Here is a 121,832-nt window from a genome sequence, read left to right on the forward strand (position 1 = left end):
GCAGAGGCTCGAATGGTGAAGTTACTGCAGTAATGGAAGAGATGGAGATTAAAATGTGTCTGTCTTGTGGTCTTGTACTGTCCTTAAGGGTAGATAAACCTTCGCACTAACACGATCAGAGGCTCAGCTTCAGTGACTTCTGAGTCCGATTGCTGCTTTTTGTATTGCTAGACAACCAGGATAATCATATCCACCAAAGTAATCGATGGTATTTATTGTCTATTTGTTTTGATTGTTGTTTGCCGACAAGCAAATTGCCATGGAAGTAAAAGTTTTTTTATCTGGTGGGTTTGAAGGACCGTCCCATGGCCAAAACCCCACAAATGTAACCTCAGTGATGTGATTAGTGATTGTGATGATAATGGTGATGCACATTTCTCTGCCTTGAGGACTTTCCCCATTACTTATTTAACTCTCTCAACTGAAATATCCAAGAGTATTATAATTCAACCACCCTCCCAGCTTAGGCCTGTTATCTGGTCTTCATGCATGCTCAATAATCCAGGTAATAAAATCACAGAAAGTTGAATTGGTTCATCTGGACACGGCGTTTGTTGAGAGAAATGTTTCATCAATCATCTAAGTGACCTCTTCGGTCTCATTTGACTGCAGGTATCCCCACCCTTATAAACAATACTGCGGCATAACGACCCAAACCAATGATCGGTGTCATATGCAAATTGCCGTGACCATTAACTAGAGTTGAATGGCCATGTGTACTATTCAGAGGATTGGGGAATAGTTGTAATCAAAGCATTGTAAGATGACGACAGACGTACTCTTAGCCCCCCCCCCCCCCGGTTCAGGGATGGTCATTCCCTCTTCACATGGATGGCCTCTTTGACTCCCTGTTCACCCCAAGGGTCAGATCCCCCAGCACAAACAGAGCAATATAGTGTATGCTGTTAAGTGCCAGGAGGATTGCCGTGACTTGTACACTGGGGAAACCAAACAGACGCTGGCCAAGAGGATGGCACAACACAGGAGAGCTAACGTGTCAGGCCGGGACTCCGCAGTCTACACCCATCTACAGGCCAGTGGCCACTCTTTCAAGGATGAGGATGTGCACATCCTTGACAGAGATGAACGCTGGTTTGAACGGGGAGTCAAAGAGGCCATCTATGTGAAGAGGGAATGACCATCGCTGAACCGATGGGGGGGGAGGGGTCTCTCTATAAATGTTGTATCCAGATGGATTGATTCAGCTTTCCATGGGCTGTTATCTGGGTTCCCAGAAATATGTTGAGGACTGAATTTACAGAGGGTTTGATGTGTCCCTGATGTAATGAGCCCATTATTAGTGTCTCCCTAGTCTACAGGCCGACAGTTATTAGAGTTGTTTTCAACCCGGGAGTGATTTGAAGTGAAGCACTCTGCCGTGCCTGAAGGGGCAGTTGCAGCGTAGACACAAAGGCAACCCACTCAAGCCTTCAAAATAACTGCATCTCTTTTTACCCCTTGTGGACTATTCATATCTTTCTCTTTCTCCCTGTCTCCCTAGAGTCTTCCTCCTTCTCTTTGTCAGTAGAGAGGACAGTCAAGCGTATTTAGCCCTCAATCACAGTTGTGTACAGTCTCTGAGGGCTTTGCATTACCACAGCGAAGAACAGGTGGATGTGGTGGATACAGTACAAAGGACAGTAAACACCACTCACTATACTTAAATAAGTGCCTCGATTTGGATACACAACAACTCAGCAGAAAAATAAAATTAGGAAAAAAAGGGAGAAATCTCAGCAAGAGCATTGACAGGAGGGAGACCTCATCCAGGGCTGATAGGTGTGCAGTAGGTGCTGAGAGGGCAAGGTAGAAAATGAGGTGACCGGGCATCCGGGTGGCATAGCGCTCTATTCCATTGCCTACCAACACGGGGATCGCCGGTTCAAATCCCTGTGTTACATCCGGCTTGGTTGGGCGTCCCTACAGACACAATTGGCCGTGTCTGCGGGTGGGAAGCCAGATGTGGGTATGTGTCCTGGTTGCTGCACTAGCACCTCCTCTCGTCGATCAGGGCGCCTGTTCGGGGAGAGGGGGAACTGGGGGGGAATAGAGTGATCCTCCCACGCAAGCACTACGTCCCCCTGGTGAAACTCCTCACTGTCAGGTGAAGAGAAGTGGCTGGCGACTCCACATGTATCGGCGGAGGCATGTGGTAGTCTGCAGCCCTCCCCGGATTGGCAGAGGGGGCGGAGCAGCGACCGGGATGGCTCAGAAGAGTGGGGGTAATTGGCCGGATACAGTTGGGGAGAAAAAGAGGGGAAAAAATCCAAAAGTAAAAAAAAAAAGAAAAAAAGGGGACCGATTTCAGAAACAAAACACAACGTGAAAGCACTTAGTAGCTACTCACTTTGGTGATAATGAAACCTTGCAAATAAGAAAAGTGGATGCTGGGAAGTTGTAGGCATGAACTTGGAGCTCACACAGACTTTGTTTCAGTTCCTTTTAACAGATGAGTGTATTTCTTAACAGGGTGATGCAGAACAGGAGGGGAGGCTACACTGCTAACGGCATCTAAGAGAGAAGAATAAAAACCCAATTTAACCTCACAGAGGACTACAGAGAGGCTGCGATTTGAGCATTGAGACCCACATCTCCCACCACTCTCTCGTCCTTCCTGCTGTCGCAGTTTCAACTGGACAATTTGTTCTGTTCCCGAGCAACCACGAGGTGTGCGAGAGGATTAATTCTCATGCTCCTTCAGGGGGGATCACAGCCTTCAACTGTTCAGCGACAGAAAGACTGAGCTTCACCGTTCCTTTACGCACTCCACCGAGGACTACCCTGGATCCTTTTATGTAATAAGAATTTCAAAGCGTTCGGGTCCCACCAAATAATATCTGCTCAGTGCAACTGAAGTTTTGTCTGCAGAAAAACAAAAAAAAAATTTCAACATCTTTAAATGGTTTTCCAGTGAAGAGCCCAAGTGTCAAGTCTCTGCCTTCAAGTGAGATCTTCACTCCCCACTGGAGGATCTCCAACCAGCCCTTAAGGACACACTGACCCAGAGAAGACCAGCAGGCTGAAAGAGGAGATGGGTAACAAGAACACCACCTCCCAGAACTGTCCCGATGCCAGCAGCATTCAGAAAGACGATACTGCCACAGGTATAATCTTCCTTCCTCTGTGTTAGAGAAATTCTGCCTTAAAAGTTTGACTGAGATTAAAAAAAACAACAACATTATATACGGCTTTAAAAACATTCTGCAACTATTTTTTGTTTGTGAATGACTAATACTGTGTTTTTTTAATACCGATATCCATAACTGTTCTCAGTTCTCTCAAGAACTGTGCAGGAGTGGTCTAGTCCTCATTAATATTCATGAGCTGGCGGTTGAGTGACAAGTATAAGGAAGAGGTTGGTGGTGAGGGTGGGCGGAGTTTCATAATTTGATGATTTGTTCTGAGTGTGGCTGAGTATAAATGAGTGTCTGATGACATCATGAGTATCAGAAAAAAGATCAGCCGATAGACGCTGAACAAGGGGGAACTCTTTTAAAAAGGAAAATAGAAAAACTCAGTTTTTCCTTCTATGCTTATATTTTTTCTAGTTTCAAAGGTTTATTTGTCACATACTTCACGTACAAGTACAATGAGCGGCGAAATGCGTTTATGCTCCAATTAGAAGAAGTAGAACAACATGTATATAGGAATCAAATTTTAAAAAGTTAAAATCTGGGGAGTATACAGAAGGTGTACTCTGATAAATATCTATATACAAATATATAAATCTGTAAATGTAAAAATATGCAAATATTTGTATGAAGGAAGGTGTCAGAGGCAAAGTGTCGGTGGTAACAGTTCTTAGTATACACAGTGTAAGTTGTTAATGTCATTGTTCGTTGGTGGTAAGTTCCTGCTTAAAGAAGAAACTGCCTCTGAGTCTCTGTGTTGGCCTCGTGGATGTGGAGGCGTCTGCTTGACCGCAGCAACTGAAACAGTCCGTTATTGGGATGATGGGGAGCTATAATAATCCTTCTAGCCCTGGTTCTGCACCGCCTGGTGTGTAAGTCCTGTAGGGGGGTGACCGGGATCACAGTCAGGAGCAAGAGACAGTACAAAATGCATGATAATTAAAGTTAGTTTGGAAACTATTAGTATTTTAAAGTTTGTCCAGCTTAAAAAAAAAAAAAATCCAAAAAAAAAAAAATCCAAAAAGAAAACAACCCCCCCCCCCCCAAAACACTGAAACTCCAGAATGACAAGCTGTCACTGTTGGTGAGGATGGAAATCATTTTATGGATGCATAATAGTCACCAGAGCTCAGTCATTGAAGTACGTCTAGCACTAGTAAATCTCCTTTAAAGTACCCTCGACTTACATTATTGCTGCAGAAGCTCAGAGGGCGTTTCGATTGAGAGCAGCAGATCGAAAGCTTTGTCGACAAAGTCTAATCTTATTTGCTATTTGTCACTTTGTGATCCCCATGAACGGTCACGGTCTTGTGTAAACAGGGCTTCAGATAATCAGAATGATAGAAAGCTTCTGGGAGGCCTCAGCGGTTACTGTGGGACGCAGCTGGACTCGATAAGCTGTGTTATATAACACACGTGCAATAGCTAGCGGGGACTAATTGTCACAGTAATGTCTGTGTCTGTGGGCAGGGGGGCCGATAAGATGTCAGTGCAGGTCGCCATTGGTAACCCGCTGGGGTAACAGCATGATTATCAAACTGCCTCAGCATCAACCACTGGTTTTGTGGCCGCCCTGTCAGATGCAATCACATTGGTGAAAATGACAGGCAGATTGTGGTTGTCTAGCTGTACTCTACAGAAAATGGGCTAGTTTGTCAATAGTTGTTGCTTGGTTTTTTCCTTGGCAAACTGGATAGGGCAGGCAACATCACTGCAGACCCATCACACCCTGGTCACCGCCTGTTCCTACTCCTCCCCACTGGTAGGCGCTACAGAGCACTGTACCCCAAAACAACCAGATACAAAAACAGTGTCTTTCCACGGGCTGTCATTCAAATGAACGCTTCACACTGTCAAATAAATCCAACCATTTTGTATATACTGTACTGTACATTGTACGTATACTGGTACACTGTCATGTCCATTTACCTCAGGCATGTATGTAAGTAACCTTGCTAACATCTATTTCAGCATCTCCGATATATTCTCTGCACCATTGCACTTTATCACCTCTTATTTCACCTGTATAAGTCAATCCTTGTGTATATGTCTGAAGATTGTTGTGTTGTAGTGTTGTTATTCTATGTTAGGTACACAGAGCCACGAAACCGGAGTCAAATTCCATGTGTGTGCAAACCAACATGGCCGATAAACTTGATTCTAATTCTGATTCTGATAAGGAGACGAGGTGGAGTGAAGTGTAGCTGGATGGTATAGCTACATGTAGAAACTATATATAATAAGGCATTAGCATTCTTCATTCATTTTCCAATAGAATAAGCTAGACTTGACTAGCCGAGTATATGCTGTCCTCGGCTGACTGAGTGCACTCCTCTAGTATACAAGAGGAGTGCACTCAGTAGAGTGCAGAGCTCCACCAGGCATACGCAGCTCCCCTTCTCAGGTTTTCGGACATGTGACAAATCACCCCTTTTTTGTCTACCAGGAGAAGGGAAATACATGCACACAGGTACAGAAATTACAGTATTTGTCCTGCCATTATAAGACTTTTGCACAGCGTCCAAGTCGACTGAACGGGAAATATGGAAAAAGTTGTTAATATGCAGCGCTCAAGCTGAAAAAATCGACCTAATAAAAACGTTTTGCCTGTCAGTCTGTGGATGTGCAGCCTCCTTGGTGGACCCTCGCACTAAAGTGACCAAGTCTGACATGAAATGACAGAGATCAGGCTACCATAATTTCAAAGTCGTTATTAAAAGACTTCAAATGTGTTTAACCATCACGGTTTTCGTGATATAAAATGAATCAAGGTGAATGGCTGCTCTGCTGATTGACTTGCATTCATAAAACAACGGTAAGAAAACAAAGCTCAGCCATGGAAAACGTTTTATCGTAGCTACTGAGATGATTTCCAGCTGTGACTGGGATTAATTCTACTCTTGAAATTGTATATTTATGGCGGAGTTTTAACATTGGAGACTATTGGCATTTCCGCATAGTGGTGAGGTGAATTCTTTTTTGTTCATCCAGTGTTTCTCCAGTTCTCCTGTGCTGAGATGAGCAGTGAATAATTGGCTGGCTTGCAAAATATGACGACTTCTCATTTACTTTCAAGGTTCATACCCAAATACATAATGTTTCTGTTCTGACACTGACGCTGCCAGATCTGACTCAGCTGTACATGAGTCAGGCTTGTGCACAGTTGACTCAGAGTGGGCAGCGACAGAAAGCAGTGTTGTTCGAGCGAGCTGGAGAGTGAATGGATAGAGAGAGTGGCGGTAGCGAGAAGAAACATTTTTCAAAGGTTTTTAATCACCGCAAGCAACCACAAGAGCTTCTTCATCATACAGCCATAACTGCACAAAAATGTTTAGGCTGATAGGTTCAGTAGCTGTCGTCACACACACACACACACACACACACACACGCATAATCCCCTCCAGGCTACCACCTGTCAGAGATAATAATCGGTAGATTAGAAATCAACAACCGAGATTTCAATCACTTCTGGTTGGAGACAGTCCGGTAAAACATTGTTGTTTTTGAGAAATATAATATCATGATATTTCTGCTTACTTCTAGGAAGTACTGCAATGGAAAGGCCCCCAGGCCCTAGCCCAGAGCTTCTGGCCTCCCTGCAGTTCCTAGGAGAAGACAATGACTACACACTGCTGCCTAAGTCCTTACACCAGGTATGTGTGTGTGTGTGTGTGTGTGTGTGTGTGTGTGTGTGTGTGTGTGTGTGTGTGTGTTTATTTAGCCAAACATAAGAGATTTATGTTTGTGTGCTTGCAGTTATTTGTACGTGTTTGCATTTGCGCTCGTGTGTGGGCGGGTGTATGAATGCTTCTGTGTCTCGGTGCACATCTTGATGCTTTGCAATGCATCATTCTCCTGAGCTGGGCTTCATCATCTAGTTTTAAAAAGAAATTCATCTGTGTCATTTGATTGTTTAAGAAGGGGAATTGCACGCTATGTGGAAGCTCAGTGACTTGTCAACCCATTAAATAACAGTGGTTGATAAAGAGGAAAGGACCCCTGAAAATCCTGAACTTCTGGGTATTGCTCAAAGTGACATCATTTGAAGAGGCTGAGGTAAAAGGGAATATTATGTCATTCTTCCGCTGCCCAGATTTTCATGCAGTTGCTGGGACTTGAACTTGCAACCAACAAGTCACTGGTTCATTGGCTACACCTCCCAGCCTCCTGAGAGTGTTGTTCAGGTGCATACTATATGGACATGTTATATAGGGGATCGACATGGTGTAAAATAAGGCTTAACTGATTTGGTTTCAGAGATTATCGAAACCACACGACAGACTGTCTTCACAATGCTCATGTTTCATTACTGTACACCACAAATTCCTAATCATGTTTCGATAATATGAGTTATTTGGCTCGGCTATGCCACTGAACCGAGAAACCTTTATTGATGGACTGTTCTTCATTGCCAACCCAAGTAATAATGAAATTAAATACCTGATTATTCATCATTAGATACTTGCGAGAGAATGAACCTGTGTTGAAGGCTGATTCTAAGATGGGGCTTGTCATGTAAGTGTTGTACTACTACACAGTGGTAGAGTAGGGGCACACTTCTCCTACATGTTTGCAGCTGACTTAATATGCGTCATTTTCCAGCATGTACCGAACATCCGTTTGGCCGCAGATGACATTCCACAGTGACAGATATTCAGTAGAAAAATTGCTGTCGACGCAGCACTTAAACATCCTCATTGATCATTGGATGTTTTTGAAAAAACATCAAACTCTCCCCAAGGGCCTCATTTGCTCAAATCTCGGTGGAGTAAACTGTTATTTCGGAAAACACCTGGAGTGCATAGATAGCCATTTAGGGCCAAAACGTCCTCAAAATATGAGCCATTCTTGTACACAATTCCTCCCCACCCCCCTTTTCTCCCCAGTTGTACTTGGCCAATTACCCCACTCTTCCGAGCCATCCCGGTCTCTGCTCCACCCCCTCTGCCGATCCGGGGAGGGCTGCAGACTACCACATGCCTCCTCTGATACATGAGGAGTCGCCAACCGCTTCTTCTCACCTGACAGTGAGGAGTTTCACCAGGGGGACGTAGTGCGTGGGAGGATCACGCTATTACCCCCAGTTCCCCCGCTCCCCTGAACAGGTGCCCCAACCGACCAGAGGAGGCGCTAGTGCAGCGACCAGGACACATACCCACCACCGGCTTCCCACCCGCAGACACGGCCAATTGTGTCTGCAGGGATGCCTGACTAAGCCGGAGGTAACACGGGGATTCGAATACATGATGTCCGTGTTGGTAGGCAACAGAATAGACTGCCATGCCACCCTGACGCCCTCTCAGGCACACTTTATGAGGTAGCCATTGTAGTGGGACACCTGCAGAGCACATGCAGAGCACCTGGCACAGTAAAGCATCTTAAAGCTTTACTGTTGAGACAATCTTGTGTTTCATACTGTTTACCAAACCTTTGGTATTTTTGTCACCATAGACACTATATTGTAGTACACTGTAGACAGTCTACCCAATGCCAGTGCCTCTCAGATTATCAGAACAATCTATTTCTCCACCTGCATGTTTTTGTGAGGCGGAGGTTGCTACAGCCTGTTCTCTGGTGTGTGTCTGTTTTTCGGTATCTTTGCCACATCTTGAAAGCAAAATACTTAACTAGAAACCCTGCAAAAGAGTCCCTTGAGAAGAGTGTTATATGTCATATCTAATACTGAAATGCTTTAGGCAGCACAGTGGCCCAGTGGTTAGCACTGTTGCCTCACAGCAAGAAGGTTCGAACCCCAGTCCGTCCCGCGTCCTTTCTGTGTGGAGTTTGCATGTTCTGCCCGTGTCTGTGTGGGTTTCCTCCGGGTGCTCCGGTTTCCTTCCACCATCAAAAAGACATGCATGTTAGGGTTAATGCTCCTGTCTGTGCCCCTGAGCAAGGCAATGGAAAGAAGAACTTGAGTTGGGCCCTGCCCCGGGTGCTGCAGCTGCCCACTCCTCCTATACAATAGGATGGGTTAAATGCAGAGAACATATTCTTTGTAAGAATACAATGACAAAATGAAGTGGGCTTTCTTTTTCTACTTAAATGCTTTAAGACCCATATGGTATCGAGGGGTGAATAGAGTGCTACAGAGAGCTGTAGATTCAGGGATTATTAGCATTTTAGAAAAAAAAAACTAAGGTGGAGGCTTCCATAGAATATTCTAAACCACCCAGTGGATGTGGATTTAGGGTTACGAGTGCCTGGGTAGGAGACGGAGGAGAGAGACATGCTAACCCTCCGCACCATAAGCAGTTGCATGTGACTTTATGTTAACGTGGGTCGTTTTAGTGGCTCCATGTCTTGGTATGCAGCTGTCATGTGATCGCCGTCTTTAAGCGGGGGTTGAGGTAATTTCAAACGAAGACTCTCCCTGCCCGATCGCACAGATGAATTGGTGTTTGACAGCAATGTTATGGTGAAGGACAACCCGGTCCTCGGTATTGTTTTCGCAGCTTTATTGCCCTTTTCGATGTACAGCCCTATATTTTGCGGTCATTAAATACCCCCGTAGCTTCACGGGCTGACTACAGTCCTTGGGACTGAAATGCCGTCACACACAGAAAATGCAGATTTAACACATGACTTGACTCCCACTGTTATTTTCGAGTCGGTCACTGTGCACAAGTGTGCGTCAGTGTATGTGCTTTCTCTTAAATGTGTCTTTCATCTCTCTTTTTCAGATTGCAGAGGCTTACTCGCTGAAAGAAGACTGTATCCTTTTAGGAAATCGGTGAAATGGCTTTTCTGTTCTAATGCGTTGTGATGTTTGCTCTTCTGAGCTGCTCCACAATGACACAAGGAATGAGCTTGATAAACAGTGAAGGAGCGCTTTCCATTGGAGGGGATAAGTGCCTCCTCCATCTGTGTTTGATTACACACGGCGCTTCCTCCATGTCAACGTCCCCGGGAAAAGTACAATACTTTTATTTATTCTTTTTTTTAAATTTTTATTTCTACCATCAATGTGTTTGACCTGGTCTGGGGAAGTGGGGGAAGGCTGCAAATTAACATTAAAGGATTTTGATTTTTTTTTCCAATGGTACATTAAAGTTGGGATTTTTTTTTTTTAGCAGTGGAGCGTGTTGTACCTGTTCCTTCACAGGGAGGAGTTTTATCCCTCCCCTTCTTCTGTACCTGTCTGTCTGTCTGTCTGTCTGTCTGTGCCTGTCTATGTGTGTGTGTGTCTGTGCCTGTCTGTCTATCTGTCTGTCTGTCTTTCTGCCTGCCTGTGCCTGTCTGTGTGTCTGTCTGTGTGTATATCTGTCTTCCTGTCTGTCTGTCTATCTGCCTGCCTGTCTGTCTGTGCCTGTCTGTCAGTGTCTGTCCGTCTGTCTGTGTCCCTGTTTTTCTGTCTGCACGTCTTCTCTCACTGGCCCTCGTTGTAAGTCTTTCTGTCTTTCCTGTCTCTTACTGTCTGTCTGCAGCCCAGTTTGCTTTGTCTGTCATACCATATGCATGTCTGTCTTGTAGTGGGTCTCCTCCAGTATTTGTCCACTTTGTTGTCTGTCTGTCTGGTTGGCTGTCTGTGTTGTTGTTTTGTCTGTCTGTCTAGTAGTCTGCTTGTCCTGTCTTCCTGCCCCTTGTGTTTGTCTTTCTTTCGGTTTTCCTTCCCGGCCCCCCCCCCTTTTTCATTTGCATGTTTTCTCATCTAACCGTTTTTCCTTTTTTCTCAGTGTCCATGTTGTTTCTCTGTGTGCATCTGCCTGCCTGTCAGGCCATCTTGGAGTCGGCGGGTGTTCCCCATTTGGCGGCAAGTCCCATATTTGCAGCAATTTCCTCTGGCTGACAGGGCGTTAATGTTGCTACGCCTGTTTGTACTCCTTTACCTTGGCAACTGTCCTGTAATGGAGAGGACTGTGTGTGTGTGTGTGTGGTGGACATAAGAAGCAGACAGAGAGAGAGAGAGAGAGAGAGACAAAGGGAGAGAGAGAGAGAGAGACAAAGGGAGAGAGAGAGTTTGATACCATCAAACAGAGGAGGAGGTTGTGCAAGAGGTGGCTAGAGGAGAGATGCACGTAGAAGTAGAAAAAAAGAAAACTGTCAGAGGGGGCGTCTGATAATCTAGGGCTAGACTGTGGATGACATCTGGCTCGGGGGAAGTGGGATGTGCTGTTGGTGGTGGGGGGGGTGTTGAATAGGAAAACCGTAATCCGGGCCGAAACAAAAACATCCCATTGAGTGATGAGGAAGCCGTTTCGTGACTTCTGAACTTTCAGAGAAATATCCGTATCGCGTGGCGGCCGGTTGTTTCACCGCTCCACCAGTCATCGGTAATATTCTGGATAATGTGCACAGAGCATGTTTGAGGCCGGTCGTCTCTACATCCCCTATGCTCGCCTGAAGGTATTTGCAGGTAAAAGCATTTAAGTCTTAATTCTTAAAAGTTTGAGGGATTTTTAAGATTCCTTCTAGATTATTATTATTATTATTACTATTATTGTTATTATTATTATTATTATTATTATTATTATCATTATTATTATTATTATTATTATTATTATTGAGGTCTGGCTCCACAAAGATTTGCAGTTTCATTTAAAATGTCCTTTGAAAGAATAAAATAACCCTTAGTTTCTTCTTAAGCACAGGTTTAATCTATCATCAGGCCATTGTGGTTTACTTCCTGTTTTGTTGTGGTGATTTCTCTGTGTGTTTATGCTGCAAAAGCAGTTGCCGTTGATCAGTCCAGATTGCAGCGCACCAGCTAAATACCTTAAATTTATCATTTGAACTGGGGCTGCTGAGGTCCTAGACCATCACAAACAGCTTGTCTGATTTTTTTTGCTTTCACCAAATGTCCTGGATATAATTTGCTGCCTCAGAATCAAAGCTCTCATGTGGTGCCGTCTCTTCCCATTCGTTGTCACAGTGTTGTCTAGTCGAACTCACAGCCATTTTGGCCTTGTGTAATTTCCTCTGTTGCGTTGTCGCTGATGCAATCAGATTAGTGGGCCACTCAGTTCCTTTCGCTTGTGCGTTTTACATTTTTGAAGGTATTTAGAGGTATTTAGCTGACGCTGACATCTAGAGCAGTTAAATAAACGAGCAGATTGGTTTATTGTCTTGCCCTCACATACTTCCACTTGTTGTGTGGGCTGTTTATGGACACCAGGGCCCACGCCTGAGATCAAACCGGTCATGTTTTGGTCAAAGGACAGTCTTTTTATATTCTCTGCACCATTGCACTTTATTGCCTCTTATTTCGCCTGTATATAATCAATCCTTGTGTATATATCTGAAGATTGTTGTGTTGTAGTGTTGTTATTCTATGTTCAGCACACTGAGAGAGCCACGAAACCGGAGTCAGATTCCACGTTTGGGCAAACCTACATGGCCAGTAAACATGATTCTGATTCTTTCTAGACAATGGATTACTTGAAGAATAATGTCAATCAATCAATCAAGTTGCATTTTATATAGTGCTTTTCTAGCTGCAGCAGCCACTCAAAGCGCTTTACATTTCTGATCAAATCTGAATTTCAGACGCCTGTTATAACAGAACAGCAGCTGTTTTCTGTGCTATCGCTACCTATTTCGTATGCGTAAGGCCGCCGAAATGTGATTTACAATGATTAACTTATTCACACGTGTATTACAAAAAGATTTGACACGGGCCGTTTGAGACTACTGACATTAAGCAGACCAGTGACAGACCTTACTTAGTCGGTATGCAGATAATGGACCGTCGACAGCAGTGGACTGGTCACCAGAAACTACACAGTTATTTTGCTGCACCTAACGTTACCATATCCATTATCACCACGTGGGAATGAATCAGAGCCTCTGAACAGCACACAGGCTTTGCACATCAACATGGCCGAACGGGTCTCTATGTTAACTGTTCCAATAGATTTAATCATTTCAGCGCATGCCAGGCTAACCACGTGCATAAGAACCAGTTGTCACTCAACACGTCAAACAGACCGATGAATGGGTGACATTGCTGACTAGTGAGCCGCTATTGCAGCAGTGTTGTCAACCAGCACTTGCTGCCATCAGCGTTACCGTGGGCCTAACGTGATATTTAACATCCTGTGACTTTACAACTACCATATCATCCATAACTGCTTGGTTTTCTAGTAACAAACGACGTGGGCTGAGTATTAATCTTAACAATATGACTGGTTATTTCTCCCAAATTTACTGATTACACTGCGGCCGTATCCACGTGTCACTTTTTCTTGCATTTAAAAACACAAGGCGAAACAAATAACAGCTCAACACCACATTAGCCAGTATTTTATAGAAGTTGTTAATTACTCTCTCTTTTGCGCGACATGTGTTTGTTGACACACTGTTTGCCAGTGTTTCTTGAGATATGAATGAAAAGACCATGTGTGCAATCAGAGAACTGGAATTCTTGAAGTCCATGAGTTGCGGATAATGAAGGCTCAGCGTTTTCAGTTTTTATTTTTCAAAGCCATCCAGCATGCCGAATTTCGCCGCAAGAGGACACTGTTACATAACCTCACACGAACAGGAACAACTTTTGGATCCGTGGAAACATAAAATCCGGGTGAAAATCAGTTTAAACCGATCTGCTCCTTTTAAAAAAATCTGGGTATTTTTTGGTGAAAATCGGTAAAAGCTGAAAACGCTGAGCTTTGCAGATAATGACAGTAGGGTGGAGGGTGTGAAATGAGGGACGGCGTTGCACGTATCTGAATGCACTTTATGTTTGCACTTGTCTGTGCTGTGCACTTTATGTCCGTTACTGCACTATATTTTATGTATTTTTATGTGGCAGCCAAGACAAATTTCCCTCGGGACAGATAAAGGAATCTTGAATCTTTTCTTTTCAATGGGGCAGCGTCCGAGTGATGTCACAGCATCGCTGTCGCTATGGACGCGTCACAGGAAGTCAGACATGCGGAGCACGTTAGACAGTACAGCATGGCTGTGTTTCCAACACCAACTCACGTGTACGCCGCCATAAATCCGATAATATTAACCCCGAATGATGTACCCGGTGCAAAGTTTACATCGGAGACTGAGGTGCACAGTAACCTGCAACTAAAAAGATGGTTGCAGTGTCGTGGACTACCGAGGACAGGAAAAAGAGCAGGAGCTGGTTGACCAGTTAGTTGAGGGGGCGTGTCAGTTGTCACACAGCATAAGGTTTCCCATTTTCACTTCACTTGGCTATGTAGGCTACTACATACATTCAGATTTGAAATCAACCCATTTCATATGAGGTTAAAGTACAGCTTTTCAGCGTTTAGCTTCTATTATTGACCCTGTCAGTAGCGGACCGGCCTGGGAGCACCGGGGCAAAGTACCGACCCCCCCCCCCCCACTCATGGTTTTATGAACACTTGATTACAGTTAAATTAGTGGACTCGTTTTATTAGCTTTTATTAACTTTTTAATATTTTATTTTATTTTATAATGTTAACTTGTCCCAATAATTTAAGTGGTCTGAAATACTGGGACTATATATAAAAAAAGTGTTAGTTTCTAAATGGTGAATCCGATATTTATTTATTTTTGAAAATTCTGTTTATTCATTTTCCATGTTTACAGTATAACAAGAGAGACAAACATAACAGCTCACACCCAGTGCCACAATAAGATATGCATCTTACGTTTATCATTCACTGTACACACACACACCACTACACTCTCCCACATAGAGATAGGATTTTTATCATGACTCCCACACCCCGAAATATGGACACGGAGAATGATGATAAGATAAAAATGAAAATATGTAAAATAATTAGTAAATCAAAACAGATAAAAATGAAAATATGTAAAATAATTAGTAAATCAAAACATTAAATAGATTCCATGTAATTCATCCATGAATGTGAATCCGATATTTATACAAGCACCCTCTAATAAAAGCTGAAAATCTGTACTTGAACCACATATGAAATTGTTTGATTTAAAATCTGAACTTTTGTAGCAAATAGCCAAATGAAGAGAAAATTCTCCTTTGCACCAGACATTAAGGAAGACACTGTATATTGGTTTAGATTATGTGTGACTTCCATAATACCATAGCAGCAATGTTTTATGTACACCATGGCACACTAGAAAAAATAGATGAAAACGGCAAAAAAATTACACAAAAAAATGAAGAAAATTACAACAAACTGCTTACTTCTAATGTAGTTGTAGTCTAGTGCATCCGATGTCTGACTTGCGTTTGCTGCGAAGCTTCCACTTCCGCTTGGGAAGGGCTAAAAATAGCTCGTGGACGCTGCCCCATATCCCCCCTTTTCCTCCTCCCAATTGTGTCCGGCCAATTACCCCATTCTTCTGAGCCGTCCCGGTCACTGCTCCACCCCCTCTGCCAATCCGGAGAGGACTGCAGACTACCACATGCTTCCTCCGATACATGTGGAGTCGCTAGCCGATTCTTTTCACCTGACAGTGAGGAGTTTCGCCAGGGGGACGTAGCGCATGGGAGGAGCACGCTATTCCCCCCAGTCCCCCCCCCCCCAAACAGGCGCCCCGACTGACCAGAGAAGACGCTAGTGCAGCGACCAGGGCACATACCCACATCCGGCTTCCCACCTGCAGACATGGCCAATTGTGTCTATAGGGATGCCCGACCAAGCCGGAGGTAACACTTGTTTGAACTGACGATCCGTGTGTTGGTAGGCAACGGAATAGACTGTTACATTACCTTGGATGCCTGTAATCTTGAATCTTGATCACTGTCACCACCACAAAAACATTTTTTATTCATGCTTGAGTCAGTTTTTGAGTCATACTGAGAAAATCTGAGGGCCTTTTGTTATTTAGTTCTCTTCAGTGTGTGTTGCTGTGGCTGCTGATACGAGTGTGAGTACAGTCTACTTGTGACATCAGTGTTGTTTTTATAAACTATTGCTGGGTGTGTTTTATTGTGTGTTACTGACCTTAACCCTGGATGCTACCAGACCAGTGCGCTCTCCATTTCCTTCATCTGGAGAAGCTTTACCACGAACGCCTGTTGTCCAACCTTGTCACCCAACAGGAGGATTGGGGTACGGCGTGCAAGCTGTTCATCTGCAACCATTTGTCCAAATCAGCTGTTTTCAATGACAGAAAGAGCAGGACTTGGATTAAAATCCATTGTATGAGCATGAGATCATGAGCGTATCTGGGAGGGAGGGAGAGAAAGAAATACAATGTGTGTTATTGTTTTGCGCGTCTGTGTGTGCTTCATATAGCTGTTCATACATTTTGTGGGCTCAAACAGCTGTGTTTATGTGCGATATCCTGTGTGCTATGTGTGTTTGCAGAGAGACAGTGGAGGGAGAAGAAGAACACAAAGGGCGGTCAGCCCGATGATATCGGCCGGGAGCACATAGAGGCCCTAAGCCAGATCTGCAGGACACACCAAAAGTAAGATGGCACAGAAGTTACAGGGCTGTAGTCGGCCTACTAAATGTAGTAAGCCCCCCCCCCCCCAAACCGGACCTTTTCATTCCGAGAACAGGACTCCTAATGCAAGCCGGACTTTGACCTACTATGGCTACAAATACACTGCTTTATAGCATAGTAAAACTCGTAGTTTAGTGGAAGACTCACCAAATAATGGATATTTCAGACTTGTTACCCCATTTTCCGAGCCGTCCCGATCTCTGCTCCACTGCCTCTGCCAATCCGGGGAGGGCTGCAGACTATCACATGCTTCCTCCGATACATGTGGAGTCGCCAGCCGCTTCTTTTCACCTGACAGTGAGGAGTTTCGCCAGGAGGATGTAGCGCGTAAGAGGATCACGCTATTCCCCCTAATTCCCACTCCCCCCCGAACGGGCACCCCGACTGACCAGAGGAGGCGCTAGTGCAGCGACCAGGACACATACCCGTATCTGGCTTCCCACCCGCAGACATGGCCAATTGTGTCTGTAGGGATGCCCGACGATCGGCGATCCCTGTGTTGGTAGGCAACAGAATTGATCGCTACGCTACCCGGACACAGAATCATGCATTCATAAATACCGTGCGTCATCCTTTGAACGTCCTATACTGCCTCCAGAGGATGGGATCCAAGACATCAACTGACTTTAAATGCTTTTTAGCATCACTTTGTAATTTGTCTTCACTGACGCTCATCTGTTTGATGCTGTAGGGGAAGTGATCTTATACCTGTATGCCTTACAAAATAGCCCAACGTTCCCATGGCCCAGCTCATATCCAGACAGGGCATGCCGCCTTAGTAAATCAGTTTCATCCTCTACTAATGCCGGTCGCATTTCCTGATTCCCATCATTAGTCTCCAGCTGAAAACTTTAGGGCCAGTTTTTCCCATTTTCCCCATAACTGATTGCTGATTTTTTTCTCCATGTAGGGAAAAAAAGTAACATGGCCAAGACAAACTGTTGATAAAGCACTAAACACTGATGGCAGAAAAGGAAAAATCAAAATCCTTGAAAAAAAAACATTTGGAGATAAGACAACCACTCCAGGATACTTTTTTCCTCTGGTCATAGAGCCAGAGAGGTTTTTGTGTTAGTCTGCCCTGTGACTCACCCATGCCACGTCCCTCCTACTATGCAGCTCTGTCATTGGATGTATGCTGCATGGGAACCAGATGCCAGCGCACACTCTCAGGCATGGGCCTGCAGCCATTTAACCATTTAAAACCGCTGAGTCAAATACATTAAAACCCTTTCACCCTTAATCCAGTCCCACCTGTCTCTCTGTCTCATTTCTCTCTTCCTCCATCACTTCATTTTCTTTCTTTATTCCTCCCTTCCTTTTCTGCATATTCTCCTCTCTTAATAATGCCCTGCCTTTCTTTCTTTCTCCAAACAGGCCATCACTCATTGTGGAAAAGGTGAGACATTCGAACACCTTTCCTATTCTATCACTGTCTCTGGGATATATATTTCAACCTTTTGCCTTGTTGCATATGAGGAGTGACTGGCAAAGTTATTGATCGTTTCCACAGGACATGCCGGATACAGCACAGGAAATCCTCCAATATAAAGCGGAGCAGCGTGACGAGGATGAGACCGCAAGCGCTGATCATGAGGAAGGTGAAACACTTCACTATGTTGCTTTGTTGTTACCAAGAGCTTAAGGATACTACAGAATATTTGAGGTCTATCACTTTTTTCTACTCGCCTCTCATGTAGTACATAGGGAGGTTTCATTTCAAGTCATCCATCCATTCCTTCATACTGGACAAACAGCTCCAGTTCGATGCAATTAATGGGGGACAATTACACAATCTTCCAGTCAATGCAAAACAAAAAAAAAGCACTTTGTGGTTCAGCCAAAGCTAACAGGATGCTACAGCAGGCTGGCAGCACGGTGGCCCAGTAGTTAGCACTGTTGCCTCATAGCAAGAATGTCCTGGGTTTGAACCCCGAGCCTTCCCAGGTCTTTTCTGTGTGGAGTTTGCATGTTCTCCCCGTGTCTGCGTGGGTTTCCTCCGGGTGCTCTGGTTTCCTCCCACCATCAAAAAGACATGCATGTTAGGGTTAATACTTGTCTGTGCCCCTGACCAAGGCAATGGAAAGAAGAACTGGAGTTGGTCCCCGGGCGCTGCACACAGCTGCCCACTGCTCCTAGCTACACGGCTGCCCACTGCTTCCAGTGTGTGTGTTGGGATGGGTTAAATGCAAAGGAGGAATTTCCACATGGGGATTAATAAAGTACATCTCATCGTAGCGGGCGGTATGGTGGCGCAGTGGTTAGCGCAGTCGCCTCACAGCAAGAAGGTACTGGGTTCAAACCCTGGGGTAGTCCAACCTTGGGAGTCATCCCAGGTCCGCCTCTGTGTGGAGTTTGCATGTTCTCCCTGTGTCTGCGTGGGTTTCCTCCAGGGGCTCCGGTTTCCTCCCACAGTCCAAAGACATGTAGGTCAGGTGAATCGGCCATACTAAATTGTCCCTAGGTGTGAATGTGTGTATGTGTCTGTGTGGGCCCTGTGATGGACTGGCGGCCTGTCCAGGGTGTCTCCCTCCCTGCCACCCAGTGACTGCTGGGATAGGCTCCAGCATCCCATGATCCTATGTTGGATAAGTGGTTTGGATAATGGATAGACGGATGGATCTCATCATAGCGAATTTGAGTGGACACTGTCCAGTACGAAGAACAGGATCACTGTGAAAATGAAATGTACCTATGAAGTACATGTACCATGAGTATTAGATAGGGATACATTTGAAAATTTCTGAACTATTCATTTTATAAAATGCAAAACACCGAGACCCCTTTAAGTCAAAAACATGGATTCATACCCCCCCCCCCCACACACACACAGACCACTTGATGCCTTTGGGGTAAAACATGTGCGCCCAAGGCAGTGATTTAGTTACGCGACTACCTCAGTTATTCTGTTATGCACAAGAGCTGTGCTCTGACAATTGAGCTAAAATGGACCACCAGCCAAAACATGTCCATATATGTCGAAAAGCCTTATTGTAAACCAGTCAACAATCAGCGTCTTTGTCTCTCCAATGTCTAATGTCTCCTTAGTCAACAAACCTGAATCGGCACCACAGGCTGAAGGAGAAGAACCAAGCATGATCCCAGAGTCAGACTCAGCTTCACAAGACAGGGGCCACCGAGAGGAAGGCAAGGAGGAGGATGGAGGAGAGGAGGATTTATATGAGGAAGGGCAGGAGGTAGAAGAAGAAGAAGAAGAAGAAGAGGAGGAGGAGGAGGAGTTGTGTGAGGAGACACCAGATGGGACCCCAGAGGAGGAGGAGTTGAAACTGGAGTGGCCAGCAGGAGTCACCCAGGCCTCGGCCAAGGACCTGGTCAAGCTGTCCCACACTGAGGGGGTAGAAATACTCCATCTGTCTGTCTCTCTCATTTTTCAATTTGTCTGTCTTTGAGTCCGTAGAAATTAAGTCCTCATTTCACCGGTGCTCATATCATTGACTGTCTTTATCTTTCTTGCCCTTCTTTTAATCCTTCCTTTCCTCACTACTTCCTTTCTTCCCATCTTTCTTTAATTCCTTCCCTCTTTCTTTGCATCCATGCCTTCCTCCTTCAACTCGTTGTTCCTTGCTCCCCACTTCCTGTCCCACACTCTGTCCATATCGCCACCCTGATCTTTTCCTGGTAAACTGGCCTTACTATGTCTTACAGACATACTGTGGACAACAAAACTGTATTTCTCTATCCATCTGTGTTTGGCCATTCCCTGCGGTGATCCAGGGAGATCAGGGCCAGTGGCTGCATGCCCCAAATCAGTACTGGGTCCGCCCATGTTAACAGGTGTGGCCCCGAGACATGGGAAACAAACTCAGCACAAACGCACTCTTTGTTGGGTTTGATTTGGAGCCAGGGCCTCTCCTCTGACCGAAACGCTGAGCTGAAGGTGCTCTCCCAGGAGTTAGGCCTGAAATCAGAGTCATTCTGAACATTGAACCCAGACCTCAAATCTCGGCATTAATGGGCGGGAGGGTCTCAGTTGTTATGTAATCCAGTGGGGATTTGATTGGGATTGGCGTGGGTGTGACCCTTTTCTTTCGTAGTGACAAAAATAAAGAAGAATCAAAGAAAGTATTATTTCTACATACCATTATAATTGCTTGAGCATTTCTTAGTAATATTTCCAATAGCTAAGATGGGCTCACCAGCAAGATAAGCGGTGTAATCTACAGTTTTGAAACAAAGTCATTCTAATATTTAGCTGCTCGTGTCAGAAACAATCGTTGGAAGGAACTGCAAAACAATTTGATGGCAAACTGCTGTTGACCCCAAACGTTTCTCTGGCCTCCCTCCAAAGGGAAGTCAAGCATAGTGTTAGCTTTTATAATTAGATGTTGGGTATTATAATTTCCCTCCCGGCATGCATTTAGCGCAGCGTGATGTTGACCCTTTAACCTCACAAAATAATTGAATTTTAATGCTACAATAGAGCGTATCAATGTGGCAGCTTGATAAACGGTCCTGATAAACAAAGGACCTAATTTAAGAGCATGTGGCTGTGTTAAATTGTCCTTTCCATGGTTAGTGGCGTTTGCAGCTCTGCTCGCGGTATTTCTCGCTATCAGTGACCTCTGTTGGCTGTAGTGTGTAACTGCAGGATTTGAGTCTGGCTCGCTACAGCTAACAAAACAATGACACTGATTATATAGTGCTGTGACAGGGCAACAAGTACAATTAAGAAGGTGACCCATTGATTGACCCACACGAGTCAAGGCTTAATAGATGTGCATGACAACTGGGCAGTGCAAAGGAAACAAAGTCTAAAGTTTATTAACAAAATACAGGTCATTGATACGTTTACTATAATATCAATAAATCCACCTAAAAACTACTCAAGCAACCAAACAACAAATCAGCCTCCTAAAAGTTAATTTATTCGTTGCCTACACCTGCTTTTACAGTTCAGGGTCGCGGGGCACACACACACACAGGACAAGCTTCTGAATACACATTCTGATCTGTATATATTTACGTTGATGCGTTTCTTAGCAGTGCAATATTGTTGTGAGAAGACTTATCTGCAATTATTTTCCCTATTTGTGAATGTGTTAGGATGTCTTTTTGTTTTTTAATTTTATACTCCTTGCACAACCATACTTGTATATTCCACTTTTACAGTGGTGTCTTCTTTTTTTATGTAAGCGATTAGAATTTCTTGCATGTGCAACTAAGCGGTGAATAAAACAGGACCTACCACTGATTCTAAACTTAATCCTCCTTACTTATCTCCCTACCCTAGACATTATATGACATATCATTAATACATCAATCATTAATCCATTTATCCAGTCATTGATTAGTCATCAATACACCAAATTGAGGGTTGCATGCCTTTTCGGTTGCGTTTTTTATTTGTGCATGCCATCCCTTCTAAACATGACCAAATTGTACCCAGTTGTATTAATATTAGCTATTAGTTATTAGCTATTAGTGATGTTGGTATTAGTATTAATTATACTCGGCATGTATTCCCGTAAAATCAAAGAGAACCTTTAAAAAATCCAATCTGAAGAATCTTTTCAATGACTTTTGATAACTTTAAATTGATGCAGGCAGCACAGTGGAGCAGTGGTTAGTGTGGTCGCCTCACAGCAAGAGGTCCTGGGTTTGAGCCCCAGGGTAGTCCAACCTTGGGTGTCGTCCCGAGTCGTCCTCTGTGTGGAGTTGGCATGTTCTCCCTGTGTCTGTGTGGGTTTCCTCTGGTGGCTCCGGTTTCCTCCCACAGTCCAAAGACTTGTAGGTCTGGTGAATTGGCGGTACTAAATTGTCCCTAGGTATGAATCGGTGTGCGTGTGTCGGCCCTGTGATGGCCTGGCAGCCTGTCTGGGGTGTCTCCCCACCTGCCGCCCAATGACTGCTTGAATAGGCTCCAGCATCCCCGCGACCCTGAGAGAAGGATAAGCGGTTCAGATAATGGATGGATGGATAAATTGATGCAAATACTAGATAATTTGTGCAGTGCAGTTTATGCATCATATTTTCCGGTTCCTTGCCCTTATTGGTTTTTGTTTTTGCTCCAGAGTTCCTCCCCGGATGGTCTGGTGTCCATCCTGAAGAGAAGAAGAGCATCGCTGGACGGACTTCCACCCTCACTGCCTGCAGCTACTAAACACAACTCCAAACGCAAGGTCCGCTTCAGCGAGCCAGAGGATGGCCTAGAGCAAGGTACACACACCCACATTTCTATACGTACGTACACAAAACACACACAGGGATACAGTCCCCTTCATTACGTTGAAGGATTGTATCAAAAGAGGCATACATGCCCACTCATCCAATGATTTGTATTTTTGTAGGTGAGCTCATTGGCGCACACAAACACACATGCACACATAAAAAACAAAGCCCCCTTCAACAAGCAAGTACAGTCATGCACACACAAATGGACACACACTACAGCACCCTCGCTCATGCATATCAAATGTTGTCAAAAAGCCATTAGTTTATTATGCAGCAGAAATTTTAATTTAAATGCCTGTCTGTTTATTTATTTATTTTGTGTGAACTTCTAGTTTTAGTGTCTTCAAGTACCACCAACTGAAAAAGCCAAGATTTCTTTTCTGCTTTGCTTTTTAAAATGCCTCAATTTATGATCAGAGCACATTAATTTCTCTCAAGTTGAGCGCTGAGACTAGGTCCGGCAATACTAACAGCTAAACAGTCTCTGAAAAACAAAATTTGATGTTCACAAGTTTAAAAACTTCATTTCTGTAAACATTGTTTTTTTATTATTATTATACACCCACATTTCTTCCTTGCATTACAGACGAGGTGGGTGGAGATTCCTGCCTGATCCTGCTGCTGCTGTGTATGGTTACTGTGATAATCAGCATCGGCGGGACCGCTCTGTACTGCACACTGGTGGACACGTACTCCAACGTATGCACCGACTTCTCTCACAACGGCGACTTTTACGTCACCAACGTACGGCGGTTCTTGGACGAGCTCAGACTCTGGCTGCCCCTCTGAGATGCAAACACCTGTATTTCAAACGTTTATTTTTCGAGATTATTTTTATGGAATTAATGGACATTATTGGACGGTAAACAGAGGAGCAATGGTTGGATGACAAAAGATGGAGGGTCTATACCACATGACTTAAGTTTTTGGAACCAGAGTCAGATTCCACCACAGGCACAGGACCTGTCACACGTTCATCTGGGCCCATCATTATTCAGAATACTAAACACGTTTACATACTATTGACTCAACCGAAGTTAGTGTGAAGGGACTCACTGGACCTGCCATTATGGGTCGACACAGCATTTAACAGAGTCACTGAGACTCGTGATTGATAACTACTGTACTGGCTGACTGGTGTATAAGTTACCGTGCAATTAATTATTTTGTCAAAAAAAAAAACGACAAACAGCTGTTGTATGCATGGTTTTAGGTGTGCAGTCAAAGCCCACATGCAGACATTTCGAGTACTAACTCCTTCCTGTTTTCTCTCGTTTCTGTTTAAATATTAAATCCGTGGCCGAACTTGATACATATCACATGAGAAGGTTCATAACTCTTGAAAAGATAGCTTGTGTGCGTGTGTGTGTGTGCGCGCACACACACACACGCACACATGTCCCCCCCTTTTTTCTCCCCAATTGTGCTTGGCCAATTACCCCACTCTTCCGAGCCATCCCGGTCGCTGCTCCACCCCTTCTGCCGAGCCAGGGAGGGCTGCAGACTACCACATGCCTCCTCCGATACATGTGGAGTCACCAGCCACTTCTTTTCACCTGACAGTGAGGAGTTTCACCAGGGGGACGTAGTGCATGGGAGGATCACACTATTCCCCCCAGTTCCCCCTCAAACAGGCGCCCCGACCGACCAGAAGGAGGCGCTAGTGCAGCGACCAGGACACATACCCGCATCCGGCTTCCCACCTGCAGACACAGCCAGTTGTGTCTGTAGGGACGCCCGACCAAGCCGGAGGTAACACGGGGATTGGAACCGCCGATCCCCGTGTTGGGAACCAATGGAATAGACTGCTGCACCACCCGGACGCCCCCGTTACCGGTATATTTTCACAGCATTGGTGGTTACTGGGTAAATTTTTTGCTCTACGAACCATTCGTATAGTTCCAGTTTTGAGGACTATGGTTCTGAAACGTTTTCACACTGACACAACAGAGGTTGTTGTGTTTCTGCCGTGCCTCACTGCTGCTAAATGAATGTAGGGGAAACACTTTATCCAACTAATTTATAGATTCCTTTATAAACAAAGACCAGATTATATGCTTTGAAAAATGAGGAAAAACAACAGCAGTATGTAGAAGACAATATTATTTTGACATTTCTTTTTAACAGACAAGTTTCCTTGAGCTTCAGAGAAAAATGCTTACTTCCACAAATAACTATAACTTGTGGTAAGACTGACTTCTATATTCCTTTGTACAAAAGAGAAGTGTGACATGATAAACTGGTGACCACGGCGGCGGCCACATGCGTCGGGCAATTCCATATTCAAAGTGAAGTTACCATGTGCTTGTTAAATTGGAGCAACAACTTTACAACAGGAAAAGTGGAACTACCTAATAATGCATGTAGTCACTGCCACCAGAGATTAGATGGTGTATATCATCCTGCAGGGATGCATTTAGGTGTGGTTCGCATGGTTGTCAGTATGTGTTACAGAATTTATAAGGACTACTCTACAACCTCAGGCACTTCCCTTCAAGTCTTCTTATGGTGCTTTATGTCTCCATGTTCTTCCTAATGTACAGCCCTTCGATTCCTCTGCAAGGTGTAATTTTCTGTATCCAAATCGGCTTCCAGTACATGCCGTCTCCCTCTTGGGTGTGTAAATAATTTAGGACATGGCATTAAAATCCCACTGCAGATAAAAGATGTATCCATCCAAAGGCAGGCGATGATAGACTTTAGGTACACTTGTTTTTTTGTATCCAATCCAAAGCTCATTGGCTTATTTAGGGACAGTTTTGATGCATCTTTCACCCGCATTATGGTTTGAATGCCAGCTGTACATGGGCTTTATTGTATTTTGTATTGGTTTGCCCAGAAGCAGAGCTTTACGGATGAACAGCGGTGTATTTTCTGGCTGGTCCAGATGACAACATTGTTTAAACTTTTGTGACGTCAGAGAAAATACACTGTAAACACTACATTTTATCATTGGAATGGAAATCATGTAGTTTTGGCAGCATGCCCCTTTCTTCCATTTCTTTGTATTGTTGTTTTTATTGATAACAATAGACTAACACTCCTTTTACACTCAAGATATCTGTAAAGTGATGAATGTGACCTTATTGTTACAAGCGGATATTGTTTACCTTCACGTATGGCATCATGCAGTTCCCTTTATGTTTATGTTTACTTGTACCTGTAAGGGAAGTCAAATAATATTACATATTGGAGAACCGTCTTCTGATTTTTACAGCCTATTTGACTGTGCATACAATATGCATGCAACATTCAGAGCATTGTGTTCAGTGAATGGAGATTGGGCCTTACTTATTTTTCCACTTATGAAATGCATGCCACCCAACAGCAACAGATGTAAGTAAAATGTGTTGTTTCAGTTTTCCCAGCCTCCAGTCAGTAGGTTTCAGAACCAGAACAAAACACGAACGGTCCGGACCTAGCAGCCTTGGTCTGACGAAAAGAGGCGGTCCCGGTCCAGCTCAAACTGAACCATAGTTCAGTTCGTTTCTAGTGTATTTTTGCTGGTAGTAATCAGAACCAGAATACTGATTACTACCAACAAAAACACATAATAATAATAATAATAATAATAATAATATTACAATAGCGACAAAATGAATCCATTCATTCATTTTCTCTATTAATTCAAACAGCGACAGGCTTTTTTAAAAATAAACTTTATTGCAAAATATTGAAATGTACAAATATAGTAGACATGTACTTCACAAAATGGTACAGTAAGAAAAGACTTTGAATAAATAATAATTACAAAACAAATCTACTAGGGATTATGAAAATGAGAAAACTCATACAAACAAAGAAAGAAAGAAAATAAAGAAAAGAGAAAAAACAAACAAACAAAAGAAACAAGTGACATCATTCCTCTTTGAAAATATCCTTGTACAGCTTAATGGTTTTGTTACTTTTTTTAGTGTCAATGAAAGTCAGAGTTTTAATATATTCTTTAAATTCGCATAAAAAAACCAATAAAATTGGGGGAAACCTTTGTAAATTGGCATTTGTGTCCCTAGGGGTGTGTGTGTGTGTGTGTGTGTGTGTGTGTGTGTGTGTGTGCGTGTGTGTGTGTGGGCCCTGTGATGGTCTGGCAGCCTGTCCAGGGTGTCTCCCCGCTTGCCGCCCAATGACTGCTGGGATAGGCTCCAGCATCTCCGCGACCCTGAGAGCAGGTTAAGCGGTTTGGATAATGGATGGAAAATTAACAAATTCACAATAAATTCAATGCCATATTTTCCATGTTTAAAATACATAATGATATTTTTACATTCAATTTTGATATAATCATTAATTTTACACACTATATAATTTTCCATTTGGGCCCCCTAATTGATGGAGAATGTAAAGCTATAAATTTGCGATTCTTACCTATCAGCTAATGAAATTAAAAATGCGTTATTTTCAATGAAAAAAGGAAAATTTCCAGGATCCGTCGAATTTTATACTCACTTTTGGGAACTTATTCAAAACCCACTGTTTATGTACCAAGAATGCATCAGTCAGGGAGAGATGGTGGCTACAGTGAAGCAAGGCACGATATCTCTTATCCCCAAACCCGATAAAGACCCCTTATCAATCGAAAATTGGTTTCCCATCACTCTTTTAACAATTGATTATAAGATTTTGGCATTAGTATATGCGAACAAATTAAATAGAGGGTTAGACTCTATTATAGCCGAAACTCAAACAGGATTCATGAAAAACTGGCATATTAGCTGTAACATAAGACTCATACTAGATCTGTTGGATTATGCAGATGCAGTAAATTCTAAAGCACTTAATTTTGCTCTTAGACTTCTATAAGGCCTTTGACACAATTGAACACAAATTTCTTTTACAGTCCCTCAAGGCACTTGGTTTTGCAAATAACTTTGTTGACATTGTCAATATGTTTTACAAAGATATTAATAGTTCTGTTATAATTAACTTTAATACCTCTAAAAGATTCCAGATTAACAGAGGGGTCCGTTAAGGCTGTCCCATTTCTCCCTTCTTATTTATTTTAGTTACCAAATTATTATCAATTAATATCATGACTGATAGAAGTTTGGAAGGAATTTCGATTTTTGGTGGAGTTAAAAATCTCACAACTGGCAGATGACACTACTTTGTTTTTGAAGGACAAGAACCACTTGAGTAACTTTATTAACGTAGTTAACCAATTTTCCAATGCCTCAGGTCTACGACTAAACGTGTCCAAAATTCCATCAGCAAGCCCTTCTAGCCTGGAAGCTGTCTTATGTCCACAATTTCTCGCCCCACAAAACTTTTCTCTGGAATAACTGTGACATACTTATCAGAAGCAAATCCTTATTCTTTCCTAAATGTTTCCAAAGAGATATTTATCATATTTTCAATAATTTTGATGAATTTGGCAATATCGTGTCGTATGAACACTTTATGTCTGTACAGAGTTTTCCTGTTCCCTTCAGAGAATTTAATTTCTTAACTCATGCTATTCCAAAATATTTAATTCAACTTGTGAAAAACCACTTGAGCTATAGTGAAAATAAGATAACACAACCTTTGCTGACGTTGGATGGAATTGAACTAACAGAAAATGTAACAATAAGCACATTCGCCAAAATTTTCAAAGAAAGAACAAAACTGTACCTAGAGGCAAATTTTTTTGGAGGTCTAAAATTGAGGACAAAGTAGAGAAGGGCTTGGCTTTTACCTTACAAGTACTGTATTTCTAACAAGGCCAAGGAAATACATTTCAAGATCTTACATAAAATATACCCCGCTAACTGTTTTGCTGCCAGGTTTACAGACATTGATATCTCTTGTACCTTTCGTAAACATAATACAGAAACCATCTCGCACTTATTCTTTGATTGTGAAATATCCCATAAAATTTGGACTGATCTGTAACGATCACGGATGAATAGGCTTGGTAGCCCTTGGCTAACGGGTTGGACCCTTTAATCGACTGGTTAACGTTGTCGCCCACGGTGCGGAATACACGAGTTCGCGCCCCAGCTGTGACGGTCCGGCCAGGGACGCCCTTCCCGAAGGAACGGGGCAATGTAACAATCACGGATGAATAGGCTCGGTAGCTCTTGGCTAATGGGTCGGACCCTTTAGTCGACTGGTTAACGTTGTCGCTTGCAGTGTGAGAGACATGGGTTCGCGTCCCGGCTGTGGCGGTGCCTGCAGCTGCCCCCCGAATTCGCTTCATTGGTGTGTATGGATGATCTCTCCAAAAAAGTTAAAAGAGTGTAAGACTGGCTGTATGGTGGGGGATAGTCTAATTAACCATTGGATGTATGCTGGTGACTTAGTCATACTGTCCCCTTATAGTGCTGGCTTACAGCAACTGCTCAGAGTCTGCTCAAGTTATGGTGTGCAGCATGACATTACATTGAACTCTAAAAAGAGTGTTGTCATGATTGCTAGAACCAAGGAGGATAAAAAGCAAAATTTTCCCTCATTCTTCTTGGCAGACCAAGCACTAAATGTGGTGAACAACATTAGATATCTGGGTCACATCATCAGGAATTATCTATGTGACAACTATGATGTGATGCGCCAGTGTTGCAAACTGTATGCACAAGCCAATATGCTGGCATGCAAATTTCATCTGTACAGAGGAGGTTAAAACTGCTCTTTTTAGGGCCTACTGTACTCCACTCTATACAGCCCACTTGTGGCGCACTTATAGTAAAGCAAAAATGAAAAAGCTGCAGGTAGCATATAATGATGCATTTAGAATCTTGCTCAAGCTTCTAAGATGGACAAGTGCAAGTCATATGTTTGTGACTAGCAATGTTCCTAGTTTTCATGCTGTGTTGAGGAATTTTATGTACAAATTTATGTGTCGATTAATTGATTCTAAGAATGTAATTATAATGCTGTTAACGGAGCCTACACAAAGTGACACCAGGTACTCCTCTTGTTCCTGGAAACATTGGAACAAATGTCTGTATAGCTTTTAATCATTGTGGCCTTTTGAGCTAGTGTTTTTAGCTATATTTTTGTGTTCTTGTCTTGTGTTGTATGTCTTTGTTGTTGTCTTTAACATGGACCTACGTTTGTGTCTGAATAAAGTAAGATTTGTTTGTTTTGTTTGTTTGGTCTAGAGTCTAATTTTTTGAAGCCGCAAACTCCTTTAACATTAGAGATGTTATCTGTCACTATGGTAATCCAAAAGATGGTGCTCTTGAATATCTGATTAATTTTGTTATTTTACATGCAAAATTTTTTATTCACAAAGCAGAAATTCTCTCAATCACTACCCAAAATTGCTCCTTTTCTCCAAGAACTGAACTCTTTACTTAAATCTCCCAGCCTTGTAAACAACAAAAAAGTAATAAGCTGTTGAATTATTATGAAACTTTTCCCCCTGAAACCTCTGATTATCTTAGATTTTTACATATGTACTCGTTTTGTTGTATGTCTGTTCTTTGTTTTTATTATATTATTATCATTTATTTATCGCTGTAACTGTCTGATACTCTTATTGTATTCTTTTGACGTAGTTGTATTGTATTGAACCTGATATGTGCTAATACTATATACCTGTTTTTTCTGTAAAATTTTCAGTTGTTCAATAATTATTTTTTTTAAAAGTGTTAATATCGCGCTGCGGAACTACCGGGTGTGTCTGTTTGCATAAGAACTTCCGGTACAACCGGATGCTTAAATCTTAATGAATCATTAGTTAGCTGCTAATTTATCCGTCCGAAATCTTAATTTCGCCCGAAAAAATCAATGAATCAAACAGGGCAAAAAGGGGCGTTCAAGTATCAACGCCGTTAATCAGGCTGCACTGAGCACTGTTGTGTGCAGTGTGTGCGAATTCGGCGCGTTATAATTCTCTTTTAAGTTTCCATTCATTCCTTAGCAACTGCGGGGAAAGAGCCAAGTGGCAAGTGAAGATTCGGAGGGATGCATTTACGTCACCAAGAGCGCAAAAGTGTAGTCGGCATTTTGAAGCGGGTGATTTCGCTGTGCCAGCTACAGGTGTGTTACGGAGGCTCAAGAAAAGAGCTGTTCCCAACTCTTTCCGTGGAGTGAGTACTCCAAACCCGCACCCAGGCTAGGTGCCTGGGAGCGCTGGGAGCATCTTGCTGTCGCCCCTCTTCCAGCTCTGGACTCCTCTGATAATGAGATGGATGTCAGCAGCTGCCTGCAAGAGCATGACTATTGCGTGGCTCGTAATCCTGCCGCTTTGAATGATGCCCTGGCCCAAAATGAGTCATTGAGGAAACAAATAGAAGTGCTCCAGAAACAACTAGAGACCGTCCAGCTACAGGCAAATTCAGCCTGAGGCGATTTACAGGTTCTGATGAGGACATTGGGTTTTACACTAGGTATGTCTGATTTGTATCATTTCATTTAATCGCCCCTGCCAAATTAACTCACCTGTTCAGTCTCTCCACCCCCCACCATGCCTCTCACACACACACAGTAGATTGCAATAAGTACTGGGCTATATTTAACAACTGTACAGAAGATACCATGTCAGGTACTCATCCTCGTAGTTGTCGATGTAGCTCGAAATACACATCTTACACCCCTTTCCTTTTTTGCTCGTCTGAACTACCGAGGAAGCACTCCCGATGCAATGTACATCGCTGACCGTGATTTTAGGGAGGTCCTGCAAACAGCGAGTGTAAAACAAAGCCATCTCTTCTCTCAACAAACCAGACGGGAAGTTCTTGTGCAAGTACTCGTACGTCGGAAGTCGAACGACAGCGTCTTACCAAAACCACTACCACTACTACTACTACTACTTTCGGCTGCTCCCGTTAGGGGGCGCCACAGCGGATCATCCGTTTCCATTTCTTCCTGTCTTCTGCATCTTCCTCTGTCACACCAGACACCAGCATGTCCTCCCTCACCGCATCTATAAACCTCCTCTTTGGCCTTCTTCTTTTCCTCTTCCCTGGCAGCTCCATATTCAGCATCCTTCTCCCAATATACCCAGCATCTCTCCTCCACACATGTCCAAACCATCTCAATCTTGCCTCTCTTGCTTAGTCTCCAAACCGTCCAACTTGAGCAGTCCCTCTAATATAATCATTTCTAATACAGTTCTTCTTCGTCAATCCCAATGAAAATCTTAGCATCATTGTGAAACCAAAACTAACTCAAATGAATCAGAATCAGAATCATGTTTATTGGCCATGTAGATTTGCACATACATAGAATTTGACTCTGGTTTCGTAGCTCTCTGTGTACTTAACATAGAATAACAACACTACAACACAACAATCTTCATACACACACACACACACACACACACACACATATATATGTGTGTGTGTGTATGTATGTGTGTGTGTATACATATGCATAGCCTTTGTGCACTGTCTGTTGACACCTATGTTCTATCGGAACTTGAACCTAGTTTTTTTTGGCATTTATTTGTGTTGTTGCCCCCTGACTAGATCCTTGTTTGTGTTGCATTAACTCTCAGATGTACATTGCTTTGGATAAAAGCGTCTGCTAAATTAAATTGTAACAGAGTATATATTAATGTATAAAATGTAACAAAAACATGAACCTTGGTTCGGACTTTCAGGTGTGAAAAGGCCCTAAACAGGACCTGATTGAGAACCACTGCACTACAGTAATGTACTGTGAAAAGCAGTGGGGCAGTCAATGAAGTAAAATTTCGGGGACCTAATCACAACAAATAAAATTGTTGCTAAGTTGAGCTTGAATAAACAAAAATACCAGAAATAATAGCAGACATTATGGGCTCTTGCCTCCTACTCATCGTTGCATTTTAAATAATACTAATACTACTACTAATACTACTATTAATAATAATAGACAAGGAGAGGAAAATAATCAGGAAAATCAAATTAGACTGTAGGAGGGGTCCGAGTGACAGGCTAAAATAGAGCTCATAGAGTGTCCAAAAGCCTAAGAAATACAAATCTCATAATTATGCAACAGAAATAACCAATTCCTTCCGAAAGTCCTTAGCGTTTTTCTCCGCAGCTCACGTTTCGCCTCTGGTACCGTGCAATGTCTAAGCACTGACGCCAGATGGCAGTGCTGTCTAAACATCGCATTTGAGAGCGCGATTTCCTCTAAGGGAGGCTTTTTCGTTATTGTGACACAATAAATACACCGAAACGGCTTTCGGCGCCTCGACCGCGGTTTTAAAACAACCGTCACGAGAATGGCCTAATTTAAGGACGTTCCGACGCCGCGACTCGCTTCCTGAAGTGAGACGGCTAAACCAATGAGACCGGCTTCCTCCGCGGACAGATAACGGTACAGGAACAGACACGGCGGCGGCGGCGGCGGCGGCGCAAAAAAAAAGAAAAAAGAAAAGAAAACCGGTCGCAAGGAGTGGCGAGCGAGCTGCTCTGAGCCTTTAACCTGACGTTTTAGAAAGCCCCGGTGGATGTCTCTATGATCCAGCTAACACCACAGCCAACCACAAGCTGTTCAGTTTGCTCAAGGTGAGATTTTTTTTTTATCTCTTAAAACGAAAAGCGCCTTTGTGACGCCGACGACAGACTCGGTGGCTAGCGTTAGGTTTGCTAGTTAGCTAGCCAGCTGTACCAACCACTAACTGACGGGGTTTTTTGCTGCTGCTGCTGCCGCTGCTATTTACAGTCCTTCAAGTGAGACTACGCTAACGTCCCACTTAAACCGACGGATTAGTTTTGCCGTAGCTGCTATCATTCAGTCGGTACGCGTTTTGTAGTTAATGTCAAGTTGTCCAGGTTTGCTGTGGGTGTTGAGCCGGCTAGCTGTGCTCGTTCAGGATGAAGGCTAACGTCCCTTGGCAGCGTCTTGAATGACTGAAGCCGTTGTACAGTGACATGGTTTGCTGGCTGCTGGTACCCTTCACTGCGCGGTTCCGTATCGTACCACGAAATGACGACGAGACTGGTCATATCATTCGCTATGACCAGTCTCATACAAATCATTCACCAGTACTGAAATTTAAGATTTACAAAATGAAACGAAAGGAGAATGGAAAGTCATTCTCCGTGTGCAGTGAGATTAACGACGGATTACGGGCTCCACAAGGACACACGGCGTTGTGGTGACGAGAGACGACCAAACACTGATTCTTCCTTTTATTACTACTTAAGTACTGCACCGGGATCAGTGGTGGGGGCTTGATCAGGGTATCGGAAAATAGTCTGCTGCGCTGCTTGTGTTTTCCCAATGATTGTAGAGAAAAAAACAACTCGCATGAAGATTTAAACTCGCCGCACCACCCATCTTTACAGTCTGAAACTTGCATATTTCAAGCCATATACTGTATCAGTAATTTCCACGCGCGTGCGCGTGCGTGCGTGCGTGTGTGTGCGTGTGTTTGTTTGTTAGCGAGAGAGAGGCGGGGGCATTCAGTTTGGTCAGTTGACCAGGCTAAGCTCCTTAGTTTGTGTTTTGCTCTGCACATAGACTGAACGAGGCTATGGTACCCAAACCCAATTCATGATGCAGATAAACTGGCTTAACTAACCAAGACACCAATCTTACTGGCTCCATTCCACTGTGTCTTTTGCTTTTGTGATATGAATACATTTGGTTGGCTGAGGCTTGAGGACAAAAGTTCAACGTACCACAGTTTCTATTTTAAACACAGCAGTCCAATACAAGTTCAAGTAGATACCCTAGTTAATAAGACACTTTGATTGATTTTTGCCTCTTGGCTGACTGAACCGAAATCTGTGACAGGTCTATCTCTAGCTAGTCAAAGCATGGGCCTTTGCTTAAGCAATCCCAAAATGTTGTGATGCAGCTTCTCTTTTTTTTTTGAACTGGAAGGTTTCAGAGAAAGTATGATGCAGCTTTTACAAACATATTGCATGTTCTCCCCATGTCTGCGTGGGTTTCCTGCAGGTGCTCTGGTTCCTCCCACCATCACAAGACATGCGTGTTAGGGTTAATACTCCTGCCTCTGACCAAGGCAATAGGAAAAAGAACTTGTGTTCGGCCCTGGGCGCTGCAGCTACCCACTGCTGCTATACAGCAGGATGGGTTAAATGCAGAAGACAAATTTCATTCTTACCAAACAAATGTGCAATGACAAAAATAAAGTGGCTTAAAAAACATCATGACACCTGAAATGACACTAGCTTACAGAAAGGCTTCTGAATGTGATGCAGTATAATGCACATGGTGCATTGGTTGATTGCAAGCTATATGTTGCTGAGGTGTTAATATTTCCTCTGTACTGTGATTCTGTAGCCTCATGGAATCTTGACATTCCACTTTATCACATCAAATTACTGTTAGCACTTCATGGTGACCAGTGAAATTGGGCATATGGCCTTTCCTCTTCCCCCTATAATGTTCTGATACAGATACAGGCACCACTAGTCTCTTTCACTCGGTCTGTTTGCCAACAATCTCTGAATCAAGAAAAACAGGTATACATAGAAAATTATGCATACTATGATAAATGTTAAAGTTGAAATCACTGCCTGCCTTTCAGAAGAATGGAACTGGTTTTGTCCGCGGTGGCGTAGCGGTCTAAGCATCGGCTTGGTGTCGATGCAGTTGCCCACTGGGGACTGGGGTTCACGCCCCGGTCTCGTCAGATCCGACTATGGCCGGACTCGATGAAGCAGCAATCATTGGCAACGCCGTCTTCGGGAGGGGGGCGGAGTCGGCTTGTGTTCGTCATGTGAATGCGTCTCTGTGTGTGTCGGAAAAACAGTGGTTCGGCTTGGATTCACCTTGTCACGAAAGTGGGGAGGTGTCTCCTTCGAGACTGCCGGCCGGAGAGATGCAGTTGGCGAACGCAATACGAGGGTGGGTGTTTGAATTAAAATAGGGATCAATTGGCCACTAAATTGGGAGAAAAAAAGGGAAATATCAGAAATAAATTTAAAGAAAAAGAAGAATGGAACTGGATAAAGACTAGCCACCCAAAATAGCAGCAAGCAGGAACAGACGATGGTAGACAAATACAAAAGACTCCTCTGTTTCTCTAGCTCTGTTTCTAGTCAAATTTGAACAGTGGTGCTATGGTATGCTTCATCTTACTGATATAAAAAATAAGTCAGACCTGCATACAGGACAGCTGGGTCTGTTTAGTTTGCACTGCAGTGACTTTAGTTGTCTAATTTGCACAATGGACCATGCTTAATGGTGCAACGTTGCAATTAATCATGCTATATTTGCTCTTTTCCAAGTGGGAGCGAGTGTTGTCTGCCCAGATGAGATTTCCAGGGCTAACCTGGTGATCTTCGACATGTGGTCGATACTCGGGGTTCATCTCGTTATCCTCTCCCTTAACCTTTGAAATCCCTGTCAGTTCAAATTGGAATGTTGGTTGAGAAAGGACATGGCTGTGTTTGGATGTAGGTGAGCATTTCTTTACTCCCCCTGCTAATCTTTTAAGTATCTATGGCTTCAGCCACTTGCATCGCATGATTTATTTTTTTTGATTTGGTAATACAAGTTTCAGTGTTTGTCTTCATGCGTTGTCAGTGTGCATAGGGCTTTCCCATCTACAGTAGTTTAGGTGATGGGTTCACATTATGTAGAGGATTGGAGATTCTGTTAAGATAACAAATTTAACTAGAACTCATTCAGAAGCCCAGAGCATGAGGATGCCTTTGCAGTCCAGTGTTTCCCCTACATTTTTTTTCAGGCCCAGTGGTATGAGCCAAAATCCACCTCAATAGGCACTGCACACTGGATGGCATATTGCTGCTGTCTGTTTCCATCAGATATAGGGCAGCAAAACTTTTTTTTTTCTGTTTTGATTATCCAAACCACTTTATCCTGCTCTCAGGGTCATGGGGATGCTGGAGCCTATCCCAGCAGTCACTGGGCGGCAGGCGGGGAGACATCCTGGATAGGCTGCCAGGCCATTTTGATTGTGTTTCACAAAAATAGACATATCTCATCCAACCCCACAAAATTTGTCAGAAATATTAATTGGCCCAGTGGTAGGTTATATTAGACCGGTGGTGCACCGGGCCTATACGGTAACACTTCTGTCATTTCAATTAAACAAGAGAAGGATACATAATATGTGAATATGTGATGCTGTATTTCCAATAGTCAAGAAAAGTAATCAGCAGGCAGATAAATCTTTTAAATCTTGTAGAAAAGTCAGGTAAGTTGTTGTTTGATGCATCGCCTTGCAAAAGACTTGACTTGCATTTGGGGTCTGCAGCAAATAATGTATCAATGGCTGTGAATGATACCTAGATTATATAAGAAAACCTGCTGTGTATCCGTCGCCCATCCATGCGAATTTGTTTGCCTTGCTTGCTTTGATTTGTTACCACTGTTTACTACTGCTTCGCTAAACAGTCGAGGTCAGGATTCAAATAGAGTTCCACATAGCAGCTTTAACTCACCAGCTGCTCCAGTGGAGCACAGCAGGACAGATCTTGGGTCTACCAGGTAATTCAAAGGTATAAATGCGTGTGAGCAGCGAGGCAGTGCTAAGAGCATTATTGTTCAACCAGGTTCCCATGGATAAATAAAGATTAAACAAAACTCCTTGCTGCTGACCACTTCAGATACAGACTCATTTACAAAGCTGTCTGTTGGAACAAGTTGAAGAGGTTCGAAATAGCCGGTCAGTAAGAGGCGGCTCACTGTGCCTTTGCATAAAAAAAGAGCATTTTGGCCTCACCTACTGCCCTACATTCTCAGTTTATACATCATTGATTCACAACTGATTATAAAGGAGTTGAGGCTAAAAAGAGCAGTAACTAAAACACTTGTCTGAAATTTTTCTTCAGGTTTTCTTGTCTTTCCACTCTGCTGAGTTTGATTTTGCGTCTCACACTGTTACTCTAATTCATTAACTTGCTCACGTACTCACCCCCCTCTTTCTCTGTCTTTGTCACTTCTCTCTCTTGCTCTCTTTCTCTCTCTCTCTCTCTCACTCACACACACACACATACACACACACACACACGATATGGTATCTTACAACTTGACTATTGTTGTGCACTTTAAAGCATTCATTCTCTCAGGAGCATCTAAATGTTTTTTTTTTCCCTTCAGCTCTCCTAATTACCCCAAGTCTCTCACTGACATGACTGTACTGCCATGGGAAAGGCTCCCAGAGGGAAAACACACACACACAAGCTTTTTTTGCAATTGAGTTATTACTGAATTGCGAGGAGGCACAAAGATGCTGTGTGAAGACTGCTTAAGTAATTGACCTCCATGATTGAGGACACAAGGGATAGGGAGACTACTGTGGTTATAGGATTAAATCACAAACGGAACTCACCATCTTAATTTTGTTGTCTTAAATGTATTTCAGATAGATAATTGCTTGTTATTCCCTTGTGTGACATGGACCAACCTCAGACCATGTCTCTTGAGAATTAAGATGTGCTGTACTACGCTACAACACTCCAAAGAGTGTTAATTCTATCTAGCAGATAAATTGTTGGCTGATCTACAAAGAGAATAATTTTGGACCTCGTTTTGGACAAAAATTTAAAAGTGTAGGACACACCTCCATGCTCATAAAGTCTTATTATATGTGCACATAATTGTTGCACATGTAATACTTTAAGCATTTATGATGTTTTTTCTGAAATCTGCTCATTATTGCTAAAGAATTTAAAGCCACCGTACGTCCCTAGTCCTTGATTAATTGGGTCCATTTGGAAAAAACACTTGTGAAATAATAAAATATAGTCATAGCCTAGGCCTCTTTTAGAATGACTTGCATAGCATATTGTCAGTCTATTTGATAAATTGTCAACGTTTCAATAACATAAAATTAAGTTTCTCTCACTCTGCACAAATTTTTACACAATTTATTATTAGTGGTTCGCCTTAATCCAGAGATCAAAATTAAATTAATCTTCAAAAGTGGCTATATCGCCTATTCAAAACTGGAGAGATGATATTTTTGCAAAACATTGATGATTTCCATCCAAGGCCCAGTATCTGAGTAAATTTAATTCAAAGAGGGAAATTTACCAATTGATAGATTTAGGTTTATTTACTCGCCCGGCCTTTTCCATATCTTTAGAATCCAGGCATGCAGGTTGAATTGTTATTTGCCAATTATCTAAAAACACCCAGTCTTCCTCTCTAAGTGCATAGAGTTAGTGGTTACTGTAATAATCAGATAATGTAGAGATATCTAGTCTTTCCCATGACTTGCGTATGAGATGAGAGATGGAGAGGCAAACAGGCTCTGCCCTGACAGCCAAATTGGTGTCCTCCATTGCAGTTTATTGCTATAGATACAGCATGATATATCCTCCTTCCTGTTTTACCAAATACCAGCAGCTTCCTGTAGTCCTTTCGCATGTGTGTTTATCTTGCTTAGAACGGAAATGTTAGTTGTTTGTTAGACAAGCATGTCTTAAAATTAAACCTATTTTGAGCTGTCTATAGCTGTTTTCACCCATGTAAGCCCCTTTCAATATAAATGTTACAAAACAAGGCTATTCTGTTTTCGGAGGTATTGTGTGAATTAGAGCCAGAGTCAATTGGTTTTAGCAGTTAGACAAGTGAAAACCTTGTGGGAGTTCTGCCTCAATATGATTGAGAATAGAGATGTACCAATTCCGATAAGTGAACTTGGCGTATCGACTAATGCATACCAGTGCATTAAAAAAAAAAGTACATATATATATATATATATATTACGATATATATTTGTTGAGCAGTTTTATCAACACCGTTGATGGTTTCCAAAAGAAAACACTATATATATATATATATATATATATATATGTGTGTATATATACGTGTGTGTGTGTGTGTGTGTGTGTGTGTGTGTGTGTGTGTGTGTGTGTACAGTGCATCCGGAAAGTATTCACACCCCTTCACTTTCCCCACATTTTGTTATGTTACAGCCTTATTCCAAAATGGATTAAATTCCTTTTTTTCCTCATCAATCTACACACAATACCCCATAATGACAAAGTGAACAAGGTTTTGTAGAAATTTTTGCAAATTTATTAAAAATAAAAAACTGAAATATTGCATGTACATAAGTATTCACACCCTTTGCTATGTCACTCAAAATTGAGCTCAGGTTCATTCTGTTTCCACTGATCATCCTTGAGATGTTTCTACATCTTGATTGGAGTCCACCTGTAGTAAATTCAATTGATCGGACAGGATTTGGAAAGGCACACACCTGTCTATATAAGGTCCCACTGTTGACAGTGCATGTCAGAGCAGAAACCAAGCCATGAGGTCAAAGGAATTGTCTGTGGACCTCCGAGACAGGATTGTATCGAGGTACAGATCTGGGGAAGGGTACAAAAAAATTCTACAGCTTTGAAGGTCCCGAAGAGCACAGTGGTCTCGCATCATTCGTAAATGGAAGAAGTTTGGATCCACCAGGACTCTCGCTAGAGCTGGCCGCCCAGCCAAACTGAGCAATCGGGGGAGAAGGGCTTTGGTCAGGGAGGTGACCAAGAACCCAATGGTCACTCTGACAGAGCTCCAGCATTCCTCTGTGGAGATGGGAGAACCTTTCAGAAGGACAACCATCTCTGCAGCACTCCACCAATCAGGCCTTTTTGGTAGAGTGGCGAGACGGAAGCCTCTGCTCAGTAAAAGGCACATGACAGCCCGCTTGGAGTTTGCCAGAAAGCACCTAAAGGACTCTCAGACCATGAGAAACAAGATTCTCTGGTCTGATGAAACCAAGATTGAACTCTTTGGCCTGAATGTCAAACGTCACGTCTGGAGGAAACCAGGCACCTCTCATCATCTTGCTAATACCATCCCTACACTGAAGCATGGTGGTGGCAGCATCATGCTGTGGGGATGTTTTTCAGTGGCAGGAACTGGGAGACTAGTCTGGATCGAGGGAAAGATGACTGGAGCAAAGTACAGAGAGATCCTTGATGTAAACCTGCTCCAGAGTGCTCAGGACCTCAGACTGGGGCGAAGGTTTACCTTTCAACACGACAACGACCATAAGCACACAGCCAAGACAACGAAGGAGTGGCTTCGGGACAAGTCTGTGAATGTCTTTGAGTGGCCCAGCCAGAGCCCAGACTTGAACCCCATTGAACACCTCTGGAAAGACCTGAAAATAGCTGTGCAGCGACGAAGAATGGGAGAAATACCCCAAATATAGGTGTGCCAAGCTTGTAGCTTCGTACCCAAGAAGACTTGAGGCTGTAATTGCTGCCTCAACCAAGTACTGAGTAAAGGGTGTGAATACTTATGTACATGCAATATTTCAGTTTTTTATTTTTAATAAATTTGCAACAATTTCTACAAAACCTTTTTTGCTTTGTCATTATGGGGTATTGTATGTACTAGATTGATGAGAAAAAAATGAATTTAATCCATTTTGGAATAAGGCTGTAACATAACAAAATGTGGGGAAAGTGAAGGGGTGTGAATACTTTTCGGATGCACTGTATATATACACTCACTGGCCACTTTATTAGGTACACCTTGCTAGTACCGGGTTGGACCCCCTTTTGCCTTCAGAACTGCCTTAATCCTTCATGGCATAGATTCAACAAGGTACTGGAAACATTCCTCAGAGAGTTTGGTCCATATTGACATGATAGCATCACGCAGTTGCTGCAAATTTGTCAGCTGCACATCCATGATGCGAATCTCCCGGTCCACCACATCCCAAAGGTGCTCTATTGGATTGAGATCTGGTGACTGTGGAGGCCATTTGAGTACAGTGAACTCATTGTCATGTTCAAGAAACCAGTCTGAGATGATTCGAGCTTTATGACATGGCGTGTTATCCTGCTGGAAGTAGCCATCAGAAGATGGGAACACTGTGGTCATAAAGGGATGGACATGGTCAGCAACAATACTCAGGTAGGCTGTGGCGTTGACACGATGCTCAATTGGTACTAAGGGGCCCAAAGTGTGCCAAGAAAATATCCCCCACACCATTACACCACCACCACCAGCCTGAACCGTTGATACAAGGCAGGATGGATCCATGCTTTCATGTTGTTGACGCCAAATTCTGACCCTACCATCCGAATGTCGCAGCAGAAATCGAGACTCATCAGACCAGGCAACGTTTTTCCAATCTTCTATTGTCCAATTTTGGTGAGCCTGTGCGAATTGTAGCCTCAGTTTCCTGTTCTTAGCTGACAGGAGTGGCACCCGGTGTGGTCTTCTGCTGCTGTAGCCCATCTGCCTCAAGGTTCGACGTGTTGTGCGTTCAGAGATGCTCTTCTGCATACCTCGGTTGTAATGAGTGGTGATTTGAGTTACTGTTGCCTTTCTATCAGCTCGAACCAGTCTGGCCATTCTCCTCTGACCTCTGGCATCAACAAGGCATTTTCGCCCACAGAACTGCCGCTCACTGGATATTTTCTCTTTTTCGGACCATTCTCTGTAAACCCTAGAGATGGTTGTGCATGAAAATCCCAGTAGATCAGCAGTTTCTGAAATACTCAGACCAGCCCGTCTGGCACCAACAACCATGCCATGTTCAAAGTCACTTAAATCACCTTTCTTCCCCATTCTGATGCTCGGTTTGAACTGCAGCAGATCGTCTTGACCATGTCTACATGCCTAAATGCATTGAGTTGCTGCCATGTGATTGGCTGATTAGAAATTTGCGTTAACGAGCAGTTGGACAGGTGTGCCTAATAAAGTGGCCGGTGAGTATATATATATATATATATATATATATATATATATATATATAGTTATTATTAATAATAATATAATAGTTAATAATTATTTATTATACATACAGCGAATGAATGCTATGGAACCTTCTTTTATTATCTAGTTTGACAGTCAGTCATAACTGAAAAAGAACACAAATAATTCTAGGAGTAAATAATTCCTAAAAAACAAACTGCAGCTACAATTTCATAAAATAAGACATTTAAATTTTAAATAATACAGTAACAGTATAAAACAGTAGTGCAAAAGGAACTTAAAAACTAAATAAATCTAGGAATGAATAACAATTCCTTACATGTCGCCGTTTTACTGGTGGGATTTTCCAGATATTGCCCAATTGCTAACATTTTGCTAGCACTGGCTAACGTTACACTAAATTACTGGAAATCAGTTCTTCGCTGCTGTCAAACAGTAGTTGCCAGTGGCAAGACAACGCAACTTGCTGTGTAGGCTACTGTTTTAGAGCGGCGAAGAAGAATTGACTTCTGGGCAAACGGCGTTTTATTGGGGTGAAATGAATTAAAAGTTTCTTTTTTTTTTCTTTTTTTTTTTTGGGCACTTTCGACCCAGCGTATTTCCTGTCACCCAACGAATACGCCAAGGACAAATGTAAGTTTGCTGTGATACGCTTCAAATTACACAAATCGCTTGCCATTTATGGATATTGGCTACTTGTGTTGTAACAAAAAATCTGTTTAGTTGCATACAGGTGTATGGGATGCTGCTGGGAAGTAGCAGGGTCCTGTTTCAGGGCTAATAAATTACTTGATATCGGATCAGTGCATAGACTTGTGTTCTGGCCGATACCAGTTCCAGCATTTTAGGCAGTATCAGAGGCATTGTTGATACTGGTATCAGTATTGGAACAACTCTAATTGAGAATAAAGCTATTACATTACATTACATTAGATTATTTGATTAAGCACCCTGGCATTTAACACATTATAGTACATAGAATCTTTCTCAACAAAGAAGGACTGGTGCCAAAATATGTGATCTTGTAAGAGTCCAGGCCAAGGAAATAAACTTGCCTTATTGTCTGGATTGATGAGGAACCCTAGATAATTACCATCTGATATTTCCATCTGATATATAACATAGAGAAGGCTCTATTCGAATGTTTGCTGGAGCAATTACTCACCACTAAAAAGTAAATGTTCACCACAACGTAACAAAAGCTTATAAGCTGCTGATAAGTGGCCTGATTTTAAACTGATGGCCAGTCTGGGGGAGCAGTCAACACACTTTTTAGCAAGTTGCACCCTTGCAGAAAAAGTTAAGCTGGCAATGGGATTTTTATTTCCACAGCCAATGATAGTCTCTGTAGTTTTGTATTTTATGCCTGCGATCTGTAGGTCCATGTTTGTTCTTCAAACTTTTTTTTTCTCAGTTGCTGGGTGTTACCAGCTGTGGCAAAATGTTCTTAAAATGAAATTTTGCCGGTTTTATGTGGATGTCGAATCACAATATATTGTTTCAGTATCGAATGCACAATAGTTACATCACAAGGTGTGCGATGTGAAGTAAGGCAAATTAACTCAAACACCTCATGATACAACTTTTTGCTGTGTGATACAAAAGGAAAACTCACACAATTCTCATTCTATGACTAATCTACAAGAGAAGTCTGTCTGCTTTAAAACACAATTTACTCTGATTTCGCTCTGTTTGGACAAATGACACATTGACGTGTTCGTCTGCTTCTCGGCTAGTTATGTGCGGATCGCATGTGCCGTGGTTAATCCATGGATCGGCCGGCCTGAGTCATGAAAATTAACATTCTGAGTAATAGTGGATGTGTCGTAGGTGGGTGAAATAATACATTATTGAGGAAAATGTTAATCATATTCTCTAAAATGTGAACTTTTTTTTCTTTTTGCATTTTTTTCCTCCCCTTGGCCATTTACCCCACTCTTCCAAGCCGTCCTGGTCGCTGCCCCACCCCCTCTGCCGAGCCGGGGAGGGCTGCAGACCTGCAGACTGCCACATGCCTCCTCCGATACATTTGGAGTCGCCAGCTGCTTCTTTTCACCTGACAGTGAGGAGTTTCGCCAGGGGGACGTAGCGCGCGGGAGGATCGCACTATTCCTCCCGAGTTCCCTCTCCCTCCTGAACAGGCGTCCCGACCGACCAGAGGAGGCGCTAGTGCAGCGACCAGGACACACACCCACATCCGGCTTCCCACCCGCACACACGGCCAATTGTATTTGTAGGGATGCCCGACCAAGTCGGAGGTAACACGGGGATTCGACCACGCGATGTAATAGACCGCTGCGCTACCCGGACACCCCCATTTGAACATATGTTAAGCTTAATTTTTCGTCAGGCATGAATTAGCCGACAAGACTCTCATTGCACCAGTTGTGGTGTCCATTTGTCTTAAGCAGCAATGGAGGCAAAAAAGATCTGAGAGAAAATTAAAAAAGGAGAGTTAAAAACGAAAAAAGGAAGGGTAGAAAAGTTTCCCATGGGAGCGATTTAGTGAAATACTTAACCATGACATGTCAAAAGCTGGGTATGTCATATGCAACAGCTGCAAAGCGCTGTATGTATATGATAGCCACAAAACTGGTACCTCAAACATGGTGTTATATGTTACCATATCATCACGCTTACACATATCCCACTGAGAAATAATGGTAATGTGTGATCAGGTGCAAGTTTCTAAATTGGAGAAAATAAATTGTTCGGGTGGGTGGTGGGTGGATGATTTATTGTGTACATGTGCATTCGGATGACGTCAGAGCCAATCTACGCATGAGTGTTCTCGGCTGTCGCTCTGCGTCGTCTGTCTGACTCCACCTCCTCCTCTTACTGTATGAATAGCAAAAAAGGCACTGCTCACGTTTCACAATTTCCCAACAACTCCTCTATAAAATCACCCCAATCATTCTAGAATGATTAATTCTTTCTTAATAGAGCTATTCAAGTCATCTGGGGAAAATTCCTGTATTTTTTCATATCGCAATATATATCACAGAAAAAAGAATATTGCAATGTGAGTTTTTTCCAGTATCATGCAGCCCTGATGTCCAATCAGTGTTGAGCGCAAATATAGTCAATTGATGCAATAAATTCCTCAGCACATGCTATATTGACCGAGAAATCCAAGCTTTCCGGAGTCTTGCTAATGTTGCGTGCGAACTTCTGACACCCAAACCCCAAATCCTTCCAAAGCCTGCCCAGCTTGTGGAGGCAGGCGTTTCTTGCAGCTCTGTGTACAAAGAACGGTGTCTTAAAATCTTCACTCTTCAATCAGAAAACCGAAAAACGACATAAATTGAATTGGATTAGTTTTAGTCACAACAAACATGCCTTCTCATTGTATCGTACCTGGATGCAACAACTACAGAAAGAGAGAGGAGGAAGTAAGTGTAAGCTACCACCGATTACCAACAGATGTGGAACAGTGAAAAGAATTGCTCCGAGCGATTAAAAACAAACAAAAAACAAAACCAATTATGATGAGAACGCACCAACATCAGTACTGGGAAATCTTCGGGTATGCTCTTTGCATTTTGCAGCAGATGACTACAACAGGGACATACAGTCAGAGCGGATGGGAGGAACAGTCAAGAAATTGCTGAAGACATCTGCTGTGCCCACTCTTTTTGGAAGCGATATTGGCCATGGCAATGGAGAACCCCCCCCCCCTGGAGAATCGAGGTCGAATAGAGGTAAGCTGTTTTTTTAGCTAATGTTCCATTGAATGCATAGCATGCAAAATTCCATATTGTGTCTGCTCTATTTACTACTGAGATGGTTTACAGGCACAACTGTTTATCATAGTTATTTTTACTCTATCACCGTAGATTGAAGAACAAACTGCCTCTACTTCTACCACATGTGGTACTCATCTGCAGAGGAAACGCGTAAATGAGATCTAATCACTGACTTTTCTATTCATTCATTGATTTACTATGAATTAATTTACAGACTGTGTGAGACAAACTGTGTGTGTGTATGCATAACAGCGAAAATGCTATCATACCAATGGGATAGACCACATCTAACCTGTACATTTGTTAGCCATGCTAGCGGTCCAAACAATCCATCCATGCCCAAGCTTTCTATGTAACTGGTGAAGATCTCATGCTGATTTTGAAAACATGCATCAAACTGTTTTTCTTTGAAAACACTTTGTCAGGGGACTACTAAGGCTTTTCCATAGAGTCCAGTTGGACTTTTTAGCATTTCTGCAAACAGTACATTTATCTATAAGCACCTTAAATGTTCCATTTTGTTATACAGGAAATTAAGCACTGGTGGTTATCAATACTACACCGTGTCGTGGATGTTCACAGCTGAACTGATGGAGTAGTAGAGTAGCATTGCCTGCATGAACCACTGAGCGAGGAGGCCATGAAGAAGAAGAATTGACTTGCATGCTCTGGTCCAAGACAAGCATCTTCTGAAAGACTTCAAAAACATGGGCCTCTTCAAACTTATAGGTAAGCATTTCACTTTGCATCAGTCACCTTTTGAAAGCAACATTGTTGTAGAAATCTCATTTCTGAAAACAATGTATTATTTTTTTTACATTACACAGGTCCATTGGAAGTGTTCCACTCTGTAATGTTGAAGTAAAACACTGATGAAGAAGAAGAAGAAGACAACCCTTCTGCTTGGGCACGAGGGAAAGAGGGCAACTTACTGTTTTGGAGCACAATGAAAATATTGTAAAGAGGAAGCTTGTCACTAACAGCTATGGTAGAAAACATATTTTGTTGGTATTTTTCTTTAAAGTTGCAATTACTATGACACTTGATGTCAGTGTAGACATCAGTGTGGACAATTTACATTGTCAACTACGTTCCAAGTTGTTTTTCTTTTTTAATTTTTTTTTAAAATGAACTAAAAACTTCACCCTCACCATTTTAAAGTTGATGAAAATATCACATTGAGCACAAGTTCATCCAAGTCTTCATCTGTTATGTTCCCCTAAATATCTTTTTTTGTCATTTCAGGTGAGGTGCAAAGATGTTTACTGTCGGAGGACAAAGCAATGGGTTGTGAAAGATGGTTTATGAACCTCACACGCAAAGCTTCAGTGTGCCGGGTTCCTACCATGCCTACAAAGTGCGGACGTCATCACTCCTGCTCTCTCAGCCTGCTCTCCCCCAAAAATGCGACGTAATAAGAAATCTAGCAAAATGGCTGAGGAAAAATAAAAATACTGGGCATTTCAACTATTGGCCCTTTGGACTTATTTCACCCCTATCAGCAGCTTCATAACCCCTTAATTTATAATTTACATTTTCAACTGTGCAGTACTGACTTAACAGTAGAATAATTCAACTTTATAACTGCAATATTTCAACTGTGCAATACTCTGGCATATGTTTTTACTGTATTAGAACTGCATACTGTACATTCTGCAATATTTTTACATATTTCTTGTTTTTCTATATATTGTTTATACTGTACAATGCACATATTTTACATAGTTCTTATTTTTCTGTTTTTCTTACAATTTCCCTTATGCTTAGATATATTTTGTTTTCTAGAATGTGAGCAACTGTACAATGACCGAATTCCCCCACTGGATCAGTAATGTATTTATGATTCTTATTATGTTGACAGTTTCTCTTAGCCATGCAAAACATTAAATAGTCGCTGAGTTTGAAATTGGCGTTCTTCAAAATGTCTTTTCAGGCAGTCATGCCAGGCTGCAGACAGATCTAGTTACCTTTGAAATAACACACAACAAGGCCATGGAGAGACCACTGGCATTTACTGAAACTTTGTCTTACAAAAATATAACCATTTTGTACTATTTATTGGTATTTCATCCTTCTTTTTTTTTTTTGGTCTTAATAATTTTTTACTAAATGCCTAAATTTTAAAAATTTACAAACAGGTTCTGTTTAATTGTCCTGTTTCCATAACAGTGTGAAATAGGTTTTTAAAGCTCTTATTCCTTCTCACTTAGAAAACACATCCCAAAGGCAACAGCTGTCCCATTCTGCCACAAATGATTTAATTTTAACCTTAAATCACCCTCTCCCAAAAAAAACAAAAACAAAACTAATTTGCCCTGTGTTGGAAGAAAATACAATGCATCTTGCCTCTAAAGTAAAGTGTCAATGACCTCTGCATAAGCCAGCTGGTATGATTTTGCATGCAACTGACACGTACCTGATGTGTACCTGCAGCCAACTTTGGTAGTCATTATTGTGAAAATAAACAACTCAAGTTTGTGTGTGTGTGTGTGTATGTATGTGTGTATATATATATATATATATATATATATAAATACATTTTGTTAAAAGAAACACTCAATGGTAGGAAAATGCTCAACAAATAAGGACAAAATAATCCAGATTGGATTTATATATATATATATATATATATATATATATATATATATATATATATATATCTGATGATCGCTTAAGGCATGAAACAGGCTGGTACTGTCTCATAAAGAATTTACTTGAATCACTGGATTATATATATACATACACACACACACACACGCGCGCGCGCACACACACACACACATATATACACTCACCGGCCACTTTATTAGGTACACCTTGCTAGTACCGGGTTGGACCCCCTTTTGCCTTCAGAACTGCCTTAATCCTTCGTGGCATAGATTCAACAAGGTACTGGAAACATTCCTCAGAGAGTTTGGTCCATATTGACATGATAGCATCACGCAGTTGCTGCAGATTTGTCGGCTGCACATCCATGATGCGAATCTCCCAGTCCACCACATCCCAAAGGTGCTCTATTGGATTGAGATCTGGTGACTGTGGAGGCCATTTGAGTACAGTGAACTCATTGTCATGTTCAAGAAACCAGTCTGAGATGATTCGAGCTTTATGACATGGCGCGTTATCCTGCTGGAAGTAGCCATCAGAAGATGGGAACACTGTGGTCATAAAGGGATGGACATGGTCAGCAACAATACTCAGGTAGGCTGTGGCGTTGACACGATGCTCAATTGGTACTAAGGGGCCCAAAGTGTGCCAAGAAAATATCCCCCACACCATTACACCACCACCACCAGCCTGAACCGTTGATACAAGGCAGGATGGATCCATGCTTTCATGTTGTTGACGCCAAATTCTGACCCTACCATCCGAATGTTGCAGCAGTAATCGAGACTCATCAGACCAGGCAACGTTTTTCCAATCTTCTATTGTCCAATTTTGGTGAGCCTGTGTGAATTGTAGCCTCAGTTTCCTGTTCTTAGCTGACAGGAGTGGCACCCGGTGTGGTCTTCTGCTGCTGTAGCCCATCTGCCTCAAGGTTCGACGTGTTGTGTGTTCAGAGATGCTCTTCTGCATACCTCGGTTGTAATGAGTGGTTATTTGAGTTACTGTTGCCTTTCTATCAGCTCGAACCAGTCTGGCCATTCTCCTCTGACCTCTGGCATCAACAAGGCATTTTAGCCCACAGAACTGCCGCTCACTGGATATTTTCTCTTTTTCGGACCATTCTCTGTAAACCCTAGAGATGGTTGTGCGTGAAAATCCCAGTAGATCAGCAGTTTCTGAAATACTCAGACCAGCCCGTCTGGCACCAACAACCAAGCCATGTTCAAAGTCACTTAAATCACCTTTCTTCCCCGTTCTGATGCTCGGTTTGAACTGCAGCAGATCGTCTTGACCATGTCTACATGCCTGCATGCATTGAGTTGCTGCCAGGTGATTGGCTGATTAGAAATTTGCGTTAACGAGCAGTTGGACGGGCGTGCCTAATAAAGTGGCCGGTGAGTGTATATATATAGTGTTTTTTTCCGAAACTGTCAATGGTATTGTTATAAGTGCTCAACTAATGAGGAGCAGAATATCAATACAGATGAAGGAAAGAAGTTTTAATACATAGCAGTACAGGCCTGTTTGGTGCGTCGCGCACTCATCAGCTGCTAATGAGTGCGCAAAATTTAACGAGACATGATAAATATGCTATGGAATGTATCTAGGTAATAAGAGGTTGCCATGCAATCAGTACAAATATGTCGAGAAAACTGCTCGTCTAACTTTGCCATATATCACCACACTAGCCCTACAGCTATTTTTTGGCCAAAACATAACGTACTTACTCAATGGTCATCTGCCTTCATGGCCCTGCTGGTCTTGGTTGTCTTTTTCAGTTTATCTTCGGGATTGTGAAGAAAGTATCCAACACACCTCCGTCCATGTTAGGAGTCAGACTTTCATGCATAACAACACCTACACAGGCTGTCTCGGGGTTGGCATGGGTGACAGCATGCAACAAAACTGCTCATGCTCAAATTCATTGCAGCAGAATGATTAAGTTTCTGTTGGCATTAATTTCAGCAAAGGCACCACCGGTCGCCGTTTGCTCTCGGCAGCTCAGAATCTGGATGGTCCCCACTGGCCATATCCTCTTGCTTGCAGCAGCAGCCTTGGCCTCTCTCCGCAGCATTTCTTTAGTCATACACTCTGGCTCAAACAAATACAGTTTAATATCTGAGTCAGCTAAAACACTAAAAAGTATCCTTGTCCATAAGATCTCTGCACTCACATTTCGGGACGCCATTTTCACAGTTGGAAAACATAGCTAGTTTGCAATGCGAAGAGAACAGGGAAATTTGTTTTTGAGTGACATCTAGAGCATGCCCCCAGAGGCGGAGACTAGAAATCTAAGCTGAACTTGCGCTTAGTTCTTCCTTGTCACCAACTACATCACTACTACTACTACCACTACTACTACTACTACTACTACTTAGGGCTTCTCCCGTTAGGGGTCGCCACTGACGGGTCAATTACAACACTGGTGCCAGAAGAACAGATTTTGCACCTACGTCCCAGAGACTCAAGAGAACATTGGCAACAACTGCAAACGTTTTTCACACGATATCCCAAATTCAGATAGAGATAAGGTTGAAAATCACCAAAGTGATCCTTTAACATATAATGGCTATACATGACTGCATTGGGAGGACTCATCAGTCAGTCATAGCAACAGGGCTTACCTCAAATATGGGTAGTTTGGCTGTAAACCTGAAATGTAAATGTATCACTGTCAATAGCAGTAATCCAGTATGAACAGGAAATGGCTCTGAAACAAATAGCCAATGAGTTTGGGAGGGACCATATTCCCTGGACGTTAATTAAACCTAGCGAGATTTCATTGGAACTGAGCTTTGGGCTTTATGCTTTGGCTCTAATCTTTGTTTGGCTGCTTTGTGTAACAGACAGTGGTGAAATGTGATTAGGACTGCCTCTGGCCCATCGTTGCCACAGCTTGATAAGCCATCTAGTATGATGTGCATGTAATTAATCCGTTCGCTGTCTTTGTCCAGCCTATTACCAGTGACCATATTGAGATTTACTTTTGGCAAATGGATGGCTTGTTTCCCATTATCTGTATGTGTGCCCTGGAGCTATGGAAAGTGTTTATGTTTATCCAGAGCTGTCTAGCCATGTAATTTGTCCAGAACATTGGCTCTTTGTGACACGGACTTGGATGGGTAATCTGTGAGATCAGCAAAATGTAAGCTGCTTTAGCCAATGACCAGGACAATGTGTGTGCGCGCATGTCAGTACAGGAGCTGTGCTTTCATAGAAACATGTGGGGATGCTTTAACCATCAGCCACAGTTTGGGGGCTATTGTGTTTCCCTTTTAATCCTCTCTTCCAATCCCCTTTCCTCATATTTGATCAGGCAGGTTTAAAAAACAGCATTCTTTACCGAAACAGCCTAAGAGAGTTGTTCCAGGAAGGGGGAAAGTTTGAAGTCACATTCACTCATGGTTAGCAGCTGCCTGGCACAGCCCTCTACCATTGCTGGAGCAATTTGGAGTTTGATGTCTTGCTCAAAGACGCATCAACAGTATCTGTGGCGTACAAGTGGTTCTTGTGAATTTCCCTCCTTCCAGATATTTACAGCCACCTTGTACATTTGAACCAGCTTCCAATCACAAAACTTGCACTGCAGTCACAAGTGGAAGGGTGATTTAGGTCATTGTTTAATTGGTGGTTGTCTCCTACCCACTTGACTTTGACAAATTGAAAATAACCCATTTAAAATAATTTTTCAAAAATGTTGGTCTGGATATGAGGCAACAAATCTCTGCTTAGTAAGTACAGACCATCTTGTGGTAATAATTGACCTTTGCCTGGCACATTGGGCTTCTGAACAAAATGGGACATGGTTTCAGAGGGAGACTGCATTGAGACCTATTAAAATGCAATTGTAAACAACAAATGATCAACATGGTGGTTGAAATTTAAACCTTGGTATGGGAGATTATATAATTAGTTGGTATACTCAGTTTTATGAAAGAAGAAAAGCTGAGCCTTCAATTCAGCAGTAGTGCTGCAGTGTTTTGGGAATCTCAGAATTGCACCTCTGCTCTTCGCAGACGTTGTGGTTTTGTTGACTTCATCAGAACGCGACCTCTAGCATGCACTGGGGCAGTTTGCAGACGAGTGTGAAATGGCCAGAATGAGAGTCAGCACTTCCAAGTCTGAGGCCACGGTTCTCTACCGGAAAATGGTGGATTGCTCCTGCCGGGCTTGGGATGAGTTGTTGCCTCAAGTGAAGGAGTTCAAGTATCTCGGGACTCGGGGTCTTGTTCACGAGTGAGGGTAGGATGGACCAGGAGATTGACAGGCGGATTGATGCAGCATCAGCAGTAATGCGGATGTTGTACCAGACCATTGTGGTGAAGAGGGTGCTGAGTGAGAAGACAAAGCTCTCAATTGACCAGTCAATCTTCATACCAATCCTCACCTATGGTCATGAACTTTTGGTAATGACCGAAAGGGTGAGATCGCAGATACAGGCAGCTGAATTGAGTTTCCTCCGTAGGGTGTCTGGACTCAGCCTTAGAGGTAGGGTGACGTACTCGGACATTTGGAGGGAGCTCGGAGTAGAGCCGCTGCTCCTTCACGTCGAAAGGAGCCAGTTGAGGTGGTTCGGGCATCTGATTAGGATGCTTCCTGGGCACCTTCCTTTGGAGGTTTTCCAGGCACATCCAACTGCGAGGAGACCCCGGGGTAGACCCAGAACTCGCTGGAGGGACTACATGTCCAATCTGGCCTGGAAACGCCTTGGGATCCCCCAGGAGGAGCTGGGGGGCGTTGTTTGGGAGAGGGACGTCTGGAGTGCCCTACTCTACTTAGCTTGCTGCCATCACGACCCAACCCCGGAGAAACCAGCTGATGATGAGATGAGATGCTGCAGTGTTCCATACTATTGCACATACTCAAAGTCAGTATTTCTCATCTATGATGTATACCACACAGTGAAACTCTGTATATAATCATATAAACAATTGTACTGCAGGGCTCCAGACTGCGACCAAAATGGTTGCATATGTGACCAATTTTTGAGAGTATGTGAGTTAACATTTCATGTGGTCACATTTGTGCAAGTGGCACGAATGCGCTGCACTGCAATAATGCGCTGTGAATACACTGCCAAATCTGCAACCAATCTTTTGCTGTTACCGTGTTCCAAAAATTAAGCAGTCTATAGTTGATTATTTTAAAAAGCAAAATGAAAAATAGGGGGAGGCTCTGGGGGGAGGGAGAGCCAGCGAGAGGGTCCAACTTAGACACCACTAATGATAAAAGTACAGGCAGGGAGAGACTGAGCCAGTGAAGAAGGAAAAAGTACTACTTTCAACCACAAAGGCTAACGCAGTACCCATGGTAGCAGTATGAGGGGAACGCTACACTGATCAGCCAAAACAATAAAACCACCTGCCTAATATTGTATAGGTGCCGCCAAAAAAAAACCAAAACCTTTGTGACACAAAAAAAACTGACCCAGAGGTATGGACTCCACAAGACCTCTTAAGATGTCCTCTGGTATCTGGCACCAAGACTTTAGTAGCTGATCCTCTCTGTCCTGTAAGTTGCGAGGTGGGGCCTCCAGGGGTCAGACTTGTTTTTCCAGCACATCCCACAGATGCTTGATAGGATTGAGATCTGTGGAATTTGGAAGCCAAGGCAACGCCTTGAAATTTTTGCATATTCCTGAAACCATTCCTGAACAATTTTTGCAGTGTGGCAGAATGCATTATCCTGCTGAAAGATGCCACTGTCATCAGGGAATACCATTGCCATGAAGGGGTGTAACATGGTCTGAATCAGACAAAAGATCCACACACTGTGTTAATGGCTCCCAGCAATTTATTTGAGCAATGTTTCGATCAAACAACTTTGTCAGGCATTGTCAAATCACCATCATAAAGCAGAACAAGCAATATAACATTCATCACTCAGGTGATTTTGATCTACATGATTGAGAGTCAATCTACTCTCAAGCTGGACCAATCAGAGCACAGCTGGACAACACTGTCTGATACTCCCACATGAGGGACAGCATGATGAAAAGGGCAAAAAAAACATAGAAACATCAAGATCAATGTTATACAGGAACATATTAAATCCAATACATCAGAAGTTGAGTCAAACGTATATCATGAATCAAATAATAATCATAAAAACTACTACATAGAAAAGGTAGAAAGATAGAAAAACAGTAATTATTCACCCTTTTCCTCTCTCCTTTACAATACAGGCAAGTCCAGCCTAGCAGCTGGCTGGAATTTATATTGAGTCCTACAACAGGAAAGCCAACACAAACAAAAAGGAAGAGAATGAAAAGGGAGTTTGTGTAAACTTTTGGGAGAGACTTTTTTTTTGGGGCGAATTACTGTTTTCTGTTTTTCTATCTTTCTACCTTTTCTATGTAGTCGTTTTTGTGATTATTACTGATGTGCTTTATGATATATATTTGACTCAACTTCTGATATGTTAGATTTAATATGTGCCTGTATAACACTGATCCTGATGTTTCTAGTTGTTTTTGCCCAGCTCATAGAGACATGCTGTGTTCCCCCATGTGGGAGTATGAGACAGTGTTGGCCAGCTCTGCTCTAATTGGTCCAGCTTGAGAGTAGATTAACTCTCAATCATGCAATCATAATCAACTGAGTGATGAATGTGATTGTGTCTATATATTGTTTGTTTTGCTTTGTGATGGTGATTTGACAATGCCTGATGTAGATTTCCGTTAGATCGAAACGTCACTCATTTAAAATTGCTGGGAGCATTAGCACAGTGTGCCTTTTAAGTCTGATTTTTGATCCAGCACCTGAAAGAAGTTTTTGGATGTGCTTACCCTACACTCGGTGTACCTGGTCTGCAATTATGTTTAGGTAGGTGGCACGTGTCAAAGTAATGTCCACATGAATCCGAAGACCCAGGGTTTCCTAGCAGAACATTGCTCGCTGCTGACTTGCCTTCTTCCCATGGTTCATCCTGGTGCTTCACTTCCCCAGGTAAACAACACACATGCACCCGGTCATCCACATGATGTAAAAGAAAACATGAATCATCAGACCAGGCCACCTTCTTCCACTGCTCCATGGTCCAGTTCTGATGCTCACGTGCCCATTGTAGGCACTTTCGGCGGTGGACAGGGGTCAGCATATGCACAAAGACCAGTCTGTGGCTACGCAGCCCCATACACAGCAAGCTGCGATGCACGGTGTGTCCTGACACCTGTCTATCACAGCCAGCATTCATTTTTTTCAGCAATTTGAGCTACAGTAGCTCTTCTGTGGGATTTGACCACATGGGCTAGCCTTCGCTCCCTACATGCATCAGTGAGCCTTGGGCACCCATGACCCTGTCGCGGGTTCACCGGTTGTCCTTCCTTGGACGTCTTTTGGTAGATACCGACCACTGCATACTGGGAAGACCCCATAAGATCTGCCGTTTTGGAGATGTTCTGACCGAGTCATCTAGCCATCACAATTTGGCCTAGTTAAAGTCGCTCAGATCCTTACGCTTGCCTATTTTCCCTGCTTCCAACACATCAGCTTCAACAGCTGACTGTTCACTTGCTGCCTAATATATCCCACCCCTTGACAGGTGCCATTATAACGAGATAATCAATGTTATTCACTTACCTGTCAATGGTTTTAATGTTGTGGCTGATTGGTGTATGCTGTGTATTGTAGGCAATGTGGCAAAAGAAAAGAAAAAAGGTGCGATGAAATCGTTTGCTGGTGCGACCAACTGAGAAAGTTGGCAGCACCAGTGCTACAAGTGGAAAAGTTAGTCTGGAGCCCTGTACTGTAGTCATAAAACTGTTACTGCATCGCTGCTTGTTACAACCATGGTTTTGGCTTAGGCCTCTTCTTTGCCACAGAGGCAGTGAGAGGATTTCCTCCAGGAGCTGATCTGTGCATTTGTTCACTTAATATTGCTGTGCAACAGCTGACTTGCAGTGCTTCACACATTGAAATATTTTGCCTCAAATGCAATATTAATCTGTAGACCCCTTTAGCTCTGTTGGTCTTGCACACTGGCAGGAATTGGCATTGTGCCCATGTTAGCCTATATCCACATTGTGTATCTAAAGTTCCAGCTTTTTTTTTTGATTGGATATCATCTGGTTTTTACTGTCAGTGTGCCAAACATGTCAGTATATGCAGGCACCTTTCCTAATTACAGAGACAACATCCTACAAACTACTGTGAACACTAAATCCTCAAAGTGATGGTCATCTTGCCTTTTCCCGATGAATAATATACTCTGTCCTAAGGCTTTAGTTGCTAACAGTTGCATACTTTGCCCTGTTAGGGATATCGGCGTAACTACCTCACGTTAGATAACTTCTTTGTGCAAAATCATGCATAAGCTAGGCTTCTAGTTTGACTACACAATGGGGAAAGGCAAAACCATTTGAGTTTGTTTGGTGTAGTCCACTCCCTGTCTCTCTTACTGTGTGTTCTTAGGGTGTTGAATTAGGGATAATAACAAAACTAAGAGTTTTAACAGCCCTGCTAGAGTGTGTTTAGTCTTTGTACCGAGATGCCTACTCCCCACTTCATTTGCGCTGTCCCAGCACTTAGTCACTGGGATTCACAGGAAACAAAAAACATTTTCCCCATGCATTGATTATCAACCACAACACGTTTAACGACCGTTCCCTTGAGGCAGCTACAAGGTAGCAGCGCATTGGATATGGTGATATGTATAAATGCCTGTAAGTACAAAATGGGTTCACAAGAATAATGTTGCTTTAATTAAGAGATTCACTGAAAGACATTTTACTTTGTACATGTATGGATTGCCAAACACGATGCAGTTTCACACTCACAAGTTTCACTTTGGCATTTAATTCATTGTACAGAGAAGGCACAGCTCTTTTATGCAGACAGTCTGCATAATAGGTGTGAGTGCAAAGCCCTAGTCAGGCCCACTAGAGGCAGATATAGGTAGTAAAGCTGCTTACACCCTTCATTACCAAAGTGGTGAATAACCTAACCGACATACAGACCGACATTGTTATCCTTCGAGTGCCGCGTTCCCGCTTGTGGAGCTAAAAATAGCTTACAGTACTTGTGTCCCCACCAGGGGAAGGTGTAACCTTTTTGCATTACATGGCTTGCTAGTGCGGAATTATGTATAAGCTAAGTTGCTACTTTGACTAGTTACACAGTTGTGAGAGGGAAAAGCAAACTATTTAAGTCTGCCACAATCTTACCACTCCTCATCTCCCTACTGTGTGTTCTGAGTATATCGAATGTTGCAGTATGGTAAGGGAATATTATATGTGATCTCAAAACCCCGTGTTATCTATTTATGATCACAGACGATTCAATTTTTTTCATTGTATTCTCTTCTCTTTTGTAGCAGAGGTGAACCATGGCGGACCCGAATTCTAATCGTCCCCAGAGGAAGATGTCCACAGCTGGGGAGAGTCTGTACAAGGTGCTAGGGCTAGAGAAAGGAGCCTCAGCTGAGGACATCAAGAAGGCATACAGGTGAACCATTATCAAGTCTAACAGTTCAAATGAGTCTAATACCTCATGCTGACAGGATTAGAATCAAAGGGGAATTGAAGGTTATCAAATCCTCCTCTGGTATTAATTTACCTTTCAAGATGTTTTTAAATTCAGATTACAGACAGTAATCAGAGTTGTACTGTATGGTTAAATGTTTCTAGTTTTTGACCCATACCAAATTGTCCTGGACTTTGTCACCTCCACAACGGTTCCACAAATGTAATCCGGGTTAGCCTCCAGCTAGAACACTTTGTTCTAGAACACTATGACTCACTGTAGCAGGCAGTACTCCAGATGGACTTGTAACTTTTCCCTTTGCCTCATTAGCTGCTTGTAAGATGAGTGTGACGTCAGCCCAGGTTCACTTTTACAGAGAGAAAATATACTAGTAATCAGAAAGTAGGTGCCTAAGTCATTTGTAGAGGTAAATCAGTGTATATTTGCAATTGTGGATTTCCTCACCACCCCTCCCCTCTCTCTTCTTTCTTTGCGTGCATCCCCTCTTCTGGTTTTCTGTGCACCACCCCATCCTCCTCCTCCCCCTCAGAAAATTGGCCCTGAAATACCACCCGGACAAGAACCCTGACAACCCGGAGGCGGCTGAGAAGTTTAAGGAGATCAACAATGCCAACTCCATACTGAACGATGAGACCAAAAGGAAGATCTACGATGAGTATGGCTCCATGGGCCTGTACGTTTCGGAACAGTTCGGAGAGGAGAGCGTCAAATACTATTTCCTCATGTCCAAGTGGTGGTTCAAAGTGAGTCCGTTTTTGGATGGCAGGCTTTTCTGTGTGTGTGTGTGTGTGTGTGTGTGTGTGTGTGTGTGTGTGTGTGTGTGTGTGTGTGTGTGTGTGTGCGCGCGCGCGTGCGTGCGTGCGTGTGTGTGTGTGTGTGTGTGTAGGCAGTCAGTCACTCTGATGTGGACAGCTGTGAGTGAGTTTTATTTAAAATTGATTTGAATGGATTCTGAATATTTTGAGATGTAGATGAAAAATGATAGACATGTCAAATTAGTTTTCCAAAGATTGGCCAATTCAGTGTGCAGAAATGATTTACATTGAGAGATGTTTTTTAGTTCAAATAAGTATGTGTAGTGTGAAAAATGAAGCCCCTGGTTGGCTCAACCCAGTCAAAGATGCATTCTTTTCTCATCCTTTCTTCCTTCATAGTCTTCTATTTATCCCTTCTAAAAGGACGTTGTGGCTTGGGCAGTAATTTTAACAATTTTTCTTCAGTGAAAGTTGTCCCCAAAATCTTTTTCCCCCTTTTTGTTCCTTGATGTAGGTTTTGGAGGTATCCGTAGCCAGTAGAAATGCTTCAGCTGCTATCTAGCTATGACTTTTTTTCCTCCATTTCCCCCTTTTTCGCCCCAATTGTGTCTGGCCAATTACCCCTTTCTTTCTTTCTTTTTTTTTTTGAGTCGTCCTGGTCACTGCTCCACCCCCTCTCTGCTGATCCGGGGGGGGGGGTGCCCTGACCGACCAGAGGAGGTGCTAATGCAGCGACCAGGACAAATACCCACATCCGACTTCTCACCCACAGACACGGTCAATTGTGTCTGTAGGGACGTCCGACCAAGCAATCCCGTGTTGGTAGGCAACGGAATAGACTGCTATGCTACCCGGGTGCCTCTAGCTATGATTTAATGGGTGAACATGAGTAATCTGAAGGAGGTCATTTAGTTAGTGTACAATTGCAGGTCCTAGCCAGAACTGTTCACACGCATAGTAGAGCATAGCTTTGAAAACAAGGGTCGAAATGGTAATGAATTTCTATTCTTGTGCAAAATATGCATTGTTTCCAGCCATTGAAGCCGTCATGTTCAGTAATATTCAGGTGTAAACATACATTGCAGCTTTGCTAGGTTTAAGGAAAAATTAGTGGATAAAGCACGGTAGTGGGAAGATATTTACAATACAGTAAGATGTCATAGTCATGGAGAGAAAGTGTTTCTAGATAAATTATCAAGAAACGCTTACTGAATAACTGTTAATTTAATTCCTCCATTGCCTGGAATCCCTGTGTCCCTGGAGTCCCGTGTTTGAAATGGCTGTCACACAGTGAAACTGTTTGGTTTTGGATTTGGACATGGACATGGCTTTTAAGATGAGTGATTGACGACTTGTTGGTGTTACTGTTGACTTAGACTTAATTCCATCCAAGTGTTATTTTAGACTAGACTAGACTAGACTTGGCCTTGGTCTTGAACTAGGCAATGGTGGCCTAACCCTGGCACGGAGAGTGGACTGACAGGTGGGATGAGGCTGTCATGAGCTTGTTTACTGCCAGCATGTGTCCATGGAGAATGGTGGCAGAGAACTAGATGTGCTTAAGATGGTCTTGCAGCATGAAAATATGTGTTAGAGGTGCTGTTATTGTGTGTATCTGTGTCTGTCAGCAAGTGTGTGCCAGACAGTTTTAGCTTTGTGTTATTTGTTTAATATGATTCCATCTATTCTGTTTTGTTATGTTCGTGCTTTAAAAGGTGTCTCAAAGATGACCGTTTCAGCATATGATGTTTAAAATACTTATCTAAATGTTCAGACTTGGTGCTTGAGGTTGTGTTAAATTCTCGCTCGAAGTGGAACGGGCTAACAGAAAAGGTTTGGTGGTGGCAGCCAAGCTGAGACGATGGTATTGCACGCAAAATCAATTTCCGTGGGTTTGTTAAAAGTAGCTGTTTTTGCGTGTGTGTGTGTGTGTATTCCTCCAGAGCCTGGTGGTGTGCTGCACATTATTCTCATGCTGCTGCTGTTGCTGCTGCTGCTGTTTCTGCTGTGGAAAGTGCAAGCCACCCGAAGACGATGAGAGCTATCAGTATGTTGATCCTGAAGACCTGGAGGCCCAGATCAAAGCCGAACAGGACGGAGGTGGGTGTGTGTGTGTGTGTGTGTGTGTTTGGATGCTTGAAGAGGTCATAAACCTTTTTTTTAATTTCTCAAGCTGATAACTATGACCTAAGGGTGGTAGATCTGATTGCCGTTGTGATAAATTGAATAAAAAAGACAACACTGCTACACTGCTTTGAGGGAGGAAATATTTGCTTTTTCTTTCTTCTGGGGAATAACGCACATTACGATCAACCCCCTCAGAATTGCCTGTCATACGGGGCAGCAAAGACACTAGCTGCATTTACATGCACCTTAATAGTTGGAATAATGGCCCAGTCAGAATAAAAATGCCTCATGTACCCACCTCAGTCGGAAGAGACTGGCCTGATTGGAAGGAATTTTCAATTGGGTTGAAAGGGGTGGTGTAAACCTGTGATAATCCGTTCAATAGGAAAATATTAGCGCCTAATAACCATGTAAACGCTTAATCCCATCATTTCTGTCTGGTTGGAATAAATGTGTTCTTTCTGTGCATGTTTGCACCACATGGGGTTAACATTAGGTGATGTGAGCGAGTTTGTTCCTTACTATAAAAGGGACGGACGACGTGCCACTACTTAACTGACTGACTGGCTCATTCGCAGCCAAATATCGCTTTTTATTGATTTCATTGATAGTTTTTGAATTAAACTTTCCTTCATTTTTCTTTTCTTATCACATGTTGAAATGAAAACATGTCGATGGATACTTGTTTGGCACCATCAGACTATACAGCCTGGTTTTAACAAGTGTAAGAGCCATCCAGTACCGATGTTTAACCAGCTTGCACATTCTGTTGCCGCTGTTTGTGAATATACAAGGAAAAATTGTTTGTTTTCTTGTTTTGATCGCATCCTTGTCTCAATCGTCCTAATTTAATTATTCACCTTAATTTTTTCAAAATACACACCTGTGTTCAGATTATTATGGAGCGATATTGCTGTATGTCTGTGTGTACAAAAGCCTTGTCCTACTTTCTTTATGAACATCAATGCCCTGTGTGAAATTGTGTAACATTATTTAGCTGACATTTCCCCCCATTTGTCACTCATGATTGCTACTTAATTAGAAAGAACAGCAGCGGGCATCCGGGTGGTGTGGTGTTCTATTCCGTTGCCTACCAACATGGGGATCGCCAGTTCGAATCCCCGTGTTACCTCCGGCTTGGTCGGGCATTCCTACAGACACAATTGGCCATGTCTGCGGGTGGGAAGCCGGATGTGGGTATGTGTCCTGGTCGCTGCACTAGCACCTCCTTTGGTCAGTTGGGTGCCTGTTTGGTGGGGGGGGGGACTGGGGGGAATAGCGTGATCCTCCCACGTGCTATGTCCCCCTGGGGAAACTCCTCACTGTCAGGTGAAAAGAAGCGGCTGGTGACTCCACATGTATCGGAGGATGCATGTGGTAGTCTGCAGCCCACCCTGGATCAGCAGAGGGGGTGGAGCAGAGACTGGGACGGCTCAGAAGAGTGGGGTAATTGGACAGATACAATTGGAGCAAAAGGGGGGGGGGAATCCCCCCCAAAAAAAGGAACACAAATGCAAATATTGTTCCCAGGACACGATGTGAGTTCATCTTGAAAATTGCATTAACAGGCGGGGCAACCATTATTATTGCTTCTCTTCTTCGACGCTTCACAGTGGTTCAAACCGCTGGGGCATGTAAACGCACATCTTACTAGATCACTTTATCTAGCGTCCATGTAAACAGTTAAGTGGTAATCGCTAATCAGTATGATTTCAGTTGGGTTGAAGAAATATTGTACAAGTAACCGCAGCTGCTGAGACTCAAGTTGGGGGGAACACATGGGATCCAGTGTGTTAGAACAATAGGATGTGTGGAGAGCAGTGGTGAACTGTGACTTTTAAACCTTGGCCCTCTGACCAACCTTCCCCCGTCAGGAAAAAAAAAACTATCAGCCTAGCTTAGTCGGTCCTCTCCTATAGTACTGCAAAAGTTACCTATGACGTTCTAGCTCTGAAAGAAAAATTAAGACACTAGTCCAGCCTAGGCAATGCAACAACCAAACAGCATGGAAAGAGTGAGAGTTATCGCCAAAACACAAAACGGCTAATTTCTAAAGCAAAATGCAAATCCTTCTTACAAACAATCACGTCATCACACAAGCCGTGTGTGCACTTCAGCAGAATATGGTGACAACGGGCCGGGGGTGCAAAACTATGTGCAAAACGCATGACAGCCACTCCCTCCTACCACACAAAACTAACAAAATTGTATGTGAGCCTACACATCATGGCAGCGCAAACACAGCCAAGCAACCATTAGCGACAGACACTTCAGTACCATGGACAGTGAACAGCGATCATGGCATCGTGAGAACCCACCACCACAAACAAGCAATATTGTTAATAAATAATATTATTAGATTGGTACAGTGGCCTATTAAATATATATGTTACGGTAAATGTACATAATGACCGCTGAGTTGGTTCATTTACAGATTGACCAGTAATTCTGCAGTGATCATTTTTCCAAATAAACCTTAACATATATAAAACAATGGCAGCAGCAGCCAGAATAAAATCAGTTGGCATGGCGGCCTATTAGATTTTTTTGTTTGTTTTTTTTTTTATTCCCTAGCTTGTGATTCGTGTCCCCTCACAGCAGGCAGAAGTATTCATAAAGTTAGCGATAACAAAGCCCACCCATTTAGAGGGAAGATATGATAGGTCAGTTTTACTGTCATTTGAAATTACTCTCTGTGACTTATTATTGCTCTGTAAAATTATAGCTGGACCACCAATCACAGAGCTGAAAGCATAGCGTTTTCTTCCCAGCACCTGCAGAGGTATCAAAATTCTGATAAGGAGATAAAGGGTCTTCTTTCATTTAACGCTTCACATTCCAACACAAACTGAACAGGTAGGTTTGAAGGGTTTGTTTCCTCAGAAAAAATGTCTTTAGATGTTGGTTATCTAATTATGAATACATAAATAAACTTAGAACTGATGGCTTTTTAAATATTATTTTTTAGACTAGAGGGCCCTGATGGTTCCCCATTGGCGGAGAGTAGAAAGGTAACTTGCTGGTGTAAGCCAACTAAACTCTCGTGAGTAGACTTGTGAGAGGCTGGGGTGAGATTTTCTACTACAACACTGCCACAATCAGCCCCCCCACACCACCATCACTGTCCTCTACATCAACACCCCTTTATTTTTTACTTTTTTCAAAATTTGAGTGGGTGAAGACAGGCAAAAAAAAAAGAAAAAAAAGAAAAGAGTGCTTACTTACTCTTCAGAGGAGAGTACAAGAGTATGAAGGCTGACAAGAAAATAAAACAATTTCGGTGTCAGAAGGTTGAGCACTAAGAGACATGTCTCCATTGGATTCCTTCCTTCTCTCTCAGGCCCTGTTTCGACCTGGCATTTACATGTGTCTTGGGGGGGGGATCCGATCACAAGTGGACAGCTCTAAGTACAGGCATGAATGCACCCACTGCATCCTGAATGCATTTTGAGATCTGATCACTCAGGCCACTTTCGGAGGTGGCCTGGGACACATTTGTCCACATCGCTTTTGAAATGAAAATAAACATGTCCCAGGCCGCATTGAAGGACCTCTGCGTAAGCAATAGACATAATATCCAATATGAAAAATATCCTGCATGATTCTGGATTTTAGTTTTTTTCTTTTATCTCGTCTACAATTTCTGACACAGACACGCATCAGACCCACAACTGTGGAAGAGCCACTGCTTGCTTGAACATTCAATTTCAACTTCCGGTTCAAGTTCATATGTCCAGCACAGAGCCCAACCCTCTCAAACCTGCTGGAATAACTAAATAATCTGAGCCTGAATCAACATGATCGGGTCGAGCCTGACAGGGTTCGGGTTGAGAATTACGAACTCTAGTGTTCCCACATTTACATTTTCCCACATAAGTTTTAAGAATGAGTTTCCACTTTTGCTGTATATTTTGAGCACAAAATGGAAAAAGGCAAACACTAAGAGCCTGACGCTCCTAATTCACTCAGTTAATTTGCCTCATCAGATTAACCATCTCTATCTGGAGCGACATGCATTTGCTGTGTCCATGCCATTGTAATAATGTGCAACTATTTACCCACAATAGACTATTTCTTGAATGCAATATATCAGGTCAGAGGTCTGAAGGCTATCAGACAGATCTACATCATCATCATCAGAATAATAATGTTTATTTACACAGCACTTTTGAAAAATCTGTTGTGCTTCACAACAAAGTGAAATAGAAATAAAAGAAAATAAGTGCCGTTGGGATATGGGATGACTGATTTGATTTCTTTCAAGAGCACTTCAAATTTTGTATGACAACATAATTTGGCAGAATAATTGACAGTAATGATTCACAGATGTGAAATGCTCTGTACTAAACGACGGCGCGTTAAAATGAGGCTCGAGTAAGTATGGATGTCATTTTGTTAAATGTCTTGTTGCTTCGACTCCTCTCTCCTCATGTTTCTGTACATGTTTACATGTTTATTTACATGATTGTGACATGTCTATGCCAGAGGGAGCATTCAAGATGAAGGCAGACACAGTTTTAGGCAATTTTAGGCGATTAACACAGGCTTTATTTAATGCCTTTCATTTTTTTCTCTCGCACTGGCTGATGCGCTGCTCTCCTGCGAGCCACGCTCCCTCTCGCCGCTTGCAGCCGAGGCTAAACCACACACACACACACACCCCCCCACCCACAGTGATGTACGTTGTTTATCTGCATATAGAGCGGGGAAGTGGGATCTGGTCACAAGTGGTCACTCCAGGCACACGTGGAGATGCATTCTAATGTCAGGTGTGAACGGACGTACTTAGAGCTGTCCACTTGTGACCGGATCACCCAAGACAGACGATAATACCAAGTCTAAACAGCCTCACAGCCTCCAGATGTAGCTCCTCTTCCTCAGTGACTCCACACGTCACCTTTTATCCCCAAACAAGTGCTGTCACGTCTGGGGATGGGAAGATATAGGATTTTATCGTGGATCACAATAAAAAACGCTCATGAGAAGTTGATCATGGTGAATTTCCACTATCGGGATAATCGTAAATGGGGATAATCGTGAATATCCTCGCGAGTGACTTGAAAAAACTGTCTAGCTCGCTAATGTTGTCTAGCTCGCTAATGTATAGTCCTGTAGTCCTATTGATTTCCTGATTTAGCGAGTGTCCACCAAAGCATTTTTTTTCCCTGAGGCCAGCGTATTTTTTGAATTGTTTGTAATGGGAGCGCCACGTATTTACACTATGCTACAAACACCAGCAGGGTAATGAGGTGCTGAGCATCTGTTCTGTGCTGAACGCTGCACGTATTGCATTTTTTTTCTTTTCCTTTTTTTTTTTTCTGGTTGCTGAGAGTTGAAAAATGTTCAGCTTTGGGTAAAACGCTGCACTCATCACTGTCACTTTTTACCCAGCCATCCCATCATAGAGGAGGAAAGGGCAGGACAAATACCACAAAGACCAACCGCCACATCCTACATGTGCCAAAACGGAGGAGAAATTAAATTAATACTGCTGGTCTCTGAGTGTCCGTGTCTGCACCGGATGACCCCGGACTACCACAATATCATAAATTAACCATTACTTCCTTAGATATTCCGTATCATAGCAATCAAAGCATCTCAGCTAAAAAAAATGCTGCACCTCCAAAGCACGATCAAGTGCTCCCAGCTGGGCGTTTTCAAAAGAGTGGAAATACTATGGATTCCAAACTCTCATTGTGATTACCTGCTTTGTGTTTTTCACTAAAAAGGATGTTCACTACAAAATATGTGTGTCCTATCTGTGATGCAATAAAAGATGTATTTCTTAACAAAATGTAAGGTAACTTGATTCCAGTATGTTTTAGTGCCATTTCAAGAGTTGTAATCATATTTTGATGATTATCAGGATAATATCGTAAATCGCAATTATTTTGGCCAGGATAATCGTGACATGAAAATTTCATATCGTCTCACCCCTAGCTCTCAGAGGAGGAAATAGGAGGCAGAGAAGAGTAGGCAGAGAGATTGAGGGGAAGGGAGAGCACAAAGGAGGCAGGGGGATGTGAGCAGAGGGAGATCAGTGTGAAGAAGCAGGGCACAGATGGGACCAGAACAGCACAAAGTTGAGTGTGCACACTTGCATATATGTACATGCTTGTGTGCATAAACAAGCATGCTGATATGTGCAAGTGTGGCTGAAAAGCCTGCAGACCACATAGGGAGGTCTACCACAGATTGGTCTGCTGAAGTAGCAAATAAGAAAGGGCATGGGGGACATCCGGGTAGCGTAGCAGTCTATTCCGTTGCCTACCAACACAGGGATCGCTGGTTCGAATCCCGGTGTTACCTCCGGCTTGATCGGGCGTCCCTACAGACGCAATTGGCTTTGTGTGCGGGTGGGAAGCCGGATGTGAGTATGTGTCCTGGCCACTGCACTAGCGCCTCCTCTGGTTGGTCGGGGCGCCTGTTCAGAGGAGAGGGGGGAATTGTGGGGAATAGCGTGATCCTCCCATGTGCTACGTCCCCCTGGCGAAACTCCTTACTGTCAGGTGAAAAAAAGCGGCTGGTGACTCCACATGTACTGGAGGAGGCATGTGGCAGTCTGCAGCCCTCCCCGGGTTGGCAAAGGGGGCGGAACAGCGACCAGGACGGCTTGGAAGACTGGGGTAATTGGCTGGATACAATTGGGGGGAAAAGGGGGGGGGTAAAGAAAAAAGAAAGGGCATGGGCCCGGCCTAACTTACTTACACCCCTTGACACAACACGCAGTTCAACAGTGAATTACACATCACAGTTGCACAGCAGATTGATATCAGGTTGATATTGAAGAGTGATATTGAAAACAGGTATCAGTAACTCGGCTCCTTTTTACAGTTCAGGAGAGCAATGCTCAAAATGGCAGACGGCGGATTTGTTTTGGAAGTGCTGGTTGTTTTTTCAAGTCTCTCAGTCTGAATACGCCCAGTATTATATAAAAACTTTCACAAATCATACACACCTACAGCGGAAACCCTTCACTGGATTTCAAAATATTGTCAAAACCAGTTTTAAATGCACTTCGGAATAAAATGTCGCAGGGTGTGTGCGGAAGTTCTTTATCCATTAACAGCATTTCAACTGGAAACAATAAAGATGTTGATTTACTTGTCGACAATAGCTGGGTTGCAAAATCTCTAATCTAATTTTATATTGTTGTTCCTAATGGCTTGATGGAAGGTAGTTATGCAAAAGTGTGCCATGTCATATATTTGATATTTCATAGGAATGCTTGTTACGATAAACTCATGTCACATGGTGAGAAAAATCGTTGGCCCTTTATCATTAGAGAGAAGTTTAGATACTCACAGATGGAGGTAAGACCTCCAGATTGGGCAGAATAGAGGATATACACCAGGGCTTTTTAATCGGATGGTTTCCAGGTCATTTATGATCTTAAGAAAAAAGGGCATGCATTAGTTTAACATTACATAACTCGCTGTTCTTATTTCCGCAGGCACTGTTTGCAGCTCAAATAGACATTCAGTAGATCTGATTAAGGCTCTGTAATTGGTCTGGTCCCTCCCCTGTTATTTAGAATACTTCATCAGAAGAGGAACTTTTGATTCAAGATTCTAACTCATCATTTTGAATAAGTTTAGATTTGTTTTCCTGTCAGAGTTTTTCAATGGGCATCAGGACTGGAAATGGATGTGTGCAGCGACTCGAGTACCTTAATTTGTCTAATCCTAACTCTTTGTCAAAGCACTGTGCAGCCTTTGCTGAGGCTGCAGAGTGAGCTCACAGCCAGAGATGAACAGAGTTAACCAAATAATCTTCTAATACCGCAGCAACACATCTCAATGTTCCTGTGCTGAGCTCTTTTGTTTTTCATGTTTCTCATCCAACAGGTAACACGATAATAATAATCCAGCCTGCATCTAGCATGGGTTCAGAAGGGCCAGGGAGCCAGTCTGAGACACATTCCCAGCCCATCCCCCTGCCTATGCCCATGGCCATGCCTCCACCTGAGCCTCAGGCTCAGGCCAAGGCCCAGTCCCCAACGGGGAGTTCGGCTGGGGAAGAAAACCCCGGAGAGACGCTGCCACAGTCAAAATGACTCGTAAGCGCCGCTTTCTCTCCTTTGTGTGCCAAGTCATCACCTTGCTCATCACTCTCTTCCATTCTATCAGAGACACCATCTTCCTCTTGTGTGTCACTCATCCATCTTTGCTGGCTGGCTGCCTCCACTTTACTCTCTAACACCATGCTTGTTTGTCAAGATCTGTGACAAGCCCCATGCATTCTGTCCGTTACACACATTTTCAACACATTATGCGTCTTGCATGAGTCATTTGCCTCCATGTTCTTCACAGGGTGCCTTTGGAACAGTTGAGTTCATTGTTGGTGTAATGCATATGTGGATACTGCACTTTTTTTGAGGGATGGGGTGGTGCAGTAAGAGGGGCTGGAGTTTGTTTATCAGGGGCAGATAACTGAAGCCCCTGGGATAGATGGCCGATGGGCTGAGGGAAGGATTGAAGGCCAGGTAACTATCTCTCGATGACGTTTTCCAAAGGACTGAAGCAGTGAAAGATCATCCTTTTCCCATCGCTACTGGGAAGCCATCTGTGGGTCAGAAAGTGAGGGGTGTAAGACAGTGAACCAGGCAAGGGTTGGAAAGGGGGGGGGATAATTTAGTTCATCCTGGACAGGCCTTTTTGCTTCATTGTGTGAAATCGCTTTATGTAACGATGTCAATCAATCAATCAATCAAGTTGCATTTACCATTGTGTGTGAGCTGGATGAAAGGTTAAAGATGTTTTCCCACTGCTCTTGTTTCCTACACATCAATCTACGGGGTAGTGAGGGAAAAAAACACCCTCAAAACAAAAATAGTTGTATATATGTGTGTGTGATGTAGAAATTGGAAGAGGTCTGTGTACATTTATGTGTGGTCACTGTTGCTGTGACAGGTGCCCGTTGCATGCCACAGGGAGCTGCAGAGGAGCCCACTGCCTCTTGCAGAGCCCTGCTGCTGTCTTGTCATCACTAACCATCTGTTGGTGCTTTCTGCTCATCTCTGCCTCTCTCATACACTGCTCTGTATCTGTCTGTGGTCAGTTGGTAAACACACTCAGTGACATGAAATACAACTCTCCTCGTCCCACTGTTCTACCTCGGCTCCTGTTGACTGTGACGAGCCCAGGCTGTGACGTCAGCGTTTTTTTTCCCTACTCTCTACTTAGCAAACTTGCAATGAAGAGATTTTGTAAAGGTTCAGCTTTTTACTTTAGGAGGTGTTTCATAAGCTTTGACTCTTTCCAAGATCAACAGATTTTTAACCAGGGTCAGGTATTATTTAAAATGTAATGATGGTACTTGGTTGCAATATCTCAGAAACTGACTCAAAAATTATACTAATTGTAGTGTCTTTATTTTTTGTTGAGTGAAAGTACATTTCACAGTACAACACAGTAAAATCTAAAAAGGATCTTATAGCTTTAAAAAAACTGATACCGTTGTTAGAATCCAGGGTTTGGAAGGTTTTTTTTTATACCTTTTTGGTATTATTTCAAGCACAGTTTCTTCCCCATTATGTCACTCAGCTCTGTAGACTTGAACACGGGTGAAAACCATTTAGATGTTTCTTCTCTTAGCCCTTTGTGTCCCATTGCTCTTGTTTTTCTGCTGTGTCTTGGTGGATGGACCACGTGTGGGTGACATAAATGATATCCTCTCCTTGCACAGGAAAGTGACAATGTGGATGAGCTTCGACTCTGGCTAGCAGGTAGGTCACAGATACTAGTGATTCAGCGGGTTTTCCTTCACCATTTCCCAGTACAGCGTAAAACATCAACATACATATAACACAACTGTGATACATGAAGGTTTTGTCTCAGTCTATGGTAGAAGTGTATTCTTTTGAAATGGGGCATGTAGCTGATCATGAAAGAAGCAACACTTTTTCTAGCCAACCTATCCACTTGCCCTCTCTAAACCTACCTGTAGAATTTTTTTTAGCCTCATGTCCTCTATAGTGCTTGCACTGCTCATAGTCCTAAAGGCGCATCTAATTTTAGATATTTTTGAGTCTCGCCCTTGCTGTTTGTATGCTGTCAGTAGCAGGTTGGCTGAAACCATGCGAGGTTTGATAATAATAATAATGGGCTGCATTTATAAAGCGCTTTATCTAGACACCCAAAACGCTTCACAGTGAAGGGGGGAAATTCACCTCAACAACCAGCAATAATGTACCATGTATAAATCTGCTTGTACCATACATAAGTCTGCTTGCCCACTTAAATCTTGTATAGCTTTAACTGATAGGCTGCTTATTTGTAAAGTTTAATTAACTTTCGGATGCTGTATATGATTAGCTTTTCAAGGTTTAAGTAAAATGTATACATGAGAGTTTTGCCTAGATGCTGAGGGTATATGGTACAGAGAAGGTGACACCTAGTCACCACCTAAAAACTCCTTTCCTTCTAATATAAGATGCACTGACGATATATTGGCAAAGAGGATACATTGCCAATGTCCATCATTGTATGGGCAATTACTATGTCAAGGTTATCAGTCCTTCTCTTCTGCTGGAGAAACGTTAAAAGTGTTGTTTCTGTTCCAATAAAATCAAATTGAATTGGTTATCTGTGTGATTGTCTCCATTTTTCCTACCATCCCACCAGGTGCGCAGGTCCCCATTGTGATCCGGCTGCATTCCACCGCTGACAGTGCCCTAGCGGAAGACCGGCCCATAGCCAGCCAGCCCATCCCCATGCCCCAGCTCTGACCCACCCCATTCTCCCTCGTCTACCCACTGGACAGCACTATTATGATGGGCATTGGATGGCTTTTGAGTCCGCTTTGTGGAGCTCAAGTAATGAAGATCTCTTCACTCTATTCAACCAGTAAGCTTGGCTATGACAGGCAAGGTTTAATGTCCATCATCCAACACTGAATGTCCCTCCCATTTTTCCAGCCAGCTAACTAGCAACAACAGGCCGGGCTAACTTGCTGCCTCCTGTCTAGGCTGGCTAACTGTTATTCTACCACTCAGTTCCATCTCTCCTTATGCTAGCCAGCCAGCCCAGGCCAAGCTCCCTCTTTCCTGGTTTGTGGCCATTTCTGGCTAGGCTAATTTTTTAGTCCTCCATGCCGGGACTCTAGACCAACAACATTGTAGGCATTCCATCTCAACCTATAAGGACATGACACTGGGGGGCCGACAGGAGGACCAGGAGAAACCAGCGTGTGGCATGAAGGGACAAAACCCTCCAACAAGACCAACATCTGATTCGTGAAGATGCCATCAGCCTGGAAGGCTTAGATGACTGTCATTCTCTTTTATGTTGTATCTGTCCACCCACTGGAGAAGGCCTTGAGTCAGTTTTCTTGTCTCTCTTGTTCTTGCCGTCTTTTTGCCCCCTCCTCCCCTTCTCTCCCCCTCTCCCTCCATCTGGGACTGTATTTTGGTGACTAACCAGGCAGTGGTATGGGAATGTTAAGGGGGACTCTTAACGTAAAGTCTGATTGAATGTGTGTGTGTGTGTGTGCGCATGTGTGTGTGTTCGTTCAGTGTTAATAATCTGAGCCAAAACCTGGAGCTAACAATTTCAATGGGTACTATGGCAGAGAAATTAAGGCCTCCCTCCCAAACGTGCATGTGTTATTGTATGAGTGCATGCCCCTACCATACAGCATGGAAATACAGGTTGTCCATCACTCATATACACACACGTGTACACACAGGGGCACTGCCTACTTCTACACAGATGTTACCCTGACTGATACTCCATCACATACTCCACATGTTCACACACCAGCTTCTCATGATTATAACCCTAATGATGATAATGGATCACATTTATACAGTGCTTTATCTCGATACCCAAAGCGTTTCACAGTGAAGGGGGGAAACTCACCTCAACCACCACCACTACACCAGCCACCACCATCCTCTACCATTCTTTGGTACCTCTGCTAAACACACACACACATAATAATCCATCGACTTTAATGGGTGATGACAGAAAACCAGTGAAACCTGTGAATTAAACAAAGCTTAGCGATGAATTCATTTTTTTAACAAGAACCTGATTCATTTTTAATTCTACTTCGTCTTTTTTTAAAATTATTATTATGGTGTTATTTATAGTGTTCTAGTCAGTTATGTTAGACCAAAGCCAAAAGTCCCAAGTAGCCAGCCAAACTCTTAATGAATTGGGTCAGGACAGTTTCTCCTAACTTACGAAGACTTCAAGGTCAAATGCAAATGCCACTTGGCACTGGATATGCCACTGAGGGGATCGTATTTATTTGCTATTTGTGTGTATACAGTATGCACTTGGGTCTATGCACTTTGTAAAACTGAGATGCGGGTCTGTTACTATTTTTTCAAGTCTTGGGCCAAGCAGTAGTTCTACTTTTACTCCGGCCCTTAGTTTTTCTGATTTCTGTTTTAGTGATTTTGTAAACTTGACTTGTAGAAACCATCATCTAGAATGCTACTTTGTAAGATGTATTCTGTTCTGATGTCAACTCTCTGAACATGGTCGCAGGCTCTCAGACACCATTTTGGATAAACCAAACCGATCCATAAACATGGTGTCAAACAACTTTGTTCAACTGCTCACATTTTCATTTACTGCCCGCCTGTTTTACGTTCTGACCTTTGTCATGTCTTTGTTATGGGGAAAGTTGTCAAAAGATTTTAGATTTTAATGCCACATTTAAAAGGTGGTCTAGTATGAAATGGGGGAGGGCGCCTCAGTCTGATGTAATGACACCACATTGAGATAAATACAATATCACTGCCTACAAGAGAGAAGTCTGCCAGTACTCTTGGCCGTTTGGTTAATTGTAGGACTATAGTGTGGTTTTACTGCCAACAGTGATATTTTCCAGACATAAAAGTTGTTAGTCAGTGTCTAATGTCATACCACCATAGCTTCAAGTATCGGGAGACAGGTTACAAGTGCTAGGCCAGGTAGTCTCTTAACCCAGAGATGTGTATCCCTTAGTGTGTAATGTGGCCTACTCTAGTTTCTTAGCTACTGTGCCAGGTATGAAGCCGTAAGGGAGTGTCATTCCCTTTTTTGCCAAGATATCCCATATTCTCTTTGTTGGATAGACTCCAAACATTCTCTTATCCAGAGTATCAAGAGTTACAGTATCACAGTATGTTGTAGGGGTCACATTACCTGCTGAGACAGTGTATAAGACCAAAGAACTATCAAGGTTCGAATGCATCCTGGAAAACCTGGGAAGTACTTTTCCAGTCATGGAAAAGAACTGGGAAATGATAAGATTGATCAAATGTCCTGGAAATATTATTCAAGTCATGAAATTGTAAGTCGGGTTATAGTCATATTTTTTCCAGCTCAGATTGCATATCGCTAGCATAATTTTCAGCTGAATTCATGTTTTCTAGCCACTGAGATGCATCAGTGCTTGAAGTTTGGATGTTGAGTGACTACAGTCCATCTAGAGACTGTTGAGCAACATCTGTCACATCCAAGCAAAAGTCATGCAGAATGTCCTTGTAAAAGTCCAGGAAAAGAATTTCTTAAACAGAGTTGGAGCACTGAACTTATAAATAGCCAAACCGCTTTAGATTAATGGAGATTTAATCAGTCTTGAGTTTTTATTTTATTCTCATGTGAAACGCAACCCACTCCTGTGAGCATTTGTCTCCATGCAGTGCTAGTTTTAGTTCATCAAGGAACTTGTCAAGGCCTCCAATACTTTTTTGGATATTGTTATACACTGATTGAGGTATTTGTGGTGTGGAAAATCACAGTTCATCACAAAATCTTACGGATTGTCAGATAACCATAGTTTTTAAATGTCCTTAGGCAGTATTTTGCGATTAAAAGATCGGTGAAATTTAAAGAGGAAATTTATTATTCTCTCGCATCAGAAGTAACTACTGTTGTATCAGGCTGAGGAACAACCCAAAGGTTTAAAGATGGCTGGTAAACTGTCCAAATGGCATGCTCCTTGTCCCTTAAAACAAAGGAATATGGACATGGAAACTGTAGGAAATTTATACATGTAAAGTCTATTTGTCACATGTGTGAAACAAGTCATTCTGACCAATGAGGGGTCAGGCCAGCAACAAATGATCTAGTAAAGCCAGGTTGTGGACCCTGAAAATGTTTGGTGAATATAGGCCACTGTTTTACTAACTTTATCATAGCTCAGTTGGTTAAAGTTCTTCTATGTAAAGGCTTTCCGTAGAAAAAGAAAAGACGATTTAGACAATGAGACTGGGACATTTTTTTTGGGGGGGGGGGCATTTTTCTGCAGGATTATGTCCTTCAGTTTGACTGTCATCACCTCTCGGCTCCTCACCATCAATAGCCAAAAGCCTTCTAAAAAGGTTCAATACAAAGGTGTGGATGTTAACTTTTGCCCTCTTCCAGATCATAGATGTGTTCATGGGGTATGACCGTGAATTGTTGAATGACATATTTCCTTATTTTAATTGCCATCTGTTGTAAATACTAGTGAATCAATCAAAACAAGAGATGTACCAGGTCATGCAACATAACAGCTTCAGTAATCCTTATTGTAAATGGAAGCATTGTGAGGGTTGATCTGTTTTTAAAAGTGTACAAAGATGTTTTTTTTTATTATTATTATTTTGTCAAGTGAAAAATATTTGAATCTAAATGTCATGACAGGAAGTGGGGGTGACCAGTCCCAGTACTTGCTGTTATGCAGAATTTGAATTCCCCCCTCTCTGAGTGGACAGTGTGCGATTTGCCCCGTTTAGCAATGAAATGCATTACAACATCGTGGACGGTGTACTGCTTGCTGTTAAGTGTGTGGACAAATGCACACTAACGAGTGAAGAGAGGTGTGAAAACCGACTGTAGCAACAGACAGAAGCTCAGCATGGCATCAGTGAGTCAAGTCACTCAGTCAAAGGCTCGCCCAGATATTAATATCACCACCCCTGTAGACACATCGGACAATAAGACATTGTCCACCCTGCAAATTAAATTATGAACCATTGTGCGTGTGTGTGTGTGTGTGTGTGTGTGTGTGTGCGTGCGTGTGTGCGTGTGTGTGTCAGTCATTCATTGTTGACAGTGGCCCTCGTGGAAAAATTGTAAATGTGTATTTATATGATGAAATTCAATCAAATAAAAGGGGGATTTTGTAACTCGTCGTCTGCTGATGTCGCGTGTGCCCTCGCATGTGAAGCTGCAGCAGAAAGAACGCCGTTATCGTTCTTAACGGGCCTGTCACACAGCAGTCACAAGCGTGAGTTTGGTCACCTACAGCCTTGAGCCATGCAGCAACCACAACGTCATGTGCTCTCCTTCCGAGCATAAACAAAAAGCCTTCAGTCACCAACACACACACACACACACACGCACGCTAGTCTTATCCAGTTAGTGTGGCAGGACGCAAGTCGGCAGGGATTCAAGCTCGCCTCCTCACGTTAACTGTCGTGTTCCTGGGTGTTATCTGGTTTCTGAAGAGCAGCCCGCCACATGGTGGACTGCTCCAGTTGTTGCATTCACTAGGGGGGGGGGGGGGGGGAAGACAACCTGATTTTCAAGCCTTTGCGAAACAGATTAGTTAGTGAGGATTTTTTTTTTTTTTAGAAAGCTGCCGGAGATTGATTTTTGGCTCCACAGACGAAACGGCAAAGAAGATCGGCTTCTATCACATTTATTACCAAGAGTGTCACCCGCTTAATCCAGCTGTATCTAAGCCCGAGCAACAGCGCTACGCCGAACCAGAGCAAACTGGTGGGGAAGCGTGAATGATTGTGGCACCGTGCTGTGTGTGTGCGCTTGTGTGTGTGCATCGTTTACTCTGCACAGGATTCCCTTGCCTATAAATGGTCCGGTAATCCCATCAGCAGCTTAGCGTTGGATAACCCTTTTCATTTGATTAGACCACGTCTCGCTGGTAACTCGGAAATGACCTCACTGTTATCTGATTGCTAACCAGGAATGTTGGCATCGTAGGTGAAAGGGCGGGGGAAACTACGCTTAAGTAGTTGTGGGTAATGTAGTCTTGCGCTTTGAAAATTCAAACGGGGGGGGGGGGTTCAGTATTGCGCAATTCGACTCAAACAGTACGTTTGTTAAAGAGGGATTACAGACGGGACAGTGAGCAGATACGCTTTCCCTCGACCCCCCTGACGTTGCTAGACTTGTGGGACTGGTTAGAAGGTAAACCTAATTCAAACACATCGGATAAGATATTGATATGTATTCAAATTCATACAACGATCCACGTTCCTTCCCCTCAAAACCTCCAAAACCTTCTTCGGACCTCCAGCAGATTTAAGCCAAGTACATACACGCACACACACACACACACCAATGTGCATACAAGGGTCTGCACATTTGATCCGTAACACATGCAAACCCCAAAATCTTTGTACACTGATATCCCTAGCCATAACCTCCACCTTAATACGCCTTAATTCTGTCCATAAGGTGAAGTTTTCAAACCCAAAACTGAACCTAAAAGGGGCAAATCCCCTTCCTTACAAATAGTCCTCACCTACTTACTACCCCAAGAACCTGAGTTAGATATGGAAAGTGTTTTGGTACCAGTAGCTAGATAGTCGTTGCCACACCCGGCCCTCTGGTGTTTAGGGTCCAGGGGCATTAGGCTCCCCAGTGGCCAGCCAGTGGAATGCAATTTGGACAGTAACCCAAGCTAGAACAAACTCCAGGGCTAAATATACCAACAGACAGACGGGTCCCCCTGTGTGTGCATGCCTCTGTATGTGTATGGGTGGGTCCTCACATGGAGCCAAGATAGACAGGCATGGTGTGTGTGTGTGTGGGGGGGTCAAGGGATAAGAAGCAAGGGGATGGAAAAAAAGCAAGAATGCCAGAAAACAGACTGATGGACAAAAGAACGATAAACAACCTCATAGAACAAACTGTAGCCTGAGTGTCAAACAGAAGAAGGAAGGGTAAAAGAAGAACAGGATAGGGGGAGATATCGTCGGATAGGGGATTCGTTTACGTCATTTTGCAAGACGGACAGAGACAGACGATAGCAAACGAGGGGAGAGCGAAACCGTTTCCGGAGCACTCCAGCCTCCAGGGTCGCCATTAGCCCTTTTTCCCAATTCTCTCTCACGCTTCAGCAGCCACCGTTTCGAGGTGATGAACTTTGCCCTCGGCTTCAAACCCGTGTCAGGTGAGGACTCGGGGCCCAGCGGCGGCGGCAGCAGTGCCACCATGGACAGTCTGGAGAAGCAGCTCATCTGCCCCATTTGCCTGGAGATGTTCTCCAAACCTGTGGTCATCCTGCCCTGCCAACACAACCTGTGCCGCAAATGTGCCAACAACATCTTCCAGGTGGGTGGCGGAGGGGATGGTGGCGGGTGTGGGAACCGTCTACATATTTCCGTTAGGTGAGGAAGTGTTTTTTTTTTTTCCAAACATGAGTGACGTGAAGAGCTCGGGTGTCTTCTGAGGTTGACGTAAACTCGCTCATTCAGACCAAAATGAACAAATCGATGAAACAGGGCAAAACCACAGAAACAAGATGCATTAATGAGAACATTAAAGGGGAAAATGAAATGAAGTGGTAAAACAAGAACAGAAATACGTAACGGAGGGAAATGAATTGCTGTGATGGACTGATAATACAGGCAAACACGCCGTGGGTTTATTTCCAGCAACATGAAGGTTGTGTTGCTTCCTTTAAAACCTGATAGCTGCGTGATGGGCGGCAGATCAGCCGCTGAGCAGTGGAAAGATGCAGGAAACACTCGTGTTTTGTTTGGTGTTGTTTTGGGCTACACAGCCTGGTGGGACGGGCTCATTTTGGCACCAAGGAGATTTGCTGTGACATTCTGAAATGCGTAGTAAACATCAGCACAAGTTACAACATCAATCTGTATGTGAAAAGTTGGAAATGGACAGGTGGTCCAACACTCAACGCCGGTCATCACACACACACACACACACACACACACACACACACACACACACACACACACACACACACACACACACACACACACACACACACACACACACACACACCAAGATGAAAAGCAGCTGTACAGAAGTCAATGTGATGACTGATATTGGAAGGGCCAGGTAGGTTTTATTTGTTTTTTTGCTTTTGTTTTTTTAGGAGACCCAGGCCAACCATCAGGTCTGTTTGACTCTGTCAGTGCCATATTTAGTGCCACGTAGCAACATGGTGGTCAAATGGCTGTCTTCATGTTCCTGAACAGCTGACTGGTGGATTGATGGCGCAGTCATGGACTAATTCTGGCACCTGGGTTGTCGTCGCACCAGCGACGGCGTTTAAAAGGAGCGGAAAATCTGATACGCGCTTTGGTTTTTGTATTAAAAAGAAATATGTGAGGTAAAGCGAAGGTCAAATAATGGAAGGAAACATGAACCAGGACATGAACCATAGCAACCCAGACCTGATAATGATAAATGACAGAAGACACAGACCGTTAGGCTGATGGGCCATTTTAACACTTATACACCACGGTTAAAGAAATTTTAGATATGAATTCCTCATTTTCAACTACTCATAACACAGATTAACATATACATAATTTACTTTTGACTCCTACGAGATTCAGTTCACTCACGACTAATCATGATAATGATATAATAATAATAACAATAATGATGTAATGTTTTAATTAAAATATAGTGTATTAATCAATATTGACCCTCATTTACATTAACTTCCGTTTACATTATATGTAAATATCTACTATATATATATAATGTAAATGGAAGTTATATATATTTATATATATATATAGTTATATATTATATATATTATACCACATACAGTGTTTAAGATAAATATTTAATCAAATTCACAATATTAATCAGCCTCTGCAATGTCGGCCTGGTGTTACTCGCTCCTCCCACCTAGCATATGTGCTGTAATTTCATATAGCTAGATAAGCTCCTTTAGCTACATTAGCTACTTAACATGTTCTCGTGTTATAAAATTGTGATGTCAGCTGGTACGACTGCAGCATTTGCACACCATGCACAAATGTTTTATACGGGCTCATAACGTGGCTAGTCTTGCTACACTGCTTTTAGGATGTTTTATACTACCTTGCGTATCTTTGTGCATGTTTATGCCTGCCTTTAGTGTACTTAGACACCTATTTATTACTATTGCCTGTTTCTTTTCACATTTCTGCTGCTGTACTCCAGTAATTCAGTTTCCCTGCGGGGATCATTCACGTTGCACCTGATCTGATGCACCAACAGATATCTGCACACAACTAGTCAGAACGTTCTTTACTGTAATGTTGGAAAGTGATGGTGGATGTTCCTCATCACTTAAACCCTTTTCCCACTGGCCAAAAAACCCGCTAATGTCCACCTTTGGTCAGTGTAAAAAGGCAAATGTTAGCAGGGTTTTTTTGGCCAGTGGGAAAAGGGTATTACTTTTGTTTAGCCTCACATCGTAGATGCCTATTTTAGCAATGGATGAGTCAATATGATGATTCCATCTCAACATTATTAGATAAAACAAAACACTAGCACAGGGTGCAGGGTACATGTCGCAGACAATAATGTTGTAGGGTTGACTTTGGCACATGATGCCGCAGCAGTGGTTCTCAGCTAGGTCCTCAGGTACCACCAGTGCATGTTGGTTCTGCCAAGTTCATTACATTCCAGTGTGGCAGTCGAGTCACTAAACCTCTAGTCCGAGTCGAGTCTCGAGTCCCCAGTGTTCGAGTCCGAGTTGAGTCCAAGTCAAGTCCCTGAGTCTGAGTCATCAAGGTTGAGTCTGAGTCGAGTTCCAAGATGGGCTCCAGTGCTCCATGCTGGCACCGTAAAAAAGCTGACATACAAATAATTATTATAATTAAAATATAGCTATCAATATCTTATGCCAAATTATTAGGGCCTATTACAAAAAAACTAACAAAAACAAAAAAACAGTCTTTATCAATTGACAAGTCTGAGTCCTCATCTCCAACTTCCGAGTCCGAATGCAGTCAATGCTCAAGTCCAAGTCTGAGTCATCAGCGTTCAAGTCCAAATCGAGTCACGAGTCCTGGACTCAAGTACTACAACACTGTTACATTCACCTGTTGTTCCAGGTACTCCAGCCTCCAACCACGGAGGTTTTAGACCTGGAAGAATTGATAATATAATGAGACTACCTGGCAGAACAGAAAACCAGCAGTACTGGTGGTACCTGAGAACCTGATTGAGAACAATTGGGTATGACATTGATCCTGTCTCTGCTGTTGTGTTTTGTTTTTTTTTTCTTCAACAAAGCAGAAATGACAACTTTTCCTAAAAGGTAGTAAGAACCACCTCTGATGGGGTGTCGTGTTTCATGGTTTGGGGTTCTGACAGCAGACCAGACAGAGTTTGTCTCTGTTGAACTCTGTTTCCAAGCAACAACATCAACCAACAGTCACCCCCGGGTTTAAATGGCTCATCAGCTTAACCAAACATCAGAGAGTTTTTTTTCTTCCATAAACCGTCAACCTGCTGTGGGTCCCTGTTTATTTAGTGAGATTGTTTTAGGTCTGTGTTTGCCTGACTTTTTTTTAGGGCCCGCGGCAGTGTTTTTACATGTCCCCCCATCTAACCTCAATCCTTCCTGTCTCGTTCCCTCTTCTCACTCGTCCCTCACTTTTCTATTTGACTCCATCCTTCCTCACTCCGCTACTTCTTTCCTTTGCCTGTTTTCTCTCTCGTCTCTTTCACTATATCTTTTCTGTTTATCCCTCTACCTCTCCCTCCTGTTCCCTATGCTCCAAGTTATTTGCTGTACGGAGTCTGTCGGAGCACAAACACAGATCTCTTCCCTGAAGTGCACCTTTTACCATAAAAAGCATAAATGTTTATTTTATCATGTATTGATACTATCTGTGCACAAATCCCAATTAATTGCAGGTTATAGTATGTTGTGTAAAAATACAAAGCTTGTAGCACCCTCCAGTGGCTAAAATCTTCATGGAGAATTTTGATTTGCTGATAAACTTGCTGTACAAATGTGAATAAGAGCTGTGGTCTGAGGTCGTATCAAGATGGTAACCCTTGATTTGCGAAACTACTACTACTTTTGGCTGTTCCCGTTAGGGGTCACCACAGCGGATCATCTGTTTCCATCTCTTCCTGTCCTCTGCATCGTCCTCTGTCAGACCAGCCACCTGCATGTCCTCCCTCACCACATCCATAAACCTCCTCTTTTCCTCTTCCCTGGCAGCTCCATATTCCGCATCCTTCTCCCAATATACCCAGCATCTCTCCTCCACACATGTCCAAGCCATCTCAATCTTGCCTCTCTTGCTTCGTCTCCAAACCGTCCAACCTGAGCTGTCCCTCTAATATACTCATTCCTAATCCTGTCCTTCTTCATCATTCCCAATCAATTAAACTCAACCCAATGAACATTTGAGAAACTCTCACGGGATTTTTAATCTAACTTTAACCAAATCTCAGCCTCAACGTAACCCTAACCTAATGCTTGTGAAGCGCTGTCACTACCCGATCCGTACCGGAAACCCCATTTGTTCTTAACTCAACCTCAACCTAACCCTAACCATGCTTACCTCGTGCCTGCGTGAGCCAACAATGACAACATGGCACATGCGTAGAACAAATCCACACACGAGCGTGGTTTAACAGCCCACTCACCCCTTTTACCACCCCACCATCTAAAGTAAAAATATTATAGACACTTCATGATAAAGTTACTGGACTCAAATCAGCATTACTACCTTTCTTATGAGAAACCTTATAACCTTAAGTTAACAGACCTGGAGCTTGTTTCCGGATATTTCTTTATAACTACAATGAAGACGGAGAGTGCAAAGAGGTTTTTTTATTGTATTATATTCAACCATTTGCATTAATTCACCAAATTATATCTCCTCATCTTCTTGATTGGACACATACACTACCGTTCAAAAGTTTGGGATCACCCAAACAATTTCGTGTTTTCCATGAAAAGTCACACTTATTCACCACCATATGTTGTGAAATGAATAGAAAATAGAGTCAAGACATTGACAAGGTTAGAAATAATGATTTGTATTTGAAATAAGATTTTTTTTACATCAAACTTTGCTTTCGTCAAAGAATCCTCCATTTGCAGCAATTACAGCATTGCAGACCTTTGGCATTCTAGCTGTTAATTTGTTGAGGTAATCTGGAGAAATTGCACCCCACGCTTCCAGAAGCAGCTCCCACAAGTTGGATTGGTTGGATGGGCACTTCTTTGAGCAGATTGAGTTTCTGGAGCATCACATTTGTGGGGTCAATTAAATGCTCAAAATGGCCAGAAAAAGAGAACTTTCATCTGAAACTCGACAGTCTATTCTTGTTCTTAGAAATGAAGGCTATTCCATGCGAGAAATTGCTAAGAAATTGAAGATTTCCTACACCGGTGTGTACTACTCCCTTCAGAGGACAGCACAAACAGGCTCTAACAGGTACTATTTAATGAAGATGCCAGTTGGGGACCTGTGAGGCGTCTGTTTCTCAAACTAGAGACTCTAATGTACTTATCTTCTTGCTCAGTTGTGCAACGCGGCCTCCCACTTCTTTTTCTACTCTGGTTAGAGCCTGTTTGTGCTGTCCTCTGAAGGGAGTAGTACACACCGGTGTAGGAAATCTTCAATTTCTTAGCAATTTCTCGCATGGAATAGCCTTCATTTCTAAGAACAAGAATAGACTGTCGAGTTTCAGATGAAAGTTCTCTTTTTCTGGCCATTTTGAGCGTTTAATTGACCCCACAAATGTGTTGCTCCAGAAACTCAATCTGCTCAAAGAAGTGCCCATCCAACCAATCCAACTTGTGGGAGCTGCTTCTGGAAGCGTGGGGTGCAATTTCTCCAGATTACCTCAACAAATTAACAGCTAGAATGCCAAAGGTCTGCAATGCTGTAATTGCTGCAAATGGAGGATTCTTTGACGAAAGCAAAGTTTGATGTAAAAAAAATCTTATTTCAAATACAAATCATTATTTCTAACCTTGTCAATGTCTTGACTCTATTTTCTATTCATTTCACAACATATGGTGGTGAATAAGTGTGACTTTTCATGGAAAACACAAAATTGTTTGGGTGATCCCAAACTTTTGAACGGTAGTATATATGAGGTGCATCTGTAAAGAGTTTACTTTACATTTTAAGAACAATTTGAATGCCACCTCTCCAAAATCAATGGCCCCTCTTTGGCCATCTCATTTGTTAACGTAGCTCCGTCTATTTCTTGGAAATGCCCACTTAAGCTATTGAGTCCAAGCATGTAGTTAACGTGTGTTTCAATAAAACTCTGTAGTCCATGTTTTTGGTTTCATCAGTTAGCTGAAAACTGTCTTATTTAAGTACAAAATAAAATCAAGCATGCACACAAACATGGTCAAAGGGTAGTGTGCTCTCAAGACTCCACAGCTTCACCTAAACTATCACACAAGCACACGCAGGATGTTATGCATGTTAACCAATCAGAAACCAGGACTGACTGCGGTGATTATTGGCCCTAATTAAGCATACTGCAGTGAAACTATGGAACTGAGCAAATCAAACACAGCAAAATCTAAACTACTTACAACTATGTTTCTACTATAAACATAACTTGCCTCTAATTGGCTAGGCCGCTAGCATATCAATTACCAAATACAAACACGTAGAGCCATTGTCTTCTCTACACCAAACCATACACCTTCCTTTCTGCGTTTTAAAGATACGATTTGTCTTATTCAAAACAGACAAACGTTGTTATCTTATTGAGTCTCTTGATTGTCACAATGTCCTCTCCAAAAGGCATGTCTTAGTAATGGGTCACTCCAGTGTGCTTGTCTTCGTCCAAACACAGTCGCTGCAGACTGTCCCTTTTGGGTCTGGCATTATCTTGACAATTTCTGATTATCCAGGAATTTCATTGCACAGAGGTAGGGCTCCAGCATCCCCATGACCCTGAGAGCAGGATAAGCGGTTTGGATAATGGATGGAGAGGAGTCTACGATGAGGACAACATCTCCAAGGTTGCAATTCCTTCTTGTTGTGCTCAATTTTTGTCTTTCCTGCAAAAGAGCCAGTTACTCCCTGAGTCCACCTAAGCCAGAACAGATCTGCCATATATATTGAATTTTCCTCCAGTGACGATGCACATAGAGCTCGTCTCTTGAAAAGAAACCTGGGAGGATATTTGGCTGCGTTCTCATCAGCAGTAAATGGTTTGGGGTCAACGCCTCCAGATCGTTGGGGTTGTTTGAGGTCATTGTTATGGGTCTATCAGTAACAATGCTTCCCCATTAGACATGAGAGTGTATGTGGTCCTTCATCATCCAATACCTGCTGTTTCAACAGAGAACGCAGAACTTTTCTGACTGACCATATTTGACACTTCCAGGCGCCTCCGTGGTGGGATGTGGCAGAAGTGTTAAATATCCCCCTTTTAACATGGATTCTTGAATCCTGGACTGGTCCAGGTTTTTTAAAGCTTCCCTCAACTCTCTCTCAGCACCAATAAAATTAGTGCCATTGTCTGAACGAAGAACGGACACTTGACCTCTTCTGCTTTGAGAGTGATGTAGTGCATTAATATGTGAGCTGGTGTCGAGTGAGTGTGCTACTTCTAGATGAAGTGCTTTGCTGGTTAAACATGTGAAAAGCATACCATATCTCCTTACTCTCCCCCTCTACTGATCTAAAATGGGCCAAAAAAGTCCACACATGTGTTTGTGAAGGATTGCTGGCAATAACCAATCCTCTGGTAAATTTGCCATTTTTTGTTCACCCATCTCGGCACGTCGTCTTCTGCACATGGTACACTCTGAGATCACTCTTTGTATAGCCGAGCAGGCTTTTGGTATCCTGTATTTGTCTCAGTCTTACGAGAATGTAATTTCTACCTGAATGTCCAATTTTTTCATGGATGTGATGGAGGATGAGTTTGGCTGTTGCCATCTTACAATGCCGTGATTGCAAACATTCCCAAATCTTCTGTGAATAGCACACATGGCCATTGAAATGCCAGTTAATGGTCACACCCATATTTGCATATGAAACTGGTTGATGGGTGGGTGGGGATACCTGCAATCAGTTTAGACTGATGAGGTCAATTAGTTGAGTGATGAAACGTATCTGTCTGTTATATCCAGATGAACCGATTCAACTTTCTTTAATTTTCTTACCTGGATTATTGAGCATGCATAGACACTTCTTCTCTGTGGTTGTTGAGCACCACTGTGTTCTCCAGACGGAGAAACACTTGGAGCAAAACTGCGATTCTTGACGTTATTTCTCTTAATATTTGTCTTTGGCTTCCCCTTTCCTTCTACACTGACATCCGATACATTGCCAAACAGTGGGTCATTGATGACCTTTGCTTGCCAGCTGATGAAATCCACCAGGTCAGAAAACCTGGCTCTTCTTCCTGTTCTTGTTTGGATTTCATATGCTTGATCTCTCCACCATTCTTTCATTTTGAAGGGTAGTTTTGAGATGACAGTCTTCATATTGCTAGGGTTGTCCATCTCATCCATGAACTCTACATTGTTCATCATGTTTCAACATCCTATCAGGAACAAAGCATGTGCACTTAATGCTTTCCTGTCTTCTGTTTTTATCAGGGGCCATTCAAGGGCTTTATTCATGAAGGCTGTGGCGATTCACAGCTCAACCTCGTAGTGTTGTTGGAGGAGCATCCTAGCTTCTCTGTAGCCTTCATCTGGCCTCATGTGTTCACAACTATGAACATTACAAGGTTCTCCACTTGTGAAGTGCTGCAGGTAGAGCAACCTATCTTGTCCAGTCTTGTTCTCAGTAGTCTTCAAATGCCCTTATGAACAAGAGATAGCTGAGCGGGTCTCCTGAGAATGTTGGAATGTCTCCCTGTGGGAGTTGTGAAATGTTTTGCTGCTTGACTAGTATCTCTGTTATCTCGTTTTGACACTGCGCTATTTCATAAATGCCATCATGACTGACTGCCTGCTGTGAATGGTCTGTAGATGCTGCTGAACTGGCTAAGAAAGAAAGACAGACACTTTATTTGTCCTTGTAAGCAAGCGTACAATGAAATTACACCCCTCAGCATTGCTCCCCCTCACAATATCCAACAGCCCGGTGTCAACCCTGGAGACCTTCAAGTTTCTGGGAACTACCATTTCCAAAGACCAGCAGAGTATGTTCTTTCTGTGGCAACTGATGAAACTTGGTCTGCCACACAAGCCGTTGAGCCAGTTCTACCCCACAGTCATTGACACTGTCCTGTGCATAGCCACCACAGTCTGGTTCGGCGCAGCAACAAAACAGGATAGGAACAGACTGCAGCGAACAGTAAGGTCAGCAGAAAAAAAATCATTGGCGCTCCCCTGCCCACCCTGCAGGACTTGTACACTTCTACAGCCCGGAAACGGGCAGGCAGAATCAGCACAGACCCCCCACACCCAGGATACAGTCTGTTTGAACTCCTACCCTCTGGCAAGCACTACAGAGCAATGGGCACCAAAACCACCAGACATAGGGACAGTTTTCTCCCCACAGGCCATCTCTCTAATGAACATTTAACATCACGGTGCAGGAATAGACACTTATTATGTAAATATGACACTTTGCAAATAGCCTATGCCATCAAGATGTCTCACCTACACATCTACGAGGTGGCACTACCTCTTTAAACTGGATGTGCAATACAAATTTGCAATTGTAAATGCACATTCAACTGCTGTATACTTGTTACACATTATTGCTGTTATTGTTGTGGTTGTAACATAGGTATATGATATAGTATGTAGCTGTGAGGTGGATGGTAGGGGAATATATAGTGTATACTGCTGGTACACAGTGTGATATAGTGGGAGCATATAGCATTGTATATGGGTGTGATGGGTTGTGGAGTTGTGGTATGGTATATAGTATAGTGTATGCGGAATATAGCATATAGGAATAGGTTGTTGATTACTCAACCATAACAAGACGCTCTATAATAGCGACATACGTGTTGTGCATACATGGTTGCCTCCAATGTCCTGTTGTTCCTTTTATTTCCTGTTTTTTTTTTTTGTCTGTTGTTTTGTTCATGAGTGAGTGATGTCTGCAAGTGCTAGAAGCTGCTGTGTACCAGAATCGTATTCCTTGTCTGCATAGGCACACTTGGCCAATAAAGTTGACTCTGACTCCGATTCTGAAATTCATTCTCTGCATTTAACCCATCCTTTGGTATAGGAGCAGTGGGCTGCCACAGTGCAGCATCTGGGGACCAGCTCCAGTTCTTCTTTCCACTGCCTTGGTCAGGGGCACAGACAGGAGTATTAACCCTAACATGCATTTCTTTGATGGCGGGAGGAAACTGGAGCACCCGGCGGAAACCCATGAAGACATGGGGAGAACATGCAAACTCCACACAGAAAGGACCTGGGACGGCCTGGGTATCAAACCCAGGACTTTCTTGCTGTGAGGCAACAGCGCTAACCACTGGGCCACCGTGCTGCCCAGTGGCTGCTGCTCTATAAGGCAAAGCTGAGATGAACATTAGCAGTGTGAGCTGGTTGCTGTGTGCCTACAGGTGCAGAAATACTCACTTGTGTCTCATCTTCTTCACCTTTAATGTGACAGGTGTCCTTTAACCCTGCTCTGTAACTCATAATATTAGTTCATGCCATCTTGACCACCTTGATAAGCTGCATAAACCGTTATCTTGGCACCTGATGCAGCAATCTTTGCCTCTAGCTGCAACTGCTTTTCGCGTGCCTTTAAGTGTGCCTCTTCCACTTCAATATCTTGTCTTTTCTTTAAAAAGGCAGCACGTGCCAACAGCTCTTCCCGCTCTGCCTCCAACTTCAAACGAGCAGAACTTGCATTGGACACTTGGTGATGAATGACTGAGCGCTGAGCTAGTTTTCCTCTCCTCGGCTGTGCAACCGATGACCTCACTTGGCTGCATATCGTCATAGTCCTCGCCATCATCATTCTCTTCTTTGGAGCGTCTCATTATCTTTTCAACCCAATCCTCTGTTTCTTGAACAAAGTCCTCAAATTCCACAAGTCTAGGCATATACCAGTTACACTGATCCTCCGTTTTAGCTTCATCTTTGAGGAGAGGTCATATTTCTGCATTAATCCCTTTAAAATGTCCAAGCACCTTTCCAAAAATAAATAATACTTCTTTAATTACTTCAGCATTAGCTTTGTTTTTCTTTAGGACTTCAATCCCCGCCTTCTCAGGGGTAAACTGAGATAGTTTGCCTGTTCTCTCCTTATACTTACTCAGTTTTCCTTCCACAACCTTTGCCGTGGGCTTTGGCTCCATCTACTGGCTGTTGTCTGCAACTTCAATTTCTTACAGTAGCACTCGCTTAATAATTTTTAATACAAACAAATTGTCCTCTTTTCTTCACCATGACAGCTTCTCACTCTCCCACGATATTTCCACAGAAACTCTCCAGAGTTTTAACATGTGCATTCTTAAAGATGACCCCCGCAGATCGATTACGTGACAGTTTCATCAGGCTTAATTGAAAACTAAAATCCTCATTTACTCGCACAGCGATTAAAGTCAACTTGACTCTTTTAGTCCTTGGTAAGTGAAGAATTTATTTCCTTAATACTCTTCTTTTGCTGACGAGGTGTCCATCCATATTAGGGCTGCCAACTCCTTGAAATGGAAATAAGGAACAGGGGACGGGGGTTGGATGGACAAAGCGGCGCGGGCATAACAAATATAACGTGCCTTACACTATGCACACACACACACACACACACACACATATATATATATATATATATATATATATATATATATATATATATATATATATATATATATATATATATATATATATATATATATATATATATACTAAAGAATGATTCCTTATTTTAAGGAACAGTTGGCAACCCTAATCCATATGCTTCGTATCCTTTGCGAGCGTAGGCTTAGACTAATGTTAATGTGGCTCCATCTATTTCTTGAAAATATCCACTTGAGTTATTGAGACCAAGAATGTAGTTGACGCTTGTTTCAATAAAACTTCATAGTCCATCTTCGTCGTTTCAACAGTTTACTGAAAACTGCCTTATAGTATATGTACAAAGTAAAACTGAGCATGTACACAGCTAACACGGTCAAAGACTAGCGTACTCACGGCTTGCCCACACAGCCAGCAGTTACCCAACCTCATAAAGCCCCAAAAGACCATTAAAATGGCTCAGATGCAAGTACAGTAGTTATTCCTTTATTAATTTACTTGCTTCTTTATTTATTTATTTTACTTATCGAAGCTTTTTTCTTCTTTTGTTTCCTTTTTCGTGTTTATATCTAATCTACTATAATGTGGTTTAACTGTTCTGAGAAGGGGCCTGCGGGACGGGGTAGGAGTAGATAGAGGGGAGCAGAACATGGGTAAATGGGATTTGGGGATGTTAAAATGTTTAAAAAATAAAATAGAGTCTTTCAACTGTAGTGGTTCAGTTTGCTTTGTTTTCCTTGAAAAAAATAATTAATAAAAAAGAAAGACTCTATAGCTCCAACTCATCTTTAACAAACACACTTGGCATGCTTTGCATTTTAACCAATCATAAGCCAGGACTGCCATGAAACTATGGGCCTGCTTATTATCCTTAGCAAATCAAATAGAGCAAAATCTCAGGTTATTTACAACTAAGTTTCTGTTATGTAAATGCCTCTAACACCATTCAATATTGTATTCAAAATGCAGGTTGCTGGTCAGAAAATCAATTGCTGATATCCGGATGGCAAATCGTGAGAATTATAACTTTTTCCCTCATTCATGTCAACGAATGTCAGAATTTTATTAGTAAAAAAAAAGCCAATTGTTGATATCAGAAATTCCATTTAGCATATCAACATTTGGAACATATATTCAGGTATCAAACAGAATTTCTCATATTAACAAATTACATTTTAACTCGTTAAAATTGAATTGTAACAAGTTACAATTGAATTGATATTAAACTAGATCTTTTAAAAGGTGAATATGAATGTGTGATATCAAAAAGGAAAGGCAACCAAGAATAAAAGCAATAAAAAAAAAACCCAAAAGGCTTGTGATACTTTTGCGCCTGCGGTCCTACCTGTGTTTCTCCTCTGCTTCGGTCTGTGCCTCCATCACACACTGACGTTCCCCCCCCCGACCGTCTGACCAGGCAGCCAACCCTCTCTGGCAGACCCGGGGCTCTTCCAGCGTGGCGTCTACGGGAGGTCGCTTCCGTTGTCCCTCATGCCGCCATGAAGTGGTGCTGGACCGTCACGGTGTCTACGGCCTGCAGAGAAACCTGTTAGTGGAGAACATCATAGACATCTACAAACAACAGGAGTCCTCAAGGTGAAACTGTGTGTGTGTGTGTGTGTGTGTGTGTGTGTGTGTGTGTGTGTGTGTGTGTGTGTGTGTGTGTGTGTGTGTGTGTCTGTGTGTGTGTGTGTGTGTGTGTGTGTGTGTGTGTACACCCATTTTGCCATATTTGTGACGTTTGGCCCTTGACAGCCCACCTCTCTTGTGAGGATATATTTAGTTTGTGAGAACATTTTGGCTGCTCTTACTTCTTCAGTGGTCTGTTTCAGGGTGAGAACTTGGGTTTAGGATTAGGATCAGGTTAAGGTTAGGCTAAGGGTTAAGGTTAGACATGTAGGTATGATGGTTAAGGTCAGAGTTAAAGGCTAGGGAATGAATGTAGTCGATGATGGGACCTCACAACTATAGAAGCACCTATGTGTATGTGTCTGTGTATACCATAAAGCCATGTACTGGGATGCCCATCCCGCCTCAAAATTATGGTGCGGGTCGGACAAAAGCAATAATTTTGTATTTCCGCAACTCTTTCAAGAAAACGGAAGACGATTGTGAAGCTGGTGGAGAAGAATGAAGTAGAAAGGTGTGCTGAGGCAGTATTCCTAGCAAAGTACGCTCAGGACCCAATCCGTCTCATGTTCATACATAGCTAGTATTCGCACAAATATGTCTAAGAAAATATAGCTCATATAAGAATCTTTTTAGGCCACAACTCCCTAAAACAAGTGTTGCAGCAATTTCAACACATTTTCAGACAGAGCCGGGAAAAAGAAACTGGTCTCAGCCGAGCCTTGTTTTCCCTATGAGTGGTCTGCTCCTGGATCTGTGACCCATGCTCGATACTGGCTCCATCTGCCAAAATACTATTTTAAAGAATGAGAAATTAGTTAAATGCCATAAGATGGTGAGCCATCTTTTTTCCTCGAATATGATCTTGGTATGTTTTAATGTTCTCCGCAGTTGACTGAAAATTGCAATTTTTGCCAATCAATCTATACTCGGTAACTCATACTGACAGTGAAAAATATGTTTAGATTTATTAAAACCAAAAGTCTGAAATCTCTTACATTATTACAAGTATTCAAGTATTCAGACCCTTAATTCAGTACTTTGCAGAAGCTGCTTTGGAAGCAATTAAAGCTTCTTCTTGGGTAAGTCTCTACAAGCGTTGCACACCTGGATTTGGGCAGTTTATCCCATTCTTCCTGGCAGATCCTCTCAAGCGCCATCAGATTTAATAAGAAGCATCTATTAACTGGCATCTTCAGGGCCCTCCACATTTGTTCTATGGGGTTTAAGTCTGGGCTTTGGCTGGGCCACTCAAGGACAGTCAGACTTGTCCCACAGCCACTCCAGCATTGACTTGGCTGTATGATTTTGGGTCATTATTGTGCTGAAAGGTGAACAATCACCCCCGTCTGAGGTCACCTTGCACTCTGGAGCAGGTTTTCTTCAAGGACCTCTCTGTATTTGGCTGCATTCATCCTTCCCTCAGTTCTGACCAGTCTATCTATCCCTGCCACTGAGAGGCACCCCCATAGCATGACGCTGCCACCACCATGCTTCATCGTATGGATGGTATTAGCCAGGTGATGAGCATTGCCTGGTGTTTGCCAGACATGCTTGGAGATCTGCCCAGAGTTCAATTTTTTGTCTCATCAGACCAGAGAATCTTTTTCCTTATGCTTTCAAAGTCCTTTAAATGCCATTTGGCAAACTCCAAGCGGGCTGATATGTAAGATTTTCACTCAAGAGGGGCTTCTGTTTAGCCTTCTACCATAAAGGCCTAATTGATGGAGTGATGCTGAGATGGTCGTTATTCCGGCAGGTTCTCCCATCTCTGCAGAGGACTTCTGAAGCACTGTTAGAGTGAATGATGGGTTCTTGGTCACCTCCCTGACCAAGGCCCTTCTTGCCCGGTTACTCAGCTTGGCTGGACAGCCATCACTAAGAAGAGTCCTGGTGGATCCAAACTTCTTCCATTTCACATTTATTGAGGCCACTGTGCTCCTGGGAACACTCAAAAGCTTTGGAAATGGTTTTATACCATGGCCCTGATCTATGTCTCACCACAATGTCATAACGGAGGTCTACAGAGAGTTCCATGGACTTGGTGTTCGGCCTGACATGCAGTATGACTTGTGGGACCTCATATACACAGGTATGTGCCTTTCTAAACTATGTCCAATCAATTCAATTTGTCACAGGTGGCCTCCAATCAAGTTTTAGCGGCATCTCAAGGATAATTAAAGCAAACAGGATGCACCTGGCCACAATTTGGAGTGCCACAGCAAAAGGTCTGAATACTTATGGTAAACGAGAGATTTCAGTTTTTGTTTTCTAATAAATTTTATCCATTTGAAATTAAATCGACAACACAATAAAGTGTGCAAAAAGGGAAGGGGTCCGATACTTTCTGAAGCCACTGTAAAGGCCTTGCCCTTCAATTCAAGATACAGGAGAGTTTGCCAGCGGCGTTTAAATAGCTCAGATGTGCAGCCACTTATCCAAGCAAATAGTGGGGTACAGTATACACAATCAGGTGACAAAATCAAACCATTACAACTACACCGATAGAAAACTAAACAATCCCCATCCTGTTTTATTTGATGCACTTTCTCTTCTCTGACATTTTAAAATTGAAACAGAAAAGAGAAATGAAAATTATTTGACGCTTTTCTCTTCATGCTAAATTTGTTGTCATTTTTAAACTTGCAAATTAATGCAACACTTACCCTCAGTTGTTACTTGGTGTGTTTTCTGCTCCCACTTGCAGCGGTACCGGGAGCCTGTATGGGATGTTGTTGTAACGATGCATTACTTCCAATAGGGGGAAGTATTGTATCGAGTTAATATGGATGTGTTATCTGCCACTCATTGAAACCTCAAATTTGGACAGGCATCCTGCTAATTAATAATTAATAATTAATAAGAGAGCCTCTTAAATGTGGCTTTGTAAACAGACATTAGATTAGAAATGTAATAATTAGAATACAGTGCTGGATGAATTATTTGCAAAATATTTCCTGATATAAAAAAACAACATTTGAATGGACTTCATTTTGCAAATGGCATCCCCTTTAGAGACGGCAAGTTAAAGATAAGAGCCATTCACGTAATGGTCTGATTCCAGATGTTTATTTCCTCTTTCATCCAAATGTTGTCTTTCATTTTCTGCTGTCGACACTCGTGCACGTTTGACAGAGGGATGTGTTACTAACACACAAATCTCTTTAGCAATGGAGAGGCGAAAGAAAAACAGGAATGAATCAAGAAGGTAGCGCTGATTTCGCAGACACCGCGACCTCCCCTGAAAAGGATTAAACGACATCTCTGTGATTTTTCTTTCTCCTTTCCTGATCACTAGTAAAGCGGCAGTGTCAATACTGCATTTTTTTTATGCTTGAATGGATTTTTCCGTTTTTCAGAGAAATTGATAAAGGCCTATGCATGCTCATCTCCATGAATTCAACGTTGAATTCGGTATCTCATATTCAACATTTCTTTGCCCAAGGGAGGACGAGCGACACAATCTATATCCTCAACTATTACATACAAACCACTTAGATGGTTGAAATGTCATGAAATTAGGAATGAGAAATGTTTTTCAAGTTGTATTTTTGTTAACAGCTACGTCATCCCCAGTATCAGCTGTGCTCTGGCCCTTTCCTCTTGTTTGAAATTTACTCAGAAACAGGGAAATATGGGGGTGAAGTCTGCAGCACAGACAAGAAAGGAAGAATGGTGGGATAGGATCACACTGTCTCTGAGCAGTGGCGATAACATTTATACCCATTTCTGCATGTGTGACGTGTCTGTGGTAAAAAGCACTTGGACCAGACGCAGTCGAGACTGTGTTCAACCAGCAGGAGTGCCATGTTGACAGATCTCCATCCATCCACCCATTATCCAAGCCGCTCATCCTCATCAGGATGGCAGGATGCTGGAGCCTATCCCAGCAGTCATTGGGCAGCAGGCGGGGAGACAGCCTGGACAGGCCCCCAGTCCATCACAGGGCCGACACACACACACACATTCACACCTAGGGACAATTTAGTGTGGCTGATTCATCTGACCTACATGTCTTTGGACTGTGGGAGGAAACCGGAGCACCCGGAGGAAACCCACGCAGACACGAGGAGAACATGCAAACTCCACACAGAGGACGACCTGGGATGACCCCCCCAAGGATGGACGACCCCGGAGGAAACCCACGCAGACACGAGGAGAACATGCAAACTCCACACAGAGGACGACCTGGGATGACCCCCCAAGGATGGACGACCCCGGAGGAAACCCACGCAGACACGAGGAGAACATGCAAACTCCACACAGAGAACGACTGGGATGACCCCCCCCCCCCCAAGGATGGACAACCCTGGAGTTCGAACCAAGGACCTTCTTGCTGTGAGGCGACCGTGCTAACCACTGCACCACTGCGCCACTTTGACAGATTTATTTGACAAAATACACATATCATCAAATTTCGAAAGAAATGTGACGTTAACCCAGACTGTCTTAGTTTGAAATGAAGCCATGTATTTCATTTTTTCACTCAAAGAATTTACATTGTGTAATTACTCTTTAAAGCGACCAATTGAGCGTATTGAAAACTTTAACATTATATTTGCTTCGTGGAGGACAGTGTCCTGGCCCATAGATATAAAGGTACAGTAGAGCAATATGTATGCATGCATGCATACATGTTCTATAGATATTACCTCTCCCTGACTTTCCTTCAGATCCCTTATTGTGACAAGTGAACATCTGAAGAGGAGTAAATTCCACATTCTGAAGCAGAGAACCTTGACAGTGATCCAGAGGTGTAAGCAAAACCACCGGGCGTTCTGCCTTTAGTTTTTCACACCTTCGCTACAGTTCAGCGCTTAAAAGCCTCATCAGTTCATCTGTCATTGAGGAGAGTAACTAAATCCTAGACCATTTTAGTGAGTTTGCTGACATCTACGGGTTAAAAACCCTGTAAAGGGTAAAACCATGCCAGGCTGGTCTTGGTACTCTGTGATGTTAGCATAGCAGGATAAACACAGCTTCAGATAAGACAATCAACAAGGGGTCTGTTTGTTTTAGGTGTACCAGCACACCTATCAGCATTAACAGACAAAACCAACACAAGCACTTGTCAGTAGAACTGTCAGTGTTGGTTCTTTGGCACACCTACTATCCCCAACAGAGCCATCATTAATGTGACTAGCTGCAGCTGTGTCTGTTCTGCTATGCTAACATCACTGAGTACCAAGACCAGCCTGGCATGTTTAACCTTTACATGGGTTTTAACCTGTAGATGTCAGCAAACTCGCCAAAATGCTCTAATGGTTTAGTTCGAAAGATATTGAAAGTATTGAGCAGATTCTATTATCCCAGGCATCACATGGACAAGAAGAGAAACAGTAACACATGTACAATCTACCTTTACAAACTGCCAAAAAAATTACTGCAAGTGTTAAAAGATATTAAGCGAAGGGCCGTCTGTTAAAAGCCGCCTGCGTGTTGGTTGCAAAGTGAGACCAGTAGGCCGGCGGTAAAGAGAAAGTTGTTTGGAGGCCGGCAGCTCTATGCACCTGCTCCACTGCTCCTTCAAATTTGACTTGTAGGCCGGTGGGTGTGAAGGCGGAGCAACCGCAGCAGCAGAAGCTGATGTGTGAGGAACACGAAGAGGAGAAGATCAACATCTATTGCCTGTCCTGCCAGACGCCCACCTGCTCCATGTGCAAAGTGTTCGGACAACACAAGGACTGCAACGTCGCGCCTATAAGCAGCGTCTACAACAGACAGAAGGTAAGGAAGGAAGGGGGAGCTCCATCCAAAATGGAGCCACAAATGGCTGCCACGGTGTGTAGCTCTGTGAACAACAACAATCTCTCTCTCTCTCTCTCTCTCTCTCTCTCTCTCTCTCTCTCTCTCTCTCTCTCTCTCTCTCTCTCTCTCTCTCTCTCTCTCTCTCTCTCAATGTACTCTACCTGCTGAGGCAGAGAGATAGCACAGTTGGACCTTAGGATTCTGGCAGGAAATCTCACATATTATGAAGGCTTTATCTCACATAACACACACACACACACACACACACACACACACACACACACACACACACACAAGCCTTTTACAGTATATGCAATTGCTTACATACAAAAACATGCCATGATACACAATCATATCATCTATCATCTCATGCTTAGAGTAAATACAACAGAAATTACGTACAATACAGCCAAATGATAGTATTTCTTTTCTATGACTGTTTTACATATGCTGTACTCTAACACTAACATTACATTACATTACATGTTCTCTAACACTAACATTACATGAGGCTTCACACACACACACACACACACACACACACACACACACACACACACACACACACACACACACACACACACACACACACACACACACACACACACACACATATATACACTACCGTTCAAAAGTTTGGGATCACCCAAACAATTTCGTGTTTTCCATGAAAAGTCACACTTATTCACCACCATATGTTGTGAAATGAATAGAAAACAGAGTGAAGACATTGACAAGGTTAGAAATAATGATTTGTATTTGAAATAAGATTTTTTTTACATCAAACTTTGCTTTCGTCAAAGAATCCTCCATTTGCAGCAATTACAGCATTGCAGACCTTTGGCATTCTAGCTGTTAATTTGTTGAGGTAATCTGGAGAAATTGCACCCCACGCTTCCAGAAGCAGCTCCCACAAGTTGGATTGGTTGGATGGGCACTTCTTTGAGCAGATTGAGTTTCTGGAGCATCACATTTGTGGGGTCAATTAAACGCTCAAAATGGCCAGAAAAAGAGAACTTTCATCTGAAACTCGACAGTCTATTCTTGTTCTTAGAAATGAAGGCTATTCCATGCGAGAAATTGCTAAGAAATTGAAGATTTCCTTCACCGGTGTGTACTACTCCCTTCAGAGGACAGCACAAACAGGCTCTAACAGGTACTATTTAATGAAGATGCCAGTTGGGGACCTGTGAGGCGTCTGTTTCTCAAACTAGAGACTCTAATGTACTTATCTTCTTGCTCAGTTGTGCAACGCGGCCTCCCACTTCTTTTTCTACTCTGGTTAGAGCCTGTTTGTGCTGTCCTCTGAAGGGAGTAGTACACACCGGTGTAGGAAATCTTCAATTTCTTAGCAATTTCTCGCATGGAATAGCCTTCATTTCTAAGAACAAGAATAGACTGTCGAGTTTCAGATGAAAGTTCTCTTTTTCTGGCCATTTTGAGCGTTTAATTGACCCCACAAATGTGATGCTCCAGAAACTCAATCTGCTCAAAGAAGTGCCCATCCAACCAATCCAACTTGTGGGAGCTGCTTCTGGAAGCGTGGGGTGCAATTTCTCCAGATTACCTCAACAAATTAACAGCTAGAATGCCAAAGGTCTGCAATGCTGTAATTGCTGCAAATGGAGGATTCTTTGACGAAAGCAAAGTTTGATGTAAAAAAAATCTTATTTCAAATACAAATCATTATTTCTAACCTTGTCAATGTCTTGACTCTATTTTCTATTCATTTCACAACATATGGTGGTGAATAAGTGACTTTTCATGGAAAACACAAAATTGTTTGGGTGATCCCAAACTTTTGAACGGTAGTGTATATATATATATATATATATATATATATATATATATATATATATATATATATATACACACCTAATGAAATAATCAATGATTTATAGTCATATTGTGGAGAATTACACGGTACTCTATGCAGAGGATGTACATTTGATTTGAGGGGGATTGGCACAGAAATTGGCACAGTAGTGGATGGATTCAGGCCCATCTATATAGTACACGTGAATGCACACACACACATGTACTGTTCATACGCCTACATGGGTCAAACATATGCATACATCCTGGAAAACAAATAACAGAACTTTGTGCTCATTTTTCACACACACGTGGAGACACACAGCACCACACAAGCACACGCACAAATGACAAGTTTGTGCAGGTCAGTTTGTCATGCAGACAGCAGTGTCTGCTGTGTTATTGAGCAGGTGGCTCTGGTGACATTTTGCACATCCTCTCTTCATTTCTCACTCGCTCTGAATCACTCATTTGTAATTTAGATGAGTAAAGTAGTTCAGCCTCCATCATGATGCAAACGTTGGTTCAAAAATTAAAAGCAACAGACACTTTTTAATCCTCGGTGGCTCTAGTTATTGCCTTTATGAGCACAAAGATGTTGGTTACTTGTTTTAACATGTTAACCGGTAGCAGCACAGAGTGATGGAACACATTTTGTGTCAAGGGCTCAATGTGTCAGAATCATGTGATGGACTGTGTTTGAAATGATATGGAATATCCCCTTCCATGACTGACGTCAATCCATTCTCAGAGCCAATTCCCCCTCACATGGTACATCTTAATACTTTCTTTTTCCCCCATAAACAAGTGTGCTGGGTCATGATGGCTTTACTTGATGGTCCAGTCAAACCAGTAAGATGACTGGGGCATCCGGGTAGCATAGCGGTCTATTCTGTTGCCTACCAACACGGGGATCGCCGGTTCGAATCCCTGTGTTACCTCCGGCTTGGTCGGCCGTCCCTACAGACACAAATGGCCGTGTCTGCGGTGGGAAGCCGGATGTGGGTATGTGTCCTGGTCGCTGCACTAGTGCCTCCTCTGTTTGGTCGGGGCGCCTGTTCAGGAGGGAGGGGGAACTGGGGGGAATAGTGTGATCCTCCCATGCGCTACGTCCCCCTGGCGAAACTCCTCACTGTCAGGTGAAAAGAAGCAACTGGCGACTCCACATGTATCAAAAGAGGCATGTGGTAGTCTGCAGCCCTCCCTGGATCGGCAGAGGGGGTGGAGCAGCGGCCGGGAAGGCTTGGAAGAGTGGGGTAATTGGCCGGATACAATTGGGGAGAAAAAGGGGGAAAATTTAGAAAAAAAAACGGTAAGATGACTATATAGACATGGTCTGACCCAGTAAATTTCCCTATAAAACTTTGGGATTATGATGATTTTTGACTCATAGGCTGGATAAAGGAGAGAGCCCCATCCATCTGCTTCTATCTTGACTATACAGTGTAGTTTTGCAGCAAAGTTGGCGGGCAAATCAATGTTTGTAATGTTTTGACTGGTTGCAGACAGAGTTGAGTGACAGCATCGCCATCTTGGTCGCCAGTAACGACCACATCCAGGCGCTCATCTCTCAAATGGAGGACATCTGCTGCACTATAGAGGTTAAAACCACACAATCATACACACAGCTTGCACACAAGCACTCCAAAACATTGCACAATGTCTTATGATACACACAGTATATTAGCCAAGTTATCTATATATGACATCAATATTTTAATATTTAACTCATCACAGCCTTGGCTCCAATTTTCATTGCAGATCTTTCAGTTTCCAATCTAGCGACACCCCCTTAGATCTACAGACATTCTGATACTCATACGCATAAATATACATTAAAGACAAAAGGTGATAAAAAGTTTGCAATTAAGATTCGTAAACTCCAGAGAGCTTGTGTGGGGAAACATTAGTAAATGCTGGACTATCAGACAGAACTGGAAACCCAGTTCAAACTTGAATCAATTTTGCTCTCATTGGGTTAGTAGTGATGTCTAGTTTGATTTTGTATGATTTATGAATTACACTACCACTACTACTACATTCGGCTGTTCTCGTTGGGGGTCACCACAGCGGATCATCCATTTCCATCTCTTCCTGTCCTCTGCATCTTCCTTTGTAACACCAGCCACCTGCATGTCCTCTCTCACCACATCCATAAACCTCCTCTTTGGCCTTCCTCTTTTCCTCTTCCCTGGCAGCTCCATATTCAGCATCCTTCTCCCAATATACTCAGCATCTCTCCTCCACACATGTCCAAACCATCTCAATCTTGTCTTCTTGCTTCGTCTCCAAACCATCCAACCTCAGCCGTCCCTCTAATATATTTGTTCCTAATCTTGCCCTTCATCACTTCCAATGAAATTTATGAAGTACACTAAGCCGGCCTTTATAAGTAAGCAGTATTACATCATTTCTGCTTCATTTGATGGAGTACCTTCTGGCCGTTGAATTAAGTGGTCCTACCCACCCAACACTTAAGTTATATTTTTTTCTTAGCAGGTACCAAAAGTGTGCATCTTTTTAGTTCAATCATTAGATTTGCAGAACATTGTAGCTTTGTCAAATGTTATAAACATTTTTTGTCTCAGGAGAAAGGTCGGCGACACAGAGAGCAGCTCTCCAGCCATTTCGACAGCCTAGTGGCCATCTTGGAGGAGCGGAAAAGGGAGTTAGTGGGGATCATTACAAAACAACAGGATGATAAGCTCAAATATGTCCGTTCCCTCATCCGCCGCCACAGTGACCACTTGGAGACTGCAGTCAAGCTAGTCGAGACTGCCATACAGTCCATGGAGGAGCCACATATGGCTTCATTTTTGCAGGTAATAAGGATGGCAGCTCAGTAAACAAAGATATTACCTTCAAGTATCTCAAGCCAGGACAGTTCACAGTTCTTAGAAACCGGCTTTATGGCTGAAGGTTTGGTTTTAATTAAATAAAAATCTAGGGCATTTAGATGCAATCTTTCAGGTTTAGTGCCAAGCTCAAATAAATTTCCTTGTTGATGGTGTATGCTAGCCAGTAATCCAAATCAGACATTGTCTACACAGGTTAGGTTTTCCTTCCAATCATATCAAGTCCCACCAATTAAAACCTGCCAACTCATGTTACTTGCTGTAGTGCTTAGATGAAGGAAGACTCTTGGCATTAGCTGCAGACCTTATGAGGTTGCTTATTTTCTTGGCCAATTGCAAAATGGTATGAGGTTGTGGTGGCCACCAAGACCAAGCTTGTAGAATCTTAAGAGTCAATAGTAAGTGAACATTTCAAAATTTTGTACTGGAAACCCTTGTTGACAATTTGTATGTTGAGTGACAAACCATTTCACTTTAACTACAGAGACTGGTTTAAAAACATTTATTAGTAATAAATGTGTTGAAACAGCAATAGCAGGTCCAGAACAGTTTGTCCGTCAAGTTGATTGCATTCATTCTGCCTTACCATGCAAGCGTTTGCATTCTTTTAGCAGATTTTGTCAGTACAGACAGCTCGGCTGCGAACACCTTTGGAAGCAAGCACAGATGGTGGGGAGGAGCTGGCTTGAGCAAAGATTCTTCTTCCTCGCTGGTAACTTGAATAAACATTGGCGGAGAAGACTGGCTGGAGATCAGACACATCACGGTAGAACGGCTCAGGGTCTTCCTCATCCCCTTCCCTGAAGCCTCCAGCATATCCTGTTGTCAGAGAGCTGCCATCTCCCTCATCTTGAGAGCCACCATAGTGTCCTTCTCCAGCACTGATGTAGCTAGGGCTAGCATAACCACTGCCACCAGCTAGTATACTAGCGGCATGTCCCCGAGAGGCTACATGTCGACTGCCAGCATTATAATCAGGGTTACCATAGGCTTCATCCGGGAAACCAGCTTTACCTTGGCGATTAATGCCAGCACTAAATGCTGGCATGCCACCCACCAACCTCAAACCATACCCACTGCTAAACATATCTCCATCTACAGAATACAAGTCATCATTAGCCTGGAATGGGTCAAAGCTGTCCAGGTAGCGGCTGGGTTGAGACATCTGTGAAGAGGCACCAATGCTGCCATCTTCATTTTCTGACCCTAGACTCACAAACCTAACAGAATCAAAGGAAGGCACCATGTTTGAGTCATAGTCAGCCATGTTGAAAAATGGCCCACTGGCGCTTAGTGTAATGCCTGGTTTTTCAGAGACTGGGAGATTACCAGCTTCACCAAAACTGGGAGATGGTGAATTTTCAGAGACTGGGAGATGGCCAACGTCAACAAAACTGGGATAAGAGTGTGGATTTTCAAAGACCGGGAGATGGCCAACGTCAACAAAACTGGGATAAGAGTGTGGCTTTTCAAAGACCGGGAGATGGCCAACTTCATCAAAACTGGGATAAAAGCGGTTGGGTGCTGGAGGAAGATTAGTCAAGCCATAACCTAAAAAAAAAGGGGGGGGGGGAGGAATATTTGGGGTTGTTAGCTGCAGCAATAACAGCTTTAAAATTAAGCAGACTAAACAACCTTACCTTTTCGCACTGGGAGACAAGCAACACTTCCCAGCAACAAGCACAAAATCCACATCACCCTACAAGGAAAGTCTCAAGTTAAATCCAGCATCATTTCAGAAAACATTAGTAGCAATGATATTTCACCTACCTCATTTTAATTCCAGGACACAGATGAAGTTGATGGGACTTCTGGCAAGACTGAGAAATACTGATTAACTGAAAAGTGCTAAAAATAACTGCCTTTCAAGACATTCCAACTCAGACCAACAAAGTGCTCTCATACAAGTCTTCTACGTTAAGGACCTCTTTTAAAGGATTTTCAAGCCATGCTAATTGATTGATAATTGATATCAGATGTTGGTTGTCAGGGTGTGGCCAGTGAACCTCAACTGACGTGAAAGTCACATCAACCTCAGCTGTGTCCTGAATAGCCATTAAACAACAGGAGTAAAAACCTCATTGCAAACTTGGCTCCAGTTTTAAAAAAATAAATTGTCACAATAAAAACACTTCTTTAGGGTGATGTGGATTCCATGCCTTTTTGCTTGGAAACATTGCCTGTCTTCCAGTACCAAAAGGAAAACTGTTGGCCTTGTGACAGTGGAAAAAGGTTGTTCTTGGCTCTCGCTGCCCCTAGAACTCTAAACCAATAATCATTGTTTCTTTTCCTCAGGCAATGGCTCAGGTAATCATCCAACACCCAGTGTCTACACACCCAGCCTCTCTTATACCAGCTCTGGTGAGGCTGGTCATGTCCCTGCCTCTCAAAATCCAGCCATAAAGCTAAGGCTTACCGTAGTGTAAGGTATAAACAGATTCAATCTTTAGCGTTCCAATATACTTGCAAACCAGACTGGGCTGCCCCAATAATATTAAACGTGTTTGATATTTACGACTGGAAATCCACATTAGATCAAAAGAGTGTCCGCGAGTCTTTTTCTTTGATTTTTCATCGTGATTGGTGTCCAAAGTGTTGTACTGTTGGTTTAAAATAGAATGATTTTGAGAGTTGGGACACTAATTGATGGTTAGCATAAATAAGTGTGTGATGTCCTGTCTTGACTCAATCCTCTAGTGTGTGCATTCTGATGGGCACCCTGCTGGCCAGTAGTACTGGTGGTGATCATTGGTAACCCAGGCCTTGACCGATCCGGTATGAAAATTTGATGTATGAGCTGCATATTTGATTTGGCAAAGATTTTATGCCGGATGCCCTCCCTAACGCAACCCTCCCCATTTATCCGGGCTTGGGACCGGCACTAAGAATGAACTGGCTTGTGCATCCTCTGGCTGGGTTTGCATTCTGATGACTGAAAGATAAAATAATAATTTAAAAAAAATCAGTGAAATCTGTCCTTACATGTGCAGTCTCCCACATTTTTAATATTGGTAAAGATTTGAAAAGTCCTCTAGTATGTGTGCCCAGCCTGAGCGCCAGGCTCCAGTAGCTATGGCTCAAACCCAGTGCTTTCATTTGCTTCTTTTAACTTTGCCAGTAGTAGCTCTGTAATCAACCAAGATGGCCACACCAGTGCCCCTTGCCAAGAATGTAAGCCCAACCACTAGGCAGGCACCATTGATTTCTAGCAGGCCAACAATGACCTCTATTCTGCAGACGGAGGTGTGTTTAGCAGTGGTTATGATTTCAAGTCTTTCAATGCTGGCACCAAAGGCCAAGGTAACACTGGTTTCCAGAATGGGGGCTATGGCAACCCTGAGTATAGTATCACCTATGCCCGTAGTCTACATGTCACCTCTCATGCAGGTGACACTATATGCTAGCTGGTGGCTATGATAGCCATGCTAATGGATTTGCCAGTCCTAGCTACATCAGTGCTGCAGAAGGACACTATGGTGGCTCTCTGGATGAGGGAGACGGCAGCTCTCTGATAACAGAATGTGAGGAGGCTTTGGGTATCGTGACAAAGAAGACCCCGGGCCATTCTTCAGTGATGTGTCTGCTCTCCAGCTAGTCTTCTCCTTCAGCTCTCGTTCAAGATACCCGCGAAGAGGGGTCCGTGGTGGTGTAGCGGTCTAAGCATCGGCTTTGTGTCGATGCAGTTGCCCACTGGGGACCGGGGTTCGCGCCTCGGTCTCGTCAGATCCGACTATGGCCGGACTCGATGAAGCAGCAATAATTGGCAACGCTGTCTTCGGGAGGGGGGCGGAGTCGGCTTGTGTTCTTCACATGAATGCGTCTCTGTGTGTGTCAGAAAAAGCAGTGGTTCGGCCTGGATTCGCCTTGTCACGGAAGTGGCGAGGCATCTCCTTCGAGACTGCCGGCCGGAGAGATGCAGTTGGCGAACGCATGCAGTACGAGGGTGGGTGTTTGAACTAAAATAGGGAGCAATTGGTCACTAAATTGGGAGAAATCAGAAATAGAAAAAAAAGAAGATACCTGCGAAGAAAAGAAGCCTTTGCTCAAAACTTCCCTGGAGAAGTTCAGCCTCCATCTGTTCATATTTTCAGAGATTTCAGCAGCCCAGCTGTTTCAGCACCAAGGAAACCCACTAAAGGCAGCATCTGAATAAACACTGTAACTTGCACTTGTGCCATGTACTAAACAGGCTGATTTTAATGAACTGATCACTCTTCAGCTAGAGAAACTTGTTAGTAAAATCAGCTGATTTAGCACATGGGTGGAGCAAATACACGGTTAGGGCTTTGGCTTGTTGGACCTGGTTCTCTGCTAGATAGCAAACCAAATTATGAGATAAAAAAAACAAAAACAAATCAAATGCTAAACCATTGTGAGAAGGGCTATCAATCTCTAATCTCAGCCTCATTTAAACAAACAGATGACATTCACTTGGCCTCCCAGGCCTCCGAAAGTTTGACCTTAACTGAACAAACTGCATGCACACACAAAACTAAACTTGGTTGGGGTAGTTTGCTGAACATCTCTGCCAAACAGCAGACAGGCAGATGGACAGATAGCGCCACTGAAACACACCTTCCTTCCTCACCAGTCTTGCTCTTCTCTATAAATACAACGAGGTGGCCTATCACTGGCAGGTTGATGCAATATTCAGCAGCCTTATTGCTAATGTCTGCGTCACACTGTCTCCACTGAGGGAACTGTGTGTGTGTGTGTGTGTGTGTGTGTGAGAGAGAGAGAGAGAGAGAGAGAGAGAGAGAGAGAGAGAGAGAGAGAGAGAGAGAGAGAGAGAGAGAGAGAGAGAGAGAGAGAGAGAGAGAGAGAGAGAGAGAGAGAGAGAGAGAGAGAGAGAGAGAGAGAGAGAGAGAGAGAGAGTTAAGGGCTATGGAATGAACGTAGTCAAGTCAATGAGGGGAATTCACAACTACTATAGAAGTACCTGTGTGTGTGTGTGTGTGTGTGTGTGTGTGTGTGTGTGTGAGAGAGAGAGAGAGAGAGAGAGAGAGAGAGAGAGAGAGAGAGAGAGAGAGAGAGAAAGAGAGCGAGTGAATGAATGTAGTCAATGAGGGGAACTCACTACAGAAGTTCCTGTGTGTGTGTGTGTGTGTGTGTGTGTGTGTGTGTGTGTGTGTGTGTGTGTGTGTGTGTGTGTGTGTGTGTGTGTGTGTGTGTGTTTGTGAATGAGAACAACAGCTAGAGAGCGAGACTGTGTGTGTGTGTGTGTGTGTGTGTGTGTGTGTGTGTGTGTGTGTGTGTGTGTGTGTGTGTGTGTTTGTGAATGAGAACAACAGCTAGAGAGCGAGACTGTGTGTGTGTGTGTGTGTGTGTGTGTGTGTGTGTGTTTGTGAATGAGAACAACAGCTAGAGAGCGAGACTGTGTGTGTGTGAGCCTCAGGTGTGGCTGTTTTATGTGTGACTTCGTCCTCTGCCAGAGCAGGTGTTTGAGAAGACAGAGGGGGAGAACCAGGCAGTAAACACCATTAGGCCGTTCTGGCACAAGGCAGCCTCTATTTAATGACGCTATTTTCACACCGTGAAATGTCCTACAGAAGTTTATGACATGTCATCGATGCATGAGACTAATCGGGGACTTGTTGAACTTTCTCCCTCTCCTTTCAATCTCTGTCTTTCCCTCACCATCAAACTCTCAGATTGCCAAGGTGATACTGGAAAAGTAAGTTGTGTGTTTTGCAGCAACAGCCTTCTGTAGTTACGTGACCCTGTTGAAGAGACTTGAATGTGTCTATTTGCCATGCAATTGGGTAATGTAGCAGGCAGACATGAGCGTCTTGTAGGTTGTTCAACCTTATATTGTGCCAGATTTGTGGGCACATTTCTAGCCACTCCGGACAATCACTGTTGGTGCAAAATGGTGCAATGAATCGCAAAAAAGTAATTGGATGTCAGATTTATTTGCACATTTTTCAGACTGTCTAGTTACCTAATAAAATCTAAATTTCTCCACAAGGTAAACCCTAACGATTAGTCATTTTTTGGGCTAAAATGAATGCAAACAATTAATGGCAAATATTATTTGGACCGCATCTGGGAAATGACTTTTCATAGTCTTGCGTAATTTACCAGAGCTTTTGAACCGAGTTAGCTTAATAGGAAATGTTGAAGTCTTTTGAAGTGGCAAGAACAACTCGGGGCTTCTGGGTAGCGTAGCAGCCTATTCCATTGCTGGATGTGGGTATGTGTCCTGGTCGCTGCACTAGCGTGGAAGCGTGACCCTTCCACATGCAACGACCCCCTGGGGAAGCTCTTCACTGTCGGGTGAAAAGAAGTGGCTGGCGACTCCACATGTATTGGAGGAGGCATGTGGTAGTCGGCAGACCTCCCCGGATCCAGCAGAGGGGGTGGCGCAGCGACCAGGACGGCTCAGAAGAGTGGGGTAATTGGCCGGATACAATTGGGGAGGGAAAAAAAAGACTCACACTGCTTTGAAATCAGGAGCTGTAAATGGATGCTGCATCACGGCAAACAGGAATGACACTTGCAACCTTAAATGCATGAAATTAATAGTTGGGATAAGTGACACAAGTCAAAATCAATGAAGAATCTCAAAGCTGATCTGTAGACGAACTATTTCTAGCAAAATAAATGGCAAAACTTCTCCAAACGGAGGGTCCACAGATTAGTTTGCCCTGTATTGTACTGTATTGCACTGTACTGCACTGTACTGTGCAGTCTTCATGTTACATTGCATCGCTTTGTGTGTGATGTGCACTTACCAGTGTTTTGCACACAGTAACTAGGCTAGCACTCTTCCTGCTCATTACTAATTCATGATGTACCTGATTAACCAGCCTCCTGTTACTTGTCCATTAAAGAAATTGAACAATCTGCCCTGGTCTGCATCACTGGCTAACCTCATGAGGAAGAGCCGAGGTGACTTACTCTATGAGTGTGCATGTGTGCATGTGATCTGACTGGCTGCCATCACCTGTCTGTAATATCTTGCTTACCAGAGACATTTGGGGTATTCAGATTGATGTTTAAGCAGCATGGACTTAAATTGAGCCCCAGTGCAAGCCCTGATTTTGTGTTTGTGTTCGAGCGCACCGCTTTGCATGGGTACATGAAACTTTTTCCACTTATACAACAACACACTTTTAGTGAAACGAGCAAAGATCCATCTATATGTTTGAATGTCTGTGTGTCAGTGAGTGTGTATTTATTGCTGATTGCAGGATTTCGGTGGACACACAAATGGCATCTTTTGGAATAACAATCCCACTTAAAAGTTACAGCAAAGGCATTCTGGATCCTAATCTCTTTCACCTCAGAGATTTCCCAGCCACAGAATAATAAACTAATGATGCACCTAGCTCACTAACTTCTCATACACAAATCCTTGACAAAAACCCCATCTTAATATTTAATTCTTAAGTGTGTGTGTGTGTGTGTGTGTGTGTGTGTGTGTGTGTGTGTGTGGGGACAGAATCACAGCCACAGCCAAAGCATCCAAGATGGAGCATCCAGAACTGGGTTATGAGAGCATGAGCCACTTCACCATCCACACCGATGATGTCACCACCATGCTCAGAAACATTGACTTCTGCTTAGGTATGGTGTCAGGCAAAGCGGAGCATCTCTGTATGGGTAGCCTAGTTTAGAAAAGTCAATATGGGGGGGGGGTAGATATTGTACCATGTAAGCTCAGGTATGATCGTGTATCCTTTTTTTTTGGATTTCCCCCCCTTTTTCTCCCCAATTGTACCTGGCCAATTACCCCACTCTTCGAGCCATCTCGGTCACTGCTCCACCCCCTCTGCTAATCCGGGGAGGATGCAGACTACCACATGCCTCCTCCAATACATGTGGAGTCGCCAGCCACTTCTTTTCACCTGACAGTGAGGTGCTTCACCAGGGGGATGTAGCGTGTGGGAGGATCACACTATTCCCCCCAGTTCCCCCTCCCCCCCAACAGGCACCCCAACCCACCAGAGGAGGCGCTAGTGCAGCAACCAGGACACATACCCACATCTGGCTTCCCACCCGCAGACACAGCCAATTATGTCTGTAGGGATGCCCGACCAAGCCGGAGGCAACAAGGGGATTCGAACCGCCAATCCCCGTGTTGGTAGGCAACAGAATATATCGCCATGGCACCTGGACATGATCGCATATCCTTGATTCAAATTTGGCCTTGGGGACCTTTTCTGTACATCTTCCCCTACTCTCTTCACCCTGTGTTTCCTGTATATCTCCACTTCCTGTTGAATAAAGGCTATATAACTGCCACAATATAGCTTTAGGAAAGTCAATATGAGTTAGCAGAGGAGAGCAGAGTCAAGTCGAGGTGGTGTGGAGGCTTAGACTGTCAGTACATGGCACATGAGAGACAGAGTCCTGCAGATTTCAGGCACGACTGCATAAAGCATGATTTATGAAGGTAGGTAGAATGGAAACACTTCACCTTTTATTTTATTAACTCTCAGGTTCTGTTCACCAATCAGCAATGCATGTTCTGTTTGCTGGTCACATTGATCCCGGCCATCTTTGGATTTTATACTAATACAATTGTAAAAATGTAATTAAAATACCTGATACATCTTATCTTCGTCTCAATTATTGGGTCACTTTGACCCTAAAACGACACTAAGACTAAGATAGCTAAGCGACTCTGTGGAGACATGCGAATAGAGTATAACAAGTTTTACATCACTGAGGATTTCCGAATAAGCGACCGTTAGGGCAGTTATGCGTCTGCAGAAGAGCTGTAAGGACAGATACAAACAGCCAGTTTGTTGACCAGCTGTCTTTAAATCACAATATCCAACGGAGTGGAGAGACTGAGCTGGTCCATCCCATAGCTGAACGGTTCAGTCAACTGAAGTAGTCCGCTCTTCTGTTGGGTTAGTTCAACATCTATTAAATATCACGTTGTTGAGGGGGGGGGGTTCCCCACACAGGCTGCACCAAGACACACTAGATGAGTTTTGTTTTTTCATTGATTGAAATTGTGGTGCATGATTATAGTTTATGAAATCTGGTAGTAGGTTAATAAGGCCACTCTATTCGACATTGTATTCTTAAAAGGAATTGTATTTTTTGGGGGGGGATTTCCCCCCCTTTTTTCTCCCCAATTATACCTGGCCAATTACCCCACTCTTCCGAGCCGTCCCGGTCGCTGCTCCACCTCCTCTGCGGATCCAGGGAGGGCTGCAGACTACCACATGCCTGCTCCGATACATGTGGAGTCTCCAGCCACTTCTTTTCACCTGACAGTGAGGAGTTTCAGCAGGGGGACATAGTGCGTGGGAGGATCATGCTATTCCCCCAGTTCCCCCTCCCCCCTGAACAGGCGCCCCGACTGACCAGAGGCGCTAGTGCAGTGACCAGGACACATACCCTCACCCGGTTCCCACCCGCAGACGCGGACAATTGTGTCTGTAGGGACGCCCAACCAAGCCGGCGGTAACACGGAGATTTGAACCGGCGATCTCTGTGTTGGTAGGCAACAGAATAGACTGCTATGCTACCTGGACACCGCATGTCTTTTTGATGGTGGGAGGAAACTGGAGCACCCGGAAGAAACCCACACAGACGCAGGGAGAACATGCAAACTCCACACAGAAAGGACCTGGGACGGCCTGGGGTTCGAACCCAGGACCTCCTCGCTGTGAGGCAACAGTGCAAAAGACTGGGCCACTGTATCTCAATAAAGCTAGCCAGCCATCACTGGGAGGATGCCAATTCATTTCTTAAGTCTCTATTCAAACACAATCAACTTGCTCTATTCTACCTTTCTAAATAAACCTCCCTCTCTCTCTCTCTCTCTCTCTCTCTCTCTCTCTCTCTCTCTCTCTCTGTCTCTCTCTGTCTCTCTCTGTGTATGTGTATGTGTATGTGTGTGGGGTCAACTACGTTTAGGGGACGACCTGGAGGAGGATCTGGAAGAGGGGGGAGAAGAGCCTGGGTCTTTGGCCAGGGCCGAATCTGACTACCGCCCAATGTACTAGACCAAAGAGACCCATCAGGTAATGAGCTTGGCATTTCCTGCCCATATCAGACCCTTTCTCTATGACAGAGAGCTTCACAAAAAGTGATGAATTCAACGTTACCACGTAAACGCATGATAATCGTATTTCACAGTGGTGCCGTGCATCATTGCAGGTTCAGTCTTCTATCTCACAGCTTAAGATTTTATATTTACTTTTTAAATCCATAGCAGACCACGTTACAACCATAAAATCAGGATTCTGTACACGTGTTTGTTTATTAATTTGATTATTAATTTTCTAACAGATTGAAGGCGACTTATCATTCAGCTGAACCGGAAGGTTCTGTCCCTCCCCTGGCCATGGTCACGTTATACCAGAGAGTTTTGTATCGTGATTGTTTGTGCGTTTAGGTGCTGATGTACAGGATGGAGGCAACAAAGACATACAGAGACAGAAAAGAGCATCACGGTGTGTGGGAGGTTATAAATGTGATAGAACGAGCATATGGGTGCATTAAAAACTAAGAGTGAGAGAGAACCAGATACATGGCCAACACCTCCCTGTTGACATGTACTGATAAACTGATGGGGGGGGGGGTTCTTGGGCACAGCTTTGTAGGGGTGTCTTTGATTTTGGTTAAGAGGGCGTCATCCTCTCCACATCATCACATCATATATTCAGCTCTTTCAACACTCAATCCCAGCTCACACTGACTCATCATGTTGGAAAGCAAGTGAACAAAACAGCTTGTGTTGTGTCCAGGAATGTGCAAGCATGTGCGTGCACACACACACACACACACACACACACACACACACACACACACACACACACAGATGCAGATGCACGCACATGCACATGCACACACACACACACATGCACATGCACACATACAGACAGACTCAGTTCTGCACACTCTAAATTTTCTGTATTCACACAAGGAAGGAAACATTATCGGTCGGTTGTTCACAAACAAGTGAACTGATCGCTCACTCTCTAAATAAAAAAATTTAAGTGTGTGAATGTATGTGTGGGTTAGCTAGCTAGCTAGCTAGCTGGATGGATGGATAGATAGATAGATAGATAGATAGATAGATAGATAGATAGATAGATAGATAGATAGATAGATAGATAGATAGATAGATAGATAGATAGATAGATAGATAGATGGATGGATAGATACATGGATAGATAGATGGATGAATAGATCTACAATGACAATTTATCAAATGTATATACAGCTTATGCGCCTAATTTACAGACAATGGTTCATCTGCCTTTTGTTTTATTACTTTTGTGGATGAGTGTATTTGATAGTGTAATGTGCACTTTTTACAAACATATTGCTTTTGATTCAAAAGCAATATGTTTTTGTGTCAAGACCTAGTTTAGCCTCTTATGCAAATGGATGTTGGGGTTCTCCAAATGAAACTGTGATTGTTTTTATTTTAGATACTCTTGTCGGTCTGTTCCCTCAAAGCAAATAATTTTTCTGGTAAAAGACTCCTGTGGCACAGATTTTTATTTTCTGCGAGTTTAGATTCAATTTACTTCACATGAATGCCATGCATTTTGGCTTCAGAAATTTACACGCTTACCCCCGCAAATGCCATGACACAATACAGAGAAATCTGTGAAATCTTCTAACAAGACCAATTATGTAAACGACAGCAGAGAGGAGGATCCCTTCTGCCGCTCATAATGAAGGGGACAGAGTCACTGTGTATTCATGTAATTTCAGTGAAAGGCAATGATAACAGCATCTTCCTCCTCTCTGTTGTGTGGCGTAGGGACAATTGGAAATGTACACGTAGGCCAAGTGGCTGCAGACACTTGGATGGTTGCCAACATGTGGGACGATGACACCGATCTTATGATATCCATATCTATTGATCTTTGTTCAGGGTCTCTCCAGTCCTGGGAAAATGGAGGGGGGGAGGACATAGCAGGACAGATTTTCCATAATCCTTCTGTGTACAGTACGGATGTTAAAAGCGTTTGTCCACCGTCATCCCACCAACTGATGAATCTCTATTCAGTTACCACAGACATGACAAAACGGAGGAGACAATAGAGAAATTTACATATAAATGTATATCTTGTATCTAAAAATTTGCATTCAACTATATCATCTTGTCAGTCCTCCCTCCCTCATCAGCCTGGATGTAATAAGAGTGGGTAGCCCAGGTTTTTCCTGCCCACGTTTCTGCCTTTTGTGCTGTAAAAAGCTTGTGTATTGAACGTGTGTACATATAAATATATATCAACTTATGTATAGCTCAGTAGAGATGTGATGTGTCGCTACACCTCGTAGTGCTTTGTGGGAGGAGAAGAGGAAAGATTTGTGCATGTACGCCTTTTCAATTAGGATTAAAACCCCTCATATAGCTTTGTACCACAATACCTTCTGAGGCGTCCAATAAAGCATCTACACTTCATGCAGTGTGTCCACCTGATGTTTCTGGAAGAGAGAGACAGTATGGGCTTCCATGGAACAAAAGTCACTCTCACACACACACACACACACACACACACACACACACACACACACACACACACACACACACCTGCCCAGTGAGGGGTGTCCGGGTAGTATAGTGGTCTATTCCGCTGCCTACCAACATGGGGATCACCAGTTCAAATCCCCGTGTTACCTCGGGCTTGGTCGGGCATCCCTACAGACACAATTGGCCATGTCTGCAGGTGGGAAGCCGGATGTGGGTATGTGCCGTGGTCGCTGCACTAGCCCCTTCTCTGGTCGGTCGGGGCGCCTGTTCGAGGGGGAAGGGAACTGGGGGGAATAGTGTGATCCTCCCATGTGCTATGTCCCCCTGGCGAAACTCCTCACTGTCAGGTGAAAAGAAGTGGCTGGCGACTCCACATGTACCGGAGGAAGCATGTGGTGGTCTGCAGCCCTCCCTGGATCGGCAGAGGGGGTGGAGCAGTGACCAGGACGGCTCAGAAGAGTGGGGTATTTGGCTGGATAAAATTGGGGGGGGGGGTGTAATCCAGAAAAAAAACAGCTGCCCAGTGAAACCAGTTTCCGGCAGATGGTGACTAAGCAGCTCAATCTCCAAAAGTTGTCAAATTGCAAGTTGTCCCCATTATGTTGTCCATCCCGTGGATATTCACACCAAAGACCTACTTTGATTTAATTCTTTCAGTTAAATCTTCTTTGCTGTAACTTTTATAACATGTTTTGTTCAACTTTAAATCTGAGCGGAGTCTCTGTGTGTTATATCATACCCTGTCTATTAAAGAAAGGAAAGCTAAACTGGCTGCAAATAGACATGAGTCAAATAAACCATGGACACACTCATTTGCAAGGCTGGATTAGTACCCCCAGGGGCCCCTGGGCACTGAAGCTCATACCCCCCCCACACACACACACACACGACACCCACCCCACACCCCAGCCATTAAACCCCACCTGCCTATACAGTTCAACAGACCAAGTACTGCCACTTCACTCATAAATCACAAGGCAAAGAAACAATGAACTAAATCATCCCAAAGCAGTGTATGACAATATTTGTGTTCATGGAAAACCACCCAAGCAGACAGCACACCAGTTATTACTGATGCATAATAATGTGACTGACTAGGAACAGGCTTGCAACAATACCATCCTAAGGTATTCACACAGCACAGCTGAATGCAGGTTTCAAAATAAGGCTCACTAAGTGAGCTGGGCAACTTCACATAGAACTGCAAAAAACAACATATAATGAACTTGACAAAAGGACTCCAATACAATGGCATCACACCACAGTGATGCAATACACGTTATGCAAACAGCATATCGCAGCGAATTAGGGGGGCAGCCCGGGAACCGCCGCCACGCGAACCCGTATCTCCCACACCACAGGCGACAACGTTACTTATCCATACACGTTACACTACCCCCCTCAGCATATCAGGTCCCTCACGCCCTGGACGCATGCGCTTCCGAGGATCTCACGGTCTCACCATTCCACTTATGACACCAATGCAACGAACTCAGGGGGGCGACCGAGAACCGCCACAGCCGGGACGCGAACTCGTGTATTCCGCACCGCGGGCGACAACGTTAACCAGTCGACTAAAGGGTCCGACCCGTTAGCCAAGGTCTAACGTGTCTACTTATCCGTGCACATTATACTATCAAATAAACTCATCAACAAAATATACAGTAACACACGATAACAACAGATAATACTGCTCAGTGCACAGACAACATAATCAAATGGTTCTTACATTGAGAAGTTCTTCTTTCTTGATTTCTTTCTTTGCAAACTCTGCGATCAAGTCCTCAAAATCTAGCTCCCTCGCAAGCTCAGACTCGACGGCCATCAAAGAGCGCGCTGAAAGTCTTCTGACTCGTGGTTGTTCTGAGTCCATTTTTTATCAGTTTCAGTTATGAAAATGTCCTCTCTCTGTTAGAAGACTAGACTAATACTTTATGTCTATCTCTGCGCAGATGAAGTTGATTATTAAACCGTTATAAAGAATGGTACTGACTACCGAACTTCTGCTGGAGGGAAAAATGCAGCCTTCGTTTATTCGGTAGTTTTGGGAGAAGAAGAAAAATGAACAGCGTCTCAGTGACGTAATCAATCCGCGCATGCAAGCGCAACACCGCCCACTTGTGGACAAACAAAGTCGTAAACAAAATAATAGTACACAGTAACACATAGTCATACAAATACACTGGTGTCATATCTCAACACTCCCACTTATGAATCATGTGCTTACTGTATACCTTTTCATATTCATAGAACAAATGAAAAGAAACTTGGTATAACCCATACCACTCACATTTCACACACCAAACATTGCCTTAGCAAATGTCTTCAGTTTTACCTTGGATGTGGGCTTCGTCATTACATCCGCAACCATTTCGTCTGTAGGGCAATACACCAATGACATCCTTTCCTTTGACTCTTTGGAGTACACACAATGGTCTGATTGGTTTTGTGTAAAACAGTAAGTTCCAATTGCGACCAGACTGCTTGAGGCCGTAGATTGACTTCTCTAGTTTACACACTAGTTTTTCTCCCTTCTCAATATAACCCTCAGGTTGTTCTATGTATATGTCATAGTCTATGGGGGCATGACGATAGGCCGTCTTTACATCCATCTGGTGTAAAATCAAGTCATATTGAGCCGCCTTCTGTAGAAGCACTCGAACACTTGTTAGGTTGGCTGTCAGCGAAAATGTCTCCCCATAATCCACCCCAGCTCTCTGGCTATATCCCTTTGCTACAAATCTAGCCTTGTACTTGTCGTGTCCATCTATATCTGTCTTTATCACATACACCCACCTTCCTCCCACTGTTTTCTTGCCCTCTGGCAATTTCGTAAGGGTGAATGTCTTGTTGTCTCTTAGAGACTCCATTTCCTCGTCCATTGCCCTGGACCACTTTTCTGATTCTGGCGATTCCATGGCCTCTTTAAAGGTCAGAGGGACACCGCACATTGCCCTGTATGCATAATCTATAGTAGTGAGTGAGCTGTCATCACTGTCACCCTGACTATAGTCAATCAGGTATCTCGGAGGGTTGCGTTCCCTTTGGGGGTACCTCCCACTGGCTGAGGCTTGTGATGTCACCCTTGGGTGCTCCTCGTCATCATCCTCGGGTGCTGACTGTGTACCGTCAGTCTGTACATTTTTCTGTACTCTAGGCTGAGTTGCAGCTGTCTCAACAGACTTTCTCTCTCTTACCCAGTCTTCTGGGTGCAGACCTGGTGTCTGAGTCTCATTTTCACTAGTTGCCTTGTGTACAAATTTAACTAGTCTGTGTTTCTGTACTTTCTCTTGGTCAGGGTAGTAGACTAGGTAGGCCGGGCTGTTCTTGTCATGTCCTACAAAACGCCCCCTCTCACATCTAGAATCTAACTTTCCCTTGTCCTGCTGGTAAGCATAGCATTCTGTCCCGAACTTTTGCATTCTAGCCATGTTGCACTTTTTTCCTGTCATTGCCGTGTATGGCGTAGTGCCTGTGTGCTTGTTGAAGCATCTGTTTCTGGTGTGGGCTGCCTCCTGTACAGCATAATGCCAGAGGCTCTTTGGCAGACCACTATCTATTAGCATACACCTTGCCATCTCGAATAGTGTGCGTCCTTCTCTCTCTGCAACGCCATTTTGATGGGGAGAGTATGGGCAGGACGTCTCATGTCTTATTTTGTTCCGTCTCAACAGGGTTTGAAACTCTTTGCCTGTAAACTCAGTTCCATTATCCGACCTTATGCATTTCACTGTCCCATAGGGAGCTACATCTGCCAGAAATTTCTCGGTCGCTTGCACTGTGTCACTCTTTGTTTTTAAGAAATAAACACACACAGCCCCTGTGCACACATCTGTAAATGATTGCATGTACCTGAAACCATTAATGGACTCGTTTACCACAGGACCGGCTAAATCAGTGTTTACCAACTCCAGTGGTGTCTTGGCTTTGTCTGTAGATTTCCTGTTCCTGTTTTGGGTAAACTTCCCTTCTATGCATACTGCACACTCTTTGTCAGGTTTACACACTTTACCCTTTATATGCATACCATCAGTGATATCCTGTAGCTTTATGATATCGTCATAGTTGCAGTGGCCCATTATCTCATGCCAAGTTTCTATATCATGGCTCACATGGCACTTTTCAACAACACATTCAGTTTGCAAATAGTACATTTTCCCCTGTACAAAAATGTCAAACCTGGTACCATCCGGTGACATCAGGGCACCTCTGCCCTCTTCGAAGAACACACTGGCTCCGTGTGCTGTCGCAGACTTCACAGAGAAGAGCTCTTGGGGGTACGATGGAATATATAGTGCGTTCCGCAGTGTCACTCTACACCGTCGCCCCTCACTGTCGAGCAGACATACCATAGCATCTCCCCTGCCCTGCACCACACCAAAGGTGCGCTTACCGTCCGCCAGCTCCATGCAGTGTTTCTCTGGCTCGAACGAGCTGTCAAAGCTCTTGAACTTCTTCTTATCATTGACTATGTGGGAAGAAGCCCCACAGTCCACAATCATTCCTGGTTTGAACTGTTGCCGTCGTCCTGGTCCTGCTGAGCTGGTCTCTCCAGCCTGCACTCTGAAGATGTAGTTCTCTTCTTCCGCAGTATTCCCCGGTCCCTGACCTCGACCTGCTCCGTGACCACCGCCGCCGCCACCTTGCTCGCGTGCACATCTGGCTCCATCAGCGCGGTCCTTCTTCTTGCACACTTTGTCCGTGTGACCCTTGACCCGGCAGAAGCTGCACCACACGCTGCGTGAACAGTCCGTTTTCCGATGGCCTTTGTCGCCAGCACACCGTTTGATCATCTTCTCCCTCACAGCGTTTCACTGGCTTTTTCTTAGGCGCTGCGTGGGCCTTCATCACCCTCTCGGACGTCTCGTCCGATGCTGTAGCATTAGCTACATCTTCTGCCGCCTCAAAGTTTCTCAATTTGGCCTTAAATTGTCCCAATGTCAACTCACTGTCGCCATGTGTCACCATTAGAGTGAATGGCTTATATCTCTCAGGTAACCCCCTCATCACCATGGCCATCATTAGTCCCTCACTCGGTGCTTCTCCCGCCCCTTTGAGAGCCGTAATTATTTGTTCAGCTCGGATAATGTATTCGGTTATCGTCTCATTATCAGCTTTCTTTAGCCCAGTCAATGTTACATACAGAGTGACAATCCGGGGTCTGCCCTTACCAATGTAATGTTCCCGCAACACCCGTAGACTCTCTCTACCGTTGTTCTTCGTTTCTCTGAAGATCAGTCCCAAGCGTGTGTTGTCCAATAAAGGCGCCAATGCGCAGTAGGCGTCCGCGTTCCGCTCCTCGTCTAGGGCCTGCTCTTCTGCTGTCAAAGGTCCCACGGGCTCGGTAAGAATGGTGGTTTTCAGCCCCACACCATGCATGCAACAGAGCATTCGCTCTTCCCATACTTCATACTCATCGGCCTGTCCGTTGAATGTGGGCCACCTGCTCTTCTTTCGCTCCATCTCCCTAGGTAGCGTTAGCTTAGCTTAGCGTTCCGTTAGCTTCCCGATAGCCTCTCTCGATGCTAACTAGCTTCACACTTGCTAACTTGCTACTCCGTGCTAACCTGCGCACATCCCGCCATCCGAGGTTATCACACTTCGTGTACTTCTTTTATCAAACTACTAAATAATCCAACGTTATCTGGGCCCATAACCTGTTAGAAGACTAGACTAATACTTTATGTCTATCTCTGCGCAGATGAAGTGGATTATTAAACCGTTATAAAGAATGGTACTGACTACCGAACTTCTGCTGGAGGGAAAAATGCAGCCTTCGTTTATTCGGTAGTTTTGGGAGAAGAAGAAAAATGAACAGCGTCTCAGTGACGTAATCAATCCGCGCCTGCAAGCGCAACACCGCCCACTTGTGGACAAACAAAGTCGTAAACAAAATAATAGTACACAGTAACACATAGTCATACAAATACACTGGTGTCATATCTCAACACTCTCCCTCGCAGTTGGATACAGGCAGTGCGAGAAAAAGCCCGGGCGCAACAGAAACGTTAGGGATCGTCTGGGGGTCCATTCCTCTGGAGTTCATGCTAGACACTTGGCGGCCCGATTCTGAAAGGCCGAAACCCCTTTCCTCGGAATTTCCTCCCGGACCTTCTCTGTAATCGACCCGCACAATGCCGGGTCTTCACAAATTGCGGGACCTGCCACTGCAAATGAGCTTGAAGTAACGTTACTTTCCACGGTTTGGTCATCCCCGTCTTCGCCCTTTCTTCTCCCGTCTGTCCGTCGTCTTGCCTATCTTGCTGTACCCCTAGCAGGGGCAGTGTGTCGCTGCTGGAGCTAAACACTTCCGGGCTAACGTTTTCGTTGCTAGCTAGCTGAGGCTGTGCATCGCGGCAACCGACGGTAGCCGCTTCCCCGCTATCGTTACCACTTGCTAGCTCGACATCCTCCATCGGAATGCCCTCTTCTTCACTTTGTTTAGTGGGGCGGGACATTTTTTTAATAGTGGCCGCTTCTTTCACTTCCTTTACCTTTCTTTTTTTTCTATTGGCAGCCCCGCTGGGCTTTTGGTTAACGCCGTCCATTTTCTGCTGCTTGGCAATTTCTCCCGCACACTACACGACCTAACTGATCGTGGGTCAGGTAAAAATTAACTCCACTGTTTTTAACCTTGACTTGGTTTAAGAAAAACTGATCTTGAATCTGTGCAATGTAAGCCACCTGCTCTCTATGCCCACCCACCTTGACCGTTAGCCAGTCTGTACAGTGATCCTCTTGCTCACCTGTCACCACTTGCCCAGCCATCTCGCCAATATAATAATCCATCGCGAGATCTCATTTTCTTGGAAACAACTTTTATTGAATTCTGATTGGATGATTATCAAGAGAGAGGTCAAGCTTTGTGCCATATGTGGGGAAAAAACCCGCATATACCCACCCCCCCTCGAGGGCCCTTTTACGCTTAGGGGCCCATATGGTAGATCTGGCGTAGCTCAGATGCATGTTATTTTGGATGTGTGTGTGTGTGTGTGCGTTTCTTTACTTTAAAGGTGCAATCTGCAATTGTTGCATGTAGCGGCTGTCCGCCTCACTTCTGCCCTGTTTTGGTCAGACTTCGTAAACGCTGTTTGTGGGTGAGAAAACCAGACAGTGCCGCATGTCGCTTTCTTTCTTTTCAGTAACGGAAAGTCGTTTCCATTCCTCAAACAAATTCACAGTTTTAACCCCCGGATGGCGAGACGTCATGATTCGGGTTGCGAGTAGATCGACTGCGTTGTCGCAGTACTCCACATAGCTATGGAGGTGCATGCCATCATGGATTGTACCTTAAACTACACGCGTCTTTGGCTTGAGCAAACATGTCATGACTGGAGGGATTAATGAACTCCTTCAAAGCCCATTTTGCAATGTAAAGAACCTGAAAATAATGTCCGTTTCTTGCAAAATCGACAAAAATCAGACCGTAGAGCTGTGTTTATTTGACGATAGATAAAAACCGATGTTATTGTACCATTTAGGTCTCTCCTGGCTTGACATCATTGTTACTCATTTAGTTGCTCTCTTGTTTTAAGTATGGGGACACTTCTTCTGTGTCATTCACTTTGATCTACTAAATGATGTGCAATGGTATTCATAGTGCATAAAATAGAGTGATGAAACGAACCATGTAACACACACACACACACACACACACACACACACACACACACACACACACACACACACACACACACACACACACACAGGGAGGGTGATAAGGCAGCA

At 43.3% G+C, this 121,832-nt stretch overlaps 2 protein-coding genes and 2 long non-coding RNA genes across 7 annotated transcripts; all 4 read left to right on the forward strand.

Annotated features, from left to right (window-relative positions):
- Positions 1 to 3,034: 3,034 nt before the first annotated feature.
- LOC130125583 (uncharacterized) lies at positions 3,035 to 16,044 on the forward strand. The gene is made up of 4 exons (XR_008811460.1): positions 3,035 to 3,104; positions 6,675 to 6,784; positions 9,815 to 9,845; positions 16,025 to 16,044. It is a non-coding gene; the product is annotated as an uncharacterized LOC130125583 (long non-coding RNA).
- A 3,719-nt stretch (positions 16,045 to 19,763) lies between these two features.
- LOC130125427 (uncharacterized) lies at positions 19,764 to 25,897 on the forward strand. Its single transcript, XR_008811430.1, has 3 exons — positions 19,764 to 19,867; positions 22,544 to 22,688; positions 23,290 to 25,897. It is a non-coding gene; the product is annotated as an uncharacterized LOC130125427 (long non-coding RNA).
- Positions 25,898 to 32,741: 6,844 nt separating this feature from the next.
- Positions 32,742 to 76,049, forward strand: dnajc5ga (DnaJ (Hsp40) homolog, subfamily C, member 5 gamma a). Of its 4 annotated transcripts, none has more exons than XM_056294290.1 (7): positions 32,742 to 33,124; positions 57,905 to 58,035; positions 58,604 to 58,817; positions 60,773 to 60,929; positions 68,804 to 69,015; positions 70,644 to 70,683; positions 71,582 to 71,701. In XM_056294290.1, the coding sequence occupies exons 2-5, from the start codon at positions 57,917 to 57,919 to the stop codon at positions 69,010 to 69,012; spliced, it is 699 nt and encodes a 232-aa protein (XP_056150265.1). In that variant the 5' UTR covers positions 32,742 to 33,124; positions 57,905 to 57,916; the 3' UTR covers positions 69,013 to 69,015; positions 70,644 to 70,683; positions 71,582 to 71,701. The 4 variants fall into 4 exon arrangements, with proteins under 4 accessions (XP_056150265.1, XP_056150266.1, XP_056150267.1 ...); XM_056294291.1 differs by having other exon boundaries at positions 57,908 to 58,035; XM_056294292.1 differs by lacking the exon at positions 70,644 to 70,683 and having other exon boundaries at positions 71,582 to 71,646.
- Positions 76,050 to 78,043: 1,994 nt separating this feature from the next.
- On the forward strand, positions 78,044 to 111,615 carry trim54 (tripartite motif containing 54). The gene is made up of 8 exons (XM_056294199.1): positions 78,044 to 78,238; positions 91,018 to 91,196; positions 96,773 to 96,956; positions 100,298 to 100,393; positions 101,381 to 101,614; positions 107,299 to 107,321; positions 109,092 to 109,216; positions 111,527 to 111,615. Exons 1-8 carry the CDS (start codon positions 78,044 to 78,046, stop codon positions 111,613 to 111,615), a joined length of 1,125 nt encoding a protein of 374 aa, XP_056150174.1.
- The last annotated feature ends 10,217 nt before the right edge of the window (positions 111,616 to 121,832 follow it).

This window comes from Lampris incognitus, chromosome 15 (assembly GCF_029633865.1).
Source record: "Lampris incognitus isolate fLamInc1 chromosome 15, fLamInc1.hap2, whole genome shotgun sequence".
Taxonomy (NCBI): domain Eukaryota; kingdom Metazoa; phylum Chordata; class Actinopteri; order Lampriformes; family Lampridae; genus Lampris; species Lampris incognitus.

What these genes read in the sequence shown, in the direction of transcription:
- dnajc5ga (XM_056294290.1), top strand. Translation starts at nt 57,917, where the DNA reads ATGGCGGACCCGAATTCTAATCGTCCCCAGAGGAAGATGTCCACAGCT. An exon ending in TGTCCAAGTGGTGGTTCAAA is followed by an intron (nt 58,818 to 60,772) that starts GTGAGTCCGTTT and finishes GTATTCCTCCAG; the next exon opens with AGCCTGGTGGTGTGCTGCAC. An exon ending in CAAAGCCGAACAGGACGGAG is followed by an intron (nt 60,930 to 68,803) that starts GTGGGTGTGTGT and finishes CTCATCCAACAG; the next exon opens with GTAACACGATAATAATAATC.
- trim54 (XM_056294199.1), top strand. Translation starts at nt 78,044, where the DNA reads ATGAACTTTGCCCTCGGCTTCAAACCCGTGTCAGGTGAGGACTCGGGG. An exon ending in AAACAACAGGAGTCCTCAAG is followed by an intron (nt 91,197 to 96,772) that starts GTGAAACTGTGT and finishes TTTGACTTGTAG; the next exon opens with GCCGGTGGGTGTGAAGGCGG. An exon ending in ATATGGCTTCATTTTTGCAG is followed by an intron (nt 101,615 to 107,298) that starts GTAATAAGGATG and finishes TCAAACTCTCAG; the next exon opens with ATTGCCAAGGTGATACTGGA.